The sequence below is a fragment of the Prunus avium genome, chromosome 3 (assembly GCF_965620075.1).
Source record: "Prunus avium chromosome 3, drPruAviu1.hap1.1, whole genome shotgun sequence".
Lineage (NCBI taxonomy): Eukaryota > Viridiplantae > Streptophyta > Magnoliopsida > Rosales > Rosaceae > Prunus > Prunus avium.
The window spans coordinates 5,677,575-5,816,370 of record NC_142286.1 but is presented as its reverse complement, the minus strand read 5'-3'; the positions used below and the strand labels follow the sequence as shown (position 1 = coordinate 5,816,370).

Below are 138,796 nucleotides of genomic sequence, written 5' to 3'. Positions count from 1 at the left end.
TACAGATTGTTAAAATAGGATGAATTGTCAAAGAAAAAAAGTAATTTGTGCTTGTCAATAAATAAGAAAAATATTAAGTGGTAGTATTTTATTTTGGGTGAATTGGTTCTATAACAAGGTTTTATAATCAAATCTTTATAAAAATAAAAGTAAAAGTTCTCAACATACTCCCGACGTGGGTTACACTAGTAGGCCAAGATAGTGAGTCTGCCCTTTTACACTCAAGTTTCGAATTCCCTTTCTTTATTTTAAATGAAATTAGAATTATTAGAATTCATGATTTTATACTTTATGATTATCCACTTCATAAAAATTAAATTGATTTGGCGACGTCTCCTATCCATTTATTCTCTCCTCTATATTTTACTTCTCCTATTCTCTTTGTACCAAATAATAAGTAAAGATGTGGAAGTCTTACTAATTCCAAATCAAGAAAACAAAGTTTCCAGAATTGATTCGAGTGACAAAAATGGGATATTCTCTTTTTTTAGAAAGTCCAGACTTCATGTGTAAAACCAACCAAAAAGTATGGGTACTTTTGGTATAGTAGAAAGTCAGAAACAGTGCAATTTTGTCCAGGTTGTCACTATTCGGTTAGCTCTGCTCCCATCCCAACAACACCAATACCAGCTCAAGAATATCCTCTCTCTCCTCTCTCTCTCTCTCTCTGAAATTTTCAAACACCAAATTCAAAGTTCGAAAAATTTCCCTTTGTTTTTCTGGTCGCGCAAGCAAACCCTGATTTGAATTCTCCACGCCTTTGATCCATGGCTTCTCGTAGGCGCATGCTTCTGAAGGTCATTATCCTCGGCGACAGCGGGTAAGCTTCATCAGTTTCTTAATAATTGTTTGTTTATTTGCAAATCGAAGAATTAAAATTCTGAATCTCGTTGCTTGCTTATACAAATTCAAATTCACATTTTTGGTCACATAATCTTTTGGTTAATAGTTCAATTTTGCTTGTAATTAATGACAGGATTTAGACATTTATTTGTTGATGTTAAAAATGTGTTTCTATGCTAATCTATGTTTTGTTTACTTTTTATTTGGCAGGGTGGGGAAGACATCGCTGATGAATCAGTACCGTCCAAAATCTAGATCATGCATTTATTTTTCTTCAAATTCTGGATTTATTTTTTGTCGGTTTGGTAATTCATTATGTATTTATTTTGTTTTCGAATTTTAGGTATGTGAATCGTAAGTTTAGTAATCAGTACAAGGCCACAATTGGAGCCGATTTTCTGACCAAGGAAGTTCAGTTTGAAGATAGGTTGTTCACGTTGCAGGTGAGGGATGTCTGAGCATTCATGTGGTTTTATTATTTGACGAATGTTATTGAATAAAATCCGAAATCCATGTTATGCAATGAATATTTGAACAATCATAATTGGTACCCAGAACTCTGTGGTCTGATTGGTTCGGTGTTGTTAACTCATTGTCACTTAGATTGTGACTTTTTAAATATTCTGCTTTCTTATTGAAAACCCCATTTATTACTTTTGTAATTCTCGTTCAAAAAGTAGTTGCTTTCATTTGGTGTGATTCATTTACTGTACCGAGGGGAGGAGAAATCCCAAGTTGAAAATTTAACTTAATTTTTGCTCTCTCAAGATCAAGAATGTTTTCTTTAGTGGGCAGCTTATGATATTTGTATAGACAGTTGATCATTGTGGGGTTTCAGGGTCACGAGAAAAGTTTCCACTATTTATTTCTATGTCATTGATGCTGAGAGGGAAAGAGTGACTTAAGTTTAGTGATGGCTGTAAAGGTACTAGATGAAAAGAAATTAATTATAATAGAAAAAGAAAGAATGGGAGATGAGATCTATGCTTTAGCAGTTCAAAAACTATTTGTTTCCATAAACAACATATACTGGAAAGAAACTGATTAGCTTCATGTTTGGGATATTATCTACCTACTTCTGTTGTATTGACACCCCTATCTAGAACATGCAGCATGTAGTGCAAAGTGACATGAAGCAAGTATTGATGTGAATGTCATGAAATCATTTGTAAGAGAACATTTGGGATTCATGAACGTGTAAGTTAGAAGGTTTACATCTTTTATTCATTTGTACAGATTTGGGATACTGCTGGGCAAGAGAGGTTTCAAAGTCTTGGTGTGGCTTTCTATCGTGGTGCAGATTGCTGTGTTCTTGTGTACGATGTGAATGTCATGAAATCATTTGAAAATCTTAACAACTGGAGGGAAGAATTTCTGATTCAGGTAATTACCATTAGATTGGCTTCTTAGATAATCACACATATTGAAACATTGACTGTAAGTTACATTTTCTGGATTTGATGTTTAGGCCAGTCCATCAGACCCTGAAAACTTTCCGTTTGTTGTGTTGGGGAACAAGATTGATGTTGATGGTGGAAATAGTCGAGTGGTATGTCATCTGGAATATGGAGTTTCTATGTTGTTCTAGGATGTATGTGCAGCTGTTCTTTTCTTATAGTGCGTGCAAATGGTTTTACTCTTTTGGCTGTAGGTTTCTGAAAAGAAAGCAAAGGCCTGGTGTGCTTCCAAGGGAAACATACCATACTTTGAGACCTCTGCAAAAGAGGGCTTTAATGTGGATGATGCCTTCCAGTGTATAGCCAAAAATGCACTGAAGAATGAACCTGAAGAAGAAATGTAAGTATTCTCTAGTCTCTCCTTTCGCCATGGATTTCTTCTTTTCAGTATTGAATTTAGTCCCTCGTCCATTATTTAGTAAATATCTTATATAGCGTGGCCATAATTTGAGATAATTATCTGAATAGGTGAAGACAATTCTATAGTTGATCAATTTAAAGTACTTGGATAAAAACTTATGTAACCCGTCAATTTATTTTTTGTCAAATGATGATGGTAGGCTACAGAATAAGGATGGCAATTATCTTGTTTACTCTTATCCCATGAGTTGATTTGTATACCTACTTTATAATGGAGAAATACCTCTTGGTTATAGTTGCTTTTGATAATGAGTAATTATAGTCAAGTGGTATTCCCTCGCGTTTTTATTAAGGGGTTCTTGCATTCAACCCATGGAGGGATGAGATTTGTGTGGAGAGAGGGTACCTTTTTGTTTAACCTACTTTGGCCAATTAATTAATGATAAGAGATAATTTTGTTTCAATGACTTAATAACAAGCATGAATGATGGAGCTCAAACAGTCAACACAAACACAAGCTTGGGAAGCATGTTGGAATGCTATGGTTTTGGATTGAATTATAATCCAATCCAGCTGTACTTGACCAACAAATTCTTTGGTCCATGTTGTCATGGTCAATAGTTCTGATCTTAGCATTGCTATTGGGAAGCTGATTACCATCACATAAGTCAACAGGGATAAACAAATTTTAGGTAGAAGTGCTTATCTTGAAGTAAGGGAGAGAAAGAAGAACAGGAAACTGTTCTTGACAGCTGGGGCCCATGATTTCTATTGTTTTTGGACCACAGTCCTCTCCGATTTAACTTGAAATGGGGTAGAACGGTCTTTAATATTAGCTGCCAGATCAAGATTTATGGTACTGCACATATCATGACAGTGATGCTACTTTCTTGAAAAATTAGTGCAGAATAGTTTGGTTTTGATTGCATAGCTATTATAAATGAACCAGCGACCTGTCCAACCAGAGAGAAGCTTCTGTGGGACCGTTATATGATTTCATCGTACTGACTTAGTGGGTCTAACCACTCAAAGGAAGTCATTTGTTAGAAAGAAGTGAAGTTCTTCATTTGAATGGCTTCCTTTGAATGGTTAGGCTCACCACATCAGCATGATGACGTGGTATGACGGTCCTACACAAGTTTTGCTTGTCCAATAGAACGTGGGCTGTGCAGTCAGAAACAAAAAGTTGCTTATGATTTCATTTCATGTTGGAAAATACGGTAGAACATCAAAGCTGCAAATTAGAAAAATATGGTTGAATATAGTCCTTATGATTTCAGTTCCAGTTCTCTCTCAAACCAGGTTTTAGGTTTAACCTAAAGTTGATACAGTGTAATAAATAGCAATTGCCACAGAGAAACAAATGACTCTTTATATTTAATGAACTTGTTATAAGCTGCCCTTCTCCCATTTTTCTTTTCCTTATCATGTAATTGTTAAATCAGTAGGAATACCCAATTTTTGATGCGGTTACTAATTAAACACTTTTGGCTTTTGTGTGCGGATGATGAAGATACCTTCCTGACACAATTGATGTTGCTGGTGGAGGGAGGCAGCAAAGATCTACTGGCTGTGAATGTTAAAAGAGTTGTTGAATGGGGCTTATTCTGTGGATGGCAGAAAGCAATTATCGTCAACGATATTTGGTGATTAAGACTCAGTAATTTTAAAAGTTGATAATGTAGGCAAGGTTACAAAATTTATATTTGTATTATAAGTGGATGGGAAGAGTCATTTGTTTACTTTGTATTGTTTCTGTTTATATTTGATGGTTGTATTTCCCCTTCCATTTGTTTCTTTTGGAAAGATAATGGTTATTTTCATTTACTATAGCTCCTTCAAACTCAACATAAACTTATTAAGTTACACTTAGAACTGGGTCATTTTTGTGAAGTGCATGCTTAAAATCTCTGAGAGTGTTTATTTTTTGGTCGAAGAATTTCTGAGAGTTGGTTGTGCTGGTACTTGGTGGTAGATATCAGTTTCCAGAAGAACCCACTAAACAGTGATCAGTAATTTCTTTAATCAAGTAGCTTTCAACCTATGAAGGCCCACGAAAAATACTAGGTAGATTTGGATTGAATTTAGACCCATAGGGTGTTTTTAGCGGATATTATTTACATAACTACATACAATAATCTTTGAACCTCGTATGGTGGCTTGGTTTAGACTGATTAGAGCCGAGTTTATCAGTATTCGTACTCTTCTAAATGAGACTTGTAAAACACAATATATTCGATTTTTGTCAAATTTAATAAGTCTAATACCGACCTTTACCTGGTTTTTTGAAAATTATTTTATTTCTACTATTTGTAGCTCAGCATCGGCATTTTCTTTTTCTTCTATGCATTTTTTCCCCCAAAAAAAAAAAAAAAAAAAGTAGCTATTAACACGTAGCTACACTAATATTCAGAGCATGACACGTGTACCGCTAATAGCATATATCCATGCGAAAAAGGGCAAAGCGCATCATTTTTCAAGCAACCAGATAGACCCGGTATTTTTCTACATCGATCGCTGCACTTCCTCTTCTTCTTCTTCGATTACCCCTCAAATCTCAACAATGGAGGCCACCAAGGAACAAGGAGCTGGCTTACTGCACCACATCCTCCCTCCGCGTCTCGAAGACGCAGGCCTCGAAGACTGCGCGCTCCCACCGGACTCCATCAAAGAAGCCTTCCTCAAAGCCGCCACGGCGGTGAAGTCACGATCCACCTCGATCTTCACCACCGACGAAGACGAAGAAGCCTTTGAGGATTGCATCAGCGACCCATGGCCTGACCTAAAGGTTCCCGCCGACGAGGTGATCGGAGCTGGGCCTGAGACTCGGTCTCCGGGACCGTGCGGCGGCGATAAGGGTGGGTCGGTGGAGGGCGGTGGAGATGAAGTGGTGGTGAGCGGTGAGGAGGAGAAAGGGGATAAGGTGATTGTGGGAGGTGAAGATGTGAGAGAGGATGGTGATAGGGCTTGTGTGGATGGGTTGGCTGGGTTGGAAATTGGAGGGAAGAAGAACAGCAAGGTGAGGAATGGTGATGGTGAAGGACCAATTTTGGTTGGAGGTTATGTTTGAAACCCTAATTACTAGTTTTGTTTTTGTATTTTTTTTTGGGGGATTGTGTTAACTTCATGTTGTTTGTGGTTGTATTGTACAGTGTAATGAACTTTGACAGATTGACAATGTGAAGATGAGGTAAAATACATAAGATTTGTTGCAAGTAATTTTAAGAAGGTTTACATTTTATGCATCCACCACCATAACATGTTGCCTGCCTCCGCATGAATTGATGCATTCCCAACTATAATAAGAAAAAATTTAGTGTTAGTGAACAACTATTTTCTAATTTCATAACAAAAAGATGATAATTTGTGCAGAAAAAAAAACTTGCATTACAATTTTTTTGATTAATTGAATTGAATGTGATCTACGGTCTACCATGGTGTCCCATTAGTGGGTAGCGGCGGTGGATGGTGGCCGGTAGTAGATATACGAATGGAGATGGAGTGATTGATTTTGATGAGTTTGTGAAACATATGGAGAACAGCTTTTGCATCCAATTTTTTCATGTTTATATTTGAAACAGGCTGAAGCTACTCATTAAAAATTCACAACCACAGTTCATAACCTTAGCTCTGAATTACAATTGACAACCAGCCCCTCTGTCTATTTTCTTGTTGCTGTGGGGAAGATAGTTTCCCTATTATTGAAGGATTTTTTTTCAGTTCTATATATAATTAAAGAGTTCACTTCTCATCATCAATTACTATGAAAGCATTCTTCTCTGCATAACATAACATCACATTCCATCCATACTTTGTTCGTATTATGTTCTCTGGTTTTGCCTTTTCCTTGTGTTTCAAAATTAAAGTTTGATAAGAACAATTCATCTTTCCGGTGCTCACCTTTTTGATTCTGGATAAGTTATTAGAACCCATTGACCATGTTTGTTTTGCTGCTGTTTGCAAGCATTGTCGTTCTATGTCCAAACTCTATTATCATGTGGCGCAATAAACAACTTCCCCCATGCTCTTGATCCCAAAGCAGGACGACAACTACCGAAGGGTAGGGTAGTGTACAACATTTCTGAAGGAAGAATCTACAACAATATTCGACTGCAAGTGCCTTTTAGCAGGAGGTGTTGCCATGGTTGGTTTGCCACAGTAGATGTTGAGCAAACACTTCCCGTGGTGGTACTCAGGAACACTTTCACAAAAGCAAAGCCCATCTTTCTCCCTCCCTTGAAAACCATTATCTCACACAATGACCCCCCCTACCATGAGCATTACGTTCGTAAGGTTATCTTGTCTACTGATCCCATTCTGAATCCGGAGAATTATGTGGTTGTAGCACTTTACGGTCGCAGTTTCATGTTGGCTTTCATCAAGGCAGGCCAAAACAATTGGACTTACCCCATCCCAACTAGTGAATTTGATGATGTTATATTCTATAAAAGCAAAGTGTATGCAATTGAATATTTTGTAAGTATATGCGAACCCAGAAGAAAAGTTACTCATTTGACTTGTAATGAGATTAAATATTTTGCCTAGTGCTTCAACACGAATTTCATTATCAACTAGTTCACGCTCAATTGAGATTTGTCGAGTCCAATCCAACTCACCAAACATGACCTTGATGTTTTTACATCTGTGAGCGACTCGGGGCTCTATCAACGATGATAGATCTTCCCCTGGTTTTCCCACTTGGCCACTCTCTTACCGTGAGATCTTCAGTCAGGCAAACTCACCACGCCATAAAAGCAGCTCTATTGTGTTAGTTTAACTTCCTGTTTGAAACAAATGCATGTATGAATGATTCTCATGATGGGTCTCTACAGACGATGGTAGTGAACTGATGTCGCCGGAGATGAGTACAGGTATAACATGAGTGATGTAGGATATTGGTGAATTGTAAGATTTAAGTAAATTAGCGAAAACGAAAACAATGAAAAACAAAAAATAGAAGAATAAAAATGCCTTGGCTTCACACCAAGAATTCTCAAAGTCTTTCTTGTTTTAAATTCAATTCAGTGTCATTTATCAATGTATTAAAGCCATCACATTTCCTTTGAGATGAGTCATATGAGTGAATCAAAAGCAAAAGGTAGAGAGGGTCCTGCCTGTTGCATGCGAGTAGCCGGAGTACCTATTTACAAACACGAGCGCTAGATTAATATAAAGCGATTCGAACAAGAACTTTAAATAAAATCCTAGTTTCCCGGGTTTCAAGTATAAGCACGAGGAATGAGACCTCCTAAGGTTTAGTCACGTGCTTCGAATGTTGGAATAGCTTCGGAAGACACTCGGTCAACCGGACGGTTGTTGTTTACCGCAAACTTTAAGTTATTGAATCAGAACATCTAGGGCTCTAATTCACGATTCGCGAATTCCTATACGATCCTAGAGATGCCTAGATCAACATATATTGAAATGAAGTCGATCCAACGGTCCGAACATATTGAACCCAGATAACGCCTAAAATGCGATATCCTATCGACGATCTAATGATAACCAAATTCAAATCCAAGCATACCGTCGTGCTCGGGACGACATGAGGATCATTTTAGAACCAAGAGAGACACCTAAACAGTGCCCATGCGCCGTCACGCGCGTCGGCAACGAGTGGGTGTCCAAAGCGATTCAGGCGATCAGAAAATCTCCAAACCGCCGGTCAAGACTTATACCTACATGATCAGGACATTGAGGGCTCGTTTGGTACAGGGGATTGTCATGGACTGGATTAAATTCTTGGATTGGCTTGGATTAGCTTGGCATGGCCTAAACTAATAACACTTATACTATGTTTGGTATATGTTTGATTGGACTAGGACTAAATTATTTTAAAATATTTTTCTTGAAAAGTAAGTTTTTAAAAATATTTTTTAAAACTTTTCTTATCTCTGTCGAGATCTCCCTCAGTCCCCTTCCTCTTCTTGGACCTCCAACAACCCCACCCTCCGCAACAAATCTCAAAGCGAGTTGGCGATGACGAGTCAAAATCTTTGGTTTGATTGGCGCCATGAGATCTCTGCGTTGCTCAGAGGAGAGAATCGTGTGGAGGTCATCTGCTGGGTTTCTTCAATTTAATCATTTTTGTTTGACTGGGTTTCGATAATTGAAAAGGAGAAATTGAGTTTGTGTTATAAAAAATATACAAAATATAGTTTTCCTTTTCCGTAAAGCCAAACACAAAAAAATATTATATTATAAATAACATATAAAAAGATAGGAAAGCTTTTAAGGTATAATGAAATTGAAGAAAACAAAATAATAGGTAAGTAAAAGGAAAATAAATAATAAGTAAGAAGGTGAGTTTGGTACGGTGAAGCACGTCAAAGACGCTGTCCTAAAGCCTTTGTAGCCTCCCTACGTGCAGGTACTGACGGTCTACAAGACTCCAAGATACGACCCCTTGTACACAAACTCAAGATCCGCTATGAGCACGTTCATAGACGGATATGGGTATCCAAGTCACAGAACCATTGCCAAAATAATAATATAAAGTAGAGAATATATATAAAAGTAGAAAAGGAGAGAATCAGTTTATGGTGGTGATTGTGGTATGTGATATTCTGATGGTGTAATGTGTGTGTTTCAAATGTGAAGGAGGAGTGGCCTTTTATAGGCATCCAAAAACAAGTAACCTTCACCAATCATAAAAGTTCACCAACCAAAAATTAAGGCATTCACCAACCAGAAATAAAACATGAATATTAAATATTTATAACCCCCACAATAAATCAAATAAAATAGCCAAAATAATTAATTAAATAAAACGGTTAAATTTTTAAAACCTTTTAAAATTCCAACAATCCCCCACAAGGTTTTTAAAATTTTACCGTGACAAAAAAACAGTGAAAAATATATAATATATATGGCAATATAATACTATGTAATAGGTGTAGGTGCCTTCCGGGCTTGAACCTTCACTTAGTGATGATAGTCTCCATTTGAGGAACCTGAGTGTACACAGTATTGAACTCGGCACCTTTGACCAAACTTCAACATATCCCACACATAGTATTAGTTGAGACTTGGATGCGGGGTAGCGCTATTTATGGCCATGCGCTCATCTTGATTCTCATGAGAGTTACTAGAGAATAGCCCAATTCTCATAGTCGCGGCCTCACGACGTCTCTCACTTAGGTGAGTTCTCCAAGAGTACATATGACCTGCACCCTGCGGGAGTTTGCCCGCCTCGAAACTCATTCAGGGATAAATCCCTTCCTGACGTCACATAAAATAGCACTTTTGCCTTAGGGATGAGCAGAAGAATATCTCAAGGATATCTCCATAGTTTTATGAGTGCTATATGAGTCACGCAATATGGATTGTTTCTACCACATTGAACTTCCTTCATGGGATCTCCAATCACAGAAGTTGGGTTACCTCCCTAGGTGACTCCCTTATGGGCTTAAGCACATCCCCCTCGACATTTTGCATTAATAGCCTCCTCCACGAGGCATGCATATCAAGACTAGCCTTCACAAGGCATATATAATGTAGGTCATATCTTTATTCTTCGTTTTAGCGCGCTCTAAACCTGCATGTTATTGGAAATATTTCCTACACAATCTTGCACACAAACGATTAGTGGATTTCACCTCAGTATAAGCGGAAATTAGATACGGATTGGTATACATTTAAGTATAACAGAAAACATCATACATTAAATCTTATGATCAAGAGTACCTCTTAAGTCCATGAAACTTTGAGTACACCTGCTACCACTTATGAACAACAATATAACAATTAATTCTTTAAATAAATTTAACTATAAACACTGAGTATTTTAGGATACTCTTACTCCCTTTTGTGCACTCAAAGTGGCTGAAATCATGATCGCATATCCAGGTTGAAATTGTATCTTCTTGATTCTCAATAGGAACCTATAAGACAATAAGAAGTCTCTACCAAAATTTTATACCAAGGTAATCATTAGTTGCACACATTTTCATATCAAAATTGAAGACAAATTAGTCTCATAATAAAATTTTATAATATAAACAAATTTCACACGGACACAACATGTTTGCCAAGGAAATATAAAATTATTATGTCACTAAATGAATGTAATGAATCTTTCCCACGAAAGCATAAAGATTGAAAACACACTCAAAATTTTGGGAAAGAGAAAAGGAAAGCCTACATAAATGAATCTAATATTTTCCAGCATAAAAGCAAAAATTGCTTAATGATAGTAACAAATAAAATTACAGCAATAAAGTTCCCATTTAGAAAAGTTCAACTTCCACAAATTGTCTACACTGTTTTTAAAATAAAATAAATTAAGAATGCAAAACTTTTATAATAAGTATACAACATAACTTTAGTTTTAAAGAGGTAATTAAAACCACTCAAAATCTAAAAATTAAAATAAATAAAAAGTATTGATATTAATTTTGTATTTGAAATACCCACAAAAATTACAACAAATACCTACATAGTTAAGGAAAACTCAACCCCCACAAATTTAAGGGAATTTGCAAAATATATGAAGATTGTACTAAATTTATATTTAATTTTAAATTCATAAGATATGCCAATAATACTTTAGAGGATTTAAGGGTTGAAAACCTTACACAAAAACTCAAAATTAATGCCACTTACAGTCATATAATTTATTATTTCATTTCAGTTTTCTCATGAGGATTTCACAATGTACACTTCATGGCACTTAACTCAATGTGGCAACTGTCAAGACTTCACAATCAAAAGAACATTAGTTCACTCAATATATTTGTATCAAGATTAACTCAAGTAACTAATATGAAGGATTGCACAATTGAAACATATAGGCGTTGGCAACTTTAAAAAGAATCCAAGGCATTAAAACAAAGATGTAATTAAATTGCATAAATGTTTAGTAATGTTAAATGCAATAAACACCCAACAATATCAACAACTGTTGCCAGACATAAATCTCTAAACGTCCTAAAATTGATAATATGCAATTGCGGCACTAAAGTTTTGAAATTAAAGCTGCAGTAAATAAAATTATCTCGTAATTGAATGTGCAATGCAAAACTTCTAAATAAGTTAATATCAATTAACCAATTTTCGAACAAAAAAAAACTAACGTCCAAAACCAATTATAGCATATTGGAATACTTTATATCCGGGAAATTAATCTCAACATAAAATAAGTAATGAAATTTTGAAACATATATGCATATGCATAAAATATAATTTCTCCACAAATATAAAAGTTTTGATTCTCAACATTTATGTATCAGTCAACTAGCTAAGGTTTTAAATAGTAGTGGATTGCCTCCCAAATTAGACCAAGGTATATTAAACTAATGCATTTATACTACCCAAAAAAAACTGTATGTTTTTCTCCTAAATTCAAAGCAATGACAGTCAGCAAATAAAGAATAATTAGGGTCAATAAAACTTGCAATAATGTCACATAAACTCTCTGCCCTTTTTCACAAAAATTAATATCTATAAATGAAAATAAATAATAAATATAACAATTGAATACACAATAGGCCAAAACTAAAATTGACGCAATATTAGATTTTGAATTCAAAATGAAACTACAACTTCAAGAATTTGAAACCAAAGTAAGTAGTATACCGATTTGCGAAAATGCAACAATTGATATTCAAATCAAAGTTATCTTCATAAAAGGAAAACTTAATTGTCTGTTGACCAATAATGCTTTATTCCTTCATAATACATTAAACCACATAAAGATAGTGTATAAAAATCCAACGTTAAAAGTAATTAAATGCTAATATCAAATCAATTTAAATTAATTTGCAGTTTTTTTTTTTCTGAATTAAAACAAAGAAGGTATTAGCACAAAATTTCATTAAGTTCATAACCATGTTAAGGGCAATAATCACCCAACATTATTAGCAACTTTATTGCCAAAATAAATGTAGGAATTGAAAACAAGTGTGACCATTAGGCCAAATCTCGAAAATTAATTTCAACAAGAAAAAGTATTTTTGTCTTTTGAAAAGGTGTAAGTGTATGCAATCAAGAAAAAGCATACTCATGAATTGACATTTCTAGATTAAGTAAAACAATAAACAGACACAATACAAACTCTGATTTGTAAAGAACAAAGGGACCATGTAGATAAGATCATGAAACAGATTTCCACTTTCCATTTCCATTTCAGGTTATTTATTTATTTATTTAAAATTTGACAAAACTAAACAAGTGCCAAATGATAAGTTTCTGTATTGTCTTATTCACAAAATTCAAACTAAGTTAATTTCTTCGAATCACATAAATTTATAGCAATGCTCACACTTGCATAAGATAAAGAATTAATTGGTAGAACTTATCTTGTGGTACACGATATTGGACCCCTGATACCGATTCCATCATAACTCCAAATTGAAAATAACGCAAATCTCTATTCCCATAAATAAGATAAACCTTGAACACAATCGTTAGTGCAATATATATGTACATTTATATAAAATACTCGAAAGACACCACACATAACGTAATTTGATCCATTTTCCAAAAACTAAAGATAATTGATATCCAAAATCAGCAATAATATGATTAATATACCAACGCTATTGAAATAAGGTCATTAATTAGACATATTAATAAAATAAGTTGCAGAACTTTACAAAATATCAATTAGTCAATCCAAATGAATGGTCAGTGTAATGTAAATTATTAATTAAAGAAAATATATTAATAGGCTCTTAAATTTCATCAAGGCAAACTCTCAATTTCAAAATACAAGTGTTCTTTGAATAACTTACAACTGCAAATCACAAATTAAATATATAACTAAAATTTATACAGAGGAATAATGTCTGAATAAAAATTTAGAGGAATAATAGCATAATCATAAGAGTCACAATTTCAATAATTCAAAGTATATAGCATCATATGATATAAATCGGCCAAATGCGTTTTAATTTTTAATTTTGAAAAGGGCCGAAACCCAAACAACAAAATGAACTGTGCAAAGTTTCAAGTATACAAAACGAACTGTGCAATATATATATATATATATATATAGCATGACAAAGATGCAACAAAACAAATAATTTTTCCTCAAAATTATACAAACCAATAATTATGTTTAACCAACAAAGTGATAAAAATACATTTTGATAGAACTTTGAAACTTATGGATAAACAGGTCTTTGAGCAAAAGGTTGAGAACATATTTGGTTGTTCAAACAATAAATTCAAATCATCACACGGTCACACCAATATTTTCAAACCAGCACGCCTTTTACCAAACACACTTAATAAATATTTTGTAAAATTAAACTGTGCATAGCTTACATATATATATATATTATAAATATAGATATTGAATTGCAACAATTGTAAACTACAAAGAACCTATAGCAGTACGGAAAGAAAATGATTTTAACATACAAAGGCTTTAGATTGTTATAAAAAATATACAAAATATAGTTTTCCTTTTCCGTAAAGCCAAACACAAAAAAATATTATATTATAAATAACATATAAAAAGATAGGAAAGCTTTTAAGGTATAATGAAATTGAAGAAAACAAAATAATAGGTAAGTAAAAGGAAAATAAATAATAAGTAAGAAGGTGAGTTTGGTACGGTGAAGCACGTCAAAGACGCTGTCCTAAAGCCTTTGTAGCCTCCCTACGTGCAGGTACTGACGGTCTACAAGACTCCAAGATACGACCCCTTGTACACAAACTCAAGATCCGCTATGAGCACGTTCATAGACGGATATGGGTATCCAAGTCACAGAACCATTGCCAAAATAATAATATAAAGTAGAGAATATATATAAAAGTAGAAAAGGAGAGAATCAGTTTATGGTGGTGATTGTGGTATGTGATATTCTGATGGTGTAATGTGTGTGTTTCAAATGTGAAGGAGGAGTGGCCTTTTATAGGCATCCAAAAACAAGTAACCTTCACCAATCATAAAAGTTCACCAACCAAAAATTAAGGCATTCACCAACCAGAAATAAAACATGAATATTAAATATTTATAACCCCCACAATAAATCAAATAAAATAGCCAAAATAATTAATTAAATAAAACGGTTAAATTTTTAAAACCTTTTAAAATTCCAACAGTTTGATGAGTAGAAGAAATACAATAACTTTTTTTTTTTTTTGGGGTTTGGTTAATTGAAAGAGAAGGAAAGTTGTTTGGCTAAGGATTGATTCAATTAATGGGCTTGGGTTAGTGGCTGTTGGAGATAGGGAAGGGATGAAGTGGGCGGGGTCAGTGGCTGTTGAATGGAGAAGATGAGAGAAAGGCAAAGCCACTCCAGACCCAGCTTTCTCATACTGCTCGAAAGCTACGAGGGAAGGAGGGGTATTTGCGTTTGTTTGGGATGAGGGAGGAACAATTTTTCTTTATTTTATGAGGTTGCTGCGATGGTGGATTGAGGTTGTTGTGATGGTGGGGGGTTTGGATCGGTTGCAGGCGCTTGGGTACTCGGTGGTTGTGGATGGCGCTTGGATGGTCAGTGGTTGCAAGCGCTTGGGTCGGGACTATGTTGTCCTCCCATTCCACACGGGACTCACTAAGAACACCTAAGAAGGTGTTTTTGGTGGGGCCAGTATTAACAGTCCCACTTAAAGCTAGAACTAAGTGTAAACAAACATGGGATAAAAATTTGTCTAGTCCAATCCAAGCCAAGAAGGTGTAACAAACGAGCCCTGAGTGGAGCTACTTTTGTTCTTGGACCAATCCCAAAAAGTGGTCGGAGGTGGCCGGAATCAAGGGTCGAAATCGGCCAAAACTTCTATCGCTTAATTGACACTCAAAACGCAGAAATTGATCCTAAACAACCCAACCAACAGCTAGAACATATCGATAGGATAAAAAGCATACATGGATCGCAAGATTTGCTAGTTGGAAACGTCCGAAATGAACGATGGAAAAATGGGTTGAAAATCAGCCGAATTTTTGCAGATTCCGGCAGCAGTGCTGGTTGTTGGCGGCGGAGACTGGGTGGGATGGAGAGAGGAGGAGGTGGCGGTCCTTTTGGGACATGTGCCGGCGCAAGTGGCGGCAACGAAGGAAAACCGTTGCTGCTGTTATTGTTCACGGGGGGGTCGCACGGGAGAGAGAGAGAGAGAGAGAGAGAGAGAGAGAGAGAGAGAGAGATGAGGGATTTCAGATTTTTTATTAAACCATTTTTGAAATATTTACGATTTTGCCACTATGTTTGTTGTGATCGTAACTTCTTCGTTACAACTCCGATTCGAGTCCACTACATGTCTATGGACTCATCTCGGTACGACCTATGTAATAGTACCATTCATTTCCCCAAGATCCTTCCGGATTAAAAAGTGACCAAATTACCCCTATCCCTCGAGGCAAAATTGTGATTTCAATATTAACTAATTTAATTAAATTAATGAATGATCATATTTTGGGTCGGGATGTTACAGTCTGCCACTTTCCCTTTGTCCCTATGTCAAGCAATCATTCAATCTCTATTTTGGCTTCAAAGTTTCCTGGATGTTAGTCAAATTCCATATATTACACCGATGATTACTTGTCAAATTATCCATCGTTAGACGATGATGAACCATATGATATAGGTATCTTCAACTTGGAGGACGGAACCATCACACAACATTACTTTCTACACTCCAATTCTCAGAGAGTGATTTGGGTTGTGCCATCATTTAATGGACTATGTTAACTAATTCATAAGTAATTACCATGTTTTTGGAGTTTTTCTTTTATTTATGTGTTGTACTCTTATAATGCTTCGCTTTATGTGCAACAAGGGTAAATCACATTGCTAAGTTTGTGTTTGGTTGTATAAATTGTATGGGAAGGATAATGGAATTGTGGAATATACAGACAGATTGTATTATGTGGTTAGGATGAACATTTTGGTGGTGTTGGCAGGTTTTTGTATTAGATAGGATCTTATATTCATGGAGATTCTAATTCATCAACGATTTGATGAAATAATGCAAAAACTTCTTCCAAGGACTAGTAGCTTAAGTGGTTAAAGGTGTATTTACCTTACACTCTAGATCTTAGGTTTGATTCTCTCCTCCTGCAATATCACTTGTATCAAAATAATGCAAAAACATCTCTCCCTAACATTATCATCATGGGCAACATGTTATGGTGGATGCATAAAATGTTTAATTTTTTTTTCGTAAAGAGATATGTCAATCCTTTGTTTCTGTACCTCGTTCTGACAGTTGCTTAATTTTGCCGGAACCCATGATAAATTATCATCATGGGCAACATGTTAAATAATTTGATTCAATCACATGTTGATGATAGTGCTATTTTTTTATTTATAAATTTATGGAGATCGGCCATAGTTTGATCCAAAAGTCAAGTTTCCTTACTCACAACTTGATGGACCAATGCAGTTCATGGATCTATTTGCTTTATTAATTGGTTGGTTATGTTGAGAAATAACCATCATATCCAAATATTATTATTATTATTATTTAAAATTTAATACAAGTAATAATTTATTTTAAATTTATTTAATTTACAAATAGGAGAACTCGAACTTGAGTGCGAAGAGATGTTGTTATTGTCCTTGCAACGTTTGCGCATCATATCCATCTATGTTGGCTTTCCATAAAGAAAAGAAAAAGAAAAAGAAAAAGAAAAAGGCAAGTGTTGGTCAACATCTTGCCAAAATCATACGTATATCTAAAAACCGTTGACGTCAATCTATATCTCTTGAGTCATGTATTAGCGAAACACTTTTGGACTTTTTAAACAAAGACATAATTTACTCCAATGGATGATATATTCAGGAGGAAAGCATGCCCCATAAAGCACAAAATGTCTGCCATATATGAAAAGCTAATTTTAGATTATAGAGGATAAAATCCAAGGAATGATTTGCTAAACATTTCCCAGTGGACCAAAGCTATTTTATTTCTGAGTTTTTTCTATTTAAATTCCGCACTTCTTTTTGTGTATCCTATATTCTAAATTTATCAACTTTTAATTTAAATTTTTACAATTTCTAAGAAAATCTCAATATCTTCCCAAACTACCCCAAAATACACACCCAACAGAAAAAATAATAAATTAAAAACTCATCAATCTCACACCTCTCTATCTTGCCCCTCACCACTGTAAGTTCCTCTCAACCTCACATTACTTAAAGAGATAAAAACAATGTTGTCAAATGTGTAGCAACATTATTATAATTATTATTATTTATTTATTATTATTTAGGTTTTGTGAAGAGAAGATGAGAGTGTAATAGGTTTCTTGAATTAAAAAAGAAGAGTAATCTGGTAATATGGTGTAGGGGAGTTTGTGTTTTCCTAAAACTTAATATGAAGAGTGGTGAGGCGAGGTGTGTGGGGGTGTGTGCATAGATGTGATGGATTAAGTATTAAGTTGGATGACCTTTTTTGTCTTTTTATATAATAATAAAATTTAAGAGCTTAATAATTTAAGTATTGGGTTGAACAAAGAAAAGTGTGGGGTTTAAATAGAAAATTGTTTACTTATTATTGTCTGCAAGAGAAGCGGGTATATGGTTTGAATGGGAATATTTTGAAGAAGCAAACAAAAGATTCATGAGATTTCCATTCCATTCCATTCCACCTTATATAGGAGAGAGAGAAAACGGAAGAGAGAGCCAGTGAGAGATAGGCAGAAAGAGACGGTGAAGACAAATTTTGGACGACAGAGAGAGAGAGAGGGAGGCAGAGTGTGACAAAAACAGAGCTCCTTTCTGAAAGCTTCTTGGTTCTTTTTGGCAAGAAGTTTCTTAGTACTTTCATGTCCAGGTGATACGCAGTTCTGTATAGCTTTAAATTTAAAGTCACCATCTTTATACAAATATAGAAAGCAGAGTTAACTCTACTTCTAGGTTTTGGCTAGCAACTCCATTTCCAGCTTAGAGAGTGAGGCACAGCAACAAATAGGAACTGTGTTTTTACAGAGCTTTTGGTATAAGCAAGTTAGATGGCTCAAGTTGGATTAGAATGGTGGAGTCTTAGGAGGAGGGCTGCAATGGTTGCGATTGGTTTTCTTCTAGCAGCTTCAGTAGTTGCTTCAGCACAAGAAACTTTGGAACAAGATGCTTCAAGTTACAGTGGGACTGATAAGTTTCAACCCGATTATTTCGACAGAGTATTGAACTTTCTTTGGCAGCCGGGTCGATTGGGTTATGAGCATGTTTGGCCTGTAAGTCTAACTTTCATTGCCTTCTTGATGAGTTTTTCCTTCATGATATTTCTGATATGTCATTCCCATATTTTGTCACGCTAACAAGAGCAGATTGCAACCTGAATTGCTTAGAAAATTGAATAGTTTGATCATTTCATTGATTGTGGAACCATGGAATGGAAGTAGAGATGGTGCATGCAAGAACACCCTTTGTTTAGTGTTTTAAAATGGTTCAACAAGACTTAAACTTTTGGCCGGTAACTGCTCAAAACTTGACCAACTTATGATGTGGCAAATCGGATATGCAGGAACTGAAATTCGACTGGAAAATTGTTGTTGGTACAGTAATCGGATTCATCGGTGCTGCTTTTGGGACTGTTGGTGGAGTTGGTGGAGGTGGCATTTTTGTTCCAATGCTCACTTTGATTATAGGATTTGATGGGAAATCTTCAACGGCAATATCGAAGTGTAAGTCCTTTCTCACAGGTTTTACCCTTCCCTTCCAGTTTCCATGACTGCACTAGAACCTCTCATCTTGGCAGATTTATAATTTGATTATGCACCCCTAAGATTATCTCAGTAATTTAGAAACTGTATGCTATTGAATGTTGATGCAATATTGAAATGAAAGCTATTGGCCCCTCAACTGCTGTCTATAGAAATAAACATGATGAATTTATACTTCATTTTATACTTCTGGTTCTGTTTTTCTCCATGGAGGGTGTAACCGATCGCAATTTGAGATGCTTAATTTCAATTAGGTTCTTTGCTTGCCACCAAATGATGTGTGTGCCATTGCCTTTAAAAAAAAAAATTATAAATAAGTTCACCATTCATGGAATTGTTTATTTAATAGAAAAGTTATCTAGCTTTTCACTTTGCAAACACACCTGAATGCAATTTGGCATGGTTCTATCTGGTTGGACAGGTATGATCACTGGTGGAGCAGCAGCAAGTGTTTTCTACAATTTAAGGCTAAGGCATCCGACACTTGATCTGCCGATCATCGACTATGACCTAACACTCCTTTTGCAACCAATGCTTATGCTTGGGATCAGTATTGGAGTTTCTTGCAATGTTATCTTTTCTGACTGGATGATCACAGTGTTGCTAATTATTTTTTTCTTAGGTAAGAATTATATGAAATTTCTCGTTCCATTTTATGCAACTCGTTTAAGTCGTATTACGATGACCTCCTGCAGGCACATCAACGAAGGCATTCTTGAAGGGTGTTGAGGCATGGAAAAGAGAAACTGTAATGAAACAGGTTGTCTCAAAATTTAGTCATTGGATTTATTTGTATATGTGGCTTCACTTAATCAAACCCTACATTTCGGTTGACTAGTTTTTGAATTTTCAGGAGTTTACCAGACTAATGCAGTCAAATGGTGAGTTTATCTATCATTCTGTCTTTGCTAGCAATGTTCCTTTACCTATCCAAATTTGGACACTGAAACGAGGATTCGTTTCCAGTCTAATATTTAAATATCTTTGATTCAGGTAATTCTAGTGACGAAGTTGAATACAGACCTCTAGCTAGTGGCCCAAACAATGTCATTCTATTAGGCACCAAGGAATCTAAAAGAACAGAGGTATAATTTTTGCAGCCTGAATTTCCTTAGACACATGATTTTGGAGACTAACTTCTATAACCATCTCAGGTTTCTATTATTGAGAATGTTTACTGGAAGGAATTACTACTTCTTGTTGCTGTCTGGGTCATAATACTTGCGTTGCAGATTGCTAAGGTCTTTATCCATTTCTGTGTGGTTCATTTTCTTTAGAAACTTAGGATTTGGCACTTCCCTTTGCTTTCATGCATTGAAAACTCAGCTTGAAAACTTGTTTGTTGTGCACAGAATTACACCACAACTTGTTCAGCAGAATATTGGGTATTAAATCTCTCGCAGGTACCTTACATGTATTTTACAAGAAAAAAACACTTACATTTTCCGTTTGTTGCATAAGAAAATACAATCCCCATTATGAGCTTGAATTATCGAGTCGTCGTTCAATAGTTTTTTTAATTTTTATTTTAGATCCCTGTAGCTTTCGGAGTATCTACATATGAGGCAGTTAACCTGTACAAGGGGCGCAGAGTGATTGCATCCAAGGAAGAATCTGGCACAAACTGGAAAGTGCACCAGCTTGTTCTGTATTGTGCCTGTGGCATCATAGCTGGTATAGTTGGTGGATTGCTTGGTCTTGGTGGAGGGTTCATTCTGGGACCTCTATTTCTTGAGCTGGGAATCCCACCTCAGGTATTCCTCACATAATTCTAGCATTCAATCCCAGTAAGAACCAGGTCCCACCTTTCTCTTGCAAATTAAAAAACAGCTCAAAATTAGGTACACGCTTTCTCATTGTTCACAATTTGACTCAAGTGATAAGTGGTTAGTGTTCCTATCTGTTAGACATAAGTGGTCCTAAAATCATTTAAGAGACGCCGGCCCCTTGACGTTTCAAATAACGTTGTTTCCATCCTGGCTCAGTGGTTGAGAATTGTCGTGCAGGTATCTAGTGCAACTGCCACATTTGCCATGACGTTCTCGGCATCCATGTCCGTTGTTGAGTACTACCTCCTCAAACGTTTTCCGGTCCCTTACGGTAACTTCTTATCCATTCAGGTTTCTGTTGATGAAACGTTGACTGGTAGGAATACAAGGTTTGCTTTCGCATTCAATAAATTGATATCGCGGCTCTGGTCATTGTCAATTTATCTTGCAGCTGCCTACTTCGCTGTTGTGGCCAGCCTGTCTGCCCTTGTAGGCCAACATGTGGTGAGAAAGGTGATCAGTGTATTAGGCAGGGCATCTATAATCATCTTCATTCTGGCCTCCACAATCTTTGTGAGTGCAATATCACTAGGTATGTAAACATTTGATTGATTTGCAGAGGAGACCACCTTATATTTGTCATGTTCCTATGATTTTGATTCTGGTTTCTTTTTAATGGATGCTTAATTTTTTTATATTTTTAAACAGGTGGGGTTGGCATAGCAGATATGATTGGAAAGATTGAGCACAAAGAATACATGGGATTTGAAAACATCTGCACTTAGCAGGGCTAGTTTTAGTGACTTCTGCCTTCACTTCCCCAATCTCAAGCTTTTTGGACCTACGAATTGGCTAATCTCAAATTATGAGAGGGAAGAGATCCAAACTATGTCAAGTCCTCCTCCAACTCTTTGTTTTTTCTTGGAATTGTATATCCTTTCTGGGAACAGAAGCATATTTGTTTTTTGTTTTTGTTCTTGTTCAATATTATATATCCAATGGGAAGAAAGGAGGTGTTGATAATTCATTAATTGGTACATTAATTGATATGAATTAAATGTAAAGGTGGTGGGCATGGTGGTGTTAACAACTCTTTGACTCAACAACCTTTCTACCCAGGTTTAGGTTTAGGTTTGGGTTCAGGCTCAGGGTAGGCATGTCCCAAAGCTTTTGATCTAAGATTTTCTGTCTGTCTTGTGGGGTATTATTTTGCTTGTCTAGTCAATTCTAGCTAACATCACCTGTTAAAAATAAAAATAAAAATAAAAATAAAAATAAAAATAAAAAAGTACTTGTAAGGCGGTTGTACCGTACGTCCACATCATTTATTTATACCACGGGATCACGTGTTAAAAATAAAAATAAAAAATTAGTTGTAAAGGGGTTATACGTCCACATCATTTATTTATACCACGAGATCACATGTTTTAAATAAATAAATAAATAAAAAATTACTTGTAAAGGGTTCGTACATTCACATCATTTATTTATACACTTGTAGTATGTTTACTAATTTATGATGAATTGAATTGAGGAGTTAGAATCCGACTTCTCATTATAGTTGTTTACTAAATTATGTGGAATCGGGATAGGAATTGTACTGATTTGTTATAAGTTGTTTACTAAATTCTCATGAATCGGAATTGAAACTAGTTTGATTACTAAAATGCACTTGTTCTAAATAAATTATTGGGTTAAAGTGGACAGCAAATTTGAAAATTTAAAATTTGTGTGAGGATATAATAAGTAAAAAAGATGGATTCGTGATAGGCCTCACTTACTTTTTTAATTCCTCTATACGAAGTAAATACATGAGTAATCCGTAATCGGAATTCAATTCCTTATTTTGATTCATCGATTTTGATGGAATCAGTACTTCCTATAGATAAATAAGTATACTAAACAGTAAACAAGGTTTGTTGGAATATTAGTTTGAGATCCTATTCTCTATTATTATTATTTATTATTACAAATGAGTTTTGTAATTAGTGTTGAATGTTATGGCTTTGAAAGAAAGAAAATCAAAATAAAAAAACACCAACACATGCATGTGAATGACATTTTCACTCAAATTACCTACTTGAGTTGCAGATTACTGTGTGCCATATATGTACAAATTACTCAAAAAAAACCCAAATATATATAAAATACATCAAATCATATGGTTGACGAGAATGTAAGAGTTTCTTTTCTTAAGAAGTATTATAGCTTTGTGATAATAGTATTTATTTGTAGATCAATAGTCTCAAATTTGAACTCATGACACCTCCACTTCTAAGATTCGACCAAAAAAAAAAGAAAAGAGTATCTATTTTATTTTTAACTAGAAAAAAGGCATTTCTACCTAAAAATCACGTGCATAGTTCATCAAATAAACACGTGGATGGCCTTGAAACAGAAGGTCTGTGTGGCTACGGTGAGCCCCACCCCCCATCTAAAAATCTCCCCATCGAAAGCTAATTCAGATCACAAAAAACATATTTCGGCAATTAGCATAAATTTAAATTGAAAAAATTGCTCAGCGATTACCATAAAGTAAAATTCAAAATTTAAGAGTAATATTGACTTAAGTCAATGACTTTTAATTTGCTATCATTATTTACCTTTAATTTGCTATCATTATTTATCTTTAATTTGCAAAGTTTAGTAGATTTATGGTCCTTGGATAACTTTGGAGAAAGAGTTTACTTACAATACTAGGAAGCTAAGAGCATAAATATGATTATATTCATAGAATCCATATTTACCCAAAAAAAAAGAAAAGAAAGATATAACGAAAAACAGTTTTAGTTTGTATAGTAAACATGAGAGATAGAGAGAGATAAAGCATGAGAGATGAAAAAATAAGATATAGTAAATGAGAGAGACATGTGTGGTGTGTTAGAGAGAGAAGACATGAGCAGAGAGAATAAAAGGATGGAGGAAATGAGGTAATAATTAAAATGGTATTTTAGGAATATTGGTGGGTGAAAAAATAGGATTGTGTTTTTAAAAATTTATATGGTAGCTGGGAAGATAAAGTGGGTGGGAAAATAGGACAGGTGGATGGAAATAGCAGCACTCCTTAGCAAAATAGCCATAAAAAATCTATATCTATATATATAAAGCAAAAGGCAGAGAATGGTGAAACATTCAAAATACTAGAAAATGCCCTTGGATAGCAAATATTAAGAATTGAAATTATTAATTAAATGATGATAATATGGTAAATTCACACTTTTTCATATTTAAAAAAATTAAAATTAAAAGAAAAATCAGATAATGGATCATATTTTTATGGAACACAACTACCCATTATCTTTTTTAATTCTAAAATAAATTTAAATTTTTTTTAAAAAAACCTCTCGCTAGCACGGAATTGCGTGCAAAGAGGCTAGTATATATAAAGCAAAAGGTAGAGAATGGTGAAACATTCAAAATACCAGAAAATGCCCTTAGTTAATGCAAACATTAAGATTGAAATTATTAATTAAATGAGGATAATATGGTAAATTCATATTTTTTCATATTTTAAAAAATTAAAATTAAAAGAAAATTCGGATAATAAATCCTATTTTTATGGAAAACAACTACCCATTATCTTTTTTAATTCTAAAATAAAATTAAAATTTAAAAAAAAAAAGCCTCTCGCAGGCGCAGAAGCGCGTGCGAAGAGGCTAGTAAGTAATTCATGCATATTTGGCTTCTATTTAATAAGTGTAATACAAGGGTTTTTTATTTATTTATAAATATTGTTAGTATGGAATGAGTCTATAATAAAAGAAGCTTTATTTATTATTATTCATTTTTTTTTATACAAGAATATTCTACTTTAATTTGATTTAAACTACGAGAAAGGGAGATTTGAAGTCGAGTAAATGATATGATTGACATAACAGAGCCATCCTATATATAATTATCTTCTCTGGTTTGACTCAGTTGAGCTCCAGCTTCTTTTCCTCTTGTTTATTATTTCTCTTTCTTTTTGGTTAGCTTCTTTCTCATATCTATATATGTCGGTGATCATGCAACTATTATTATATAATAGAATTTTATTAATGCATGCATTCGGGCTACCCTGCTTTCTTATATATAACTGAAAATTATTCCTTTTTCGTTTTCAGAGTTTTTATTACAAAGATTCAGACATAAATCTGCATCCATGGCTGCAGAAGTAGTTGGAGCAGAATGGTGCGGTCTAAGGTGGACTGCAATAATGCTTGTGACTGGTTTTCTTGTACTTGCTTCAGCACAAGGAACCAGCTTGGAGCAAGATGATGCTTCTTCAAGATACATTAACGGGACTCAAAAGTTTCAATCTGATAATGATCTATTTACCAGAATGTTCAACTTTCTATGGCAACAAGGTCCAAGATTATGGAGTTATGAGCATGTTTGGCCTGTAAGTTTAATTTTCATTTCCCTTATCATATATTTTGAATTGTAAGTCCTATATTTTTCTTTACAGGAAAAGATGTTTGTGGGTTGTGATAAATGTACGAGTCTATGGAGCTTTTTTTGATTTAAAGGCACTTTTTGCAGTGCTTTATTTATCAAAACATCATTTATCCAGCATATAATAAAGTCTCTGTAAAGGAATTATTACAGATGAGCATGATTGTGTATGCTGTAGCTAGTCTGTGTTTTACACTCACAAAATCTAACACAAACAGATAAAGAGATTCTTCTTCTTCTTCTTTGTTTTGTTTTTTTCTCTTGTTTGGGGTAGTCTTAAGACCTACTCTTATCCTCAAAGGGATAAGTAGGGGAATTCAACTCTTTTTTATAGCAAAGTTCAGCCCAAGACAAATAACCAAACCCCAAAAACATTCTTTCAAGCAGGCACAAACTTACAAGACGATACTTTTTGTGGACTATGGTGGTTTCTGATAGGGGTGTCTGGATTTTAATCCGAATCTGATTTCATATAGCTTACTTTCAATTTAAAACTCAATTACGATCCAAATTCAATTCTAAAGCTTGAAAACCCATGATAATGGTTGTGGAATAGCAGCAGAAGCCTAGATATATAGTGCTTGCTAGAGCACCCTTGTTTAGTGCTTTAAAATAGTTCAGAATTTGCTTCTTTTTATTTATTTATTTATTTTTTTGAGGGTGCAGTAAGTGTTCAAAACTTGACTTATTTATGATGTGGTGAAATTGGATATGCAGGAAATGAAATTGGGCTGGAAAATTGTGGTGGGAACAGTAATTGGATTCCTTGGGGCTGCTTTTGGGACTGTCGGTGGAGTTGGTGGGGGTGGCATTTTTGTTCCAATGCTCACTCTGATTATTGGGTTTGATCAGAAATCATCAACAGCAATATCAAAGTGTAAGTCCTTCCTCACAGGTTTTGTCCTCTTTTACAGTTTTCAGCTGCAACAGAAGCCTCAAATTTTATTGCAGCGTTTATAAAATCCAATCAGGCACCCCAAAATATCATCCCAAGTCATGCTATTTGAAGTCTTGAGTGTTGATGCAATTATTCAATTTATGCGTCAGTGTATACTTCTGGTTATGACCATTAGAAAAAAGCTACTTCTAGTTCTCTTTTCCCCTCTTACATTTTAGTAGTAGTATTTGACTATTTGTCTCAGTGAAAAGCTTAAACTGTTAAGAAATGTGCCAAACAATATATATCAAGCTAATACCATCTCTCGCATGCAACTCCATCCTGCACGTGGAGAGACTGAAAAATGCAGACAGATAGAAGCATATAGGTCCTTTTTTGCTTTCACCGAATGAATCCATAAAAGTGAACGCAATTTTGAATGCTTGTGCTGGTTGGTCAGGTATGATCACTGGTGCTGCACTTTCTTCTGTTATCTACAATTTAAGGCTAAGGCATCCCACGCTTGACCTGCCCCTCATCGACTATGACTTGGCGCTTCTTTTCCAACCAATGCTTGTGCTTGGGATCAGTATTGGAGTTGCTTTCAATGTGATATTTTCCGACTGGATGATTACTGCGTTGCTAATTATTACTTTCTTAGGTAAGAGTTATTTGAAACGAAATCTTTCATGCTTTTCTTGTTTCATCAATTGGACAACTTGTTTGAGTCGTATAGTGATGACATGCAGGCACATCGACTAGGGCATTCTTCAAGGGCATTGAGACATGGAAGAAAGAAACTATAATAAAAAAGGTCACCTTAAGATGTGTTAGTTTGATTTGTAAATATGGCATAACTTAATCCATCCCCTGCATCTTGTCTCACACTCTACTTTTCCAATTTTCAGGAGGCTGCTAGACGACAAATGCAGTCGAATGGTGAGTTGATCTCTCAATCTCTCTTTGCTAGCAATGGTTTTTCATCTTTTGAACCAGGCTAATATATATATATTTTTCATTCAGTGGATCCTAGGGAAGAAGTTGAATACAAACCTCTACCTGGTGGCCCAAGCAATGGCACTCCAACAGAAATCAGGGAATCTAAAAGAACAGAGGTACTAATCTTTGCAGTTTATATTTTCCATGAGGCATTTTAGAGGCTGACTTCTGTAACTTTCTCAGGTTCCTATCATTGAGAATCTTTACTGGAGGGAACTTCAAATTCTTGTTGCTGTCTGGGTCATAATACTTGGATTGCAGATTTCTAAGGTATTTATCAACTATTTGGATGATTTTCTTTATAAGCTTATGATTTGGCACTTCCCTTTTTGCTTTTATGCATTGAGTCAGACTGACGGGAAACTTGTTTGTTGTCACAGAATTATACCACAACTTGTTCAGCTGCATATTGGGCATTAAACCTCTTGCAGGTACCCTTCATGTCCCTTATCAGAAGAAAACATAAGTCTTCACTTTCCACATTTCGCGCTTCAAATACGACCCTCATGTGAGATTGAATTAATGATTTGTGGTTCAAAACCATGATGTTTTTCCTTGTTTTTCCTCAAATGAATTCTTAGATCCCTGTTGCTTTCGGAGTAACTACATATGAGGCAGTTAACCTGTACAAGGGACATAGAGTGATTGCATCCAAGGGCGAATCAAACACAGATTGGAAAGTGCACCAGCTTGTTCTTTATAGTGCCTGTGGCATCATAGCTGGTATAGTTGGTGGATTGCTTGGTCTTGGTGGAGGGTTCATTTTGGGTCCTGTTTTTCTGGAGCTGGGAATCCCACCTCAGGTGAATTTTTTACCTCTCTTTGATGCTTAGTGAGTGGACTAAGAACAGTCATGTTCAATGTAAAACAGCTGAATGACCATCTTTCACTTTGCCTGTTACCGCTGCGAAGACAATATTTCAATGATAAGTGGTAATTATGTGCTATATACTTGTTTGTTTCCATTCCTGGCTCACTCTGATTGAGAACTTTCATGCAGGTGTCAAGTGCCACAGCCACATTTGCCATGACATTTTCTGCCTCCATGTCTGTTATAGAGTACTACCTCCTACGTCGTTTTCCAATTCCTTACGGTAACCATCGTAGCAATTCAAGTTTCCAATAATTTGATGTTGGCTTTAGTCAGTGTTAATTGATTTGTCTTGCAGCTCTCTACTTTGCTGTTGTAGCCACCCTTTCTGCCGTTGTAGGGCAACATGTAGTGAGAAAGGTGGTCATTATTTTAGGGAGAGCATCTATAATTATCTTCATTCTGGCCCTCACAATCTTTGTGAGTGCAATATCATTAGGTATGTTTTCATTCATACATTATGTTAGTGATCATTTCCTGCTCATGAAATGGACTAGGGTATCTTTTTATTTTCCTCCAAATGATTAATGGATGCTTAATGTGTTTTTAAACAGGTGGGGTTGGAATAGCAGATATGGTTGAAAAGATTGAGCACAAAGAGTATATGGGATTTGATAACATCTGCACTTATGATGCCTAGTTTCAGTGACTTGCTGCTTCCACTTCCGCAATCTCAAACTCCTTACCCTACCCTAAGCTTCAAGATTCTTCTGATTTGACAACAAAATTTGGATCCTTTTTCCCCTCAAATGATAACTTTTTTTGGACCAACTAAGCTGGTCCTACAAGTTATCACTAGCATGAGAGGGAAGAGAAATGAACTGTCCTGAAATTCTTGAGCAGCAATTCTGCTTGTACCTTTTGAGATTTGGAAAACAAATTTGATCAGTTGCTTCCCTAATGATTTATGGGATTTTATTATAATTTCATTTCTTATGGTGAAATGATGCAAGAAAGTAAAGAAAGCATCTTGTATCCTTCTAAGTTTATGAAGGATGATTAGGGCTAAAAAACTGAACCGAATATAGAATTTGAACCCTCAAAAGCAAACTATACAAAATCAGCCAACGTTGCTTTTGGCTTTTGGCTTTTGGCTTTTGGCTTCACGTTATGCACACAATTGACAAAACAACTACCCTTAATTATTTGCTGCCTTATATTTCTATCACATCAAGCAAATATGAACGGGTTAGTTTTTTTCTTAGTGCCTTTGAGTAAAATTGGATTTTGTTTAAAGCATTCTGTTGGACCACTGACTAAATTAATAATGTGAACACAAGAAAAATTGCATGCCGTGTTCAAAGTAAATTTCCATTAATTTGGCTACACTCCAATCTTTCAACAAAATGGGTGGGGAGTTTTTATGTACTTCCATTGATTGGTACAATTGAATATCTTTTGAGTGGAGGCAGCGCTTAGACAATTTGAAATAAAGACAACGAAAGGCGGAGCAATATTTGACATGTTAGGTGCCTTAAACATATGATGTTATTAGATAATGTAACATATTATGTTTTCAAACTGTAAGTCGATATCATATATGATAAGCGTTTAAATCAAGTCCTTATCAAGATCTTATTGTAAAAATCTCCGGCAACATTCAGACATGGCTCAAATCAAATTGGGATGGGTCAAGCCCACCTACAATCTTAATACATTTTGTCCAGTCTCGCATTTATCACACAATACTTGATGTAGCATTTATCTTGTGGTTGTGACACTTGAGAACGATATTTGCTTTTTATCATAGGTATCTAAAATCCAATAGATGAAGATTTTTCAAACAAACGAAGATTTGTGTTTCTCGTTCTCATTATGTAGTTTTAACTTTGTATTATAATGACATGAGAATGAAAATATCGAACATTGAATTTGAGAAAAGAGAAATATCATTAGACTAAAAAGTGGTTAGTTCACATTTGGGCCAGTTTGGCATTGCTGTGCTGTGAAAATAATCGCTGTCAGATTTGCTGTGAGAGAAATCAGCTGTAAGAGAAAGCAGTTAGGCGTTTGGTAAATTTTTTGTTAAAAGTGTTGTTGGTATTAATTTCCGCAAAATCAGAAAATGATTGCCGCATAATCATTAAACCCAACGCCTCTTCAAAACTGATTCCTGCATAATCAGAAAATGAAAGCACCTCATTAGCTGCTTTCCCTTATAGCTTTATCTCACAGCAATTTTTAACAATAAGTGATTTTCTCACAATTTACCAAACGGGTTGGGCTTCCCAAATTTTTTTTAAAATCACTTATTACCCCAAATAAGCAATGCCAAACGGGCACTTAGAATTCTTAAAATAAAAAGGCTTGTGGAAGCAAAGTGACCAAAATTTACAGCTTTCGATTTACCTTTTGTTTTAGGCTTATTTATGTACATGCCCCCTGTACTTTCAAACTTGTCTCAGATTACCACCTGTGTTTGAAAACGTCTCAAAATACCCCATACACTTTTAAAAACGATCTCACGTTACCCATTCCGTCAATATTATAGACGTTCCGTTACGTGCTTTGGGCCTCACTTCGTTTCAATCTTTAACTTTTGGGAATAAGGGTTTTTCAATTTTAAGAAAGGGGGAAAGGAGGTATTTGGGCACCCTAATTTCTTCTCCAGATTTCTTCTTTCTCCTACATTTGATCAAGTTCTATCTATACTTGTTAAGGAAATTGGTGATAGAGGTGTTGTTAGGCCCATCCCTGCCATGATTGATGACAGGCAACCTATGGATTTGTTCAAATTGTTCTGTTTGGTGAGAGATAGAGGTGGGTATGATTGGGTTTCGAAGAACAGTTTGTGGTCTTTTGTGGCCAAAGAGTTGGGTTTGGATGGTGGAGCAACGGCTTCTGTGAAATTGATTTACTTCAAATATTTGAATAAGCTGGAGAAATGGTTTAGGATACATCTTAGCCTAACCTCATCATCATCCTCATCACATTCAACATCATTTCTTACATCAATATCACTACTAATGCAACTACCATTTTTCTTATATGCATCATTAGTTTCGACACAATCTAAAACAGACCCAGGTGTTAAAGACGACCATCCTGCCATGAACTTCGATTTGACTCTTGAAAAACCAATAAGACTATCTATTTTCAAAGATCAAATACACAAATAAATAACAGAGGGAGGCCAAACAAAATGGTATCTAATTCATTTCAATTTAGGGCATGGGTATGAGACCCTTTGCCCTGTTTTCTCCGTAGAGTGTTTCAGAAATGTTGTTATTTACCTGAACATTTTTGGTTACTGCTTTCTTTTGGTTTTGCCTCGCAAAGCTACCAACTTGGTACTTTACAGAGCTGCAGAGTCGACAAAGGCTAAGCCCTTTCTTAAAACTGAAAAACCCTTATTCCCAAAAGTTAAAGATTGAAACGAAATGGGGCCCAAAACACGTAACTGAATGTCTATAATATTGATGGAACGGGTAACGTGAGATTGTTTTTAAAAGTGTAGGGGGTATTTTAAGACGTTTTCAAGCACATGCGGTAATCTAAGACAAGTTTGAAAGCACAGTGGGCATGTACATAAATAAGCATTTGGATTATGGAATCTTTTTTTTTTTTTTTAAACTTCCGGTAATGATTTATCAGAATTTTGGTGATGTGAAACAACTTGATGTGATGGGATGCTTGGAGGCAAGGCAAGGAGAAGTGGGTCTAAATTAAACGCATTTAACATCACGTTCTTCCATCTCTTTCACCTTTTACAAATAATAACTTCTAGCTAGATAAAATAAATAAATAAACGCCAAAACACAAGCAATTAAGCAAAGAACAATTAAGTTTCCCGGCCACCAAAACTACAAGAATATATAAATTAAAATAAAAGTTCCAACCAAAGCCATAGCCAGTGAAGACTAGCAGAAACAGTGTATACAAAGAAACAAGAAAAAAATGGTGGATGCATCACAGATAATGGTCAGTTGGTGTCTGCATAATGCTGGGCTAAGTGGGTTTCTACAACAAAGAAATTCAAGGTTCAAATAATTTAATTCTTCATTTCATAATTTTTTTACATAGTCTTTTTTGTCGCAACTTTTTTTTTTTCTTTTTCTGGTTTCATCAGAAAAAAAGTTATCAAGGCGTGAGAAGCAGAAGGGCAACTGGTAAGTTGAAAGTGGAGGGTGTGTGTGTGTGAATTAGCAGAGCTCAGAGACTTCAGCAAATTAATCCCAGCTGACTCAACTCAGTTCAAGCTTGTTTTCATGTATGAAATTCTTGCATGCAATCTGAACTTGAAATATCTCCAAAAGTTTGAGAGAGACTTGTACACGGCTGGGCTACCACTGTCTCAAACTTTTGACAAAGAGAGAAAGTACCACTTTTGTGTACAGTTACAAGGAAAAATTCTGAACACAAGAATAGATTCCAAAATTGACTGCTTATGTCTAGAGATTAGTATTCCTCTAACAGTACTTTTAAATTCTGCAGAACTTTGTACAAGAACATGGTTTTGGTTTCAACCATGAGTATTTGTTAGAATAAATGTTCTGTTTCGATTGTTGGGTTTGAGGTGGAAGTTCTGAGGTATCCGATGGCTACTCGGAGCGGGTCAAATTGGTGGAGTCTGAGGTTGCTTGGAATGGTTTACCTTGTTTTAGCTTTAGTATTTGTTTCAGCACAAGAAATTTTGGAGCAGCAAGCTTCAAGTCAGACTCTAGGGGAAGAGGTTGAATCTAATTACTTAATCCGAGTGTCCAGATTTCTTTCGCATCGGGGTGGAGTGGTTTATAAGCATGTCTGGCCTGTAAGTCCAATTTCCATGAACTTTGTCAGATATATATATATTTTGTGATTCTAGACTGATTGTGTGAAGCTGAACTGTTTGGCTGGTGAGAAAATGTTGCTTAAGAATGATTAAGCATGTAAAAAGTTTGGCCTATATATTTTTTACTGCTCAATTTCCATTCCCGATTGTTCCCTCCTACCTTCCTCTGTTTTATCATCAAAGAAACAACTTACTTCTCTGTTACCAATAGGCTAAAAAGCATGGACTCATTTGTTTTTCTCTTCTTAATAATAGATTTGAGTAGGTCTGGCACTCTAGATAGCCCTTACTAAGAAATTTTGTGGTGCATTATTCATTGAAATTTGGGTCACAGGAAATGAGTTTTGGCTGGAAAATTGTCGTTGGAACGATAATTGGATTCCTGGGGGCAGCATTTGGGAGTGTAGGAGGTGTTGGTGGGGGTGGCTTTTTTGTTCCAATGCTCACCTTGATTATTGGCTTTGATCAGAAATCATCAACAGCATTATCAAAATGTAAGTACTTTCATCACAGCTTTTTCCCTTTTCACCTTCTGAGGAAGCCACCTCTTCTGAACTCAAATACATTAGTTTTATAAAATTCCAAAGAATTATAATTAATGAGCAGGAAAATTGATTTTGCATGTTTCTGTGTGGTTGGTCAGGTATGATCACAGGTGGAGCAGCTGCAACTGTCTTCTACAATTTAAGGCTCCGGCATCCGACACTCGAGTTGCCCCTCATTGACTATGATCTTGCACTTCTGTTCCAACCAATGTTGGTGCTGGGGATCAGTATAGGAGTTTCTTTGAATGTTGTTCTTTCTGAATGGATGATCACAATCTTACTCATTATTGTTCTCTTAGGTAACACTTTTCTAAACTGCATCCTTCCTTGTTCACACTTGGACAACTTAATTATGCATATCTGCAGGCACATCAACTAAGTCGTTCTTCAGAGGCATTGAGACGTGGAAGAAAGAAACCATCACGAAAAAGGTAGTTTTAAAATTTGCTTGTTTTCTAGGCTGATTGTATGTTCTGCATCATGTTGTCCATCTAATACTGCACCTTGTTTCATTTCTTCAGAATTTGCTGGATGCTTCCAAAAGTTTGCAATCAAAAGGTGAGTTGGTCACTCATTTCTTCACTTTCTGGTACACGTCTGTCATCTATAGGTTTTTCCAGGCTAACATGCTTCTTAACTAGGTGATGGCAGTGAAGACATAACTATCCCGGGAGGGGTAGGCAACGACACAACTGAAACCAAGGAAACTAAAAGAAAGAAGGTTAGAATTTTCAAACTAAACTTTATGCATGGTTTTAGGGACTGACTTCTTCTGTGACCTTCCCAGGTTTCTATTCTTCACAATGTTCGCTGGAGGCAACTTGGGGTCATAGTTATTGTCTGGATCATAATACTTGCACTGCAGATTGCTAAGGTTTCAATCAAGTACATATGATGTTGATTTTCCTTGATAGCTTATTTATTTGGAATTTCCCTAAGAAGTCAGATTAATAAGAAACTCATTTTTGCTGGCACAGAATTACGCGACGAAATGTTCAGTGGTATATTGGATATTAAATCTCTTACAGGTACCTTCCATGCTGCTTGTATCAGGAAAGCTATCTTCCTTGTGGCTGGAAATGATGATTGTGAAATAAGAACCTAACCATATTGGAACTTTTTCTTCCTTCTTTTTGTTCAGATTCCGGTGACCGTTGGGATAACTTCATATGAGGCAGTTAAGCTATACAAAGGGAGCAGAATAATTGAATCCAAGGGAGAAGGAGGTGCAAACTGGAGAGTGCACAAGCTTGTTTCTTATTGTGCCTTTGGCATAGTAGCTGGAATAATTGGTGGGTTGCTTGGTCTTGGTGGAGGGTTTATTATGGCTCCACTCTTTTTGGAGATGGGAATTCCTCCTCAGGTACATTTCATGCTTCAACATTTTATAAGTTCTGCAGTTGAGTTTGTTTCCTTTGAAAGTTACAATTTTTTTATTAATTACAGTACAATTCACATTGTTTTCATTTCCTTTTTTGCACCCCTCAAAGGGGAAAAGCTATCCTTCAGAAACTTCCTAGGAAATTACCGGACACCTTTAAATCCTCCTTACATTTGCAGGTTTCAAGTGCCACAGCCACATTTATCATGACATTCTCTTCCTCCATGTCTGTGGTAGAATACTACCTCCTAAAACGGTTTCCAATTCCATATGGTAAATTTCTTAACCATTCAAGTTTCTATGTCAATAAGTCTAGAAGATGATTTCTATCTTCAACCAAGTCATAAATGTTGGCTTTTATTTCATTGTGATTCTTCTGCAGCTCTCTACTTTGCTGCTGTTGCTACCGTTTCCGCGATCGTCGGGCAACATTTAGTAGGAAAGGTGATCAAAGCATTAGGAAGAGCATCCTTGATCATCTTCATTCTTGCTTTCACAATATTTGTGAGTGCATTGACATTAGGTATGTGTCATTTTTACATATGTGTCCAGATCAAGATATGAATTTTCTGTTTCACATAGCTTTTGTTTGTGAACAGGTGGGGTTGGCATAGCAAACATGGTGAAAAAGATTGAGCGCAAGGAATCTCTGTGGTTTGAGAGAATGTGCACTCACAAATCTTAGTCTTGTGAACTCTTCTCTTGACTTCCTTAACTCCCAGACCATCAAAATTCTTCAGACACTTCAAATCATGTTGCAATGATTATATGATTTTAAGTGTGAGGAGAATATAGTGTTCCAACAGTAGCACTAAAGTCAAACTTCAATTTTCTGCTTTGCATTTGTTTATTATTTTCAAAATTGTTGGATAGACTTGCTATTCAGATGCATAAACTTGTATTGACACAATTCTAGATATGGATGCATTTGACAAGGATAAAGAAATTGACAAGTATTTGAACCACCACATCACTACCTACAAGATACTACTAATAAAAATCAGCCTATTCGTTCATGCCAAACCTAAGTGAGGGTTTGTAGCTCAAGTTGTTAAGAGAAGCTACTCTTTCACCAAGTTTTTGGGTTTGAATACCCTTCCCAATATCGCTTGTATATGAAAAATAATAATAATAGTAAAAGTAGGTTGTGAAATTTTTTGTTAAACAAATGGCGACTGAAAAACCCTTTTGCTGGTCTAAGTATCAAATTACGCAGGCATCGGGTCTAGTCCAGTGAAAAAATACCTTGATTTGCATACTAGTTATCTCAAATTTGAAACCCTATGGCACCGTGGTAGAGTGTGTGTATGTGTGAGAAACCCTCCTCCCTTTACAATTTAGACTGTCACTTATACTTAAAAAAAATATCAAATCACGCAATGTAAACTTTATGCATGAATTTTATGCAAGGGGCTTATACCTCAAGTTGTTAAGAGTATTTACTCCTGCACTATGGCACCGTGGTAGAGTGTGTGTATGTGTGAGAAACCCTCCTCCCTTTACAATTTAGACTGTCACTTATACTTAAAAAAAAAATCAAATCACGCAATGTAAACTTTATGCATGAATTTTATGCAAGGGGCTTATACCTCAAGTTGTTAAGAGTATTTACTCCTGCACTTGAGGTACTAGGTTCGATTCTCACCTCATCTAATATCGCTGATTTTAAAAATAAAATAAAAAACTTATAAAAATTAATAAAATTAGCCAAAAGAATCAGTCGGTGGGCATCCTTTCCTCCCCTTTCAAACTAAAATTAGTATACCATGCTCAACATTCACCATTATAGAACTACAAGCAATGTGTGGTAGATAACAAAGGTTGTCATAAGCATTGCTTAATTCCCAGGCAGATTTTATATTTTTAGTGGAAGATAATACTACTCTCTCTTTTTTTTTTCTTTTTTTCTTTTTGTGTGGCCTTAGAAACAGGTTTATGGACGTCATATACTATTTGCTTGGTGATTGAGAAGATAAATAGGAAAAAAAATATGTGAATCTCAAAAGGTTAGCGGTGGATAAAGGGATAGGATTAAGGAGGAGGTCGATTGAGACATCTTTGGTGATGCCAACTTTTGCTGACTCACTCTTCAGTCAATCTAGGACATTCCATTCATATGCCACGTAGGTCTCACATTTATTTTCAGACAATATCTAGGATAAAACCAAAACCAAAACTACATTGAAAAATTCGTACTTAATTGTTAAAATTGAGAATGCTAACTTGAAATTAATCCATTTTCACCAAATAATTTTCCTGTTATTTTGGGTCTTCTTTCCTTTGAGCCAGAAAATGTCACATAGGAAATTAATTCCAGAAAACAAACAGTAACAAAAGATTCCAAGAAAAAAGAAAAAGAAAAAAGAAGCTATCACATTGCATTGCATAGAAAAACATTACAAAGCACTTGATCACAAAATAAAAGTCCCTACCTAGCACCAACCAGTTCAGGAAAACAAGAAAAACCCAAAAAAAAAAAAAAAAACAAAGAAACAAAAACGCAAAATATACAGCCTTTCTGAATCTCCAACTTTTTTTCTTTTCTGCCAAACACTGCGTTAGCCTTCGGGTGAGGAGGAAGGAGAAGAAGCCCCTTTGAAGATGAGAAAGCTGAGACTCTCAAGTGTAAAGTAGATGAAGCTTCCTTTAGAATGAGTGAAGAAACACCCAAAATTTGAGCCCACCACACATTGCCAACCGCCCCCATTTCTCATGTCAAACTCCTGAAAAAAAATAAAAAAAATCAATCCATCAATTAGCCACAGAAAGAAAACAGAGGAAATTCTTCAAATATGTTAATTTAGACAAAGTGGCAGACAAAGTTTGTACCTTTTTTATGTGGGCAGCTATGGATCTGCAATCAAAGACATCATAAAGATCCAGAGCTTGAGAAGCAGCAGCCATGGCCTGCATCTGCATCTTCACTGGCATGTCTGTGTCCTCCACTAAAGCTTTGCCTTCCAACATACTTTTCTCCTCTGTCTCTGTCTCTGTCTCTCTCTTTCTCTCTCTGTGTTTTTGTGCCTGAAGAAAAAAACCCAGTTGGGATTTTGTAGGATTAGGGTAGTTCTTATCTTCAAGGAGGAAATGAAGAATATTCTCTCTTGATTTTAATATGAATTTTCAAAGTGTGGTTATCAGAAATAGAAGAGGGAAAAAATGGCACATGTCGCTGCAGGAGGAGGTAGACAGAGATAAACACACCGCAGATTTTGCGGAAGCCCATAAAGGCAATTCCAACCTAGCACGTACTCCAATAAATATTGTTTTTCTCAGTCTTTTCTCCTCACATTATGGACTTTCTTTGACTCTATTCTATTTTTTCAATTATAGAACCAGTAGAGCTCTTGCCACGTTATGGACCATTTTATTTATTTATTTATTTTTGCTTTTTTGGTATGGCTAAGATTGGAGGTTTTTGTATTGCTGTCATCTCAGCCTGATAATTTAAGATTTTGAGGTTTACGGATGATCCTAAATCAAGGTGAGACTTACTCATGTTTGTGAATTTCATCTCACATTTCCAAGAAATTTTCTCAATAAATTGAAGTGATGTCTACTCATGTTTGTGAATCCCATCTCATCTCATTTTTTTCAAAAACTTCTGTTTTTTACTTTGGAGTATTGAATTTGAAATATCTTCCAATATTATGTGGTAAATTATCAGTAAAATTATTAACGGGTTAATTCTAAAAACATTTCAATTTACTTATAAGGTCCCAAAACCCTATTAAACATTTCTCCTCTTTATTTTTTTTGTTTTTAACATAAGCGATCTAAATTAAGGAAGGGGGATTCGAACTTAGGTGCAGAGTGGGGAGCATAACCGCTCTAGTAAACTTGGTTAAGCTCATATTTGCAAACATTTCCCCTTTTAATACTATCAATAATAAGATAAGATCAATTTAACAAGATTCATGCCTGAACATTTTTCTTTTCTCAAAATAAATAAGCTACATTATTTATACAATTCCTTATTGATCTTTTTCAAATCCAATTCCATGGTATATTCCTTGATACCCTGATTTTGTTGCATAATCTATTTACTTGGCTCTGACTTCTCTTTTATTTCAATTTTTATATGTAGAGAATCACCCATAGTTGATTATGTGAATGAGTCACTAACTTGCAATTTGCTCTCTATTTCATGTATAGGGGTTGTTGATGTTGACATTTTTGTCATGGGGATTTTTAGGAGGTGATTTGATTTGATACGAATATCATGTCATTCGGCCTAGAAATATTTACAAGTCATGAAGGCGTATATTATTATGATTTTCGATTGGAAGTTTTTGCTAAAATATGAGAAACTATGAGAAAATATTTGTTTGTGAGAATTTTTTGTGTATTCCTCTCCTTATAGGCGGTCATATTTATAATACAATGGATCCTTAGTGGCCAAGTAAAATAATAAATTCTTATTTATATTTACAGTAGGAAATCAGGAATTAAAGTAAATAAGTTACAATTAATATGGGAATCCTTGGTATGCAAGGAAAGTCAATGGTCCACGAGTCACCCCAACACTCCCTCTCACGTTGGTGCATAGATGTTGCCAATGTCCAACTGGTCCAATGAATTGTGGAACGCTCTACTGGAAATTGCCTTTGTCAAAATATCCACCAATTGATCCTCGGACTGCACAAAGGGAAACTGAATCACTTTAGCCTCAAGCTTCTATTTGATGAAGTGTTGATCCACCTCAACATGTTTGATGCGATTATGTTGAACCGGATTTTGTGCAATAGCGATTGCAGCCTTGTTGTCACAAAAAAGATTCATTGGGGATGTAGGTTCATACCCAAGTTCAGTAAGCAACTTTCTTAACCAAAGGAGCTCACAAATTCCTTTAGTCATACCTCTGAACTCGGCTTCTGCACTAGATAGAGCTACTACCTTATGTTTCTTGCTCCTCCATGTCACCAAATTACCTCCCACGAATATGAAGTAACTAGATGTGGATCTTCTATTTATTACACTGCCTGCCTAATCTCCATCTAAATACCCATCAATATTCAGATAACCATATTTTGAGAACATAAGTCCTTTTCCGGGTGCATATTTCAAATATCTAAGTATCTGAAGAACTACATTCATATGGTCTTCACTTAGAGAATGCAAATATTGACTGACAACGCACACCGCATAAGCAATATATGGTCGAGTATGTGACAAGTATATCAATCTTCCCACTAACCTTTGGTATCTTTTTTTGTTAGTTGGAACTTGGTCCGGCTATTCTCCAAGATGATGATTATGAACAATAGGAGTGTCTACAGGTTTGCAATCTAGCATTCTTGTGTCTATCAACAAGTGTTGCGTAGATTCAGCTGCACCAAAATGGATTCAGCTGCATCCTCAACTTGTGATACTCGCAAGTGCACGAGCCGTTGGTAGTTTAGCATATGTAAGTGCGAGGTCGATTCCACAGGGATTGGTGATTGAATGATCCAATTCAATTTTCCTACACAAAACAAAAATGAAAACAAAAGGAACAAAACAAGAAGAAAGAATGTACATTACAAGAAAAATAAATTACAACTAAGAAAACATTAAGGAAACTAAGAGAACTTTGAGGAAGAAAGGAAGTGTTTGAGAACTTTGAGGAGGGAGAAGAAAGTGTTTGGGAACTTTAGAGAATTTTGGAAGAACATGTGTTTGAGAGCTTTGAGGATTTTGGAAGGGAATGTGTTTAAGACATGGGGAATTTGGAAGAGATTGTTTGAGAACTTGGAGGATTTGGAGAAGAAAGTAGAGAGGTGTTTTGAGAGCTTTGTGGATTTTGGAAGAGAGTGTTTAGGAACTTTGAGAATTTGGAAGAGAGTGGTTGAGAACTTGGAGGATGTTTGTGAACTTGAGAATTTGAGAACTTAGGGAAGGAAGAGAAATGTGTTTGTGAAGTGTTTGAGACATGGAGACTTTTGGAAGAGAAGGGAAGCAGAGAGATGTTTGAGAACTTTGAGGATTTTGGAAGAACATGTGTTTGAAAGCTTTAGAGAATTTGATGAAGGAAATGGGAGAAGTGTTTGGGAAGTGTTTGGAGAAGAGAGTATTTGAAGAATTTAGAAGAAGAGAAAGGAAAAGTGTTTGATATTTAGTACAAAGAAAATTTAATAGAATGATCTTATTACAACAATTGAGAACTACAAAGGGAAACTAAGAGAATTTGAGGGAGAGAAGGGAAGGGAGCTCTAGAGAAGTGCTTGAGAGCTCCCCCCCTTGGGGTGTGTTTACAAGCTTAGAGAACTTCCCTATTTATAGGCCTAGGGGAAGTGAAAATCTGAATTCAATATGGCTAATGCATACAACACTTGTTTTATAAAATCTGAAATGGTTGATGCACTTGTATTAGAAAATCTAAATTGGGTGATGCACTTCACCAATAGATCCCACCAGCAGCCCTAGCTCATCTTCATGTCACCATGACCAAGCTTCCAACCAGAAATGATAGCTCATACCTAGCTCACCATGACCAAGCATCCAACCAGCACATGCTGAGGTCAGCATGACCAGCAACTTCAAGGGCTTACAACTTGGGCTTCTCTTAATCAAATTAGGACTTTAAGCACTCGAAATTGAAGTTCAGAATGTCTTCTTTCCAGCCATATGTTATTTGGGCCAATCCAAGGTCGGAGGAAGAAGTTAAGGCCGAAATAAATTGCTAACTCATTTTCCGCGCTGATAAGATCCATCCTGAGCATGGTTCTGTGTTTGCTAGGTAACGGACTCCAGATTTATCCAATGGGACTGAATTTTGGATATGTTATAGTACACACCAATTGGAACAACTTTCATGAAGAATGTGGCCTCATTCGAGCTATGTAGGTTGTTGAAACAATGCTTGCAATATGACCTACGGAACTGGACTGGCAGGGGGCTGTAGCCAAAATGAGTTTGTCTTTAAGCTCTTCATCCATTCATCCAAATTAGGCCTTAACATGCTTGAATTGCATGAATTATGCTCTCTAAAGCCATCATTATTACCTAAAGCTCAATGAACTGAAAGATAAACACAAAAAGGATTAAAAGCACAAGTTTAACTAAAAAACATAACCAAATCATAAGCTAAAAGGGTACAAAATGATATACAATTATGAACCGATCAACAAGCCCAAGACATATTTCCTTTGAGAGAGAAATATGCCTTGCTTTGATCGGCCCACCTCTCCCAAGAAATACTTGAGTCCACCTAGATTTTTCATCTTAAATTTAGTAGCCAAATAGTCTTGTAGCTAAGATATTTCATGTTTATCATTCCCAGTAATAATCATATCATCAACATAGATTATTAAAGTAGTTACCTTCCCTTTTTGATGTTTCAAGAACATAGTATGATCTGAGTTACTCTGTTTGAAACCATTGTTCTTCATCGCCATGGTGAACCGGCCAAACCATGCACGCGGTGATTGTTTCAATCCATACAATTCCTTTCTTAATTTGCATACTGTTCCAATCTTAGTAGTATTATATTAAGGAGGAATGTCAATACATACCTCCTTTGTGAGTTCTCCATGCAGGAAAGCATTCTTTACATCAAGCTGGTGTAGTGGCCAATTCAAATTAGCTGCAAGGGACAGTAAGACTCTGACGGTGTTTAACTTTGCTACTGGAACAAAGGTTTCTTCATAGTCTATATCGTAGGTTTGTATGTATCATTTGGCCATAAGCCTTACCTTGTATCGCTTGATAGATCCATCAACATTGTGTTTAATAGTAAACACCCATCTACATCCGACGGTCATTTCCCTTGTGGTAAAGTTTCCAGTCTCCAAGGCTGATTTTTCATAAGAGCTTTCATCTCTTCTTTTATAGCTTGAGCCCAATTAGGGTTTTTCAATGCTTCAGCAACCTTGGTTGGGATACGGATAGCAGACAACTGATGCACAAAAGCCTTGAGTGGTTTAGATAGTTTCTCAGTGGATACATGATTCGCAATTGGATACTTTGATGTCTTGCTAATATTTGGTGAATAATGATTTGGTGGCTTCCCACGATTCTACCGGAAAGGTAATTGATATCCAATATATTTAACCTTTAAATTCTCAAGTGTAGTAGAAGTGGTTACTTCAAAGATATTTTCAGGAGATTGGTATGTTGGTACTGTTGAGTGAGATGGAGGATTTTCAGCTTGTTGCTATAGGTTGTTTGTAGGAGTGAGACTTAAATCAAAAGCAGATTCGCAGGGGTTAGGTGATAGATCGTCAGGAATGGACGATTGATCGGTTTTCAACAAAGAAGAACATTGTGTTCCACGCGCAGGGCAATCAATCGTCGATGTTGGACAAGAGATCGTTTCATGGCCGAGAGAAGACCCATGCTCTAGACCTTGTGGCGATCGATCGTTAAAGGTAAGACGATTAATCGCTTTTGTGCAGGCGAAAATTTCTTTTTTTTTTCCAAGTTGCTCCAATTCTGCTCTTCACTCCGTATCTCCCCTGAAGTGTAGAATTAGATGTGGGATCATGGAAGAAAATCTCTTATTCCAGAAAGGTTATACCTAAAGTGACATAGGTATGGCGGGTAGAAGTGTGATAACACCGATAACCTTTCTGCTGGGTGACATATCCCAAAAAAACACAACGAATGACGCATGGATCAAGCTTGCTATGTTGATTTTCGTAGAGATGAACAAAGGCCACACATCCTAAGATTCAGGGTGTGAGCACCAAAATAGAGGGCAGAGCCCGTGTTGCGCAAGCACTTGTAGGGGAGTACGAAAGTTCAGGACCACATATGGCATGCGGTTGATTAGGTGAACGACGGTGACGATAGCATCATCCAGTGATGATGAGGAACATGAGCACCAATCAGAAGTGCTCAGGCTGTTTCCATAAGATGTCGATTCTTTTGTTTAGTAACATCATTTTGTTTATGTGTGTGAGGACAAGTCATCTTATGGATAATTTCATGTCATTGGAAGTAAGTCTGAAAGTCATGATTGACAAATTCTCCACCATTGTTTGAGCAAAGAATCTGTATTTTAGCATTGAACTGAGTTTGCATCTGTTTGTGGAAGAATTGAAAAAGTGAAAACACTTCATTTTTATTCTTCATCAAATAAAGTTATGTCATCTGTGTACAATCATCTACGAATGTGACAAACCATTGAACGCCAGAAGAAGTAGTGACAGGTGAGGGTCCCCAGACATCAGAATGAATTAACATAAACGGAGTGGTATACTTGCTCGTACTCAACGGATAGGGCACACAATGACTCTCGACCAAAATATATGTGTCACATTTAAAGTCGTAGTCCTTAAAATCCGAGAATAAATCTGGCAGAAGATGCTTCATATAATTAAAAGACGGATGTCCCAATCGACGGTGCCACAACCAGATTTGCTTTTGTTTGCTATCAGAGGGATGCATCGCACTGTTAGCCATGTCGGGATTGAAGTCATCCACATAATAGAGACCTCATCGCTTAGTACCACAACCAAGAATCTCCTTGGTGTGAATATCATGAAGCAAACAAAAACTTGAGTAAATTAGTACACAACAATTCAATTGTTCATTAATTTGACCAACTGACATCAATTTATTGGATAGAGATGAAACAAGTAAAATATTAGATAATGAGAGATACGATGAGAGAGCAACAGTGCCAGCCCCTGTCGCAGGATAAGTAACTCTATTAGCATTAGCAATGCAAGTTCGTCTAGGTTGGGTAGTATTCAGAAAATCATTAGGATCAAATGTTATATGATCAGTTGCACTGGAATCAATTATCCAGCCTATGGAATCACTCTTATTTGAAGTATGAAATCCATAACTAGTACCATTACTGGTAGTATCGCATTGTGTTTGATCTTTTGGGTAGTATTCAGAAAATCATCAGAATCAAACGTCATATGATTAGTTGCACCAGAATCAATTATCCAGCCTGGTAATCACTCTTATCTGAAGTATGGAATCCATAACTAGTACCATTACTAACAGTATCGCGTTGTGTTCGATTTTTAAGAGTAGCCCATCATTCGGGGTAGCCATGCAATTTGAAACAAGTCTCACGAGTATGTCTCGGATCATCACAGGATGCATACTCTCGTCCATGTGTCGGGGTCGTTAGTCAGAAAGTAATCTATGTAGTGGAAGATGCATAGGATACAGGTTGAGTTGGAATCTGGATTGGAATCTGAGCCGAAGTTGGGGTCTTAGTTTGAGTCAGAGTTGATATATGAGTCGGAATCATAGACATATTCGGGGTTTGGGTCTTTTTGGAAATGAATTCTTCAAAGATTTGGGTCGAAATCAGGGTCTTGGTCTGATCCTGAGTTAGGAGCTGGTTTGGGGTCTAGTTATGCATCGTTAGGAACTATGAGCACTCAATTCGGCTAGGGTCGGGGTCTGGTTCTGCATCTTTACGAACTGAGCCATCTAAGCAATCAATTCGGCTAAAGTCGAGTGAGAAGGAGAGGCGGGGTAAATGGTGCTACCTCTATGAGAAGTGAAAAAATCATCCTCCCCCATGGTGGTAAGGGTTTGAAACTAGAGTCAACAATCTCAAGATCAATGCTCTGATACCATGCTAAAATATGAGAGAAGAATTGTTTGTGGGAATCTTTTGTGTATTCCTCTCCTTGTAGGAGGAGGTCATATTTATAATACAACAGAGTCTTAGTGCCAAGTAAAATAATGAATTTATATTTCTACTTACAGTAGGAAATTAGGAATTAAAGTAAATCAATTACAATTAAAATGGAAATCCTTTGTGTGCAAGGAAAGTCAATGGTCCACAAGTCAAGCCAATATGTTTTTTGTTTTTTTTGGTTGGAATTTTCAAACAAAGTATATATGGATTATGGAGGAATTACAATGACAATTTGTAAAGTGTGTAACTTTATATAGTTCAAAGGTTACAAAAAGATAACCAATATGTAGCCCAAAAAAAAAAAAAGAGATAACCCATGGGAAGTGTTGGATGCAAAATATAAAAATTAGTGAGACATGGAAAAAAAAAAATCTGAGGGCAGACTAGCCATATATGCATATTTAAGGGGGTGGCTTTTAGAAAGACGTGGTTAAATACGTGTAAGTGTAGACAATGTTCAACAGATCAGAGTGGCGCAGCGGAAGCGTGGTGGGCCCATAACCCACAGGTCCCAGGATCGAAACCTGGCTCTGATAAAAGAGAAGGCTTCCAAACGCTTTTTTTTGTCTTTTTCTTTTTGGATTTTTGGGCTTGCTATTGGACTTTTTTGCTTATAATTTACTCACTATTGGGCTTCTAGTCCTTTCACTATTAATAAACCCAATACTTCACTAGCATCGATGATATTGTTTTCTTTTGTTGTTTTTTTTTTCTTTTCAATTTTTAGTTTTTCTCCTCTAATATTCCTTATAAGGAAAACATAAAATAGGAAAAGTAAATTTATAAAAAAAAAAAATTAGTTTAGGAAATGAAGAATCTATTTAGTTCTTTTCGTACTATTCGTTGTATGTATGCTCACTTTATATGTAATCAGACGATGCATCTTTTTGCTAAGAACGTGCTTGTGTGTCTCAATTTTCATGTTAGGATATAAGAAGACCTTTCTAATGCGCTTAACTTATGATACCTAATTGAATGAAGTGTCTTTTGAACAAAGAAAAAAAATACCCAACATCTTGCCCTTAAATTGCCCAAAGAAGAAAATTCAAGTTCTAAATCACCTCCTTTCCTTTTCTCTTGTGGCATGAATAGAGAAAACAATGATTTTTTCCCCATGCTTATTCCCACCCACCCTTAGCACGCAAAGCACGTGGCAAAAATGTAGGGCTTGACTTTGTTATGTAGCTATTTTGGTTGTGGTTTTTTTTATTTAAAATTTTAAATAAATAAATAAATAATTTATTTTTGTGGTCTGTGTGGTTCATAAGTCTCATACCCCTTATGTCATGATAGGAATAGGATGAGAAAATTTATAACACACATACATAAACAAAACAATTTCCAAAGCACCACCAAAGAAAAGCATAAACGTAAATATTAAACATTTTATTTAAGGACAATAATGGAGGTAAAATAAAATAAAATAAAAAGACACAAGCACTAGGCTCCGAATCTTATTAGGTAGTTTGTCAAAACACCCATCAAAACAAATAATACTATTAGGAGCATCGTTGTCACATATCTACAGATAACATATATAATCACAGTTACATAATTAGACAATTATTTATGGGGTAATATAATAACAAGAATATATGTTCTGCCGACACTTTACTTGGCCAATTCACAACTGGTGTTGGCTAAAAAACAAAGTGTCAAGTGGGGGCATGCATAGCTTCTCATTGGTCATTGAGTGCAAAAAGAAAAAGAAAAAGAAAGCTTCACTACGCTTACTAATCTTTGTTTTGCTTACATATGGAGAGAGAGACACAGCAGAGAGAAACAGACTGATTTGTGGTGGCATTTGATACTATCTTGACTATTCTTAATCACCATCTCATCTGTTGAAAGTAGTTCAATTGTGAAAATTCCATAAAGGGTTTTCAATTTTGTTCAGTTTTCTTTCTAGTACACAGTTCAATTGGTCAACTTCTTCACTTTAGCATGGAAACCAGTTCATATCTTTCCAACCCTTTTCTGGGTTTCAGAGAATTTGCTCAAAGTCTGAAGCTTTGGTGAAATTCCATTCAATTTTTATGTTTTCTTGCTCCATCAACTAGTTTGTGAACTTGGTAATTTTCAAATTTGTGTTTTAAGTTCTTGGCACAGAGCCTTGTCTTGTAATTCCAATCCAGCATAGTTACTACTAGGAAATGATGCATTCAACAAAATCTGAGTCTGATGTCACAAGCTTAGCTCCATCATCACCATCAAGGTCCCCAAAGGTACCTGTATACTATGTGCAGAGCCCTTCTAGGGACTCTCATGATGGAGACAAGTCCTCATCAATGCAGGCCACTCCAATTTACAACAACAGTCCCATGGAGTCACCCTCACACCCCTCCTTTGGCCGCCACTCAAGGAACTCCTCCGCGAGTCGATTCTCGGGGATTTTCAGGTCCTCTTCGGGTAGAAAAGGGGGTAGGAAGCAGAGGAATGACAAGGGGTGGCCAGAGTGTAAGGTGATTATGGAAGAAGGGGCTTATGATGATTTTGATAAGGGGCTCTCGCGGCGCGTGCAGGTCTGCATTGCTCTCCTTAGCTTTGTGATGTTGTTCACTATCTTCTGCTTGATAATATGGGGTGCAAGCAGGCCTTACAATGCAACGGTTGTAGTCAAGGTATGCTAATTTTACAACTTGTCATTGTCTAATATTTGTTCCAAATTTTTTATAGTATATATGTCTTTATCATCATTTGATACTGAATTTTGTCAAAGTTCTTATTCTGATGTTGAACAATGTGATCCTTAGCCTTTTATAGTGTGAGACATAATGAAAAATGATTATTTGTGGGAATTGGACTTGTTGGTTTTCTATTTTCAAAATGGCCTTTATGATAAGTTGGTGTATTAGGCAAAAAAAGAAAAGTGCGTGGGGGGTTTTAATTCTAGGATAATGTAGCATGAAGTGGGAATTTTGCTGTTGCAAACAGGATGAGATTGTTTTGGTCTAACGGAGGACTTGTGATTCTTGCAGAGCTTGGAAATTAGTAACTTCTATATTGGTGAGGGTTCAGATTTCAGTGGGGTTCCAACAAAGATGTTGACAGTGAATGGCTCATTAAGATTGAGTGTGCACAACTCTGCTTCAATGTTTGGAATTCATGTTAGCTCCACACCTATCATTCTCGCCTACTCAGAGATTTCTGTGGCAACTGGCCAGGTTGGATTCTGTGCTCCATGAATACCATTTTAATCTCTAAGAAAATTGGTGATCAATCTGCTTAATCTTAAGGGTAAACTACCATTTTGGTTTCTCTTTTTTGACATTTGGGTGCCTGAAGTTTCAATTTGCCAATTTGCAAGGGACCTAAATGGTTTTCAGGTCAGAACACAGGAACCGAAATCGTAATTTACACCACTAAGATGCTATGTTAACAAACAATGAAAGTTGAGTATTTAGGTTAAGTTGTAGCCTGTTGCACAAAATAGGCAAAAGAGCAAAGCTTATTGAACCAACCCAATAAAGATCAATGGCTGTTCCATTGCCATTGGAACCTCATGGTAAGTTTTAACTTTGCTAACTTTGTTGTTGCAGTTGAAGAAATATTATCAGCCAAGAAAGAGTCTCCGAACGGTATCAGTGAACTTGCAAGGAACTAAGGTTCCTCTGTACGGGGCTGGATCAAGTTTGACATACACGAAGACTGGTGCGTTGGTTCCAATTCCATTGAACTTAAAGTTGGAAATCCGGTCTCGAGCGTTTGTGGTAGGGAAGCTAGTGAAAACGAAGCATCGAAGGCGAATCTCGTGCCCTTTGGTTCTGGATCCCACTGTTACCAAACCCATCAAGTTCAAGAAGAGTTCATGCACTTATGAGTGATGTCCTTCAGCATTGAGGTACATACTTGCAGTATCTGTTACTCATTGCTTGTGAAATTTCATGGAGCACGGAGTACTGCAATTTGAGTTGCTCATTTTCGACAAGTTAAAATCTTCGCTTTCTTTTCTGGCCTGATTAAAATCCCTACTTTGACAATTCCTGGCACTGGTTTAGTTGTGATCCTCTGTGAGGATTGTGCAAATGAATGTAAATAAGTTTGAATTTGTGTTATGCATGTTGTATTGCATGAACGATTTCAACGACAATGAAGTTTTGGATGTGCAGCACAATGTTCTGAGTCGTATAATTGGAGGGTCAAATCCTCTGCTCACCTCTTCTAGCTGATATCTTACTTTACAAGTCTTTAACACCAAATCATAATCTCTAGGCGCTAAACCTTAAAGCAACCTCCTTTTAGACACAAGTAGAATATTAATATGAGAAAAGAAAAAGAAAACTGTTATCAGTACTTCAAAATAAATAGAATGCTTTGGGTTGCAAATAACAGCTCCCAACATAAATGGAATATTGTAATTTCTACGTTGATCGAATCTAATCTAGTATGTATTTTCACATTGAGTTAAAGCGGTAAGTAAAAATATTTTATTTTAAAAAAGTGATCGATGTACTGGAAATTCATGATGGCAACAGTTTCATAATGACTTTTCCATGGTCAACCTTATTTTGTACCTGAAAACATGGTTCGTAGTGGCTACGCAATAAGGATGTACAAGCAATAAGAAATAGTTCATGCATGTTATATTCAAAATAAAATTTCAACAACAAGAGGAATATTTGAGATTTTCAAAAATAACTAAAAATTGACAATTTCATTTATTTATTCTAATAATATTACAAAAGAGAAAAAAAGAAAAATACGAAGGCAACAATTGCATCAATCAAGGCAGTGAAAGGCAATAGCATCAATCAAGGAAATTTGGACATATATTTGACTGACACTAGATATTAAAGACCTTCCTTCATTTTCATCTTCATGTTACACAGACCCCCGCTTCTCAGTTCTCTCACTGATATAAAAGCTTCTCACAAAGACCCTGTCTTTTACACCATAGATCTCATTCAAGATCCACAAGAACCGCACTTCCCTCTGCAAAATTCTGATAAACCCATTTCTCAACACCATGTTTAGACCAAAACCCACTTCAAGATTGATCCTTTTAACACTCACCCTTCTCCTATTAGTCAATTTCCTAACTTCCATCAAAGCCTCTGAACCCACCACAGATGAAAATGAAGATGGTGAATTGGAGGAGCTATTGGCATTGGATGAACAAGTGGAACAAGAAGAAGAGCAAGAAGGTTCCAGTGCCAGTGTGAGGTCCTCAGAGGCAGAGGTGTTAACCAAAGCCCAGAGGATTGTTCTTGAGCTTAACCATGACAACACAAAGAGGGTCATTGAAGGGCATGAGTTTGTTCTGGTTCTTGGGTATGCCCCTTGGTGCTCTAGGAGCGCTGAGCTTATGCCTCAGTTTGCTGAGGCTGCAACTTCATTGAAAGAATTGGGAAGCCCCCTTTTGTTGGCTAAGCTTGATGCCGAGCGGCATCCGAAAACGGCATCGTCTCTTGAGATCAAAGGGTTCCCTACTCTGCTTCTGTTTGTCAATGGCACCTCTCAAGTGTACACCGGTGGCTTTTCTGCGTAAGTGGCTCTCAAATTTTGTCAAACTGTTTAATTGATATAATTTATGTGAATCTTTGTTGTTTTGTCGTCAGTGAGATGATAAAATATAACTCAGCAGATAATTTCCGTGCTTTATGTGCTTGTTATTGTCCTTGTATTTGACTTGAACAATTTTTAATCATTTCTGTGCAGCATGAATATAGTGTACGTATGTGTTTGAATATATACATCAACTGAGTTGTGCATTTCCATTAATGTTCTTGTTGGGAAAATTTTGATTCAGGGAAGAAATAGTGATTTGGGCAAGGAAGAAAACTGGTGAACCTGTTATTAGGATAAGCTCAGTGACAGAGGCAGAAGAGTTTCTCAAAAAGCAGCATATATTTGTTGTTGGTCTGTTTGAAAAATTTGAGGTTGGTGCACGTTTATTGTTTTTCAAGATTTTCTTAGAATGCTACACAAGAAATACTGTCAACCTGATTTTGAATCTGGGGTTAGAATGAGGCCTCTGCCTTGATTTTATATTTGTTTGGACAGTATTTATATTCTTGGGCTTATATGTTTGTTCTGAAATTATTCAGGGGCCTGACTACGAAGAATTTGTAAAAGCAGCAGCAGCGGACAATGCAATCCAGTTTGTAGGAGTAAGCAACATTGAGGTTGCTAAAGTTCTCTTTCCAAATGTAAAACCAACTAATCTTTTCCTTGGAATTGTGAAAAGTGAGCCAGAAAGATATACTTCATATGGTGAGTTGGTGAATGAGTAAAACTTTTCTGTTACCGAAGCAATTTTTCTCTCAGAAAAGCTTGTTATTTGTAGTTCAATTTTATTCTTGTATTTGTGCTTTGTCTAATTTATATCTCCTTTATTTTTCCAAGGTGATGAAATTTATTGTTTTCCTGCTTCCTTGTTCAACTTGGTCAATATGTGATTTTTGCTCATTTTTTAATTAAATGAAGTTTATATTCTGTGAACAATAAGTAGACATATTTTTGAGTTATGGACTTATTCTAACATATTTTTGAGTTACGGACTTATTCGAACATATTCATGAATTTGTTTGGTTTTGCAGAAGGGACCTTTGAAACAGACAAAATTTTGCAATTTCTAGACTATAACAAGCTTCCATTGGTTAACAAACTGACTGAAACAAATTCCGCAAGAGTTTACTCCAGCCCTATTAAACTTCAGGTTGCTGTTTCTTTCAATACATCATATCTTTTTTAAGCTTCAATCATAAATTGTATTATTATTATATATATGTTTACATCTTTTTGTTGAATTTTTATATTGTTTTACCATGTACCTTGTTGCAGATGAAAATTTGAAGTCTGGACAATATTAAACGAAAAAGGTCATTGAAAATAAATAAATAAGAAGCAACAATCATGTGTACAATACTCAAAATTTTACATTGAACTAGTACACTCGGTACACAATTAAGAGCCAAGTTTGGCCTTCTGAATTAGATTATTTGAGAAACAGTAATCAAAAGCTACGTTAAGATCTTCCAAACTTGTGGAAACTGTTCATCTGTCTTCTGGATTCTGGAATTCAGGATACTCAAAATGACAATTTGCAGGTTTCTGTCATTCAATGTAAATCATATGTCAAAATAATATTTGTGGACGTACATTAACTTTTAAGGGTTACACTTTTTGAAACTTAGTATCAATCACAATTTGGAAATGCGAAAGCATACTTGCAAGGTTATTTTATTTAATAACTCTCCTTCATTATTGCCTAGGTTCTTGTCTTTGCAAAGGCAGATGACTTTAAGAAACTTCTTGAGCCCTTTCAAGATGTTGCTAGACAGTTCAAGTCAAAGGTACTCAAATGCACTAAATGTTGAAGCTATTGGGTGAACTGGTTAAACCTGCTAATGATTTTTCCTTTGTCATTCTCTTGGTCCAGATACTGTTTATATATATAGACAATACAGATGAAAACCTTGCTAAGCCGTACTTAGCGTTATTTGGGCTTGAAGAATCAAATAGTACTGTGGTCAGTTTCCCACATCTGAACTAGATGTTGACTATGAGTTGTTTTTTGCCAAATAAGCTTTTAATAAGGCTATAACTAATCAGGTTTTGTATGTGCTCTGAACAGGTGACTGCTTTTGATATCAGTGTCAACTCTAAATATTTATTAGAGTCAGATCCAACACCAAGCAATATCAAAGTAACAATTTCTCATGTTGTGAATTTTCCTTGTGAAGAATATCCACCTAGGCCACTAAAATTCTGAATTGGCTTTTGTAGGAATTCTGCTCAGGTCTTCTGCATGGTACTCTATCTTCGCACTTCAAATCACAACCAATACCTGATAACGTGAGTTCCCTCCCTTCCTCTTCAAAGGTTTTTGGATCAGTGATGATAACTTAATCTTGGAATCCTATCTTAGTTTCTTTTCTATTAGGATACTTTTGGACAATAGTTGCATGATTGGTTCTCTGTGTGTTACATTATCCTTTAGCCAAAAAGTTTATGTTATTCGCTGAGCTGGTGAACTGTGAACCAACCAAAACTGTAGTGTGGTGTTTAACATAGCCATTAAGAACAAATATGAAGGCACTTCTTGTAAACTTATTGTTCTATAACATTAAAGTATTGTCTAAATCAGCCAATAAATTTGGGAGATGCATCACATTTTTATGAATTTTTTAAATATATGCTTTATCACATATTTTGATCTCACTTCAATACAATTGCGAAAATTGCAGACAAATGAAACTGTCCAGAGCATTGTAGGAAAGACATTTGATGACAAGGTTTTAAACAATCACAAGAATGTTCTACTAGAGGTATGTGTGTTTCTCCGTTCTACTTTTGCTCACTTGATCACATTTAAGCGGAAGTTCCTCATGTTTGAAAAAGAAAAGTATGTAATAATGTTTCTGTTATATATAATTATGTACTGTTATGTTAGGATTTGTCTTGCTTATCAAACAAAATATGCAATATGGAATATCAATGCTGTTAGTTTGGCTGAGCTATGTTATGATTGTATTCTTTGATATTCTTTACCATATGAGCATGTACATTGTACATTGATACAGGTACTGCACCTATTTTTCCCCAAAAAGAAACCATTGCATAAAGCAGACAAAAAACCACTGAAAATACGAAGAATTGTAGAATTCATCATATTTTTGTACTAGTAATCTCGAGTTCCATTGGTCAAGATACATAGAAGAAACCACTTCTTTAAAACAAAGAATTATGGAATTCAATAATAACCTTGATCTCCATATGATAGCGGTGACGGTGAGTGAATTTTTTGAATATACTTAACTATATACACCACAACACTACCCCACCCAACTTCCAGAATTTTTTAAATCTTAATTGGTGTTGAGGTTTCAGAATTTTTTATAGAGAGACTATTTGGACTATGCCCATAGAAAATTTATCATCATTGTGAAACAGGTGTTCACACCATGGTGCATCAACTGCGAGACCACTAGCAAACACGTTGAGAAGTTGGCTAAGCACTTTAAAGGTTTGGATAATCTAGTCTTTGCAAGAATAGATGCTTCTGCCAATGAACATCCAAAACTGAAAGTAAGTGTTATTTTTGGGATCATGTATTGGTTTTCAATATTGGATAAAACCCTAGCTTTTCATGTAATCCATGACCTTGGACATTGGATAAGCACTAAGGAGATACAGACATGAACTTACTCTCATCCTGTGTTGATAGCATCTTAGAGCATAGGGAGGGCTAGTTATGAATATGCCTTTGTTTCAAGCACTTCCTATAGCATTTACTTATGTCCTGTTAGAGCATTTAGAGTTCCAGTCGTCTTCTTTGTTTCAATAGCTTGATAAGTCCTGGCTGTGAATCCTTGTTTGGTCCTCTGAAAATAGTGAGGCATTGTACATATAGGCAGAGGGTGTCAATTTCCAACCAATTTAATATGGCAGAAATATCATCAATGAGAACCAACTCCGAGTCTCTAACCATGAAGTTTTCAGTTGATGAGACGCTAGAGTGATGATTTTGAAATCTATCTCAGTTATTATTGTTTGTTATTGCAGGTAAACGACTATCCAACACTCTTATTTTACACAGCCAATGATAAAGCCAATCCGGTAATTAGACATTACACATCCCAGTTTTTCTGTTATATTCCAATCCATAGAGCCATCTTATGCAAGAAATGTTTTCCACTCTGCAGATCAAACTTTCCACAAAATCCAGCTTGAAGGACCTGGGCACAACTATCAACAAACAATTGAAAGCGAAAGCGAAAGATAATGTTGCTAAAGAAAAAGAGAATGTCCCTAAAGATGAATTATAGATACATATACTGGTTGGTATACCGAGAGTTCAAGATAGGATATGATACTGATTACTGCGTGATTTATTACTAGAATACTGAGGAAGACGGTTTTTTTTGTTTTTTTGTTTTTTCCTTCTGGTCTGTAGGAGGACGTTAGGCATGAGGAATTGGTATATACACTCCTTTGTTAAGGCTTCTAGCTTTTCTGTGAAGCATTATATCTGTAGACTTGTCAATTTTGTCCTCACAAAAGTAGCTGCCTAGCTAAAGGTGCATATTTATTCACTTACAGTCAACAGAGATTTTACTGGAGCAATTCCTTTTTTGTGGCTGGTACATCGCACGGTGCAAATGATAATTTTCAAGAAAAAAAAAAAAGGTCCTACTTAGTATCTCAATCCATATTTGATTTGTTAAGCCATTAAAGAGAAAAATCTGCTCAAGGTAGCATTTAGCAATTCTCGATTAGAAGGTTTCCAAGTAAGGGTAAAATGTACTGATTCATACTTCAATTATTAACGAGAAATTTCAATCAGGATAAAATGTACTGAATCCTAGAAACAACCATCTCTTTTTGTCTTATAGAAACAATTATTGAAGAAGACATTTGTGGGCAATGGACAACATGTTCAGATACTACAAGTACTAAATCACTGGTGTCAACAATGGTTTCTTCAAGAAGTGAGCCTCAAGATTCTCAACCACAAGGTCAGCCATGACATTGCGAGTTTCTACCGTGCCGCTTCCCACATGAGGCAACAGCACCACATTCTCAAGTCCAAACAGCTGCTCAGGAACTTCTGGTTCCTTCTCATAAACATCGAGCCCCGCCCCACCTAACCGGCCTTCTACCAGAGCGGATACCAACTCAGCTTCATCAACATGAGGGCCTCTCCCAATGTTGATGAGAACACCCTTTGGACCCAAAGCATCAATGACTTCCCGGTTGACAATGTGGCGGGTCTCTTCAGTTAATGGGCATGCAACAACTAGAACATCACAGTTGGAGGCCAACTCCACAACACTTGGGTAGTATTTGTACTTCAACTCTGGTTTTGCAGTTCTGGAGTAGTAAGCAATTGGGCAGCTAAAAGCCTCAGCTCTCTTTGCAACTGCTTTGCCGATTCTTCCCAGACCGATGATGCCAACTGTTTTTCCAGTGAACTGAAAAGAAAGGACAACTATTAAAACAAAGATACTATATGAATGAAAGTTAAAATCAAGAAAGAAATGTTTTAGGCAGACATTTCCCTAGCTCGTAGTTACTAATTCACTACTAACTCTATTTCAGCACCCAAGAAAGGGAACAAAAAGCTATTTGTTCTATATTCCTATAAATAAATATATAATTTGTTCTATCAATTGATAAACTCGACATTTCAAATTAGAGCTACATCTGTCTCCAACTTTAAAATGGTAGACATAATTAAAAGCGGTAAAGAACCCAAAAACATCAGCATGTCACAAAATTATTACATTCGAACTCCCATAATAACAACACATCTTGAGAATCTTGATTTCATGAAAGGACTTCATATCTTATGCTATCATGTGCATAGCACATAAGCAGCTTATATAAAAGTGGCAAAACTCCTTGAAACCTACAGGGAAGCAGTTTATACATGAAAGACAGAGGAGCAAAAGCAATTACACAGAATATTGAGAAATAGCAAAGTCCACGATATTGCCAATGAGATGACACAAGAACCACACAGAGGAAAATAATAAATCGAAAAATGCGTAATTCAACAGGCATTGACATTTGCACACAAAACAGATCAAAAATAACCATGTTAGTTTGGTTACCATTGAAAGTATTATACAGAATGGACGTGAATTTTGTTACTAAATTTTCAAATGCATTACTGTAAAATTGGAAACAATACGAAAAGTTTCAATAGATACACCAAGCCTGAAGAGCAAAGCAGCTAGTAAGCAAGCATTTTTCAACCAAAGAAATAGAATGCGATGAACACTCCATAAACACAAAGGGTTCACAGATACGGATATACATACAATAATGAGAAACAAACAATAAACAACAGCAGCAAGCTTTCCTCATTACATCTACAGAAGAACCTATTCCAATAAGAATCAGAAACAAACAATCAATATCGAATACCATCTCACCCTCTTTCCCTTTAATGGGTATGGGTTGATGTCATCCTAAATACATCAGTACAAGAGTTGCTTTCAGTACAGACAACAGCACTTGAAGACATCTTTCAGCCTGTACTTAAACTGACTGCTAATCTGCAGAAGCACTAGTATTTCATGCCTTTAAATTCTAAACTCAGTAAAGAACATCAAATCCAGGACTTCACATCTTGTGCTTAACAACAAAGCTTTATCATCAATTCAACTGGTCAATACCAGTATCACGTTTCTTATTCTTTTCAAACAATTGTTTATTTTTTGGGGTAAATTTTTACCATAAACTCAAACTGGGTATTCCACCAAACCCAACAAATAACAAACACAATTGCAAAATTTTACTTTAAACCCACATCAAAAATTTTACTTTAAACCCAGACACAAATCACAAAAACCATAATCAATATTACTTGAGACCAAAAGAAAAAAAGAAAAACAAACCAACTCAATGGTAAGTAAATGAAAAAAAAAAGCATAACCAAGGCAAATTAAGTCCAAAAACAGAGAAAAGACACAACCTTGGTGGTCAACTTGTAGTCACCCTTCTTCCACTGCCCGCTCCTCACATACCGATCACTCTCACAGAGCCTTCTCAGCACAGCCAACGTCAACCCAATAGCAAGGTCCGCCACGTCATCGGTCAAAACATCGGGCGTGTTGGTGACCCGAATACCCTTTTCCCTGCACTTGTTCAAATCGACCTTATCGATCCCGACACTGAAACAGGCCACGATCTCCAGTTTCGGCAATTTCTCGATGAGCTCGGCGTCGGCTCCGTTCCCTGAATTACCGATGACGGCTCGGATGGAGCCGGAGTTGTCCTTGAGGAACTGAGATTTTTGAGGGACGGTCCAGAGCTTTAAGAGGTTGAAGCGCTTCTCGAGCTCTTGCTCTAAGTATGAGGACATTGGGACTGGCATGAGAACCCCTATGGACTCCATTGTTGGATTTTCGGTACCGGGTTTCGATTGGTGGCTCCCAAAACGGTGGGAAAGGTTGGGATATGTGCACTGGTAGTGGTGGCCGGTTGTTTGTGGTTGTGTGGTGTTCAGAGAGGAGGACCAGTGGAAGGGAAGAAATGGAGTGAAATGTGGACGTCTCGTTGGATGAAGGCAGATTGAGATTAGCTTACAACCAAAACCAAGTTTGTTGTAGTGACCAGCCATGCTTGATTTTAAAAAATAAGATAAAATATGACAATAAAAAATATTAATAGAATAATGCAATTTTGTTCTGCTAAATAATTAAAAGTTTATTTTGTTAATCTCATATTTAAGATTACTGTATATATCTATGTGTATATAAAACAAAATCCAGAGAATTGTGAAATATTCAAAATACCAGAAAATGCCCTTGGTTAATTCAAACATTAAGGATTGAAATATATCAGTCCTGATCTCTTGGACCACAGGAGTCCAAGAAATTGTGGTCACATACCGTTGGATATTAATTCAATGGTTCAAAAAAGTTTCTTAAAAGGAGTGCAAGATTGAGTAAACCGTTGAATTTACATCCAACGGTGAGTGACCACAAATCTCTTGGACCCCTGTAGTCCAAGAGATCGGGATTGTGAAATATATATATATAACAAAAGACAGAAAATGGTGAAACATTCAAAATACCAGAAAATGCTCTTAGTTAATTCAAACATTAAGAATTGAAATTATTAATTAAATGAGGAAAATATGGTAAATTCACTTCTTCTTTTTTTCATATTTTAAAAAATAATAATAAAAATAAAATCAAATAATATGTCCTACTTTTATGGAACATAACTAACCATGTTATCTTTTCTTAATTCTAAAAAAAAATATAAATTAAAAAAAAAAAAAACCAATTGACACATGTGTAAGCATGTGCCAAGGGGCTAGTATATATATATAGCAAAAGACAGAAAATGGTTAAACATTAAATAAAAACTCGAAACACTCGAAGGAAAATATCATTATAAAGAAAAAATTCAAAACACAATTTCATTTTAAAGGAAGAAAAACGTAAAACAATAGCTTATATTAAAATAAAAGGATTATTCGCATAAATGGTCCCTCAACTATACCCCAAGTTACACTTTGGTCACTCAGCTAAAATATTAGTTGCATAGGTCACTCAATTAGGTGTTTTATTGCACTGTTAGTCATACCGTCAAGTCCGTTACTTTTTCTGTTTAAAATGATGACGTGGCAAGCATCTCTTAGATTATTGATGGACAAATGTGACTTTTCAGTTAAGATTATTTATAGCAATGATCCCTCAACTATACTCGGAGTTACATTTTGGTCACTCAATTAGGTGTTGTGTTGCACCATTAGTCCCTACCATTAGAGAGACTTGACGGTAGGACTAACGGTGCAACAAAACACCTAATTGAGTGACCTCTGCAAAACTGCAACTAATATTTGAGTTAAGTGACCAAAGTGTAACTTGGGGTATAGTTGAGGGACCATTGTTGCGAATAATCCAAAATAAAAATAATTAGAAAGCAAAAAGTAAATAAAACTCCATGTTTAACAAGATTCCCCATAATTTGACCAAAAAAACAAGATTCTCTGAAAAAGAAGTGACACGAGGATGAGTCTGAATTGAGAGACTAGTTTAGTGCAAAAATGAGCTGGCAGAGTTGAGGGAGTTGGTGGAAATGGAAACTTCAGCAAAAGACAAGAGAACATGAACTAGAGTGTAGGTATTTTCAAAGCAAGTAGAAGATGATATCCTTTGAAACTATGCTAATATGGTAATTATGTTTGATTTGAGATGCATTTTGTGTAGGCCTTGTACGTTTTGCATTTGCGTTGGTTCCTAGATTGGGATTTTGTCTCGGAAAATGCTAGGCTTACCACATTTTAATACCATATTGTGTACCATCTCTCTAATAGAGATGGGCCCCATTGTATTGGTGGGCTCCATCTCTATTAGAGGTGTGGTACACAATGTGGTATAAAAATGTGGTAAGCCTAGCATTATCCGTTTGTCTCTCTTGTTGTAACTCTTTTAGAATTTTTTTTATACTTCTTATAACTTATAAGGGGAGAAGATACTTCTATCAATGAACACTTCCAACCCTTTTTTTTTTTTGGTCAAATATTGTTCCATCAAATTTAAGGGTAATTCCGTTTCCTTTTATCAAACCTACGACCTCAAGTGCAAGGAAATTTCATCACTTTAATTCTCTCCTCTCATCTCTAATTTCTCTCTTCTTTTTCTCTCTTTTTAGGTCATTTTGAAATTACAGACTCTTCATAGGGTAAAGGAGATCTCGCCGATTGAGGGTATCCACCACTTAATGGATACTTCAGATTGTTGTACTCGTTGGAGGTTCCAAGCACTTGCAAGTGAAGGACTTGTTAATGAGCCATCCCAACTACTTCCATTGCAGAAAACTGCAATAATTGAATAAATGGATGCAATGAATCTCTAGTCAAGCAGAAGCGAATATGCACTATAATTACCAAGATTCATTGCCAACTCTTGAAACAATGGTCATGGATTGAAGAAGTTTTGGTACCAGATGAAGACAATGAAGCCTTCAACAAATAATCTGTTAAACGACAGGTGTCAACAATGGTTTGTTCGAAAAGTGAGCCTCAAGATTCCCAATCACAAGGTCAGCCATGGCAGTGTCAGTTTGTACAGTGTCACTTCCTACATGAGGCAACAGTACCACATTCTCAAGCTCAAACAACTGCTCAGGTACTTCTGGTTCATTTTCATAAACATCAAGTCCAGCACCACCTAACCGGCCTTCTAGCAGAGCAGAGACCAGCTCGGGTTCATCAACATGAGGACCCCTCCCAATGTTAATGAGAACACCCCTTGGGCCCAAAGCATCAATTACTTCACGATTAATAATGTGACGGGTCTCTTCACTTAATGCGCATACAACAACCAGAATATCACAGTTTGAGGCCAACTCCACAACACTTGGATAGTATTTGTACTTCAACTCTGGTTTTTCTGTTCTGGAGTGGTAAGAGATTGGGCAGCTAAAAGCCTCAGCTCTCTTGGCAACTGCTTTGCCAATTCTTCCCAGACCGAGGATGCCAACTGTTTTTCCAGTGAACTGTAAATGACAGGAGAGCTATTAGAAAGCGGAAACAAAGATACTATATGGATGAAAAGTCAGGAAGAGAAATAAAAAAAGCTATTTGTTTTAGCAACTGATGAACTTGACGTATCACAATAAAGGCACATCTATCTCCAACTTTTAAAAGTTCAAATGTCAATTACGTACATCATCAAAGATTCAAAGGAGGTATAGAACCCAAAAATTTTCTATATCATATACTTATATGCGACATAACCATTATATTCAAACTACCCTAAGAAAACACATCGTTAGCATCTTGTCATGGTTTTAACAAAGGAATTCATACCTTTATGCTGTCATTTACTTGATTACTATATCGTGCGGCATTTTTATGCATGAAAGACAGAACACCAAAAGCAATTATACAATATTGAGCAATACCCAGTCTACGATAATGGCAATGAAACAAACACCACACAGCGGAACACAGTAGATAGAAAATGACCAACTCAGCCAAAATCAATTCACATCTGTACAGAAAACAGAGAAACAAACACCAAGGTTTCCTTGTTTTGGTCACTGTTGAAAAAAGTTTTGCATTCTCTTTTATAATATCATATACACAAACAATGTAGAGTGCACTGAACGAAACACTACAAGAAAGACATCAATCACTGCATCATAGCAGAACAAACAATTACTACCATCTCACCTCCTTCTTTGCTTGTCATCCGAAATACATCACCCCAACAAAGTTGTTTTCAATAAAGGTTCAGGAAAATAAGACACCCAACGGCAACAGCAATTGGAAACATCATTCAGTGAGCAATAGTGTTTGCCTGACTGCTAATTTGGACAAGAACTACGCGTTCCTGCCCTCGAACACTAAATTGAGCATAGAACATCAAATGCACTACTTCATATCTTGTTCTTAACAGCAAAGCCTTATCAAGAATCACCCGTTTAACTTTTCAATATCAGTATCAGGTTTCTTATTCTTTCCCTTTTGGGTTCAACAATTGGTAAACTTTCTTTACCATAATCTCCAATTCCAGTAAACCAACATTAGAAATTGGTTGCCAATGGACAAGCAAAGCAAAGCAAAACAAAATCAACCCAATAATAAGCAATAAAAATTATGTCCAAAATACTAAGAAAAAACAAACCTTGGTGGTTAACTTGTAGTCACCCTTCTTCCACAGCCCACTCCTCACATACTGATCACTCTCACAGAGCCTTCTCAACACAGCCAACGCCAACCCAATAGCAAGGTCCGCCACGTCATCTGTCAAAACATCCGGCGTGTTGGTGACCCGAACACCCTTTTCCCTGCACTTGTTCAAATCGACCTTATCGATCCCAACGCTGAAGCTGGCCACGATCTCCAGCTTCGGCAAAGTCTCGATGAGCTCGGCGTCGGCTCCGTTCCCTGCATTGCCGATGACGGCTCGGATGGAGCCGGAGTTGTCCTTGATGAACTGAGATTTTTGAGGGACGGTCCAGAGCTTCAAGAGGTTGAAGCGCTTCTCGAGCTCTTGCTCTAAATATGGGGACATTGGAACTGGCATGAGCACGCCTATGGAGTCCATTGTTGGATTTTGAGTAATGTGTTTTGATTGGTTTTGAGTTTTGTGGCCCCAAAAACGCTTGGAAAAGGTTGTGATTTGTGAACCGAGAGTGAGCCGGTGATTGTCTGACTGGTAGTTATGGGGGTGGCTCGTAATTCTGTAGTGGTCCCGCGAGGACGACAATGTAAACGTCGACGTATTGTGCAAAGGGAGATAGCATACAAATAAATAGAGTTATTTACATAACACCCTCAGGTTTTCAGATTGTTCACAAAACCCCCTAAGGTTTTGAAAATTACACGAACACTTCCTAAGTTTTCAAGTTGTTGTCATAAAAACTATTTTCGCTGATTGTTCATCCAAAATTTGATGATTTCATTTTAAAAACGTATGCAAATGACAAATCAACCTCAACGAATGTACGAGCAATCTAATATCAAAGACTAACTTTGTCATTTGTAGAAATTCTGTTACATAAAATCTTCAATCTTTGGATGAAAAATCAACGAAACTGGTTTTGTGAAATTAATTTAAAAAATTAGGAGATATTTATGTAATTTCCCAAACCTCAGGTTGTTTTGTGAAGAAATTGAAAACCTGAAAAAGCTGAAATACAACCAAGTGAGTAAGCAAATTACAATAAAGCCAATTAATAAATAAATAAAATAAAGGCCAAATCACTTTTCTTTACCCTTATACAAGAAAATATTATGAGAGACGTATGAAGTCAAGCATATACATAAATACTTTTTTTTTCTTTCGTTTTTATATTTTTTTTTTCATTGTAGCACTAATAATGATCAAACAATTGATCCTTGGTTTAAGTTGTCAAATCCAATGGTTTTCCATCAATTTTTGTGCTTGTATTTATTTCATGTATGGATATTTTAGTCCGTTTCAATATTATCAATTGATTTGAAATCTTCCTAAAGTTTAGACCAATTATGAGAGCATGGAAATATACCAAAGTATCCTTACATGTGACAAGCAAGTTCATTAAAATAGACAAAATTTGATGACTTAGACCAACATATGGCAACAAACCCTAAAAGGATGAAAAGTTTGTGATTTGACTTAACTAAAAACCTAACCTCTTGTTGACCGAGAAAAAAAAAACTTAGAAAATAATTTTGACATAGATCTTTATTTTTTTTTTAAATAGACTATTTTTGTGTAATTTTCCATTTAAAAATGTAATTCTATTTTGGATTTTTTTTTTCTTAAATAAGGATATTTTTTGAGTTATTTGGCAGGGTATAGACTATAGGGATTACACAGCTTATTTTTGGTCAATGTCAATATACAAAAAATGGTCTAGTGAAGTTATTTTAATTAAATAGGTTCTTTTTTCCAACCGCAGGATCAAATGAACGGCTCTGATCTGAGAGACGACCCATCTGAAGAAGAGACTAGAGAAAGGGTGAGATAGCACACGACTCACTCATTTTTCTCTTCGCACAATCGATGAGAACACAATCTGAGAAAATTGAGCAAAGCTTCGCGTTCTCAAGGTTAGGGGATTTTATTTTTGTTGCTTAAAGTTCTTCTGCATTAACTAGATTTTTTTTAAGGCTTCGTATTTTGGATGTTAAGGCTTTTGTTTGTTGATTCCAATGAATCTAAGGTCAGCGTTTCTTGTAATTTTTTTAAATTTTTTTTTTAGTTCTAAGTTTCTGAATTTCTTGGGTTTTTCAGATTTTGTATATCAGAGCCTCTGGTAATTTCTAGCTGAAAATGAGACTAGTTTTTTTTTTTTTTTTTTTCTTTCTTACTGATGATTGTGCTGGTCAAAGTTCTGATCTTGGTTATATTGTTGTTTATTTGTTTGGTATTTTGTATATGGAATCACTAATTGCGAAGATGCAACCAATTCTCACCCTGAAATAGATGGCTTTGGTTATACTAGAATTCTATTGTTTGGTATTTGAATTGGGTAATTCTAAGCTTTGAGAAAATAATTTGGACTGAAGAAATCAATTATAGAAGTATATATATATTGAATAGTCTATCTGAATAATTTATCTTTCCAATAATGGATTCAGATTTTGATATTCTTTGATAGTATCAAATGTAGTTTCAATTTCTTTATATGAAACCATCAAATTTGAATTTGTTTGGGTCCAGATTGTATGATTTTTAATGATTTTGAAACAAGTGCCTGACCTTGTGTCTGAATCCTTTTTTGATCTCCCTATGTTACCATGCTCAGATAACCTTCGAAGATTGAGGAGTTCAGAGACGAGACTTGTTGCTTGTACCATAAGATTTGAAAGAGCAGAGGGAAAGGAGATAATGTCAAGTGGCCGAAACACCCATTGGTGTTACAATTGCAGGCGTCCGGTTCGTCTGCAAGGGCGAGATGCTGTTTGCCCAAGCTGTGATGGAGGGTTTATTCAAGAACTCGATGATATGGTTCATGTCAGTCCACTAGATTTCTTTGGACTGGACAATGATGATGATCATGACAGGAGGTTTGGGTTCATGGAAGCTTTCTCAGCCTGGCAGCAATCGACAGACAGAAGACGTAGCGATATCAGGGGAAGATCAGATACAGTTCCTGAACGTAACCCGGCATTTACTCCTCTGTTGATCTTTGGTGGCCAAATTCCTTTTCGACTGTCTGGGAATGGTGCATTCGAAGCTTTTTTCAATGGCTCTCCTGGAATAGGTGTGACGCGGGGTAATGTGGGGGATTATTTTGTAGGTCCTGGCTTGGAAGAACTGTTTGAGCAGCTTTCAGCTAATGACCGGCGAGGCCCTCCTCCAGCATCCAGAGTTTCAATTGATGCAATGCCTACTATTAAGATTGCAAATAAGCATCTTCGTTCTGATTCACACTGCCCTGTTTGCAAAGACAAGTTCGAGCTTGGATCTGAAGCAAGGCAAATGCCCTGTAACCATCTATATCACACAGATTGTATTGTACCATGGCTAGTCCAACACAACTCATGCCCTGTTTGCCGCCAAGAACTGCCTCTGCAAGGAGCCTCAAGTGGTGGTAGCTCGAATGGTCGAAGTAGAAGCAGTAGTTTTGGTAGCAATACCAATGGAAGGGAGGGTGGTAGAGAAAACCAAGGAAGGAGAAATCCTTTCTCTTATTTGTGGCCATTTCGCTCTTCTAGTGCCAGCTCTAGCTCTAGCCATACCCATACCCATACCCATACCCATACCCATAACCCAACAGCCGAAAGTAGCTCATCGACTATGCGTGAAAACAATAATCAGATGGGGTATTCAGGATGGCCATTTGATTACTGAGGTTATAAAGTTCACACTACTGTTTGCTTTCCTCTTGGATCAGAATGTAGAGCTGCCAATTGAACTAAGCAAATTTCTTGTGGTGAGTGTGGGTTTGAGACCCTGTTTTAGTGTTCCAGTATGTTGTTATAAGGTGTATGATGGTCTTTTCGTGTTTAATATGCCTCTCTTTCTATGTAAATGACTATTTCCTTCTTTTGTGAACTGCTGTATTTCTAAGTTGTTCTTGGCTTCCATTGTATGCTTCATACTCGCTGTCTTGATCAGTTTTTATTGGAATAACAAGAAAACTAACCATGAATTGGAATAATTTAAACCTTAGACTTAGCTATATGATAAATCAAGAAAATCTTAATCAGTTTTGATTGGAATAAGAAGAAACTTGTGATCCAACTTGCATTCGATGTAATGCTGAATTTTAGTCCTCCCAAATCAACCCGGCCAAATATTGAATTGCACGAATAATATTTTCCTACAAATTAGAGAGAAATGCCACTAGATTAACAATGTCGGTCAATATATTATTCATAGATATTTTCTTTAAAGAAAATATTATTCGTAGATATTATATGCTGTTTTAATGTCTTTACTATATAAACAAAAAGGCAGTGTATTCATAAATATTGGAGAGTTGATAATGAAGTTGTTATAAAGAAGTCGTTGGAATAGAGAAGATGAACAAAATTTTCTCCGTCTCTCTCTCTCTCTCTCTCTCTCTCTCTCATATAAAATGAAATAAATATTCTGTGGAGGGAGGAGCAGATATTGACCTACCAGAACCATCCACTTCATGAGGACAGAGAGAGAGAGCTGGTAAATTAGAAATGCACCTCTGTCTTACCGGGATTTTAGATCTCCTTGACCTCCACATTTAAACCTCAACCATCCAATTCATGCAAACCTCAAAAAGCCAAAGCCAAAACCTCCCAACACAACAAAAAAAAAGAAGAATAGTTTTGTTTCCTCATTTCTCACAACATGCACCCCACGTTCCACCAACCAAACTGATATCAAAAAAAGAAAAGAAATTAACTAACCCCAAAAACCCATCAATCTCAAAACCAATCACCTCCTCATTTTTGTCAAAACTTGCCAATTTCTCAAGAAACAAGAGCACAAACAAAAACAACATCATCAACCACAAGAACAACAACATCAGCAACAAAAAACAACAACGACAAAAGCTCTGTTTCTCAATCATTTGGAAGTTCTCACCTGCAAGAACTTGAGTAACAGACAAAATAGATCCTTCTCCTCCCCTCCCTCCTGCCAATAGGTTGAGCAGCACTCATGCCTTGTTCACGCTTGTTCATTCTATAAAGGTCTTTCTCAAAAAGTTGAGAATGGTCCGAGCACTTGAAGAAGAAGAAGAAGATAATTTCAAGTCGAGACTGTATCATTTCAAAGGGATGTATGAAAATACAGGAAGGCATACCAAGAGTTTGAGCGTTGAGAGCGCTACCGCTTTAGAGTTTCAGGACGATGATAAGAAGGGTTCAAGAAGTAATGGAGCTCAAGGCTCCAAGTCACGGTTGAGCAGAGAAGAAGCCGAAGCCAGAGAAAAGCAACAACGGACAGGTGAGCTTGTCACCACCATAATTGTTGTTGTTAGTTTGAATAAATAGCTTAGCTGGTCCTGCAGAATTTGCCAGCATACATATCTTTATTTGAATTATAATTATTTGGCTTGTTGGGTTTGATTCAGATATGGAGCAGATGAAGGAGAGGTTTGCCAAATTGCTTTTGGGAGAAGATATGTCTGGTGGAGGAAAGGGTGTTTCGTCAGCTTTGGCATTGTCGAATGCTATTACAAACCTTGCCGGTATGCATACTTTTCGTCTATTTCGTGTAAATGTGGTACAAATAGTTTTATTATAAATGTTATGACAGCAAGATATATCTGGAAAGATTATTCATTAGTTTAAGGTAAATGCAGGAAACTTATCAATTGTGAAATGCCGCTATTTCAGATTTCATATTAGTTTTAGACTCAGATGGTGGCATTGACATATGAATGTTGGTTTTTGATTTTGAATGTCCAACTATATTGACTTTTTTCTTACAAATTATATAGTTTGTACTATTGAAAAGGTGGGTTTGTTAGATTTCCTGTTCGTATAACCCTCATGTTACTCTTCGAAATGCATTGCAGCTTCTGTTTTTGGAGAACAAACTCGCCTAGAACCCATGTCCGCAGACAGGAAAAAGAGGTGGAGAAAAGAAATAGATTGGTTATTATGTGTGAGTGATTACATAGTTGAATTTGTTCCTTCACAACAGAAGTCCAAGGATGGAAGCAATATGGAGGTACAATCTCTTCTCTTCTCCTCTCTCTATCTTTCACACACACACACACACACACACACACACACACACGGGCGCATTGCGCAACATTTCACATCTTGATGAGAGTTTGCATGTTTTGGTTTAATAGATAATGGTGACCCGACAACGAACAGATCTTCACATGAACATCCCTGCCCTGCGAAAGCTTGATGCAATGCTTATTGTAAGTAATTACGTGCTTGCTAAAATTCTTTTCCATTTTCCATAACATATGGTTTCATGTCCTGTGTGTACAATGGATTATATTGCTCTGACAAAATTTATAATAATCAGGACTGTCTAGATAATTTCATAGACAAGCAAGAGTTCTATTATGTATCCAAAGATGCTGATGAGAATGAGAAAGGAAATGCAAGAAAAGATGACAAATGGTGGCTACCTACTCCTAAAGTTCCGCCAAATGGTTTATCAGAAGCGGCAAGAAAATTTTTGCAGTATCAAAAAGATTGTGTCAACCAAGTGCTCAAAGCAGCAATGGCCATAAATGCTCAAGTTTTAACAGAAATGGAAATTCCCGAGAACTACATTGAATCCCTCCCCAAGGTAAAGGAAGATAGAACTAATCTCATTGCAATGTTACGGCCACTTTTGAGCCTTGATAAGTTCTCTTACCACTTTATCTTACCACTTTATGAAATTGAGATGGTTTATTGATTTTATGCAGAATGGAAGGGCAAGTCTTGGTGATTCAATCTATCGGAGCATTACAGTTGAATTCTTTGATCCTGACCAATTTCTTTGCAGCATGGACTTATCATCGGAGCACAAAATACTGGACCTCAAGAACAAAATGGAGGCTTCCATGGTGATATGGAAGAGAAAGATGAACCAAAAAGATGGGAAATCAGGTTGGGGCTCAGCCGTGAGCTTGGAAAAGAGAGAGCTCTTTGAAGAGAGAGCAGAGACCATCTTACTCCTCCTCAAGCAGAGGTTCCCTGGAATCCCTCAATCTTCACTAGACATCAGTAAAATCCAATACAACGCGGTAAGAACATAATTCATATACCTTAAATCTTGAAGAATTACTCCACCCACTAATTGTAGAATCAAAAAGTTAATGCAAGCTTATTGGCAATGTAACAGAACATACCACATAATATATTCTATTCTGTTTGTAGAAGTGTTGTTTGGGAAAAATTATCTCTTGTAATATTTGATCATGCTCTATGAACTTACATAAAGGCTTTTTCTTGGCTTTATAGAATGTTGGACAGGCTATTCTTGAGAGCTATTCAAGAATACTAGAAAGCTTGGCCTTCACAGTCTTGTCCCGGATTGAAGATGTACTATACGCTGATTATGCTTCTCAGAATCCATCACAAGTAGAATGTAAAAGGAACAATTTAGGAGAATCTACACCAGTTGCAACTTCTCCGGATAGGTCCACAAAAGAAGAGAATTCCGGGACAGAGACACCCAGTTCAATGACACTGTCGGATTTCATGGGTTGGGGATTGGATCAAGCTGACACTGAGGCAAAAAAGGACCCAGATGCTACAGATGAAGGCAAAGACTTCTGTGAGGTTAAGCATCCACATATGCAGAAGATTGCCAACATAGTGACCAACAAGAAGATTTCCTATCTAGAGAACTTGGGTGGATTGAGAAGTCCAACGGCACGCCACTAACAGCATTGACAGGGGAAAAATCAAAGGAGTTCGAGCAAAAAAGGGAGAAAAAAAGAGGAACAAAATGAGAGAGACGCAGCGATGTAAAGAGCAAGAAAGCCTGGCCTTCAAATGTAAATTTCAGCACTCATTGGCATCCTTGGAGTTGTCATCACTTATTTTCATTCAATTCCTTCCTTTTGTACATAGGGAAGAATGAGAAAACCCAATGGGTGTACATATGAAGCATTTTGCACCATGGTTTCTTCTTCTGTAGAAGAAAAGGCTTTGTAGACTGACTGAAAATATAAATTTGATGACTTCTATTAGACATATGTTCATTTTTTTCCTTGCCCATTTGTACTCCAAATCCTCCAGACTGTTTGCAATATTTTCTACCAATTTTCATCATGTTTTGAAGATTTCAGACTTCACTGATCATAGAACACAAAATATGATGATGATATCATGATCTTAAAACATAAAAGCAGTAGTGCCCCAAATTGCACTTGAAAGAAATATCTTTGAATAATTGTCAAGTGAGGGGGTCTTAATTCTGCATTAGACATACTTACAAGTACAAAACAAAGAAGCAATTACATACACATGATGAAAAGCTTTGAAGAGATGGAAAATCCCAAATGCAATTAGATCTTGCCACGTGGGCCTAGCTTGGGTGGAAGTTGTGGGCCCTTCTTGATGGGTAGAATGTCATCTGAAGCAGTGGCACTAAGGTAAGCAATGGTGGAAGCACCTCCCAAGATCAGGAACTTGAGCAACAAGCCTCTCTTGGTGAATGGAGCAGCAAATGTCTCAAAGAACTTGCTCTGCATAAATATTAGCATTTCGTAGCCATTGTCAAGCTTAAATTAGATGATGACTTGGTCAAATAACTGAACCAAACTTGGGTTACATATTCAATTGTTAATTATTAGCTTGGGTTAGAAAATAATTGGGAAATATTGGACCAACATAACCAAGGTTAATATATACATGATATTTGATTATATAGCACATGTTATAACATTAGAGACAAATATTTAATGTGTCAGGATTTCCACTGTTATTGACACATAAAAATAATAATAGAAAAGAAAACTGCTTTTAAGATAAGTCGTTTAAGTTGTATAAAATTTTGCTTCTGTCAACAACAGCTTTCATAGCTCAGTTGGTTAGAGCACCCGTTTAGTAAGCGGGAGGTCTTGAGTTCAACTCTCAATGAAAGCATTATTGTAATTTTTTTTTTCCCTCTTTTTCTTTTTTTTTTTTTCTCCTAATTTTAAGTACATTATTTACATACATTCAAAGAATTTAGGGTATTTAGCAACAGAACCTGAAGAGGGTTGTAGGGTGAGGGTGCATCTGAGCCGTACAAGTCCCACTTCCCGGTAGTGTTGCCCAGATCCTCAAGGTCAAAGTAGACACTTTTGTCTCCATACTTGGCCACCACAGCACCACTCCTATTTACCCAACACACCCAGTAAACTTATAATTAAACACACCCATTACAAATTTACAAGCTCAAAGCAGAGGTTCATGAAAATATATAGAACCTTTTCTTCTAGCACTTACCTGATGTTTTTGGGTCTGAGGGTCTGGCGGGTGGGCTTGACAGAGAGCTTGGTTCCGGTGAAGGAACTTCCAGCAAGGCCATTGATGGTGGCTGGTTGAACAGCTGCTAAGGTTGCCAGAGATGCCATGGCCAAATAATTTGGTCTGCTCTGAGTCTCTGGCTAGCTAATTTTCTTTTTCTTTTGTTCTTGTTTCAGTTGGGTTATGGAGGATGAGGAGCTGAGTGTGTTTGGGTTTTTGATCTTTTGCATGGATCTGAGCATGACACGTGGTGAGATGGGTTTTGTTTAGAGGATATTGAACTTCACTTGCATGCTGCCACGTGGAGTGGAAGCTGGATAAGCCTATCCTTGTTGATCATATTCAGAAATCTAGCTAGAGCCATACTATTATTATTAGTGGTCATTTTGTTTTGTTATTTTCTTTGTCTATAGAGTATATAATAACAATGATAATCATAAGACGGGATATGTGAGTTAGACTAATTGTTTAGAGTATTGTGTCTGTATTCGAGTTCGAATTTCCCTTACTTTAATGACTTTACTATACTTTTACCTTTTGTTCATAAGTTAACTCACACTTTAAGAATAATTAAAAGAGATAATATAATTGGAGGAAAAGATAATTAAAAGTGGTTAGCCAAAATAACTTTCAAATTTATGTAGAAAAAGGTCACACTTGGAAAAATTAATCTCAATTAAAACTTTTAATGGAATATCAAAATTAAAAAACAAGAAGTCAAATTCGAAATATTGTGATTATTTTATTTTATAGAAAATATTGTATTCGTTTATTTATTCGAACATAGTTGAATGATTAAAAGTTTTTCAATTTGAGTGTGTCATTTTTTAATGATTAGTAAGTTTTTTTCAATTTAACTAGCTATTAATACATTGATTTTTCTTTTCCAATGTAAAAGATGAATTAAATTCGAATCCCCTCTTATAGAAATATTAAAACACAAAGGTTATCTTTCTCTCTATTTATTTGATGATGGGGTCTTCATATGCATCGAGTTGAGTCCAGAGATGATTGAGTTTTGTAAAGTACGCTGAGACTGTCATGGAGCCTTGGGATAGAGAAGCAATCTGTTTCTGGATTTGGTAAATTGTATGTGTGTTTTGCTGTGAGAATTGATGCTTGAAATCCTCCCAAATCTTTTATGCATCTCTGGACTCAACTCGATGCATATGAAGACCCCATCAACAAATAAGAAAGAGCTAGGTAGTTCCTGCCTGAGATTGATATATGGAAGAATATATGAAATAATAATATGGCTGAATACTTTCTAGTACATTGAACAGAGGCTATGTAGCCCATATATATACAAATACAAGTGGTAAAGTCAAATCCTAATTCTAATCCTATAAAGCCGTGATCCACAATACATGGAATAGCCTTTCCTAGTTTAGACAAATACAATATTATACATTAATTACAATATATTCTTGATACTCCCCCTCAAGTTGGAGAGTGAAGATTACGAACGCCCAACTTGTCTCGCAGCTTCACAAACTGATCCTTCCTTAAAGCCTTCGTGAATATATCAGCTAATTGAAAAAGCGTAGACACATACGTAGGACGAACTATACCAGCTTGTAATTTCTCTCGAACTATGTGACAATCTATCTCAATATGCTTGGTACGTTCGTGAAAAACAAGATTTGCTGTGATGTACAAGGCTGCCTGATTATCACAAAACAATGAAGCGGGAAATTTCTAGGGAACTCGTAAATCTTGTAATATGTAACGTAGCCAAGTTATTTCCAGGCAAGTATTTGCCATAGCATGGTATTCTGCCTCAGCTGATGATCTGGACACATTATCTTGCTTCTTAAACTTCCACGAAATGAGTGAATTGCCAAGAAAAACACAATATCCCATAACTAATCTTCTCGTGGTATGACATCGTCCCCAGTCAGAATCACAATAAGCTTTCAAGTCTAGATTATTGTTGGCAGAAAATAGTAGACCTTGACTAGGAGTCCCTTTGATATATCGCATAGTTGCATCCCAATGCAGTTTCCTTGGCTCGTGCATAAATTGGCTCAAAGTACGAACAGGATAAACGATGTCTAGTCTAGTAACAGTGAGATATATTAATCTCCCAACTAACCTTCTGTATTTAGTTGGGTCATTCAACAATGCTCCATCTATGGATGTAAGTGCCAAGTTTTGTTCCATCGGAAAAGAATCTGGTCGTGCATCGAGTAACCATGAGTCTTGTAGACTATCAAGTGCATATTTTCTTTGTGACATAAAAATTCCCATTTCTGAGTGTGCAAACTCAATACCCAGAAAATACTTTAGATCACCGAGGTCTTTGATGCGGAAGCGTTTGAGAAGAAATGCTTTGAGTTGTTCCATCTCTTGGATATTATTTCCTATGATAAGTATATCATTCATATAAATAAGAATGACAGTGATTGAAGTACCTCGGACCTTGGTGAACAAAGAATAATCCGCTTTCGATTGACCATATCCAGCATTCTGAATAGCGTCTGAGAAGGTGGTGAACCAAGTTCTGGATGCCTATTTGAGTCCGTAAAGAGACTTGTTGAGCCGACATACAAGATTCTAACCTTGTCGGCCAAGACCCGGAGGGGGATCCATGTAGACCTCTTCATGAAGAGTGCCATGAAGACAAGCATTTTGAACATCTAACTAGTGAATGAACTAAGTGCGGGCAGTAGCAATGATAAGGAGACAACGCAAAGTGGTGAGTTTGGCAGTGGGTGAAAAGGTTTCCTGGTAATCAACTCCCTCAACCTGTGTGTATCCTTTGGCAACAACACGAGCCTTGTAACGATCAAGAGAACCGTCAGACTTGTATTTCTTTTTTAAAACCCATTTTGAGCCGATAGGCTTATGACCAGCGGGAAGAGGAACCAAGTCCCAAGTGTGATTATGGTGTAACGCATCTAATTCTATTTGCATAGCTTGTTGCCAGTTCGAATCAAGGATAGCTTCAGCTTAGGTGGTAGGCTCAGATGGACCTGTAAAGTTAGCTAAAAAAGAGCAATGGGCAGAAGAGAAACGAGAGTTGGAAAGAAAATCAGAGATGGGATAATGAGTACCTTTCGTAGAACGTGATGGCAAAGAAGAGTGATTGACTTGGTTGGACATGTGGTAGTCTTTAGTCCATGCCGGTGGTTGTTTGGGACGAGTGGATTGCCTGAGAGAAGCAAGAGTGGGTGGGGAAGAGATGGGAATTTCAGGGTCGGTATGAGAGCCAGTGAGATGGTTAGGAGAAGGTGTGGGGGTTTCATGAGGGGTGGGGATGTCTACTAATGGAGGAGATGTAGGCACGATTTAGGGAGGGAGGTCTGGGAGAGTAGAAATATCTAGGATATGTGGAGTGGGAGTGTCGGCTGGTGAGGGGACATAAATGGGGTCAGCACCATGTGGGGTTAAGGAGGAAGATGAGAATCATGAGATGAAAGATTAGAAAATGGAAAGGAAGTTTCATGAAATTTGACATCGCGACTGATCAAAAATTGTTTAGTTTCCAAGTTATAAAGTTTATATCCTTTGTGGCCTGTGGGATAGCCAACAAAAACACATTGGTGAGCTCTATGTTCAAATTTGTAGGTAGGATGGACAACGGTAGCACATCGGTGAGCTCTAGGTTCAAATTTGTAGGTAGGATGGACAACGGTAGCATAACTAAGACATCCAAAAACTTTGAGATGTTCAAGGGATGGTGGACGGTTGTATAGGAGTTCAAAGGGTGATTTGTTGGAGAGGAAGGGTGAAGGTAAACGGTTGATGAGATAAACGGCAGTGAGTACGCAATTGCCCCAAAAAATGAGGCGTGTGTTGGACTGAAAGAGTAAAGCACGGGCCACTGTAAGAATATGGCGATGTTTGCGTTCAACAATCCCATTCTATTGGGGGGGTGTAAACATAAGTGCGTTGAAGTTCAATGTTGTTAGATTGAAAATAATCCCGCATGGAGAGGAATTCAGACCCATTGTCTACTCTAATGGTTTTAACTGTAGCATGGAACTGAGTGTGAGCAAAAGTGATAAAAGACTTTAGGAGATTTTGTGTCTAAGATTTTTTTAGACATTGAAAACACCCAAGTACATCGACTAAAATCATCCACAATTGTAAAGAAGAAACGAGCCCCGGAGTGAGTGGGAATTTTGTAAGGACCTCATATGTCACAATGTAATAAAACAAACGATGCATGAGTTGATATTGAACTTAAAGAAAATGGAAGTCTGGTCTGTTTGGCTAAAGGACAGACACTACAATGATTGTCAAGGGAAATAGCATTAGAAAGTAACAAAGAAGAAGCTAATTTAAGATGAGAAGGGGGCGGATGTCCGAGTCGTTGGTGCCATAAATTGGAAGGATGAGAGACTTGATAAGAGGCAGGTGTCTGGTGAATAGGCGACATGTAGTAAAGACCACCACGCATCTTACCTGAACCAATCATCTTCCCTGAAGCCAAGTCCTGCAAAACACAAAAAGTGGGAAACAAAATGACACAACAATTGAGAAAGTCAGTGACTTTGCTAGCGGACATGAGATTGAGATTAAAAGACGGAACACACAAGACATCGGCTAAAGTTATGTCAAAATTAAATGGTATTGTACCAGTGCAAGTGATTGGGATTGAAGAACCAGTGGGCAAATTAACAATGGGTATAGACAGAGGTTTGGTGTGAGTAAATAAAGTGGAATAAAAAACAATATGATTTGTAGCACTGTTATCCAAGATCCATGGCTTAGTAAACACAGAATTAATGGAAGGAATAGAAAAATAATTTGAACCTGCGGCATTTGCATAAGTGTTCCCATTACCAGAAGAAAGCAAAGAGAGAGCATGAGTTAACTGTTGAATTTGATCTACAGAGAGTGCACTCAATGGATTAGAAGATGTAGGAGGATGTGTTGGCTGCGGCATGGATGGCCCTTGAGGGACTGGAGTTGTTTCCGCTGCATGGACAGCAGGACGGGAAAAAGAGGCCCCTTGAGGTTGTTGCTTTCGACCAGTTTTGTTGCCATGGCCTCCATTGGGATTGGGCACCCATGTTCCATTCTTAATTTTGCACATGTCCTCTGTATGTCCTCTTTTGTCACAAAAGTTACAATGGTATTTGAGAGTGTGGCAATTGTCGATGGTGTGTCCCTGGCGGTTGCAGTGATCGCAGCGCTGGTCAGAGCGGGTTTGTGTTGCGGCAGCAAGAGAAAAATAGTCGGATGGCAATTGTTGGCGTTATTTCGACTACAACTGGCGTTGTTGCTCATGATTGCTAATGAATGAACAAGCTTGATGAATATTGGGCAATGGTGTCATCATGAGAATGCTGGTGCAAACGGTGTCATGAACATTGTTGAGGCCCATAAGAAATTGCATAAGTTGGTATTTTTCTCGCTGCTCATGATGCTTATCCATTAGGTTACAGATGATGGGGTCTTCGCCCAATGTTAAGAAAAGAAAACATGCAACACAAAAGTTAAGGAAGGAAGTAGAAAAAAATTAAACTAAAAGAAAAGAAAAGAAACAAGAAAAAGAAGAGGACTTCCCCGGTTTATTGGCTCTTGCTCCACGAAGAGAAATTGATGAGTCATGATGCTCTTGTGTACAAGGCAAACCACCCCCAAAGTTGGTGTGAGATAGGGGTAGGCATTGAGACCAGAAAATCAGAACACAGAGCCGCATTGGACAGAAAAAACTGGAAAAAAACCGTGTTAAGTAAAAAGTCAACAAACCAACACCAAACTGGACCAGACCAAATCAAACCGATTTCAGTACTGGTTTCACACCTTACAACACTGGACCGGATCAGACCGACTGTGTATTTTTTAAATATTTAAGTCCAATGCTAAAGTTCTAATCCCATAACTAATATTCCCCAAGTCCAACTTCAAAGCACCTATGTTCTCTAGGCACAATCATCTCTCTTTGCATGAAATTAGGTCATTTGTGAATTTTGAAGCCCAAAATATAAATTTTAGTTGGAATTTGTGATAAATTTTTTTTTGTTGAAAAATATACAAAAAAACATTCGGTCCACATTGTAATTGGTTTAAATCGAACCTACTGATTTCATAAATTTTTTTATCCAAAATTAGACCGAACCACACCAATTGAATAGTACCAATTTCGGTGTGAGGTAGAAACTGAATCGAACCGGATCACGCCCACCTAGGCCTCGTCTAGCCCGGCTCAAATTTAATGGGCTTGGGCCAGGCTGGGCTGGGCTTTAAAGAGGAGAGAGAAAATAAAGGGCCGGGTAGGGTCGGGTTTTAAAAAAAAATTCAAAGTCCAAGTTCGGCCCATGGGTTAGGCTTGAAAAAGCCCATCGAGCAGGGCCGAATTGGGCCTACTTTATTTTGTATTTTTTTTTAATATTGATTTATTTTTGGTCAATTCTTTGTTTTTTATGTTTTGGTGTGTTTCTACATTTCCTTTTTGTTTTTTTGTTTTTTTGTTTTTTTTTTCATAGTGCTCTATTTACATTGATCTATATGTTTATGTCTTCATTTTTTTTTCTTCATAAATTCACAATACATAAATTAAAATTTAGAAAACTACAACAAAAATTCATATGAACTCTTGTGACATTCTCTTCACTGTAAATCTCTAAACAAGGACATGGAAGAAGTGCCTTCTAAGTTGACATAGTTTGATGTAGCTCCAACATTATTGATATTACTTAAATTCAGTTGTGGCAAGCTGTTTGATAAAAGCATATATAAATATCAAATGGTGTAGCATATAATCATTAAGTTGTCTATGGCATGGTGGATAAGTTGTTGATTGGGATGAAAGTGGTAGGGGTTCGAAACCCTTTGTGTATATGGGCCTACGGGTCGGGCCTTAATGGGCTTTGCAGGCTGGGCCTTCATGGGCTCAAACGGTCCAGGCCTATGAGCCAGGCTGGGCTTTAGACACCTAAGCCCAAGTCTAGCCCACTAAATATCGGGCTAGGCCGATCCATGGCCCACAACGGATTGGGCTAGGCTTTTTCTGGATGGGCCAGGCGGGTCCCCACGGGCCTGTGTCTAAAGCTCAAGCCTAGCCCACTAAATATCAAGCCGGGCCGACCCATGGCCCACAACGAACTGGGCTATAGGCTTTTTCTGGATGAGCCAGGTGGGTCCCCATCAGCCCACGGGCCCGTGGGCCAAATGATGACCCCTACGCCCACCCCTAGTGTGAGATAGCAGCCTTTGAAGACAACAACATCAGTAAAAGGTGCTAAAAGGATGGCAGCAGCAGAGCATAAATTGCCAAAGTGCAGCAACAAGACCAATGTCCCAAATAAATTGTTTTGTCAAAAATTGGCCCCAAAACCAGTTCCCACAAGTGTAGTATGCTATGTGGAAAATATCTATGCAGGATGTTGGCCTCTAAAATCTTCAAAGCAAAATTGGACCCCTCAAACCTCATCAAAAAGGAACAACAAGGGTCTAATTGAGGTTTGAAGACTACGCTTTTCCACTATCTTCACATTCATGGCCATAAACCACACACGGAATAGCTTTGAATAGGTAAAAGAACATTATTGGCAGCTGAAATTTGATGAATTGAGCCATTCATTATAATTTAGGTAGCTCAAACCCCCAAACTAGCCGTGTAAGAGATCCATTGTTCCTTTGAGGCCCTGTGCACCACTTCACATTGAAAACTATCCTCCCACATCACATTAAAGGTAGGCAAACTGTAGAAAGGTTAATTGTGTCAGGTATGCAGTCGTTACATGTTGAACGTTTGTTACATGATTTGTTTCTTGATTGCACTGATCTTTTTAGTGGAGAAGGATTTAACAAAGATGAAAAGTGTTGGAATGCAGGGGTTGTGGAACCATTATCGAATATATATAAACTTTCTTCCTCTCATGTAGAAAGAAGAATATGCCCTGTAGCTCTCATAATGTGATCAAAACTAATCAAACGTGGCTAATTAATCGGAGACCAAAAAGCATCACACTCAACTATGACCATTTTAGTTTTATGAAATAATAGTTTATAGTATGCTTTCAACTAAACTTTGATAATGATATGAGAAAATTTAGTGTAAAAAGTGTTAATTTATCAATAAAACATTATTTTTTTTTAGTAAAGAAAAGAATAGTAGTTAGGAAATGCCAACCACATGGTGAAGAGACTATTCATCATGATGATATGATCATTTTCTTCAAAGTCTGTTTTCCGCAAGAATTGAATTAAATATCACTTATGTGGGATTGTGATAGTTATTGTATGTTGAATATAGTATGCACTGCAACTCTTGTAGGTTTATATTGAACAATATTAATACAAATGTAAAGTTCTTACGTATCAAGGATTTCCTTTATTAAATGGGCTATTGGAGGAAATTAAACTTGATGTTTAGCAATTCCTCCAGCGATTCATGATAACCTTCACATATTAATATTTTGCCTGCAGTGGGTGGCATTTTAGTCTAGAGTTTAGTAATTTCACAAGGAAATGTTATAAGTTCAATTGTCTTTGAAAGATCTTTTCATTCTACTTTCAACCACTAATGTTGAAGGTTGGAGGTGAGTGAAACCTCCTTCAAAGGAGGGAAATCACATCTTGGAGGAGGTTCTATCTCTGGGAATCATATCAACTAGTATTAGACTATGGTTTGGGTTTTTGTAAGATCTTTAGGGTTGAATTATAATGAAAATTGGTGTTACATATGAGCATAATATTGAATCATTGAGTATGTGTAGGTGAGTGAAAGTCGTCTCAAAGGCCAGTCCAAGACTCGCCCTCACCTGCAGAATCGCTCTCCGTTGTAGACTCGCCCTCTCCTAAGTAATTAATCTGTTTTAGCTGCAAGTTATCATTTTCTTTATCATTATTAGCAAATTGTCAAAATAACTAAGCATTATACTTATATATTATATATGTGCTTGATTTCAGATATCAATCATTACAGGAGTGCTTTTGGCAGGTTTTTCACCCATAGGAGGAGCACGCCAAATTATTGTATCAGCCGAAACTTACAAAATATTTTCTTAGGCCTCAAACATTTGTTTTCTTAGATAGATTGAATAGATAGTCTGTAAGATGTGGTTTGCAGATGCATAACTCCACAACATGTAATTCTTTTTCTCTTTATGTTCTGTATTCCTGTTTTTGGAGTTTTGGAAGACAAAAACAAGAATGCAATGTTGGATTGGAACTCAGTCTTATTTTCAATTAGAATTCATTATTTTATTTCAGCAAAATTTTAAATTGTGATAACAACCCGTTATTTTTTGCTTTTGAAGGGTTTGAAGTTTATTCAAGTCTTCATGAGTGTATATTTTAGGGTTTGAAGTTTATTTTTGTTACTCTTTATGTTGTCGAATGGTAACTTTAAAATTTAGACTTTTGGCATGAGAATTTCTTTGGCCCTATATGGGAGTTGAGGCATAGTGTATGAGCTTGATGTTATCAATTAAAGGGGAATGATTCGTGAGTTTTTTTTTGCATATACAAGTATACCAATTATGTCTTCCTATTAATATAAAGTAACACAATATTTTAGGTCAAATATAAGAAGTTATAGATCTGGAGTCCTATATTGGTTTTTACTGTGGACTATGCCGATGATGAAAAACCAATCGGTGGAGGGCAGTGTGAAGGCATGAAAATATTAATGAATAGTTGCTTTAACTAAAAGAGAATAAAAATTAAAACATAAATGTAAAGAGTAAAACCGCTTATTTGTTCAAGAAGGATCATAGTTAATGTTTTAAATATTTTAATAAATGTAAAGAGTAAAACCGGCCGGCTATATTTTTTAAATATTCAAATTTATTTAAAGAGTATAGGCGCTATACTCTTAAAAATATACATTATATATCCTTCTTTATGTATTTTAAGTTCTAATAAAAGAAAATATGAAAAGCGTGTAGAATGAAATTCTTTATAAGAGTTGACGCATAACCTATTGATCATAAAATCTTGCTAAAATAATTTAAACACTCATAAGTTGCCCATATGAATCGAAAATACCAGAAATTTAGAAATTCATATTTAAATCAAGTTGGTTGATTGCCTAATTGATTCATTATGGACTTATGAGATGTTTTACTCATCATACAGAACAACTACATTAAGAGTGGAATTCAAGATCCCATATACTTAATAAATATACGAATTTATTTAATATATGTAAAGAGTATAGCCGCGTGGCTACACCGAATTTATTGAAAGCGTATAGCCGCGCGGCTATACCGTTTAAATAATATTTTATTATATGTAAAGTGTATAGCCGCGCCACGTTTGAACGAAGCATACTGCCTTGGATTATCACTTTGTTCGGGAACTTGTTGCTTCTGGGAGTCATTGGGTTCAGTTTTTGTCGCCTTCTGCCCAAATTGCTGATTTTTTTTTTACAAAGGGGCTGTGTCTAAAGCTCGTTTCTCCTTACTGGTGTCCAAACTTGTCACCTCCCGGCTGCTTAGTTTGTGAGGGGCTGTTGATAAGGTCTCATAATCTTGTAAACGTCTGTAGAGATATGTGATATTTATCCCATGTGTTATGATAAGAGGTTCTTAGCTTTAGACTGGCTGGGACTTTGTTTACTATTGGACGCTTGTTTGGTGCTTCAAGAGTGAAGTAAGTAAAGGCTCTTTATTGATCACCATTGATTCTTGAAGAAACTGTAGCTTTTCACATTACATTTAACGTGTGTACATAGTGGAATATATACATAACAAGTCCAATAACAGCAGGACTTCTAAAGGAAACACAGCATTATTATCAATACAGACTATTAACACAAGCATTATCTGATAGACCCCTAGGGAACTTTATCAACAATTCCCAATATAGAAAGTTGAGTTCCCAAATATATTTTCTGAACCTTAAGGGGTTCAAGACAGGAAACTTCTGACAGTCCATTAAATCAAATGCACGTAAAGAATCCTGACCTACTTATAATCTGGATGCAATCCGAGGATGATCCCATTCAGTCACAATGTGGTCGCGGCTGATCTCCTTCAGCGAACGGCATCCACTTAATGACATCGTTAGCTCAAACTCGTCACGAAGCATTTGAAGTACTTTCCTTACACCAGCTTCACCATCAGCAGCTAATGCGAACAACACTGGTCTACCAATCTGAAATTGGAACATTAGGCATTGTTTCAAATTCATTGCTTTAATATATAATTCAGAATTGTCGGTAATAAAATGGATCAGAGTTGCAGTATCTTATTTCTCATGTAAGTGTTATGTGACATATGTTTTACTCACAAATACACCAGATGCTCCAAGAGCTAGAGCCTTGAAAACATCCGTTCCTCTCCTCACTCCACCATCCATAAACACAGGAATTCGGCCTTGTACAACTTTGACGACCTATAAGTCATTTTAACAAAATCATAATCTCATGATACACCAAAGAAAAGGGACAAAATAAAGAACCGAAGATAAGGGAACTACTTGGCATTCAGAATGGCTAAAGTATCAAGAATATAAGCGTTAAACGAATCGATAAAATCATATTTATGAAAGAATCAAAGGTACCTCCTCCAAAACCATGATAGTTGCAGGGACATAATCAAGCTGGCGAGCTCCATGATTGGAGACAATAATTCCTGCAGCTCCATGTTGTACCGCTAGTCCTGCTGCATTGTTAGCAGATATATCGTGAGTTGGCCATAAATATCCGATAACAGATAAAGCAGGGAAGTTCGTTTTGTATTGGAATGTTGAGTCAGGGATTTGGTCACTTACCATCCTCAGCAGTAAGTACACCCTTTAAAAGAATTGGTAATTTGGTGATTGTCTGAAGCCATTTTACATCCTGTGCATGTGGCCAAGAGAATCATTTCAATTGTTAAATCAGATTTTTTGTTTGAATGATCTTATATTGAAGCAACCATCTTTACCTTCCAGCTGAGAGACGGGTCGATTTGTGCAGCAACATATGAGGCAAGTCCAGAATCATTGGTCTAGAATTTCATCACCAAATCGTTAAATGAATATGTCAAATGAAGTTACCTATACTAAGTTATTTGTCTGATTTTATTAAAGTCATATGAGACCCACCTTATCCATCTTTCCAAGATCCAAATCCTCTAAGTTTTTCAATTTCAAATTTGGCGGCAAAACAAATCTGTTGAGTAGCCATCAAACATCTTTAGGACCTCATTTCACAAAATGAACTTATAAAAGATATATAAAACCTTAACCGAGATTTGGCTGCGTATTGAAACAACCTAACATCTCTGTAGTAAGTGTGTTTGTTTATCTCCAAATAAATCCTTGAATGAATGCTCACCCGTTCTTGGTATCAGCCTCCCTGCGCCCAAGCCTTGGAGTGTCCACAGTAAGAACTATGGCCTTGAAACCCGCCTTCTCAGCTCTGCTGACAAGCTTTGTAACCACCCTCCTGTCTTTGTACACCTGAACAAGAAGAACATCAATCATGGATACAGTTAACAACACAAAACAAATGAGAACCTTCAAGGAAATATATAATCATGGATACAGTAGCAGAAAATAGTGATGATGAATTTGAAACTCACATAGAGTTGGAAAAAGCGAATGCCAGGAACCGTTGATGCAACCTCTTCGACACTGGAAGTAGCCAAAGTGGACAGTGTCTATAACAACCAACATACATATACAAGTCACTGATGATAAAGCCACAGAGCAAGGCAGGCTTGCACCTCAAAGGCAACACTTTAAAAACAAAGTGTGATAGGAAAACAGAATTCAAACCATAATTGTGTCAGCTGCGGCTGCTGCTCTTGCCGTTGCACACTCTCCTGATTGAGAATTATAAAATTAACTTTAGCCATCTCTGCTTTATAGGAAAAACTTGACATATAAAAACTTTTAAGGACAGAGCTTTGAATGTATTCCTATTGTTCTATTTTCATTCAACTTACATAAAGAAGTATGTCACAGAAAAGCATGAATAAGAGGGGCTTATACCTTGAGGATGAGCCATCTTTTGCATTGCTGTAGGAGCAATCATGATGGGCATTGAAATATTGAAACCCAATACAGTTGTTCCCAAGTCTATATTACGTACATCCATAATATAATATAACACAACAATTAAAAAGTTTCCCTAAACTTTGTAAGATGGTGAAGCTTTTAACTTTAAAAAAAAATATTATATGATTCTATTAGTTTTGTCAGATTAAATTTAGATGAATAAGTGTTATAATATGGATATATGAAAAAGGCTGTGTACGTACAAGTTTGCTTCACAAGAAAAGGGCCCAGACAGAATGAAGAAGAAAAAAAGAAAAACCATACCAGGAGTAGGAGTAGGAGTAGGAGTAGGAGACTTGATCATCGAGACTGGAGATACAAAAGCAGAAACTCTGGGCACCCGAGAAGGCCTCCCCCTCGGTGGCTGGCCCCAACTCTGATTCGGTTGTTGCAGATACTGCTCGTCCTCCTGCTCTTGTTCATGGATGTACTGGCCACCATGACCGCCATAGCTGCCATAGCCACCATGACCGCCATAGCCGCCATAGCCACCATGACCGCCATAGCCGCCATAGCCACCATGACCGCCATAGCCGCCATGGCCACTATAGCCACCATCATCACCACTGTACTCATCACTATCTCCTTCCATTTCCTCAAATTTCCTCATATCCATAGTTTCAATTCACAAAAAACCAAAAATATGTAGGGCCTGTGAGCGAGAGGAGAAGTTGGTTCCTTGTAAGGGTGTGGGAGTAAATGACGATCTTGGTTCCTTATATAATAAACCCTGAAATAGAATCTAGTTTCTTTCGTAGAATTCCTGTCATCAAATATTCCGTCCCCCAAGTCCTCACGCAAGCATTCCTTTCCTTCGCCCGATTTCGCAGCAAGTGCCAAAGCTTGAGTACTAGAACTTAATTCCTTTATCAATATTCCATTAACCATTTTAAGCAATTCTCCCTGTAACTTTTCACTAATTGTAGTTCCGAAGAAATAGCACATATACATAATATATATGTATATTATATTCTCAAAGGCCAAGACTTTACGAAAGTGTTGAGATATCCCACATTGTTATTACATTTTCTTTAAACAAAACACGTAGTCTTTGTAGAGAGTATTATTACATGTTCGAAATGGAAGTTGTGCCCTAATAGCTTAAATGATTGATTGGATGCTCACATTCTAATGTTATTATAGAAGATTATCTGCATTTTGAGTCCAACAATTACGTGCGTCACCTAATAATGTGTTGTTCACTGTTTAGTTCGAGTGGCGCCATATGCGAAGTGGCATGTTGAGAGTATTATCCTATATTGGAAATGGAAGAGCTTTGCCTTAATATTTTTAAGAATCATCATAAGATTAAACCTTTTTACCCACTACCAATTGATTTTGAACTGAAAACACACATTATATTAATCTTAACTACTATAATATTTTTAGGAATAATCTTAATTATTTTTTACTTTATTGGCAATTATAGCACCACTTTGACCCAACCCTCTTCAATTTAATGAAATCACTAAAAACATCATGAAGATACTCAAAAACAAAACACATGTGGTGGGCAGTAATTACAATGGATCCAGATTTCACGCCAAAAGAAATATGGGAATTTTATAATCGCACCCGTACAAATTAATCCTCCTCAAGGATTAAAAGTTAACAGGCATGAGAGTTGGCAATTTCAGTCAAGCTAGACACAATGAGGCATGGGATAGCATTGTCATTGATGTTCACTAAATTGTAACGAGCAAAGCATAAGCACATGATCAGCATATATGTGGGACTAAATCAACAGAAACTTTACTAGACCCATTTTCATGTAGGGCTTTGGGTGTGAATTGACGGCCAAATTCTGGATAATAATCAACCATATAAAAGTATCCAAGCCCATTACGGTTGAGAGTTTTAATTAGGGGTTTAAAAACCATTTTCTTATTTTTTATGGGTGTACATAGAAAAATTCAATAGAGAAACCCAAAATTCCTAATATCCCAAATCCAGAAGATAGAGTGGAGAGAGACACCACCTCATCCCATCCCTCTTATCCTTTCCTGCCTTTTTTTACCCAAAAACTCCAAACTCAAACATCAAACCAAAGAAAATGTCACTCACAGCTTCACTTCTCCACCTCTCTCCCAAGCTCTCCACCCCATTCCTCCATGGCTCCTCCACCCCTTTCTCTCCTCTCTCCAAACCCACTTCCTCTCTCTCCTTCCCAACCCTACAACGCCACTCTTTCCTCCCTCCCGTCAGAGCCCTGAAGTACCTTCAAGGCCGAGTCGTCTGCTCCACAAGCGACAAGACCGTCGCCGTTGAGGTCACTCGCTTGGCCCCACACCCGAAGTACAAGAGGAGGGTGAGGACGAAGAAGAAGTACCAGGCTCACGACCCAGAAAATCAGTTCCAGGTTGGGGACGTTGTGCAGCTTGAAAAAAGCAGACCCATTAGCAAGACCAAGACTTTCATTGCTGTTCCGCTTCCTGCCAAGAATGTGAAGAGCAAGTCTGGTGAAGTAGAGGCGTCCAACGAGCTTGGGATTCCTTTGGAGTCTCAGCAGGTTTAGAGTGAGGTCCATGTTGCTGTTTGATTGTTCATTTTGTGATTTGGAATGAGAATTTGTGTAATTTGGTCGAAAATGATTCAATGCTTAAGATTTTGTTGCTTGGAATTAGTGTAATTTTAATGGGTTTTTGGTAATGGATTTCATATTAACTTATTTAACTTATTTAACTGATTTTGTTCTAATTCTGGTGTTATGGGTTTCGTTATACTTCTAGATTAAATTGTGTGGATTTAGCTTTCCATGAATTTGGTTTGGATTGAGAATGGATGAATCCTCAAATCTAATGTAGGCAGTATTCAGTAAATTTGGATTAATGCATACATGAGAGTAGGAACAAGTGTGAGGAATGTGAGTAAAAGAAGGCATGAATGTGATCATTTGTGGGTTTAAATGCATTGTAAAACTATGACAGAATATTGCTTGCTTGCTGAATTTAATGTGGAAATTGGTACTCCTATTGGGTTGGAGTAATTGTGTTTTACAGGGTAAATTTAAGGTGATATATGCTCTTGACACAAAAAGAAGTTTGTATTAGTCTATTATTTGGGGAAAATTATAACTTTTGCTACTATCTGATTTCTCTAGCTGTATTCTCTTGAGTTACTACCATCAGAGTGGTCTTTTGATTACCTTGAATCACATTGGTTAATACTACTAGTGAGCAACTGACACTAATCCTTGGAGTTGATCATCACCCTATGCTGTCAGGAGGAACTTGGAACAGTTGGTTGACAGTATGCCCGTAAGTGGTGGTTGTTAGTATTTGCAATGTATTTAGTTTTCAGGTTTGGTTTCTCAACTGGAAGAAATTTAGCATTGGAGTGATTATTATAGTCATAGGGGGTGATTTTCCTCTTAATTGTTGTTGTTACTTGTGTTTCCATGAGCAAGTCCAAGCTATATTCTTGTCAAGTTAGAAACCTTGTGAGGCTGGGACCTTTTGCTAGAACATGTTCTGTTTTTACTACATTTGATTTTTGGATTATTTACTTGCCATGACTGGTAAATATGAGATAAACATAGAGACTAAGTATTGAGGAGATGCCATCAAACCACTAGCTGGTTTCATTAAGCTGAATAGATGTAACTTGTAAGTTTGTTTGTCCAGGAAATGCTATTTTATGGAATTTGAAACAAAGATTGGATGTTTGAAGTGCTGATACTTAATTACTGAAGTATGAAGTCTGGAGTATAAAAGGGGACTGAAATAGTTGGAAGTAAAACTTTTAATTCCTTTTTCTTTTTTACTCTGACAAATTGCATGAAATTGACTGACAATGAAGTGCATAATTGCTGATGTAGCTGCAAATGAGTCTTTTGTGATTCCTGTTGTGGAAAGTTCAAGTGTTGCCATTCAGTGAAGAATGATCATAATGCTGAAAGTCTATATGTAGAAAAAATTTATTGAGCCAGTTGATATAAGTAAAGAAGGGTATCTCCAATCTCTCATCTTTGTGGGGACTGCTGCATCTTCCATGACAGCATGATGTAGGCGGTCAATTTTTCAGTAGTAATTCAGTGCGAGTTAGAGCTGGAGTAAATTACATCTGACTTGTAACATGTGCTACTTTCTTTAACCTTAAGGTAAATGATGGTTTACCATGGTGACTGATAGTGTTAATCTATGGAGTTTCTTTTAGGCAAGCCAACTTTGCTTTGCTTTAGTGTGGCATTCTGCAGGATATTATCTGCTGTAATGCATGGTATGGCCTTATCTGAACCATTTCAGATGGTAAGAATGCAATACCAATTAACTTTAAGCAAATTTCACATTGATAAATAGTTCTGTACATGGAAACTTGTAAAACTATAAAGATTATAAATCAAATCTTGCCAGAATACTGCCGTAGACTTGCCTTCCAGTACAAGTCTCCCATTCCAACCAAAACGAATGAAACAAACTCACAAAACATATGCTAAAACCACTGGTAATTCGAAAAAGAAGAAGAAGAAAGAAAACCCTATGTTTAACTGTTAACTATGTCTAGCTAATTAATAAAGTTGTGGTGATCATCCATCCTCACACTGCAAGCTTGTTTTAATATTTCTCAAGGTACATGATATAAGGGTGTTGACAGACTCCACAGATTCCATAGTTAGTTTGGCTGTAGGAGAGGAATTAGTTAAGACTTGAAATGCGGCTGTCAGCAAAGTTCCTCCTTCACTGCTTCTGTCTTCTTGCCTGGAAGTGATGACCATAGGCCTTGACTCCAGCCCATCTGGAAGAATTGAGAACCCGGAAGGCAATATGGCAATGTTGCTTGCGTCACATCCGGTCATCACGGACTGCATGCCGGTGATATCCACCGGAGCATAGACCACCATGGACTCATAAGAATTTATGCAGGTATCTTGCAGTATCCACATGCTGTTCTCTTTTGATTTCATGGTCTGAAAGATTGGAATTCCAAAATAGATTAGCAAAAATTATGAATATTTTGCATTAGAAATATGAGGCTTATTAACTTGTGCGTGAAGAAGGAGAACCCACTTGGATAGTAACAGCATTGCCACGATCTTGTCCTTTGGATAGGTTGGCAATTGTTTGAGCTGGGCCTCCATTTAACATAATGTCCCACTAGCAATTAGAGAGCGAAAAACTGTCAAACAATTATCCTAACAATTAACATGATTATTGTTAAGTAGAGTTGTATTGTAAACAAAGCCATCTTTGCTAACCTCATTCCTGCGAGTCTCATCTCTTAAGAAATCGAAGAGGACGTAAGGACAGACAGGCAACCATACTGAAGAAACTGCACACAAGATCACGCCGAGAGGTTCTCCTGGGTCATTCAAGTTCTTCCTGGAGGCAATCCTTATGTCATCCCCTGTCTTGCTTGAGATCTTAGTCCAGGTATGATAACTTGATGCTCCGATTGCACGACAAAAACTCCATGTCATTCTTTGTGCCAATTTTAATATGCTTTTTCTTCCAGCCAGGGTGGCTACACCTAATATTCAGTAATCAGTATCAAGCATTTGATTAGAGACTATTTACCCTGATGCAGCCACTTTGTATGTATTTGAAGTCTGCTTAACTTGGACATACCAGTTGAATCCTTCATAGGAACATTGGTTGCCATGAAGAAAACGAGCCGTTCGCATTGCAGTTGCAGTGTCGCTACCCAGTGTCTCGCGCCGAATGCTAGACCGCTGTTGACAATGGTGCGGTACATGGTCTGAATTGTGCTTTTCTGGCATTCTAAATGTTCTACCCAGATTACCTGTAGACCATTATTAGATCATTATAAACCTTGTTTTGCACCATTGAATATTTATGCATGGCTCTATCATTTTCACCTCTGTGTTTCTGTTTTCATTTTCGTGTAGTTTTCCATTCCCTGGCCAAAGTCAATTGTCAAAACAAAACCAATACTCATGTTGGTACTTCATCTAAAATTCTGATGTCCCGAAAATTCACACTCGGGGGGTCTATGTTCTTGAAATGCAGTCAATGAATGAATTGAAAATCTCATCAAAGGATGCCGATCTAATATTATGTTCTATGCACACGAGATTATAAGATTGACATTTGCTAATATATCCACATACCTTGCAATGGCCATTTGATTTGTCCTCAATGATGCAACCAGAGGGACGCTTTCTGCATTTCACCAACGATGCATCGATGTTATCTTCAACTTTGTCAATCGAAACATCGACGATAGCCCATTGCTCAGCACTCAGTTGCTTGCAGCATCGAACGAAGTACACTTCTCTTGTGGGAACTAAGGGTGTAAGCATTTGAAGCTCTGCAAACATCTGCAACCACACTCAACCATCAAACATCTGCAAAAGGCTTAGATCTATGCTGCAGGCAGGCTGATCTTACATATTCATGTCAAAAACGAACTTTGCAGCTCATCCGAATGAAACAAAATGAGTTTCTATGTTTATTGAGAAAAGGAAACAAAAAAGGGCATTTTATATCACAATTCTGCAGCTTACCAACTGTACAGCACCATTTCTATTGTCTCCTTCGCCATTGCTGATAACATCAACAGTGGCTGCCTTCGAGATCATGCACGGAAACATTTCCTTCCATTGATTCTGCAGATCAAAATAATAATATTAAAGTTATTAGCTCGCAATTCTTGTACCTACAAGCCAATAAGACTTGGCATGATATAAGATTTCAGCTTCATGCATACAAGAGGTGCTAGTGTGTACCACATCCATGAAACTCTGAACCAGCCGCGGCATATCCACAAACACCACCCCTGTCTCTCTGGAGGCCTCGATGGATCTCTTCGGCCTTCCATTGCTAGGAATTTCAATGTTGAACTCTTTGATGTACTCATCATAGTTAAGTATTTCACGGCCAGTCTCCACACTCCGAACCCAGAGTGGTTCCCCTGCAGTGGCCATCTTCTTAAGCTCCTCCATAGCTTGATTCACTATCTCCATAATCCTCGACTTCTCTAGACCAAAAATTCCAGTATAGAAGTCCAAAGAGCTTCTGTTCTCCTGGTCATGCCCAGAAGAACATGAAGGAGAGGATGTCCCAGGAGGATTTTTCACAAGAGCGGCTCTGAGTTTTTCAACCTACATTATATATATTGGAGCCACTTAGTCACTTCCAAACATGTGACATGTACGATATTAACTTGAGCATTTTACAAAATTCGAACCTCGGATTTAAGTCTGGCATTTTCGATTCGCAGTTGTTGCTCTTCGGTCGTGAGGCTGGCATCTCTGCTAGTGGTTGCAGTGCCACAGTTGGGGCAACAAGATTTGTTTATTTGCTCCCTCATTGCCTTGTTTTCATCTCTGAGTTTCTCCATTTCTCCTTTCAACAAAGAGTTCTCATGGCGCTCTTGTATGGCCTGTGAAAAAGAACCAACCATCCCATTCTTCATTACAAATTATTTAAAAGAACAAGAAGCAACACTGTCAATAGAAATGATCAGAAAACGAAATTAAGTACCTTGATTTGGGTTCGACGATTTTGGAACCAAAACTTGACCTGCCTTGGAGCAAGGCCTAATTGCTTGCTCAGCTGCTGCCTCTGCTTCTCATCTGGATGGGGTGACTCTTTAAATAGCCTGCAAAAGTTTCATCATGTAAGAGGCAGGATGTTCATGGACAATATAGGAACACATTGCATGTTGATCATACTGATTATTTGTAATTGAAATCAACTAATTTGGATTAAGGAAATTAATCAGTGATTTTAGTTTTCTTCTTTGCTGTAGAGAGAGATAACTACTTGCATATAAAACAAAGAGCAAAAAGGGGAGTTATTTAAAAGATTGAGTCATCTTTGAATCTTTGTAGTACATCGTACATGATAAAGTTATCTTTTTTGTTCATAAAGCTGCATGCCTTGTGTGGCATGAAAACTAAAAAGAATTAACGCCGACCAATTCCAAAACCATGTGCATTATTCAAATTCCAATAAGTCATATCCAATTTCCAACAAAACATGGAATTTTGAAAAGAAAAAAAAATAAAAACTCTACTATGAATTAAGTGTAAAATTTGAAATAAAAGAGCTAAATTGAAGAAAAGAAAGAAGGACTTGAAGTTCATATGATTAACTTTGCACTTGGGTGTTGTGCTCGATTCTCCCTCTTAATATCGCTTGTATTGTAAAAGTAACAAATAGAAAAAAACGAAAAAGAGAGGGAATAGGGAATTTACGCTTCCATTTCTCGGATTTGCTCAGTGGTGTGCCTGTGGTACTTCTTTCTCTTCTTCTTCTTATTCTTGTTGTCTCCATCACCATCATCTTCATCATGCTCTCCTTCTCCATCGAATTCATCTTCCGATCTTGACCTCGCGGGCCCCGAGTTCTCACTACTAATCTCTGCCGTGTCTTCTCTCCGACGGACACTGCCTGCGCCTCCGCTGCCCTCGTCTCCTTCCTCCACTTCCCTGCTAGCCGCCGCCGCCTCTCCAGCATCACGAAAAATCCCAGCCTTCAAAACCCAAATACAAAAAACAAAAAAGAATGTTATTTAACACAAACATGTAAAGGAAATGGATGAGAAGAAATGAAAAGGGTTATGAAGAAGAATGAATGGTACGTACGAGGCTGAGGGAGAGGGCTGGGGAGGCAAAGAAGTCCTTGGTGCGAGAAGTTGGTGGATTGTTAGACATGTCCACGCCCATGGCAAGCTTGGTGCATGCTATAATATAGATGTTAAGAGTTTTCTACCAGAACTTGTGACCAACGGGTTTGTTTTATGGGATGCCAATGGTGGCTACCTAGCTAACTGCAGCTCAAGGAGAGAGAGAGAGAGAGAGAGAGAGAGAGAGAGAGGGGTGGGCGGGTGTAGCTGATTTAAGGATATAAAACAAAACGAAGTGAAAGAGTTGCTTTTTTTCTCTCTTTTTTTTTGCTGTTGGGATGTGAGGGATTTTGATTTGAGAGAGAGAGAGAAGGCTGGTAGGGGTTGACTGTTAGATATTCTTTTGTAGAGGAGGAAGTTTGTAGTGTGAGAGAACTCAACTACCTTGACTTGAAGCGGTTGAGTCCAACGCCTCAACGGTATTTTCTGTTTCCTGTCTTTCATCATATATTAGCTAGCTAGCGGCTTATAAGAGCCGTTTAGGGTGGGCTGGCTCACATATATATTTGAATTTATTTATAGATTGTGTTAATCGTTTTATTAGTTCCTGAACTTAGACCCGATTTGCATTTGAGTACCTCAATTTCCAAAATGGTTCCCGTGGTCTGTTAACTTCAATTTCGTTAGGAAAAATGGTCCTGCCATCAATTTTGTTAACTTTTCTATTAAATGCAAGGGCAAAATGGTATTTTTGCATCAAAATTGATTAAAATATGAATAAAAAATTAAAATTAAACTCTCTCTCTCCCCTTCTATCTTGATTTCTACTCCCCCAAACTTGATTTTTCTTTTTTTTTTTGGTTGGTTTTTTATTTGATTTTCTTTTATTGTTATTTTAAAGATATGATTTTTTATTCTATTTTTTGTTTTAACATAAAAATACCATTTTGCCCTTGTATTTAACAAAAAAAGTTAACATAATTGACGGCAGGACCATTGGTCCTAACGAAAGTGAAGTTAAAGGACCACGAGAACCATTTTGGAAATTGAGGTACTTAAATGCAAATAAAGTCTAAATTCAGGAACTAATAAAACGATTCACCCTTTATAAATTTCTTTAGACTAGTTAACCAAAATAGTGTGTCCATTATCTTGCATTCGAATTCCATCTCCTCCTCCATTGCTTTGTAAAAGAGAAAAAAGGATGTATTTATTTTTCCATCTATGACGCCAAAATGACAAATCAACCACCATCTCCTGTATATTCAACTTTCAATGGCACAACAAGGCAAGCAAGGAAGGATGAAATCATGAAAGGGTTTTAAATTGGATCCCACTAGCTCTCTCAAAACAAATATGAGCTAGGAGAAAGTAATATACGTGTTAAATTATTGTGGCTTTGAGACTCATATTTTTCCCCTTTTAGGTCTCAAGCTCAAATCAATTTCCTTGGAAAAAAAAATAGTCATCACTTGTCATTTGAGCATAAATATGCCCAAAAGAGAAATATAAGTGGTAGATGCTAGGTGGAGTTTGGTGCTCACACTTCTCCTCTTTTAGGTCTTCAAACCTCAAATCTTTCCATGTGCCATCATAGCTCATAACCATCCAACATTATGAGATTAAAAAAAGATTATTCTAGATTCAATTCTCTTACTTAACAAGAAAAGGTTTAACTTCAATATTTTATAAGACTTTAAAGACTCCAAAGAGCTCTTGCTTATTATGATATCTTATGACATTAATTGCTCTACCTAATTACCTTGTTAACCACAATTTTCAAGAGGGCATTGCATAAAATAGATCAAATAACTCCTTTTGAGTTGTGAAGAATGAATCTCTAGCAATCCGAGGCGTTGCTCAAATTGAATGAACTTTATCGACAATTCTTGTGTCGTATGATTGGTTTACTTTTGTATTTCCCGATCGCATTTATATTGTGTCGCGCTTGTTCTTTCTAGGAGATTAAAGACCCGATTTCCTGATAGAATGGATGACATGTCCATTAATAATTCCATAACGTCAAGCTTAACTCAGCTTCTACACTCCTGTTTGAACTACAAGAATCTCAATATTATAAAGATGGTTGCTCTTCTTTATTCCAGTAAGAAGCACCTAATGGTCATCATCTAAGTCCTTTCTTTAATACATTCATATACCTACAATAACGTTTCTTGTCACCAAATATATACTATAATGTCAACTTGTCTTACAAGGTAATTAGGTAATATTAGATATTCATCACTTGAAGAAACCTTTAACAAAATAATATAGAGGGTGCTATATATACATCTCAAGTCTTTTTCTTCTAATTTTGTTCCCTAAAAACCAAAATTACATGCGTTCTCCCTTCGTAGCAGTTGTATAAAATGAGAGTGTGAAAATCGCCGACCTTAACTAATTGTTTTCTTTTAAGAAGTCACAATTTTTTGGTTGAGAGTAGGAGGGAGGAACAAAGAAAGTAGAAGAGCCATGAGCTCGGTTTAGCCAAGCCACATAGAAGGAGACAAGAAAAGAAGCTGCAGCTAACGAACAGTAAAGGTCAAAACTTACAGTCATAAGTCATGAACAACCAGCACATGGTGATGCTAGTAGACTGAGCTTTTTTGTGCTATCCAATCCAAAATCCAATCCTCTTTTTTTTCGTTGCCCTTTTTAAATTGTTTTTATTTATTTATTATATGAATATTTTATTTATTTTGTTTGTGTCTTTATGTCATTTAAAAGGTTGAAAGGAGTGAATGCAATTAATGAATTTGGGTCCAAGCTTTTCGAATTACTTAAGAAACAAAAAAACACTTCCCAACTTCAAAATCCCAGACGGATCGACGGATGAACGGATGGATGAAAGAACACAACGGTCCTTCGGTCAAATGCCCTAATCTTGTAAATTGAAATGCCCTTGGACCTCATGGGAAATAGACAACACTCTCTCACATGAGGCATGCAATTTTTTTGTCCTTAGAAATCAATTTTTTCCAATCAAAATCTAATTATTACAATTAGATAATGATATTATTAAAGTTTTGAAAAGTGACATTTGCCCACCGAGTAAGAAATAGGAAAATTATGATAAATGCATTTTTTAAATATATTTATAATGATTTTTTTAAATTTTAATTTATCGTTATTTTGGGTTTGTGGAGGATTTCTTCTTTGGTTATACGTACTGCTTTTATTTTTATTAAAAGTGAAAAAAGAAAAGAAAAAAAAAAAAAAAAAAAAGAAAAAAAAAAAGAGGTTACTCCCTCTATCCCTACAACTTTTGGAAGAAACAAAGGAAAAGTAGACTTTGCAAGGGATTAAGGGAAAACCGAAAGTCCTAAGCAACAAGGTAAGCTCTGGTCCCTGAGGACCAACACACTTTAGTTTAATATTAGTTCTTACAATTGGTAACTCCAATTTAAAAGGTAAAGTACTACTTTTTTTCTTTATCCATAAGCAATATTGGCTAAGGGAAGATCCGAACACAGAATCTCAAATGTAGGAGTAACTGGTATTAATCACTTGAACTACGAGCCCCTTGCAAGATATAGTAATACTTTAATTAGTTTTACATTAGATTCCACTATAAAAAAAAAAATTTACTAGTTCATAAATAAATAAAGGAATAAAACCACTAAGTTTGGGTTGAGCTAGCAGTGTACTTGAGTGATATATCCCAAATTTCAGACTGAATTCATTATTTATAAAATATTAGGTGGCATGCAGCTTGAAGTAGATGATCTTTTGGTCCTTGATATTTGCTGTCATACAGCACAACACAACATTGGTTTGCTGCAGTCAATCAAAATTCACAAATCACAATGCGAGCTTGTAGCTTTCTTTTTTCTTCCATCAACACCCCATTGACCTTTTAGGTTGTGCATAAGAGAAACCTTGATTAAATTTCAAGCTCCAGGCTTTTTTTTTCTTTTCTTTTTTCCAGCAAATAAAATAAAATAAAGTCACCAGCACCATTATGAGCCATCACAATCCATAATTATAGTTTTGGTGCCATATGGGTTATGATTAAGCTCATCTGCAATTCAAATCATCAAATTATATAATGCCCTTCATGTCCTTACAATTCTCCTCTGCAATATTGGTAGTTTGGAATGGTAGATAGTTTGTAGCAATCACATGATTCTTATACAAACAAATAAAAAACAGTATTTATTGGCCTGAGGTTCCTTTTGGGATTTCTCTCTCTCCACTTTATCTCTCTCTCTTTCGTCCTCCACTGCCTTGTCCTTTTTAAGATCCATTAAGGAAAGCAAATAAAAGGAAGAAACCAAAAAAACCCACAAGAAAGTGGCATCTTTGGCTTTGCTTTGCTTTGCTTTACCTTTGATTTGAAGTAATTTTGGCTTTCTTGTGAAACAAGTTTTGGTGTCACTCACGACATATAATCACAATTTTCTTTTCTTTTTTTTTTCTTTGTTTTTTCAATTTGGAAAAGCAAGCCAAAGATGAAGAAGCTTTGATAAAATTGAGGTGGGGGAAGACCTGAAATGATGCAGTCTACAAAAAGATTCAAAAGAAAAGAGGGAAAGCCATACAAACAAAAGGGAGATTAAAGAAAAGATTGTCAAAGAAGAATATTAAACTTGCTTAGAGAAAGTATAAACAATCCCATGTACTATTCCAAATCACTGTTTCCTTCAACTTTGGTTTACTTCTTCCTTGTATAAACATCTCATCATTTATTATACAAATTACCATAGAGATTAATTATTCCATTTCCTGCTTAAATATCATTATCTCATTCACTTTATGAAAACTCAAAGACTAAAAGATGCTTCTTTTCATCATGCAATGGCATATGTCACTGGAAGAAGAAGAGAATAATCATAGAAATTAGTCTCCATAAAAAAGATAATATATCAAAGATGGCAGCCAGTAGATGTTTTACACTGTAAACATGTTCCAAATCAGGTTGAATTTCATTAAACAATCACCACATGTTGTTAAACCGGATATGAGCCACCTTGGAAAAATGGTAATAGATTTTAGTAAAATCAAAGAAATACAGCTAAATCGCCTAACTGTCGCCATCATATGGAATTCTACGGTCCAACAATTCCTAGGCTCAAGACTATCATTCATAAAAAAGAACTTGCTCAGAACATCCATGAACATCTTCCAATATAGTAATTTAAGTCACCTAAGACTAATAAAATGGCATTTAGTCATAAATTTCAGATCACCAAAGCAAATATAGCACGACATGCACCAAGTAGCTCTTGGTTTGTTCGTATTTCTCTTCCCAATGTTGGAAGAGGTTCCAAGTTCGAACCTCCCCTACCCTCGTACTACAAAATAAAAAATAAAAAATAAAAACTAACACGACACGCAATTCGCATGGCGGCATACACTCCATGACACGTAAAAAGACCATCCACCTTGGGATGTGATCTCATTGAAAATTGGGTCAAATAAGGATGCCACGCCACTCAATCTTAGCACAACTAGCATGAAGCTCATAAGATCCTGCAGAGAAAGCAGACTTCCTATCCAACCCTTGAGTGGCAGTTAGCTATTGAAGAGTAGATGAGATGGTGGTCTTGGAAGTCAGGTGAAAAGCTACCACCAAGTGGAGCCAAGCAAAACTGAATAGATTAAACAGAAATGAAATAAATGCTATGGACATTTTGTGGAGTATGTACTTAAGAATAGATTTGATGAGTCTCTGAACAATTCTATGTAATTCATTAATGAACGCCCAAGGATAACACTGAGGCAATATATGATTCCAAAAACAAAAATAGATCCTCCACCACAATTTGTCCCTTCTTAGTAATTAAACTCCTAAATAAATTTAGATTCATGAGTGCTGAAACTTGAGATTAGGTGAGCAAAAACTTTTGCCCGTGGATCATTGTTACTCTCTGCAATATTAAACCATTATCCAGTACACTTACAGATCAAACCAAAGTGATTGTTTACTCAACAATTTAGAAATTGTTATCATTTATCTCCAGTTAAAATGACACGTTAGAATTTTATGCAAAGCCTATATCAACCAGCCACCATGGTATTCAGTTCTATCGGAGAAGCAAGTCTTTTCAGAAAATCCCTTTCATCAAGGTAAAGTCATTGGGATATGGACTAACAATTCTGGAATTGTTGTCAACTTTTCAACTAGAATACGTTTAAACTAAGAAACATCAAAATGGAGAGATTAGTCATGCCAGATATTCCTAAACTCAGCATGATCAGGTATGGTCAGATTAATCATTTCAAGCAGGCTAAATGTTAGGCAAAACCCTCACACTATCCAGACAACTATGTCATTAAATATACAGAATTGGATCTCAAATGAATGCCAATCATCATAGTCGAATGGTTGGTTATTGGTTTGGAAAATTAGCCTTTTCCCTAACAATTTGATGGTTCACATCAGTCAAAAAGAAAGGATAAAATCAACTACCAGTCTACAACTAACTCAAATGCTGATCCAATGCATGCATGCCATATTTTTCACAATATCCAACTTGAAGTTAATGGAGCCACAGACATATATAGACATCAATTAAACGTGCAATGCACATTTTCTTCAATTGACTGATCACCTACAGTTTCATTCAGGGCAATTGTTCTAAAAGGAACTATAAGCAAAAAAACAAACAATCTGCAGAAAGAAGAACTCAGAGTACACTAGAAGAATAATGCAAATAGAGAACTATTGCAACTTTATTCAATGAAAATTTGTAAATTCTTAACCAAGGCAGACTGGATGTGCTCACAAAATGCAATAAGATTACCTAGTGCAAAATTTATAAGGAAAAGCTTAGAACTTGTAAGTTGTAATGTCTCAAAATCAACACTGAATTCACTTGAAAAACCCTATGAACTACCCTAATTTCTTTTTCTTTTTTTCGTCTTTTTTTGGTGAGAAATAAAGGGGCTTTATTGATATGATATAAATACAGAACACACAAAAGTGCCATTTCATCTACAGGAAAAGACTAACCTGCAATTGTTGACTGAAAATTCGACATTGGTGTCAATTGCCTTCCACCAGAAAAGCTAGGGCTTCAACTGGGTCTCTTTATCAGAACTTCTGGGTTGAACAATTACCTAGCAATAGGCAATTTACACAAATCAGGATTCATAAATATTTAAAATTCGAAAGTACCATAACAAGAAAATGCAGGCAACGAAAACTGAGCGAAGAAAAATCAAAGCTTCTAACTCCCACTAACCTTCACCAATTTAACTGAGCGATTAGGTGATGGAAGGATTTTTTAATTTTTGAGCGGTGTTAAGGTTTTCTACATAACCGTTAGTTAGATTGGGGAAAAGATGTTCGCGGCAGAAATTGACCGTCGTCTAAAGGCGTCGCGGACTTTGGCCAACGACTTTATTGGGCTTTGGTCCAGTCTAATGGGCCGTACACCGACCTTCCCTCCTAAAATGTTATAATGTTGTTTTGAGTGGTTTTTTAAACACCCGATTTTCGTCTATGGACACCCATGTTTTTCCAGATGCCTATACTAGTTTTTCAATTTTCTTTGGACACCCAAACTTGATTTAGAAACTTCCAAATATACCCCTCGTTTAATTTATTCAGCACATTACTTGGAAACTAAAACCTAGTGTGATATGGCGAGAGGATTCGAACACATAACCTAAGTTGTATTTAGTTTAGTTTAATTTTGGTTTTAAACTAGAGTGCTGCTAAACGAACCCTAAAATTAACTAAGTACACCCTACTATCAAACTATTTATTGAATTACTAATTTACCCTAATATAAAATGACCAAAAAGGATATATTGAATTGTGTACCCCAATATGTACACCATCCTTAAGACTTGACGCATGTCCATTGTTATAACTATGGTCAACTCTTTAATTTTAATCTTTTAAAGTATTTAAAACCAAAAAATAAAATAAAATTTTAAAAAGAGAAAAAAAGCTCTCTCTCCTTCCCGACTCACCCCACTCTGAGACGAGTTGAGATATGCTGTCCCCAAATTCCCAAACTACCAAATCTCCCTAAATTAGATTGAAAACCCACACCTCTCTCGAAAGATTGAAGACAATATATTTAATTAAGAATTAAAATCTTTGTTTTACTGCTTGAGCTTTTGAACCCATGCCTTCAAACAAATTGACTTAATTTTTAACATACAACTCGGAATCCAGGAGAGGTGTATTGATCCCAATTGATTTTTGTATGCATAAAACTTAAACAATCAATAACACAAACCAGGTGGTGGTGGTCGCACAGGAGAGAGATAAAAGAAGAAAAAGAAGAAGAAGAAGAAGAAGAAGAAGAAGCAGGAGAGAGAGAGAGAGAGAGAGAGAGAGAGAGAGAGAGAGAGAGAGAGAGAGAGAGAGAGAGAGAGAGAGAGAGAGAGAGAGAGAGAGAGAGAGAGAGAGAGAGTTTTGTTAAAATATTATTTTATTATTATTTTACTTTATTTGTTTATTTTAAATACTTTAAAAGATTAAAAATTAAAGAGGGTGTACCATGGGTATTTTTGGTAGTTAAACAGGGTGTACTTAGTTAATTTTACATTTTAATTTAAACATTAGGGTGTACTTAGATCGTAGGGTGTACTCAGTTAATTTTAGGGTTCGTTTGGTAGCACTCTTAAACTATTCATTAGCACTTTTTGGTTTAAAACTATTTCACATGACCTAAGTTTAATTGTACATGAATCAGAGGAAACAGAAAAAAAATGGGAAATGCAGATTGCAATCTCATATTAACTCTTGCAGACACCTCTGACATTTTGAGCACTTGAAATAATGGTAGATGCGCAACGGTGCACTTCTTGGACTTGTGTATCAGATTCCAACTCATCTGTGGTCACCTTTACTGAGCATTCAGCAAAATCCACATCAATAAATCTGTTTAAAATATGGATGGTACGTAACCAATCATAATGCCTATAAACAACTTTTTTTTCTTCTTTTCCAAACCAATCAATCATAAGTTCAAAAATGTGTAGATCATTATACAAAGTTGTAGTACTGACTAGTCTCCATACAGCATTACTTGTTCTGAGCTTTTTGCTACGATACCAGCCACTTTGCTTATCTCTTTTCCACCACGATCCCAACACAAACCTTTGTGAAAGATGAGCAAATGATCCTCAATAAGTTTGAATGAATGCAACAAATACATAAATTAAACAAGTAATATCTTATGGGGTAAACAGTTAACAGTGACCCAATCAACAACTTCATAGAAACCAAATAATATCAAAATCATTTTATTCAAAACCGTTAACTCCTTATGCCGGCTCACGCATCATGATTCTTTTCCATCTATAATAATATTTCCATCTACAAAAATATGGGAGTTGCAGATTTCAGTCTGAAACCTAGTAAAACAAGAGTGAATTTATTAACCAAAGCTTACTTCCTATCTTAATTACATACATATCGTCTCCTACCCGAGATAAGAAAACGTACATCTTGAGTGTCCGTGAATCAGTCTATTCACATGTTTCAGAGAAAGGTACAGAAGCACAACAATGGTAATATCTGTTGTCATCAAACACAAACCTTTGTGAAATGAAATAGAATGAATGCTTATAAAACTAGGATACGACAAGCACGCAGAAGTCTACCCTCGCTGCCAATTTCTTCAACAGGGGCATAGACAACACCGGCTTTGGCCAAGGAACCTCTCATACAATTCTGCAAGGACATGAAACATCTCAAGTGTTAAATAGCACATAACCAAAATCATAGGAAAAGAAAATAGCATCAACTCCACTCTGGCCATCACCAATAAAAGACATATGAAAGCCATATATGATGCGAACAAGACAGTGAAGTCAATACATATATAAGACAATGAAAGCTAAGCAATCCCTCACAGAAAAACCAAGGCTTTTATTCACAACATGCTTGTATTTATTTATTCAAAACAAAGGTAAATATTATTTATTCTCAGAAGTCAAAACTTACTGCTTTTGGGCCAGTGGCAAGTACTGGTGGTGTGTAAATGTTTATAAATGCGATGGGCTCGTAGTTTCTTAAGATGTGACAACACATACGTATATGATATATATTCCATATCTCTAACGTCTTTTACAATTTTATAGTTTATATATTTCACTTTGTTACCCGAAAGTTTGCCGAAATTTAGACTTTATTACATCAAGGTTTTTTCATATATCAACTTTGTACACAAAATTTGAGTTTTCTACTATTTTCATACATCCGTTAGTCATTCCGTCAAATATTTCATAGTTTTAACCACATATGGCTTACCTAACACTAGGCCTGGGCACGGATCGGTTTGGAACGGTAAAGAGCTCTTCCGTTAACAAGCCTTCGGTAGACCAATTTCTCTTCCATTAACCAACCATTAGAACATTTAACCATTGGAATCGCTTAACCGCTTATTTGGTTCAAATTAATTTAGTAGACCGATAGTACCATTTAACAAAAAATTTTGAATAAAAATATTTTTTACTAATGCTAGTTGAAAAACTCCAACTCAACATTTAAGAAAATGCCCAATAGACAAAGATATGTCAAATTAGGGATCCCTTCTTTACCAGGGATCATTTCCAAAGGTTTTAGTGAGAAGTTGGCAAATTCATACTTGCATATATTTATATTTAAATGTGGGTACTTAAATAATGAAACGTCTATAGAATATAGCACCATGACTAATGCAAGACATTAGTATTAAAGGCTTATATTCTAACACATATTTGTGTGTGTATATATATATATATATAGGAGAGAGAGGGATTCCTCAAATAACTTATTTGAGGGACACCATATAGGGCCCACTTCACATTGTATTTCACTAATCCAAACTGTCTATTTTGTAGATATTCATTCAAAGATCATCTTTACAAAAAATCGCTTGAATCCGATATCATTTGACCACTCAATTAAATTATTGAAATTTAAGTACTTTCTTGAATTATCATGTTCATTGATTTTTTTGGTCTCAATTAGATGCCTTAATCATTTTCAATTTGCATAATTTTTTGTAAGGATGATCTCTTAATGAAGATGTGAAAAATAGATGATTTGGATCATTGAAAAAAAATTCGTAGGGGGCCCTAAATGATATCCCTCAAATAAAATTATTTGAGAGATCCCTCAATAAAAGGGGACTCTCTCTCTCTCTCTCTCTCTCTCTCTCTCTCTCTCTCTCTCTATATATATATATATATATATATATATATCTTTACTATAGGCATGTGTATACTTCTTACGTATACATGTAGTGTTTTATATATACACATACATTATAACCAAAAATAGATCATATACATTAGTTTGGTTCGGTACGGATTTCTATCGGATTAGAGTTATTGTTACCCAATTTTTTAACCAAACACTTTGATACAAACTGATGTAAAAAATAAAAAATAAAAAATAAAACAAACCAAACCAAACTATCAACACAATACGGTCGGTGTACGAATTTTTCGGATGAGATGACCACCCAACCAAACACTAACGGGTACTAGGGGTGGGCATCTAAAGCCGAAATACTGAAAATGTACACTAACCATACCGTACCATAACGATTTCATACCGTTTCATTTGGAATGAGGAGATATTCGGTACCGTACCGTACCATACCAACGAAGTATGGTATGGTAGCAGTACCAGGTATTTGGTATTGGTCAATACTGTACCATACCGAATACCTTAAGAATGAGCTTTACATGTTTCAATAGCTTGATATCCTTGTTTTGCTTTCAATTTCATTTGCTTGGGTTGGGGTCTAAGTGTTTTGGTGTCATTTATAACAATCTCCTCTGGTAAGATGTTTAAACTTATAACTAGATCTAGGTCAGATAAAGAATTAGCTAACTCTCACCAAAAGGAAACAGCACTTGCTAATCAAAAGCTCAAGCTATCCTCTTTGCTATACATGGCTCAAGTGGCGGCAGAAGAGGTGGCAGAAGAGGAAGAGGTATCTAAATTGGGAGAGGTGGCGGAGGCGGCTGGCAAGCACCCCCGCCTCCTCCTTCTCCTCCTCCTGTGGTGGTGGTCGTGGTTCTCCTCTCTTGAGCAACTATCTAATCTACCAAGACCTAAATCTAGAATAACAGTTAGTCAGCTTAATATATATATATCTTTACATTTTCCGACTTTGTTTTTTGCATCTTCTTTACAACGACTTTGATTTCTTAGAATTATTGAATGTTGGTTTGGTTGGTCTAGTGTAGGCAAGGGAGGAGGAAATGTCCAAAGAAAAGATTGTGTTAATTGGATTGGAAGCGATGCTAGTTGTGCTTAATTTTTCGGGTTTGCGTTGATTGAAGTATTTGTTTTTGTAATTGGTAAGGGTGTGTTATATATATTTAGATTTTAAATTCACCCAATTGGGAAACGACCATCACTGTTGCTCTGTTATTTCGGCTGCACCAGCTGAAGGAAGAAGCTTTACTCCCTACCTCCTATAGAGGTTTTATTGCTTGAAATTGTATATATCAACCAGCTTAAAAGATGAATGGAAAGAAGAGAAAGAAGAGAGAGGAGAGAGAGAGAGAGAGAGAGAGAGAGAGAGAGAGAGAGAGAGAAGAGAGAAAAGGGAAAAATGAACGGGGTGAAACTGGTTTGGAAGACAGTGAGTGGTGATTTTCCTGAGTTGGTGGGGAAAATCCATGAAATTGTGCAATTTGTGGATAATTGGAAGATGAAGGCACTGTGTACCGTTGGGGTGAGTGTGGCATCCTCGATTGCTACGGCCGTGTCTTGTGGTTTCATTGCCAGAGCACAGAGGCAACGGGTTGCGGCTGCAGCTGCAGTTCAAGCGGCGGCAGCGGCTTAAGTGGCGGCAGAATAGGTATCTGAATTGGGAGAGGTGGCGGAGGCGGCAGGCCAAGCACCCGCTCCTCCTCCTTCTCCTTCTTCTCCTCCTCCTCCTGTGGTAGTGGTCGTAGTTCTCCTCTCTTGAGCACCTATCTAATCTACCAAGGCCTAGATCTAGAATAACAGTTTCCGACTTTGTTTTTTGCATCTTCTTTACAATGCCTTTGATTTCTTAGAATTATTTGTTGGAATTGGTATGAAATCGAGTTTGTATTCCTAACTAAGATAGGAATCCGGGTTGTATTTTGTATAGGAAACTTGGATGCAAGTTTCCAGTTGGTTTCGGGATTCCTAACTTAGTTTAGGATTAGTTCTATGGTTAGGTTATCTAGTATATATATAGGTAAGCCTTATTGTGTATTGTGTGCGAATTTGAAGAGACTTGTAAGGCTGGAGAACTCTTGAGAAGATTAAGTGAGTTCTTTTGTAAAGACTTTGTTCCTTAATAAAGTTAGCTTTCGATTGTTCAAACTTGTGTGGTTGTTCTTGGTTTAATCATCTTGTTGTGATCTAACATTATTGAATGTTGGTTGGTCTAGTGTAGGCAAGGGAAGAGGAAATGTCCAAAGAAAAGATTGCGTTAATTGGATTGGAAGTCATGCTAGTTGTGCTTAATTTTTCGCGTTTGCGTTGATTGAAGTATTTGTTTTTGTAATTGGTAAGGGTGTGTTATATATATTTAAATTTGTTAAAGAAAGGGTGTGTTATATATATTTAAATTTTAAATTCACCCAATTGGGAAACGACCATCACTATTGCTCTGTTATTTCGGCTGCACCAGTTGAAGGAATAAGCTTTGCTCCCTACCTCCTATAGAGGTTTTATTGCTTGAAATTGTATATATCAACCAACTTAAAAGATGAATGGAAAGAAGAGAAAGAGGAGAGAAAGAGGAGAGAGAGAGAGAGAGAGAGAAGGGAAAAATGAACGCGGTGAAACTGGTTTGGAAGACAGTGAGTGGTGATTTCCCTAAGTTGGTGGGGAAAATCCATGAAATTGTGCAATTCGTGAATAACTGGAAGATGAAGGAACTATGTACCGTTGGGGTGAGTGTGGCATCCTCGGTTGCTACGGCCGTGTCTTGTGGTTTCATTGCCAAAGCACAGAGGCAACGGGCAGCGGCTACAGCTGCAGTTCAAGAGGCGGCGGCGGCTCAAGTGGCGGCAGAAGAGGAAGAGGTATCTGAATTGGGAGAGGTGGCGCAGGTGGCAGGCCAAGCACCTCGTCCTCCTCCTTCTCCTCCTTCTCCTCCTCCTCCTCCTGTGGTGGTGGTCGTGGTTCTCCTCTCTTGAACACCTATCTAATCTACCAAGGCCTAGATCTAGAATTATAGTTAGTCAGCCTGATATATATATATATATATATATATATATATATATATCTCTACATTTTCCGACTTTATTTTTTGCATCTTCTTTACAATGCCTTTGATTTCTTAGAATTATTTGTTGGAATTGGTATGCAATAAGGTTTGTATTCCTAACTAAGATAGGAATCCGAGTTGTATTTTGTATAGGAAACTTGGATGCAAGTTTCCAGTTGGTTTCGGGATTCCTAACTTAGTTTAGGATTAGTTCTATGGTTAGGTTATCTAGGATATATATAGGTAAGCCTTATTGTGTATTATGTGCGAATTTGAAGAGACTTGTAAGGCAGGAGAACTCTTGAGAATATTAAGTGAGTTCTTTTGTAAAGACTTTGTTCATTAATAAAGTTAGCTTCCGATTGTTCAAACTTGTGTGGTTGTTCTTGGTTTAATCATCTTATTGTGATCTAACATTATTGAATGTTGGTTGGTCTCGTGTAGGCAAGGGAAGAAGAAATGTCCAAAGAAAAGATTGCGTTAATTGGATTGGAAGCCATGCTAGTTGTGCTTAATTTTTCGGGTTTGCGTTGATTGAAGTATTTGTTTTTGTAATTGGTAAGGGTGTGTTATATATATTTAAATTTTAAATTCACCCAATTGGGAAACGACCATCACTGTTGCTCTGTTATTTCGGCTGCACCAGCTGAAGGAATAAGCTTTGCTCCCTACCTCCTATAGAGGTTTTATTGCTTGAAATTGTATATATCAACCAACTTAAAAGATGAATGGAAGGAAGAGAAAGAAGAGAGAAAGAAGAGAGAAAGAGGAGAGAAGGAGAGAGAGAGATAGAGAGAGAGAGAGAGAGAGAAGGGAAAAATGAAAGTGGTGAAACTGGTTTGGAAGACAGTGAGTGGTGATTTCCCTGAGTTGGTGGGGAAAATCCATGAAATTGTGCAATTTGTGGATAACTGGAAGATGAAGGCACTATGTACTGTTGGGGTGAGTGTGGCATCCTCGGTTGCTACGGCTGTGTCTTGTGGTTTTATTGCCAGAGCACAGAGGCAACGGGCGGCCGCTGCAGCTGCAGTTCAAGAGGCGGCGGCGGCTCAAGTGGCGGCAGAAGAGGAAGAGGTATCTGAATTGGGAGAGGTGGCGGAGGCGGCAGGCCAAGCACCCCCTCCTCCTCCTTCTCCTCCTGCTCCTCCTCCTCTTGTGGTGGTGGTCGTGGTTCTCCTCTCTTGAGCACCTATCTAATCTACCAAGGCCTAGATCTAGAATAACAGTTAGTCAGCCTGATATATATATATATATATATACAGAAATTCTCTTATGCGGACATCCGGACGTTATTATTGTGCGGACGCAGTGTATTTTGTACTATCCCTCTCTGTTTTCTTGCCTGTTTACAATAGAATCCGCACGATAATAACGTGCGGACATCCGGATAAGAGAATAACTGATATACAGAAATTCTCTTATGCGGACATCCGGACGTTATTATTGTGCGGACGCAGTGTATTTTGTACTACCCCTCTCTGTTTTCTTGCCTGTTTACAATAGAATCCGCACGATAATAACGTGCGGACATCCGGATAAGAGAATAACTGTATATATATATATATATCTACATTTTCCGACTTTGTTTTTTACATCTTCTTTACAATGCCTTTGATTTCTTAGAATTATTTGTTGGAATTGGTATGAAATAAGGTTTGTATTCCTAACTAAGATAGGAATCCGAGTTGTATTTTGTATAGGAAACTTGGACGCAAGTTTCCAGTTGGTTTCGGGATTCCTAACTTAGTTTAGGATTAGTTCTATGGTTAGGTTATCTAGTATGTATATAGGTAAGCCTTATTGTGTATTGTGTGCGAATTTGAAGAGACTTGTAAGGCAGGAGAACTCTTGAGAAGATTAAGTGAGTTCTTTTGTAAAGACTTTGTTCATTAATAAAGTTTACTTCCGATTGTCCAAACTTGTGTGGTTGTTCTTGGTTTAATCATCTTCTTGTGATCTAACATTATTGAATGTTGGTTGGTCTAGTGTAGGCAAGGGAAGAGGAAATGTCCAAAGAAAAGATTGCGTTAATTAGATTGGAAGTCATGCTAGTTGTGCTTAATTTTTCGGGTTTGCGTTGATTGAAGTATTTGTTTTTGTAATTGTTAAGGGTGTGTTATATATATTTAAATTTGTTAAAGAAATGGTGTGTTATATATATTTAAATTTTAAATTCACCCAATTGGGAAACGACCATCACTGTTGCTCTGTTATTTCGGCTGCACCAGCTGAAGGAAAGTGCAGAAAATAGGCTTTACTTTAAGAGTAAGCTTTATCGTTTCCAGTATAAGGAAGGAACAAAGATGATGGATCATCTCGAAGAGTTTAACAAGATGATTGCTGAATTGTTGAACTTAGAGTAGACGATCAAGGATGAAGACAAAGCTTTGATCTTGATGAATTCTTTGCCTGAATCCTATGAATCATTCGTTACGACATGGATTTATGGTAGAGAAACTCTTAAATTTGATGAGATCTCAAGTGCTGTAATGAATCATGAAGTTCGAAATCTTGATAGATAAGAGAGAAACAATTCTGAAGCATTAATGGTGAGAGGAAGATCACAGGAAAGAAAGTCTACAGATAGAAAGAAGAGCGAGTCTAGCACAAGAGGAAACTCAAGCAACAGGAAATTCTTGGACAAGGACGAGTACGCCTTTTGCCATAAGAAAGGGCACTGGAAGAAGAATTGTCCCAAAATCAAGGCTAAAAAACAAGGAAAAGAAACATGAAGATTCAGAGGCAAACGTTGTTGAAGTCGATGATGAGGATTTTGTTTGTGCTTTAACAGCAGCGGAAAGCATAGACTACGTGAATCAATGGGTGCTTGACACTGGATGCACTCATCATATGACTTCCCAACGTCATTGGTTTTCATCTTTCAAAAGTCTCACTGGAACTGTGTATATGGGTGACGATAATCCATGTGTAACACAAGGGATTGGCAGCGTTATGATGGTGTAATTCGGGAGTTACAAGGAGTAAGATATGTTCCAAACCTCAAGAAGAATTTAATTTCTTTAGGCACCCTTGAATCTCAAGGTTGCAAGTTTTATTCTGAGAAGAATATGCTTAAGGTAGCTAGAGGGGCATTAGTGATGATGAAGGCGTGACGACTTTCGTTTCTTGAAAGCGCTGAAAGGCGGAAATGCAATTAAAGGGGTTGGGGGACAGGTGAGGCGATAGAGGGGGATAGGCCGCAAGGGCCGCGCCAAACCAGAAGCGCAGTGGCTAGGGTTACGTAGAAACTAACTCTATAAAAGAAGAAGAGAAAGAGTTGGGGCAAAACACACAAAACTCAGAAACACACAAAAGAGAAAAGCAAGAACAAAAGAAAAGAAAGTTCAAATGGCCTCTTCCTACCCATTCTCGCTGGATCTCAACCTAGCTCAACCAACTCAGACTCAGGGCCAAGCAGTGGCACCAGTGTGGATGCCCTACTTTGCCTCAGCACGGGGGCACGTGACAGTGAATGACTCGATACTGCTGGACAACGATGTTGCCCTTGGAGTTGCTAGAAATCTAGTGACTCCCAAGGATATACGGGTGCTGGGATCAAGGGATGACAACCGGGTCGTGAGCGATGCTCTGGCACTAAGCGTGCAAAGCACAGCAACAGTCGCAAGTGTGGGTCATCGCCTAATTGCGAAGTCCCATGAGGTGGAGGTGCTAAGAGGTCAGTTGGCAGCAGAGCGAAGTATGGTTGAAGAGTGCCAGAGTATTATTAAAAGTTTAAAAACAGAAAGGGCAAGGATACTAGAGGTGAATCGACACCAGCTGGAGGCGTTGCGGGAAGAGAACAAAAATCTCGCAAAGATGGTAAGTGTTTACGCCCATGACATGAGAAAGCAGCTAGAGGACATAGACCGACCGGGAAAACGCAAGAAAACAGACCGCGAGAGTGGTTACGCTCAAGCTAAGAATGCAATCTTTGGGAGCTCGAGTGATGAGCCCCAAGAGGCTGTGCGTGAAGCCCCGGAAGTGGATAGCCAAAGGGCTAAACTCAAGGGTCCTATGGTCGAGACACCGAGCACTGGAAAAAAATGATTCTAGTGTATTATTGGTGTGCCTGTTTGTCTTTGCCTTTCGGTGAAATTTTTTTTTTTTTTTTTTTTTTTTTTTTTTTTCAATTTCTCGTTTTCGGAAATAAAAGAAAAGAAAGTTGCAAAAGACAAAGAAGAAAAACAAAACGCACTTCCCAAACTTGAATAAAGGGAATGCGACAAACTAAAAAGAAACAAAGCACACTTCCCCAACGGAAATAAAACAAAGACGACAAACTAAAAAGAAATCAAAACACAATGCACCAGAAAACAGGGAGGGAAAGAAAGTAAAGTGAAAGCAGAAATGCTTCCCTGTTTAACTTGACTCATCCGCAAATTGCTCCGGAAATACAAAGTGGTGTCGGCTCCCCTATGAGAATAAGTCTATTTAAACCACTTCTCGGTTGAAAGAAGGAGCATCCTGCATTTCAACCTGCAAACTCAAGAAAAACCATCAAAAAGCCCAGACAGAAAAATCAATGGCATCCCCAGATATGCTTGTTGATGACCTTAACCTTGAGTTGTCGCTTGCACCACCAAATGCCCAGATACGGGCTCCTCCAAACCCTATCTTCCCAAACTCCTCATACCATCATGGCTCGGCCTCAAACTTCTCTGAGGTGGTGCCGCGAAGGGCAGTAATGCCGGAGGGCATGACTATCAGCAGACTTACAGTTGCAGATCATCTGCATGTGGCGCAGAGGTCTGACCAGATGGCAGTGGACGAGTCCCACAATCTAACCGTGCTCAACGCGGTCTCGGCCACAATGCAACAATGAACATGTGATTGAGAAATTTATGTTTTTTTTTTTTTTTTTTTTTTTTTTTTTTTTTTTTTCAAGTTTGTGTTTGGAATCACATGTATGGAATGAAATAAACATTTGAGCCAAAGTTCAGTGTGTGCAATCATGAAGCAATTTACTTCCCAAACTTAACAACAAAATAGAAACACAAACAAGTAAAGGAAAGTAAAAGTAAGAAAAACAAAGAGAAACAACAAGAAAATCGAAATTACCTTGGTTGGAGATTGAAATCCTAACTCAAAAGGAAAATACATAAATAAAGTAAAATAAAAGTAAGTTTGAGTCTAGAGAAACTCCACTTTGAAGCGATTAGGACGACAACAAACTTCTTCTATTCACCTTGGGTTGCCTCCCAAGAAGCGCTAAGTTTAAAGTCTTTTGCCGGACTTCCAACATACTTGGGTCACTTGGGGGGTTTTGGCTCAATCGCCTCCTTGTGCCGAACATGAAGTTTCTTCAAATCCCTTTGCCATCTAATCAACCCATTTCGTATTCTTTTCTTTTTATGCACATGAGTAGGTTTCAAAAGCAATTTTAAGCGCTCTTCAATACGTGGATTAGATGGAGGAGGCACATATTTAGGGTCGGGTGGCCTTCTCATTTGAGTAGAAGGAGTGACATTGAACATATGATTGGTGCTTGGAACATGGATGTTCAGCTTGTCTTCCTTTAGTACTTCAAAAACAGAATATGGCATTAGATTAATTGAAGCACCGAAATCAATTAAAGGTTCCTCAAACAATTTATCACCAACTATACAAGGAATTGTGAAACTTCCTGGATCTTGCAAATTGGGAGGAAGCTTCCTTTGCAAAACAGCAGAAACCTCTTCCGTTAATGCAACAGTTTCGCATTCCTTGAGCTTGTTTGCATCCAAGGAAGGAATATTGACTTGCACTTGCTTGAAAGTTTCCAATATGTCCTTGGCATGTTGATTTTTCCTAGAACTCATCAACCTGTGAGGAAAAGGAGCATGTAAGATATCTTCATCAGTAGGTTCACGACTTATCTTCTCCTTTCTTGCCCTTCTTGCAAGTTCATGCTTTGGGATCCACTCAGGTGAAGATGCTGCTTGTTTATCTTCCCCCTTGTTGATTTCATCCTTTTCCTTAGGCCCAATCACTTGCTCAACCTGCATTTCATCAACATTGTGAATCAAATTTTTAGAACCATCAATTTCACCAATTACCTTACCAGTTCTCAAGGTAACTGCTTGAACATGCTCACGCCCATTTTGTATCACTGTTTGGCTAGACATTATCCTAGCTTCCCTTTGACTCAAAGATGTGACAATTTGCCCCACTTGATTTTCTAAATTGGCAATGGCCTTAACCATTTTCTGCATGTGGGTATCATTCCTCTGCATATGGGTGTCATTCCTCTGCATGATGAAACTATTTGTGTGTCTAACCATTGAAGCAACAATTTCTTCCAAAGTTGGTCCTTGAGGTGGTTGGTGAGATTGACTAAGTGGTGGTGGATTATAATATTGGGGTTGACCATAAGGTGGACAAGTATTATGTTGGCCTTGATATGGTTTATATGACCCTTGTTGAAAATTTGGATTGTCGGTCCACCAGAAGTTTGAATTATTTCTCCACTCCGAATTGTATGTTTGTCGGAAATATTCATTCATAGGCAATTCATTATGAAATGAGCCAAAAACATTTGCTTCTTCCATCACAAATTTATTGGAGTATTCTTACATAGTAAGTTCCACAATTTCAGTTGCGGCTGCCATTGGAGATGGTGGAGGTGACTCCTCGGATGTTCCTGTAAGAAAAAGAAACAAAAACAAATCAAGATAAAATGAAACAACAATCAATAAACAAAAATAAAACTAAGTACTCTAAACATACTCAAACAAAACAAATAAGCAACCGTGCCAGTTCCCCGGCAACGGCGCCAAAAATTGTTGCATTCCTAAAAGGACACAAATTAATGTGCAAACAACCAATTAAAAATACCCGCAAGTGCACGAATCTAATGAAGTATAGATTATGTAAGTACGGGGTCGATCCCACGAAGAACTTGTCGGTTTCCTATAAGTTCTAATTTGAGTACGTAAAGAACACTAATTTTACACAACACACAAACACAATACAAATTGGAAACTAAAAATGAAGTAAGGAAGATAAAAGAAATGAAACAACACAAGAAAACAAAGAAAAACACAAACAGCACTTTCTATCACCCGTTTATCACCATTTGGACAGATTCGTTTCTCTGTTTTTCAGTTTCGACCTCTGTCCAGTTTTTGACCTATAACTTTCCAACCGTTTATCCAAAATTCACGTTCTTTATACGGTTGGAATCAGCACAGAAAATGCAAGAACACAACGCGGACCAAAAGTCCAAAACAATTACGGAAACAAACAAAATTCAGTGACAAAGACACAAAACGTGTCAAACACGCAACTCACACACACATTGGGGGGGTTTTTTGATTTGGTTCAAGTGACCTATTTCTATTGCATGAAAGTAAATGGACTTTGAATTTAAATGTGAATGGCAGAGATGAATTATCAAAATGTGAAATTAAAATGTAACAAACACTAGGGTTTCGGAATCCACCCTAAACAATTCTACCCATGTTCATGGATACTCAAGTGATGAACTCTAAATGTATTGATGAAGATGTTCGCAATCAAGACCATGGGTCGTGGCTCAAGACGCATTGATTCTCTCTAATATACGTAAAGTGCATGGTTCGTGCTACAATACTTGTGCCCTCCTCATAACCGAACCTAGGTATGGTTCGTACTTCGATTCGATTGCAAGGAAAACCCATTAAGTTCAAAGAGAATATGAACATCACAAGAACCCTAATAGCATGGTGTTTACATTAGGTATTCAAGAAACCAATTCACATGGATGGTTCTTACTCCATCCATCTATTGCTTAGGAAAACATGAAGATACACATAATCCCAACAACCTCAAGAAGCATGCTTTCAAAGGTAATCAATCAAGGAAAACACACATCAAGGATAGATTAATTTGGTGAATTGGAATTCATCAATTGTTGTCAAGAAACCAATTCACATGATGCTCACTTAAACAAGTTCAATCATTTGTTGCTAATTAGAAATTGTGTTCTTGGTTATCTTACACAACTTCTCAACTTTAGCTACATGCATACAACCTAAGGTGATTAAGCAAAGGAAGCAAACACATATCATAAAATTCAATTAGTGAATGGGGTTCATCAACAACATCTAGAAATTCATACACTCAAGCATCAAAACAATAAGGTAATCATGTTTAGGGCTTCAACTAAGCCCTAGCTATGGAGTTTAGTTGCTCATACTTATTCCAAATACAAACTCGAAATATAACTAGAAGGAGTTTACAGATTTGGAAATGATGAAAGCTTGAAGTCTTCAATGGTGGAAGTCTTCTCCTTTCTTCCTTGGCTGCACCTCCTTCTCCTTCCTTGCTCTTAGCTCCCCAAAAGCTGCTCTCAAGTTGTGTAGAATGTGGAATAGCCTGATTTCCCACGATCAAAAGGCTCCCAATATCCGATTGCAATTTTGACTTCTCCTCCCTCTCTCCTCCTTTCCAGCTTTTACCTTTTAATATAAAACTACCACCTTTGATAAAGCCTTAGCCCATTGTCCCCTTGCCATGATGGAGCTTTGACTTCACAAAGATGCCAAAAGCTCAGAAAATATCTATTTTACAAATGTAATTCCTTGTTACCAAGAGTTATGGTAACAAGAAGTTAAGATGACACAAGGGAGGTAAAAGCTGGCCAAATCCGGATTTCCAGAACTGTGGTAACATGATGGATTGGTTGGATAGGCAATACTTGTCCAATGGAGCTCAGATTTGGATATGTTGTAGTTAACATCCATTGGAACAAGTCTCATGAAGATCATGACCTCATCCGAGCACCAGAGCATGTTGATCCCAGGCCAAGAAGTTGACCTACGAAAATGAACAAAAACAGAATTTATAACTAATAATGCACTTTTAGCTCATTTTCATCCCAACCAAGGCAAAATCTAAGAAAACACAAAAAGGAAGTAAAAAGCTATAAAATGTCAAGAACTAACTCAAAATAGTGGGTGAATAACATGAAAAATCATGTGTAAAAATGAACCGAACATGCTGCTAAACGAACCCCTAATATTTAAATCAAAATATAAAATTAACTAAATACACCCTATCTAACTATCAAAAATACCCTTATACACCCTACACCAAACACCCAAAGAAATTCAAATGTAGATAAAATTTCATTCACTTGGTGATGATTCTTAGCATCCTGGGTAATGCTCAACTTCGCATAAAGATCCAAAATTGCACTTCCCACAAAGACATTCGAATGCAAACCTATCTTTGTTGCAGATGTATGAAGTTGTTGCTTGCCTATGTTTAGGTCTCCAAGTGCAGTTCACGAGTGAATGACAGTGCCAAATGTGAATTCGTTGGGTATGATATTCAAAACAAGCATTCTTGAAAAGAGATAAATAGCTCTTCATGATGGTGTTGCTAAGCAAAGCTGCCTATTATTGTTGTGGCGGATACCATGCTCACGTCAGGCGTTTCGTCAAACAACTAGCGTGGATGGAAGAATGCATCTGAAGTACCAAATTGAAGGGTATGCACATGCGCTTTCTAGGTTTCAAGATCTGACAAATTTTAATTTTAATTTTTTTTCAACCTAAACCAAAAAAACCAAAATTAATTCCCCTTTTGATGACTCCCTCGACATGTCTGAAGCATCTATGATACTTGTTTGCATCAATGAATTAATAAATAACAATGAAACAAATTGTTGGAGTTAATATTAATGTTTTTGGAAGTATGATTTTTTGCTTACGTTTGATTAGGGTTGAATATGGTGAGTAGGGTGTACTTATTAAAATTACATTTGTTTCATAATTCAATATATCCTTTTTGGTCATTTTATATTAGGGTAAATTAGTAATTTAATAAATAGTTTGGTAGTAGGGTGTACTCAGTTAATTTTAGGGTTCATTTAGCATCACTCATAATTAATTATGATTGTAATTCAATCATCAAAAAGGCATCGAATTAGTATCAAATTGCAAATATACATAATAAATAAAAGGGTATACTAGTGATTTGCCCCTTAAACTTGTACCTAATTTTCTATTAACCCCCTATTCTTTTTTTTTTAGAAAATTAAGGATATTAACTTCTTTTTTTCACCAATTTCCCCCGTGCCGTCTACATCTCAACATTTCATCCAATTTTCTATTAAATCATTATAAAAAAAAAATTTGGAAAAAAAGAAGAAAAAGATAACTCAAAATAAAAACCTTATCTCCTCTCTTTTTTTTTTCTTCCCCCTCCCTCTGGTTTTTTTTCTCCCCCTCCTCCTCTGCCCGATGCTTCTCCCAAGGCCAACCAGCCCTACCCCCGACAAGCCTCCTTCTCTCTCTCTTGTCGCCCCATTCCCTTAGGCTTTAGGGTTTTGATCTTTTTTGTTTTTCTTTTCTCTACAAAGTGTGTCTCCCTCTCTCTCTTCTCTCTTCCCCTTCTCTCTCTTCACAAACATTAGCACCGCCTACCCTTCACCCGCCCCCTCCTCCTTCTGTCTCCCTCTTTCTTCGACATCCACAACCTCACCTCCCAGAAAACTCAAACAGCCACCCAAAAAAAAATTATTCGAGATCAAAACCCTAAATAGCCATAAATAAAAAAAATTCAAGATCTTTATTATTAACCTCACCTTACTCCCTAGGAAACCCAAATAGCCAAACAGCCACCAAAGAAAAAAAAATTCAAGATCAAAATCCTAAACAACCACCCAAAAAATATCAAGATGTTTATTATTAAATTTTGGGTTTTTTCCTCTCTGTAACCTTGGCAATGGGAGAGAGAGAGACACGAAAAGAAAGAGTGGGAGGGAGAAGGAGGAGGGGGTGGGCACATGGGGGGAGAAGAGATAGAGGGAGGAGGATGGTGATGTTGGTGGATGTTGAAGAGAAGGAAGGGGAAAGAGATTGAAGAGGGTGGTGATGTTGGTGGCTGTCAAACAGAGGGTGAGAGAGTGGGCTAGAGAGGGGTGGACTGTGGGTGTTAAGTCGAGAGAGAGAGAAAGGTGGCAGGTGGCCTTTAAAAAAAAAAAATTATTTCTATCATTATTATTTCAAATTTTAAATTGTTTAATTTTATTTTAATATGAAAATGACCAATTTGCCCTCATATTTAATGGCAAATTGGATGAAATGTTGGGATTTAGACGGCAGAGGGGAAATTGGCAGAAAAAAAAAAAATCATATTCTTAATTTTCTAAAAAAAAAGGATAGGGGGCTAATTGAAAGCGAGGTACAAGTTCAGGGGGTAAACCAGTAGTATACCCCGAATAAAAACATGTTTGAGATTACCAAAACTGCCACTTCATTTTTCCTCTAAGGATCCGTACACCATACAACTCTAATTTGAAACCACTACTAATTTTCTTGGTAAAAATCTCAAATTAAATACAATAAACACGACACTTTGGTATCATTATGTATCATTTTTTGTTGTATACCCTTATTTTACCAAAATTGAACGAAAGAGCTTTTCAAAGAGAATTTTATAAACATGGTAATTTCATACCACAAATATAATAATTAACACAACCATTGCTGCTCACAAAAACACTTAACCCAACCATTCCAAAACAACATTCGACCAACTCACCCATTTTCAAAATACTTTGTATAGAAAGGATGTGTTATATATATTATGTATTGTATGCCAACGGTGTTGTGAATTTTAATTTGGGTGGGCCTCAAGACAAACCTTGCCTTCCTACGACATATTTTTATCGTATTCTTTCTGAACTGTGTAACTTCGCAATATTGTTTACTGAAGCCCTAAATTTGAAGTCTTGTTTGAACTAAACCCGTTGACTGGACTAAACCCATTGACTTCTTCATATTTATGTTTGTGGATTAGCCCATTCCATTTTTAAAATTCTAGGTCCGTCCATATATATATATATATATAAATGCTAAAACAATAGGTGACTTGCATCTAGGCCACATGTGATATTGCCTAATAATAAGTGAAGGCCAAATCACTTTTGGTCTCTCTAGTTTGTCAGATTTTTCACTTTTGTCCTTGTGGTTTCAATTGTGTGGAGGGGTATTTTTGACAAAATTAGAAGAAATTAGACATAATTTGCATGAGATTTAAAACTTAATAAATGCAAAGCGTGTTGGAAGAGTTCCTGGGACTACAACATCTTTCATGTTTACAGGGAGGTTAACTTTGCAGCTAACTCTCTTGTAGTATTATTGGTGTCCTTCAAGATGACAGGGATACCCCTTTAAGGCATAGACTGATTTATGTTTAGTTGTTATATGGGCTTAGCCCTCATTGTAACCAAAAATAAACACTTTCAAAATTTATTTCTGCAAAAGTTATTGTGCTGAACCCAACCCAACCCGCCAAATTAGTACCCTAAATTCTCACCCTTAGGGGCCGTTTGGTTCGTGGGAAAGGAGGCATAGGAATGGGAATTCAATTGCTTTCCCATGTTTGGTAAGTCCGGGAATGGGAAACGGATTCCTGGCACATGGGAAAGTAGGGGGGAAAGTGATGCCCCCCTCTTAACTTGGGTTTTGCTTTCCCTCCTCATGGGAAAGTTTGGGAAAATGTGCCAACATTCAATGCACAATTTTCATGACTATTTTGTCCCTATGAACAATTTATAATTACAACGTATCATTAAATGCATTCTTTTTTTATTTGATTTAATATGGGTATAATTGGAAAATTATACAAATTTTGTTTTCCATTCCTACTCAAAACAAACATGGGAAAGGAAACAAAGTGAAATCTCCCGATTACTTTCCCAACATTACCAAACGTGGGAAAGGAATCTTTCATTCCCATTCCTTGGGAAATGACATGGGAATTGATTTCCCCTCAAATCCATTCCGTGAACCAAACGGGGCCTTAGGGTATATTTGCCCCGGTACTCTCAATTTTACATATTATGTATTGTATGCCAACGGTGCTGTGAATTTTAATTTGGGTGCGGCCCAAGACAAACCCACTGTACACCCTCCCTTCCTATGTAAAAGTTAGCCAGCCTAATTTCCCCTTCTTCTTTTTTGGGTCAACTGCTAGCTAATTACCTCAGTCTGTACAACATTAATTTTTTCTCTTTTTGAAAAAACAAGGTGAAATCTAAATTCCTTTATTTTAAAGATATTATATGGAGATTTGAAACCCAAGATTTGGCTGTCCAACCAAAACTATTACAATGGGCATTTCCAATTAAAAAAAAACTATTATTTTTCTTTCCTTCAAGTAAAAACAAATGGGCACATCTCAGGCATATATTCACTTTACCATATAATTTAAGAAAGTAATAAACAAAGAGTAGGGCAACTTGTAACTATACAATTTAAAACACCAACCATGCAATACGTTTTTGAGAGTCCATCACCTCATTAAAATTGCATCCAAAGACTATAACTGCCAATTTTGTCAAAATTAAAAACCAAAAAAAAAAAAAAAAAAACTGAGAATGATAAATTTCAACCAAAATCTAAAATACTTTGTAATCGTAACTTCTATGTCGACATACATGATTCTCACAATTTGTTTCGCTATGTATTAAGTGATGGGGTGACTATGCATACTCCAACACTCAAAAGAAGTGAAAAGGTTATTTTAAAATATGGAAAGGAAGAGAGAGAATCTCTTTTTTCTCTCTCTTTTTTTTTTTCCTTAAAAATGGAAAGACTAAAATACCCTTAAAAATAGATGAAAAATTAGATGGTATTAAAGTCATATGACAAATCATGGATTTTGAAAAATTAAGATGACATTTCTCTTAAATTTTTCTTTAAGGTGACAAATTGAAACTGATGTATAAGTTCATGAGACATTTCTACAAAAATCCCAAAAAATTATAGTAAATTTAGCTTAACACCTTCAAAGTCATTTTTCCTCAACGACAACACATCTCTTTATTTGTTTTTATTTTTTATAAATAAAATCCGATGACTAGAATCCAATTCAGCAAGTTACCGAATTTATTGTACTTTTTCAATTCCTAAAATACCTCCAACTAATCGATTATTGTATTTTGTATATTAATGTAGGAACCAATATAGATTTTTTTTTTTTAAATTGGATGGTAACTAATGACACACGTTGAATTTGGAAAGATCTCCAAATGGATGTAGGAATTAATTTGGAAACATTTTTAAAATTTAAACAATAAATTCATATTTAACATACCTAATACCATTTAAAACAATACCCTTGTCGACAACACATCACAAACCGACTAATTCTATATGAGTGCTACTATTTCCACCAATCTGTCTTATTTTCCCACCCACCTTATTTTCAAAATTTTAAAGACAAATTTACTCCTTTGTAAAATGACTTATGAGGACAACTCTTTCAATCTCTCTCACACGCACCCACACCCATATTTTCATTTTGTTTGAAATCCACACCCATCTTCATACCCAACCCACCAAACAAAACGAAGTCAACATCTTTATCTCCCTGTGTTATTTAGAAATTAGGAACCAAAAGAAAACCTAAACTTACAAACTCATAACCCCAATTTTATTTTCAGTCACACATAATCCAATCGTTTTTCTTTCTTCTCTAACTCTAAAGCTCAAGTAGTCCCATAATTACATCGACTTTGAGCTTTTGGGCAACTCTAAAACTGACAGAAACCCATGGTCATTTCCTTTTCTTCCTTTGTCTCTTTCTTTCCTTTGTCTCATTCTTTCCTTTTAATTTCAAACTCAAACAACACCTCTCTTGCAGTCTTTGAAATTAAAAATAAAATAAAGTAAATGTGTTTTCATTTTTTGGAACAGATAGAGTAATCAATGTGAGTTTTTTTGTGCGGGTGATAGGAAGGGGAGTGTTTTTTTGATTGACAGTAGAAGGAGAGTTTTTTCTTTGGTTGAAGGAGAGTTCAATGTTTGTAAGGTCATGGTGTTGGTTGTTGGGTTTTCGCCAGAGGAGCAGGTTGGGGTGTGGGAGGGGGAGGAGAGGGCGATTGGGATGGGTATAGACTAATTGAAGAATTTATTTATTTATTTTTATTTTATTGTAATAGCAAATATGGAAATACAATTAAAGGGTATTTTAGGAATAATAGTGGGTGGAAAGATAAGTTTGTGTTTATTTAAATTTATACGGTGGGTGGGAAGATAAGGTGGGTGGGGAAATAGGACATGAGGATGGAAATAGCATCACTCTTCTATATTTATATTCCCTTCTTTTTCTTTTTTGGTACTTGTAATTAGTTGACATGTTGGTTGAGTACACTTGAGTACCTTATGGTTACACCCTTAAGACAAGTTAGTCCCCACATACCCAGCTCCACCACCATCACCACCCAATCTAACCGCCACAACCATTAATTAGTGGAACTAGAGAGAGGTGGGTTGATGGGATTTATGCCATGGAAGGAAGGAGGAGTGAGAGTGAAAAAGAGGGAAGGAAGAAGGAAAGAAAAAGGAACGGGTGTAGGAAGGAAAGAGGAAGAAAAGACAAAGAAAGAAAGAAAAAGAGAAAAAAGAAAAAGAAAGGAGATAAAGATAGTTTTAGCTTTTAAAAAACAATATAATTTTTTATTTGTTAAATTATATATTTTTTTAAAACATAAATTAGAAAAAATACACTTGAAAAATAACTCACATAATATTATTCTCAATTTCTACTACCAGACACGTTTTCATTGTTTTTATTTTCTAATTAATCTACCACACGCATTTTCAAATCTTGAAAATGCAAATTCGTTTTCTTATTTTCATTCTTTGAAAATATTCTCAAAAAACACGTCTCTCCGAAAAAGTTACCGAACGGGCCTTATGTTTTTTAATTGAGCAAACGAATTAAATATAAGATGATTATATGCCTACAAAATTGAGTGGATAAAATCCAGTACACTTACAGATCAAACCAAAAGTGATTGTTTGCCCAACAATTTAGAAATTGTTACAATTAATCTCCAGTTAAAATTACACGTTAGAATTTTACGCAAAGCCTATATCAACCAGCCACCATAGTATTCAGTTCTATCGGAGAAGCAAGTCTTTTCACTTGGCCAAGCTATCTTCCTCGAGGATGCGCTCTTTTGTCTAGGTTGACCGACCCCCATCCTCTCGGACAAGCATTCTAAACAAGGATGGCCTATCATGCCCACCGCCACAAAATGGTTAGACTGATGCTGGTTGGTTTGTGACGTCTTTAGGCTTTTTGAAACAACGTCTCTTTCTTTGCAATCTGTATCCACAAGCTATGTTCACTTTGATGTTTCATTTGCTTGTAGTCCCCTGTCATTGGACTCCTTCCTGTTTGTATTTGGTGCTTTTCTTGCACCCTGGTTTTATTCAAGTACCAGTTTGTCCAAAAAACAAAAAACAAAAAAACAAAAAAAGGTAAAGTCATTGGGATATGGACTAACTAATTCTGGATTTGTTGTACTTTTCAACTAGAATACGTTTAAACTAAAAAACATCAAAATGGAGAGATTAGTCATGCCAGATATTCCTAAACTCAGCATGATCAGGTATGGTCAGATTAATCATTTCAAGCAGGCTAAATGTTAGGCAACACCCTCACGCTATCCAGACACCTATGTCATTAAATATACAGAATTGGATCTCAAATGAATGCCAATCATCATAGTCGAATGGTTGGTTATTGGTTTGGAAAATTAGCCTTTTCCCTAACAATTTGATGGTTCACATCGATCAAAAAGAAAGGATAAAATCAACTACCAGTCTACAACTAACTCAAATGCTGATCCAATGCATGCATGCCATATTTTTCACAATATCCAACATGAAGTTAATGGAGCCACAGAGACATATAGACATCAATTAAACGTGCAATGCACATTTTCTTCAATTGACTGATCACCTACAGTTTTATTCAGGGCAATTGTTCATAAAGGAACTATAAGCAAAAAAAGAAACAATCTGCAGAAAGAAGAAGAATAATGCAAATAGAGAACTATTGCAACTTTATTCAATGAAAATTTGTAAATTCTTGACCAAGGCAGACTGGATGTGCTCACAAAATGCAATAATATTACCTAGTGCAAAATTTATAAGGAAAAACTTAGAACTTGTAAGTTGTAATGACTCAAAATCAACACTGAATTCACTTGAAAACCCCTATGAACTACCCTAATTTCTTTTTCTCTTCTTTTTTTGGTGAGAAATAGAGGGGCTTTATTGATATGATTATGATATAAATACAGAACACACAAAAGTGCCATTTCACCTGTAGGAAAAGACTAACCTGCAATTGTTGATTGCAAATTCGACCTTGGTGTCAATTGCCATCCACCAGAAAGCTAGGGCTTCAACTGGGTTCTCTTTATCAGAACTTCTGGGTTGAACAATTACCTAGCAGTAGGCAATTTACACAATCAGGATTTATAAATATTTAAAATTTGAAAATGCCAGAACAAGAAAATGCAGGCAACGAAAAATGGAGCGAAGAAAAATCAAAGCTTCTAACTCCCACTAACCTTCACCAATTTAACTGAGCGATTAGGTGATGGAAGGATTTTTGAAATTTTTGAGTGATTAGGGTTTTCTACATAGCCGTTAGTTAGATTGGGGAAAAGATGTTCGCGGCATAAATTGACCATCGTCTAAAGGTGTCGCGGATTTTGGCCAACGAATTTATTTGGGCTTTGGTCCAATCTTAAAGGACCGCACACCCACTTTCGCTCCTAAAATGTTATAATGTTGTTTTTAGTGGTTTTGTTAACACCCGATTTTCGTCTATGGACACCCATGTTTTTCGGGACACCCTTTGTTTTTTTTTTTGGGTGAAATCAATGCTAGTTTTTCAATATTCTTTGGACACCCAAACTTGATTGTATATATGTGTTTTTTTCATATTGTCCTATAGCCTATTGCATAGATATATATGTGTTTTTTCATACTTTCGACAATGTAAAATAGTATTTTATGTATCTTTTTTTTATAGGCAACATAGAATTTTATTTATCTATTTTTGTATCTGACTTATAGGTAGTCTTCTAATTTATGTTCCTAACTTATAGGTAACACGATTTATTACTAAGTTTTTTTCGCTGCTAATAAATTAATAATAGGGAGTTTCACTAAAATACCAAAAATGGGGGCTGAAATTATAAAAATACCCAACACCCAAAACACTTTATAAACATACCCAAAACTCATCATTACACACACTCAAAACCCATTTATAAACATACCCAAAACCCATCATTACACATATACCCAAAACCCATTTTGGGTATGTTTCTATGTTTAAATAGTGCTTGGGTATTTTTATAAATACATGTCTATGATTGGGTATTTTTATAAATATCTATTAATAATAACACTATTTACTTGTACGTCAGATACATAATTTTATGTAGGTGCTTGCCTGATCGATTAGTATAATATGTGGGTAGACTTTCATTGATTAAATGTGTTATTATTAATAAAAGGAAATAATGCATTAAATTTATATTTTAAATGTGTTTTGCTTATTTACCTCAAAGGATAAAATTGACCCAACAAAAAAAATTAATAAAAGTCAAAGGACCTACATCTAAAACCAAAAATGCGTGGACTAAACCCAATTGCAGCTAATCGTTTTGGACCTAGATCTAAGAACCCATATATTTTATACAAGTGATACTAAAAAAGAAGGAAATAATCAGATACACGACCTCTGGTGGTTCATATTAGTAAATCATATATTAATTATGATGTAATTTTATTGTAACCTGGGTTGAAGAGGCTACCCTTGGTTGGAGCAGTTTATTTAATTGTTGCTAACGAAATTCTCTTTTGCTGAAATGGATGAACGAGTTATTGGAAAACAACTTGCGGACGAATTAGTCTAATTTATAATTAGTATTTGAGAATTTGGAAAATTTCGAAGAAAACCACCACCAAGTATAAGTTCTTTAGCTAGACTATAATATCACAACCTTTTTTCCTTTTTTTCTCTGAGAAAATAATACCAAAACTTAAATATGCAATTTAATCTAAATATTCCAGATGTTCTAGCAGCGACGGAGTTTCACATCAAACAACCATTTAATTTGTTGCCTCCAAAACATTCGTAACCTACCACACCTGCCACGCGATTAAACAAAACAAAACAATTAATAGAGAAACTGAAAAAAGGAAGCAATTAATACCACAAACATAAGACTGTTAAAACTCCAAAACAGAGGATGGTGTAAAGAGTTACCACAGAATACTATAGCTAAAGCATAGTGAGTGACCACAAATCTCTTGGACCCCTGTGGTCCAAGAGATCGGGACTGTATATATATATATCAATGTGATTAGATTAACTGGAAATGAACACAACTACCACTGCACGAAATGCTAATTAGTGAGAAATAGGATATTAAGACCGTTAATTACAGCTTTACTTTTTCTTTTCTTTTTTCTTTTTAAAAGAAAATCAATATGTGTTGTACAGTAATTATAACTTGTTGTACCAGTTCTAACATGGAAGAACAAAACTAGAGTTTGTTTAATATCGATATTGAATATGATTGAGGATTTCTTCTTCTTCCAATTTAATAAGCAAGCACTTCAAGATGTTATTCATTACATATATAGGTGATCCCAAAAAAAATTATATTAACTGATATGTAGCAAACGAAAATAATGAAAACAAAAATAACAAAGGAAAGTAGGATTAAGCAATACATACCAGGAAAGTTTGGGCATGTGGATCGGTTTATCTGTTACGATTATTTTCCAAATTCTGCCGCCTAATCTCCCTATTGAAATTTGATTTTGCATACAAAGAAAATCAACTTGTAATTACAAAAGTTTAAATTAGACAACTTTATAGCAAAAAAAAAGCATCATAATATTAAGAATTAATGCTTGGGACTGAAACTAAAATATAATCATATACGATGAAGAGGAAACTACCTGCACTTCCTCAATTCTTCCAGATTTTGATTAAACGCTCTTCATCTTTTTAAGTCCCCTTTACGCAGAAGGTGATCACCAATGGCAGTCCCAAGAAGAAATTTGAAAACCCATGAGATGACTCCTTTCATCCTCATGGCTGCAAAAGCTATAGAGCTCTCGATATATGGATGTGCCAAATTATATAATACAACCCAATTACGAAAAGAGTATATTATATATATGTTTGCGAAAGCTAGGGTTTTCGTCACGAGCTAGAGTACATGGTTTTTTTTAGGGCTTGTCCAATATAGATCCCTACATTTTCTATTTCCTAGACATATACCCATCACTCTATAAATCTATGTGTAAAACCCAATTTCAAATTTAAATGACCAGTAGGATATAAGAGGTCATAGTATTCCTATGTTTTTACATCATTGCCACCAAACTTCATATTTTATTTATAATTTATTTCAAGCATTTTATTAACTGTCATAATTGTAATTAACACTCCCTATTAATAGCATATCAATACCCCCATTTCTTTTGGTTGACATTCCCTCTCACATACCGCCCCCTAAAATTGCAAACCAAAAAAAAATCAGTAAATTACATATCCAATAATGTACCTATGAAAAATATAAATATAAATATATTATTTAAATAAAATATAGGTATATTATTTACCAAAAAAATTTAAAAAAAAAACTAAGTGAGTTACTTTGTAATTGAAATTTCCGTACATTTTTCATAAATTAAAAATAGGTACACAATAATTTATAGAAAATATAGGTACATTATTTACCCATGGGTAAATTATTTTACAATATACCTATAAATGTGTATGGGTACATTATTTGGAGAGGAAAAATTGGTTCATTTAAAAAAATACGTACATTGTTTTACTAGGTACATTATTAGAGGAAAAAAATAGGTACATTATTTGGAGAGAGAAAATAGGTTCATTTAAAAAAATTGTTTTTCATAAAACAAATAATAGGTACTTTATTCAGAGAAAAAAATGTACATTATTTTGAGAAAAAATAAGTTCATTTAAAAAAAATTCATAAAACAAACAATAAATAGATTATCAAAATATTTTTTAACATAATTAGAATGTACACTATTATTCATAAAACTATAATAAAATAGATTACTAGTAGTATAATTCATAAAAGGAAAACAACAACAAAAAATTATTAAATAAACCAAAACGTTTTTTTTGGGGTCATAAAACAAACAAAAACGTTACTAATACTTTCATGTTGAATTTAATATTTAATTTCAAATAAGTTTCTAAATTAATTCCTACATCCATTACAACCATTTGAAAATCTTTCCAAATTCAACGTGTGCCATTAGTTACACCCCACACAACACGTTAACTTGTAAATAGGGGTAGTTTTGGAATCCGAAAAATAGAATAAATCAGATTTGAAGCTAGATTAGTGTTGCGTAGATACAGCTGCACCAAAATGGATTCAGTTGCATCCTCAACTTGTGATACTCGCAAGTGCACGAGCCGTTTGGTAGTATAGCATATGTAAGTGCGAGGTCGATCCCACGAGGATTGGTGATTGAAAGATCCAATTCATTTTTCCTACACAAAACAGAAATGAAAAAGAAAGGAAATAAATAAAACAAGGAAGAAAGAAATAACTAACTCAAGCAGATAAGTTCCCAAGTTCAATTAGATTAATGGATTGATTCTAGCTAAAGTATGATTAAGCCATGGTGTGTGGTCATAACCTTGTGTTCCTAATTCCCTAATTTGATCATTTGTTGTCTAACCTAAAATTAAGCATTAGGAACCCATTAAGCATAGAAGAACATTTTAAACAACCAAGTATGTATCTAATCCCTGTTGTCGAATGTCCATACATACTCTTCCTATTCATAGTTCAATTCGAATTAAAGCATGGTGTCTACTCTTAATTCAAACCAAGATAGCTAACATGCAAGCCTAAATGGTGATCAATCATTTAAACTAGCATATTAACTTATAAGCATAATGAATAAGAACAAAAACCATAATTGAAACTTGGAAACTAATCAAACTTGAAACTAAAGAAAAGAATTTACATAACAATGAAAATTAAGTAGAACTTGGAAAAACTTAAGGAGAATTTCAGCACAAAGATCTCATTATAACAATTGAAAACTAGAAAGAAAAACTAAGAGAATTTGAGGGAGAGAAGGGAAGGGAGCTCTAGAGAAGTGTTTGAGAGCTCCCCCCCTTGGGGTGTGTTTACAAGCTTGGGAAACCTCACTATATATAGGCCTAAGGAAGCTGAAAATCTGAATTAAGTATGGCTAATGCATACAACACTTGTTTTATAAAATCTGAAATGGTTGATGCACTTCACTAATGCATACAACACTTCCATTATAAAATCTGAAATGGTTGATGCACTTCACTAATAAATCCCACCAGCAGCCCTAGCTCATCTTCATGTCACCATGACCAAGCTTCCAACCAGAAATAATAGCTCATCCTGAGGTCAGCATGACCAGCAACTTCAAGGGCTTACGAATTGGGCTTCCCTTAAGCAAATTAAGACTTTAAGCACTCAAACTTGAAGTTCAGAATGTCTTCTTTCCAGCCATATATCATTTGGGCCAATCCAAGGTCGGAGGAGGAAGTTAAGGCCAAAACAAATTGCTAACTCATTTTGCGCGCTGATAAAATCCATCCTGAGCATGGTTCTGTGTTTGCTAGGTAACAGACTCCATATTTATCCAATGGGGCTGAATTTTGGATATGTTATAGTATACACCCATTGGAACAACTTTCATGAAGAATGTGGCCTCATCCGAGCTATGTAGGTTGCTGAAACAAAGCTTGCAATATGACCTACGAAACTGGGCTGGCAGGGGACTGTAGCCAAAATTGAGTTTGTCTTTAAGCTCTTCATCCATTCATCCAAATTAGGCCCTAACATGCATGGATTGCATCATTTACTATCCAAAGCCCTCATTATTACCTAAAGCTCAATGAACTGAAAGATAAACACAAAAAGGATTAAAAGCACAAGTTTAACTAAAAAACATAACCAAATCATAAGCTAGAAGGGTACAAAATGATATACAATTATGAACCGATCAAATACCCCCAAACCTAGATTTTGCTAGTCCTCGAGCAAAACAACACAAAACAAAACAAGAAGTTAACTAGACCACTTTCGTAGGTAACTCGATTGCATTGAGCGAATGCAACAAGCCTTTAAACCTCTAGGCATCCCTAGTAGGAGGAGTTGTGTCTCCTGAGGGTTTAACAGATACGATACCCACAAACGTTTTACTGACTCTGTAAAACAAGGTAATTAGAAAACTTAAAAGATTGTTAGTCCTTAAGCAAAATAAAAAACAAAAACAAAAAAAAAAATTACATTAACAAAAACAAAACAAAACAAAACAAAACAAAATTACAAAAATAAAAAGAACTCAAAACAATCTTTCCGAACATTTTCTGAAGAGAAATGACTCATGCACATGACTCAAAAGTTTTAACAATAAAAGCTCAATTTTAAACATTATTCACAAAGCGGCAAAGTTCAAAACATAATATGCTCAAAGTGTGGTAGTGTGATAGCCAAATGCAACAAATTCCCCAATCTTAGTTTTCACACAATTTCAAAAATCATACAAAGCACAAGTTCAACTTCAAATCTCACCAAAGTTGTCCTCTCACAAATGAATCACTCGGAAGAGGGCTATAATGCAACACTCAGTTATAAACATGAGATTAGAGTTAAACCATAAAGACTTAACTCGAAATAGAAAGATGAAGAACTTGCATTAATATGATCTCAAGAAGGATGCCAAACACTTAAAAGTAGAAAAATGAATGCAATTCAACCACATGACATTTAAGATCAATTTAGGTCTTTAACATAGGTTGTAATGGGGCCAAGGGTGTAAGGTGAGTAAGAAATGAAAGGTATGGATAAAACAAAGTCCAAGGAACTCAAAATATAAGAGCATAAAACAATTGTTTGCAAGACTTCGAATCATCACGATTAGATTTTTTCTTTTACACGATCAAAACTCCTTATACCTTCATTTACAATGATTTAAACTCATTTCCAAACACCAATGAAACCCAAAAACAAAATTTCATTCAACTACCATTTAATCATAACTTTTTTCTTTTCTTTTCTTTCACCAATTGTGTGATTTTCTTTTTTTTCTTTTTTTTTCTTCTATGTAATATCCCTTCCCAAACTTAGCATGAAAAACACATCCGAATTAGAGCTCATGAGTTCCTTAGAAAGGTAAATATTTGTTTTTCGGGCTAAGGCGAGCAAATATAATTGGTAAAATGAAAGAAAAGGTTTACATGTAGGCTCAAAATGGTTAACAATGGAAAATCATGCTTAAGCATGCATAAGGTTAGCTTGAAAGGCACAAACGATCCAAAGAAGGCCTTAATATCATTTCTTTAAATGTCATGAAATCAAATTGCATAAGAATGAATGACTTTTAAGTGTTCAACCAAATCAATGAATAATGAGATCAAACAACAACTTTGATGACAAGAAAATAAGAGTATGTGTATAACACTCATGAAATGAAGCACAAGGCTCAAAAGCTCACATTATATGGTTATATAAGTCTAATTTATGCTTGATACAATTCTTTGGGTCATGCAAATCCTTTAATTGGAAAATTATGAAACAAATGGCAAGTGCAAAGAAGGTTTCGAACATATCATGCTAGAACGATGCCAAATTAATTAATTAATGAATTATTTTATTTTATTTATTTTACAAGAAGAATTTACAAGGAACAAAAAAATAATAATAATAATAAATAAATAAATAAATAAAATTCAATTTTCATTTAAGTCATGCAACATTTATCACAATCTCATCAAATGTGTTCGGAAAGTGACTAAACAAGATTCAAAACAAGAAAGAAATTTAAATTTTTTATTTTTTATTTAAAATTTTTTTAAGAAAAACCAAGTTTACTTGCTAAACTCCAATACCCCCAAACCTAGAAATGAGCATTGTCCTCAATGTTTAAAAATTAGCCACAAACAATGTCATAACAACAAATGAAAGGTATTAAAGCAAATAAAAAAAATCACAAAATCACAAAAGAAAACAAAAACAAAACAATTATAAAATAAAAATTACAACACAAACAAACAAACAAACAAAAAATAAAACAGTAAACCCTAATCACACAATTCTGAAACCCAAAAAAATTTTGAAGCCCAAAGCCCACAATTTCGAAACACAAACCACGGTGAATTTAACCTACTTTGAAACCCAAACTAAAGTGAAACCCGACCCACAATTTGTTTTCATTTCCAGCTTTTTATTATTATTTAGTTTTGTAAAAACAAACTATCGAACCATGAATAGCAACACAAAGAGCGGGATTTTAACATGGGTCATGATGTCTCGGTTCAGTGTAAGGGACCAACAGACAGGGTGAGACACGTGTCGACACATAGAGGCGCCGCAGACTCCACAAGCAAAAATTACGGGCTCATGGAAAGGCGCGAAGACTTTACTGAACGCGTTCGTTCAGAAAAGACACGTCGTGATAAATGAGTTGGGTATGGTTGGAAGGCGAGAAGGTTGTGGGACTCAAGGAATGCTGGAGATTCAGAAAATGCTCAGATGCTGTAATGGCTAGGGTTTGTCAAAGACTAAGTCTATAAGAAAGGGTGAAAAAAAAACGCAAACTCAGAAACACACAAAAGAGAAAAGAAAGAAAGAAGAAAAGAGAGTGAGAAATCAAATGGCCTCCAACTACCCATTTTCGTTGGATCTCAACCTAGCTCCACCGACTCAGACACGAGGCCAAGCAGCGGCACCAGTATGGATGCCCTACTTTGCTTCCGCACGGGGGCCTGTGACAGTAACTGACTCAATACTCCTGGACAACGATGTTGCCATTGGAGTGGCTAGAAATTTAGTGACTCCTAAAGATATACGTGTTCTGGGGACAAGGGATGACAACCGGGTCGTGAGCGATGCCCTGGCACTGAGCGTGCAGAGTACAGCAACAGTCGCAAGTTTGGGTCATCGCCTACTTGCGAAGTCCCATGAGGTAGAGGTGCTCAAAGCTCAGTTGGCGGCGGAGCGAAGTATGGTTGAAGATTGTCAGAGTGCTATAAAAAGCTTGAAAAGGGAAAGGTCAAGGATAGTGGAGGTGAATCGACACCAGCTAGAAGTATTGCGGGACGAGAATAAAAACCTATCAAAGATGGTAGAGTTGTATTCTCGCGACATGCGAAAGCAGCTGGAGGACCTAGACCGACCGGGTAAACGCAAGCAAGCAGATCGTGAGAGTAGTTACGCTCAAGCTAAGATTGCGATCTTTGGGAGCTCAAGTGGTGAGCCCCAAGAGGCTGTGCATGAAGCCCAGGAAGAGGACAGCCAGAGGGCCAAACTCAAAGCTCCAATGGTCGAGACACCGAGCACTGTGAAGAAATGACTTCTACTGCATTATTGATGTTTTTATTTTAATTTATTTTATTTTTTTGGTTGTTTTTGTCTTTATTTTGTTTTGGAAATAAAAGAGTAAATTTGCAGAAGGAAAAAGAAAACGGAAAAGAAAGCACACTTTCCAAACTTAAATCAAACGAAGACGACAAACGGAAATGGAAGCACAGTTCCCTAACTAAAATAAACTAAAGATGATAGCCGAAAGGGAAAAGCAAAAACACAAAGCTCTAGAAAATGAAAGTAACGGGCAAAAATATTAAACACCAGAAAACACGGAGGAAAAAAAGTAAAGTAAAGTAAAGGTGCTCCCCCTTGAAGCGATTAGGTCGAGCATGCCCGGGAAATCCGAAATGGTGTTGGCTCTCTCTCATCAGCATATGTCTATTTAAACCACACTTCTGCAAGCGGATGATACCCAGCATTTCTTCCTGCAAACTCAAGGAAAAACATCAAAAAATTCAGAAGCAAAACAAATGGCATCCTCATGCACTCACCTTGATGATCTCAACCTTGAGCTCTCACTTGCACCACCGAATGCCCAGACAAGGGCTCCTCCAACTCCTGTCTTCCCAAACTCCACATATCATCACGGCACGGCCTCAAACTTTGCTGAGGCAATACCGAACTTTTCTGAGGCACTGTCGAACAGAGCAGTGCTGCTAGGAGGCATGATTAGCAGCAAGCTCACTCCAACAGATCATCTGCATGTGGCACAGAGGTCTGATAAGGCAGCGGTAGAGGAGTCCCACAATTTAACTGTGCTCCACGCGGTCTCCGCTACCAATTTGGGCATGCGCCTACTAGCGAGGACAAGGGAGTGTGCCGCGATGAGCGAGGAAATAGCTTCCTTGAAGGCTATGGTGGCGGACTTGCAGAAGCGGCTCTACTGTGCCAATCAGCACGTGGAAGCACTGCAGAGAAAAAATGAGGACCATGTGGAGCTGCTGCAGATTCTACAAGTGCGAGAAAATAGAGGCAAGCCATGATGATGATGGAGATGAAGAAGATGAAGAAGATGATGATGAAGATGATGATGATGATGTTTTTTTTTTTTTTTTTTTAATGTTTTTTTTTAAAAAATATATATATATTTTTTTTTGTTTTTGTTTTTATGCAATGTTTGAAATAAAAATGTGTTTTAACACTCAGAAATAAACTAACTAACCATACCACGTAAATAAATAAATAAACTAACATAACAACACAAAAACAGAAACAAAACAAAAACAAAGACTCAACAGAAAAGAAAACAAAGAAAATAAAATAAAATAAAATAAAAACTTAATTTAAAAACACACAATATACAAGCAACTCACGGATGACCAGTTAAGGGCCTCAGAAAACACAGCCAGGGGATCCGGGAAGGTTGGAGGGGTCACAATGGTCCCGCTTAAAACCCAAACTTCTTAGACACCGAAGGTGTCGCCTAAAGAACTCCTAGACACTGTATTAACGGAAGTGCTCACTGGGGTTACCATAAGTCGGCTCATATGAAAATTTTATTTTATTTTATTTTTAAAATTTTAAGATAAGAAACAAAAATAAATTAAGATAAAATGAAACAACAAACCATAAACGTAAATGAACTAAGTACTGTAAACAAATTCAAACAAACAACATAAATTGTTGTACTAAAAGAAACAAACCAAGAAACCAAAGAAAAAAAAAAAAAACAAACAAACAAACAGCACTTTCTATCACCCGTTTATCACCATTTGGACAGATTCGTTTCTATGTTTTTCAGCTTCGACCTCTGTTCCGTTTTTAGGCTATAACTTTCCAACCGTAAGTCCAAATTTTACGTTCTTTATATGGTTGGATTCAGCATAGAAAAACAAAGAACTCAACGCGGACCAAAAGGCAAAAACAACTACGGAAATAAACAGAATTCAAAGAAGAGAAAGGATTGAAATGCTCCCCCTTGAAGCGATTAGGTCGAGCGTGATGCATTTGGAGGTCGCGACTTCTCCCACTACTCCACACTTCCTATCTTTGAAGTTGCCATCTCTCTCCATTTTTATTGAGCTATTTACATTGCTAAAACAAACACATACAAAAACTTGAAACGGAATTAAAGGATTACGAAATATATATAAAAAAACTAAAAATGAAAGGGAAAATCAACACAAGTCCAATTCCATGCTTCAAAGCAACAAGCACCAATGGGTTGTGTAAGCTGGGACTTAAACCCAGTTCTCTTGCTTGTTGGGCAATTTTCCTTTTCTGTTGGACTACAAACACAACTTGTCCATTAACGTCATTAACTTTAAAACTTGAAATTGTCCAGTTAAGAAAAAAAATAAAGTAGGAAAGCCAAATAGAATCAAACAATGTTACCGATCCCCGGCAACGGCGCCAAAAACTTGTTGCGTAGATACAGCTGCACCAAAATGGATTCAGTTGCATCCTCAACTTGTGATACTCGCAAGTGCACGAGCCGTTTGGTAGTATAGCATATGTAAGTGCGAGGTCGATCCCACGAGGATTGGTGATTGAAAGATCCAATTCATTTTTCCTACACAAAACAGAAATGAAAAAGAAAGGAAATAAATAAAACAAGGAAGAAAGAAATAACTAACTCAAGCAGATAAGTTCCCAAGTTCAATTAGATTAATGGATTGATTCTAGCTAAAGTATGATTAAGCCATGGTGTGTGGTCATAACCTTGTGTTCCTAATTCCCTAATTTGATCATTTGTTGTCTAACCTAAAATTAAGCATTAGGAACCCATTAAGCATAGAAGAACATTTTAAACAACCAAGTATGTATCTAATCCCTGTTGTCGAATGTCCATACATACTCTTCCTATTCATAGTTCAATTCGAATTAAAGCATGGTGTCTACTCTTAATTCAAACCAAGATAGCTAACATGCAAGCCTAAATGGTGATCAATCATTTAAACTAGCATATTAACTTATAAGCATAATGAATAAGAACAAAAACCATAATTGAAACTTGGAAACTAATCAAACTTGAAACTAAAGAAAAGAATTTACATAACAATGAAAATTAAGTAGAACTTGGAAAAACTTAAGGAGAATTTCAGCACAAAGATCTCATTATAACAATTGAAAACTAGAAAGAAAAACTAAGAGAATTTGAGGGAGAGAAGGGAAGGGAGCTCTAGAGAAGTGTTTGAGAGCTCCCCCCCTTGGGGTGTGTTTACAAGCTTGGGAAACCTCACTATATATAGGCCTAAGGAAGCTGAAAATCTGAATTAAGTATGGCTAATGCATACAACACTTGTTTTATAAAATCTGAAATGGTTGATGCACTTCACTAATGCATACAACACTTCCATTATAAAATCTGAAATGGTTGATGCACTTCACTAATAAATCCCACCAGCAGCCCTAGCTCATCTTCATGTCACCATGACCAAGCTTCCAACCAGAAATAATAGCTCATCCTGAGGTCAGCATGACCAGCAACTTCAAGGGCTTACGAATTGGGCTTCCCTTAAGCAAATTAAGACTTTAAGCACTCAAACTTGAAGTTCAGAATGTCTTCTTTCCAGCCATATATCATTTGGGCCAATCCAAGGTCGGAGGAGGAAGTTAAGGCCAAAACAAATTGCTAACTCATTTTGCGCGCTGATAAAATCCATCCTGAGCATGGTTCTGTGTTTGCTAGGTAACAGACTCCATATTTATCCAATGGGGCTGAATTTTGGATATGTTATAGTATACACCCATTGGAACAACTTTCATGAAGAATGTGGCCTCATCCGAGCTATGTAGGTTGCTGAAACAAAGCTTGCAATATGACCTACGAAACTGGGCTGGCAGGGGACTGTAGCCAAAATTGAGTTTGTCTTTAAGCTCTTCATCCATTCATCCAAATTAGGCCCTAACATGCATGGATTGCATCATTTACTATCCAAAGCCCTCATTATTACCTAAAGCTCAATGAACTGAAAGATAAACACAAAAAGGATTAAAAGCACAAGTTTAACTAAAAAACATAACCAAATCATAAGCTAGAAGGGTACAAAATGATATACAATTATGAACCGATCAATTAGGTAACTTGCTTACTTGGATCATAGTCATCGGGTTTTATTTGAAAAAATTGGATATTTTAAATAGAAAAATAAAGGAAAGGGTTGTAGGTGATTACAAATGAATTTTATGGGTCTAAACTCAATTTACTTTTTATTTTATTTTTATTTTATGGGAAGTTATAAATTACTTTTCTTTGGTATCAAGAAATCTTTCTTCTTTTCTGGTAAGTATCTTTGTTCTTTTCGGATAAGTAAGAAAACCTTTCATTCATAGAATTCCCAGTGAGAGATCAAATATTTGTATTTGTAATTAGGACATTCTAAAACCCTAGTGTTTACATGTCCCTTAAGCAACCAAGAAACAAACATCTCATGCTATTGCATGAAACCAAATACCACCTCAAGCTTTTAAATCTTCAGCTCATGCAAGGCTTGCATGCAATTCATATGCAAACATGTATATAATTAAAACAATCCAAGATAACCAGGTTGATTTTGCTACAGCTCTCACGATCATAATTTTGCTTTGTGCGCACAAAGTTGTATTTACTAATGAGGTTGATTTTGCTTTGTGCACGCACGCACTCTGTTTTTCTTTTAATTACATGTTCTGCAAATTCTTAATTTTATTTTTTATCATTTGAGTTTGACAAAAGTGCAACAAAGCACAATATAGCAAACTTCGCAGGTTTTTACGCAAAGTAAAGTTAGCCCATTCCATTTTTAAAATTCTGGGTCCGTCCATGTATATATATATAAATGCCAAAACAATAATAAGCGTCCATATATATATCCTAACTACAATACCACTGTTAACACTTAATGGAAAATAAAATAATAAGATGAGTTCGCAGCTCTAGTGGGAGTGATGCGCGATATTTGAGACACTAGAAGAAGTCGAAAAAGTTCTTCCACTCGCTTGGATTCCACCTATTTGAGACACCAGCGTTAACTTCACCATCAAACTTTTCATTAATTGCCTATATGACAGGCTTGGATTCCACCTATTTGTTTCTTTCGATGTTAATTAAAGGGTATTTTTTAAAAAATTGGTGTATTTTAGGAATTTTATAAACATAGTAATTTCAGACCACAAATATAATAATTAACACAACCATTGCTGCTCACGAAAACACTTAACGCACCC

The 138,796-nt window shown here is 36.4% G+C and overlaps 17 protein-coding genes, 2 long non-coding RNA genes and 2 other non-coding genes across 33 annotated transcripts; 12 read left to right on the top strand and 9 right to left on the bottom strand.

Annotated features, from left to right (window-relative positions):
* Positions 1 to 586: 586 nt before the first annotated feature.
* Positions 587 to 4,492, top strand: LOC110769510 (ras-related protein Rab7). The gene is made up of 7 exons (XM_021973495.2): positions 587 to 820; positions 1,054 to 1,080; positions 1,187 to 1,286; positions 2,080 to 2,226; positions 2,312 to 2,392; positions 2,495 to 2,640; positions 4,174 to 4,492. The coding sequence occupies exons 1-7, from the start codon at positions 768 to 770 to the stop codon at positions 4,241 to 4,243; spliced, it is 624 nt and encodes a 207-aa protein (XP_021829187.1). The 5' UTR covers positions 587 to 767; the 3' UTR covers positions 4,244 to 4,492.
* Positions 4,493 to 5,122: 630 nt separating this feature from the next.
* On the top strand, positions 5,123 to 7,234 carry LOC110769524 (uncharacterized). Of its 8 annotated transcripts, none has more exons than XM_021973529.2 (3): positions 5,123 to 5,679; positions 5,813 to 5,850; positions 6,703 to 7,234. In XM_021973529.2, exons 1-2 carry the CDS (start codon positions 5,224 to 5,226, stop codon positions 5,825 to 5,827), a joined length of 471 nt encoding a protein of 156 aa, XP_021829221.1. In that variant the 5' UTR covers positions 5,123 to 5,223; the 3' UTR covers positions 5,828 to 5,850; positions 6,703 to 7,234. The 8 variants fall into 8 exon arrangements, with proteins under 8 accessions (XP_021829221.1, XP_021829222.1, XP_021829217.1 ...); XM_021973530.2 differs by having other exon boundaries at positions 6,700 to 7,234; XM_021973525.2 differs by having other exon boundaries at positions 5,123 to 5,719.
* A 10,901-nt stretch (positions 7,235 to 18,135) lies between these two features.
* LOC110769462 (sulfite exporter TauE/SafE family protein 3-like) lies at positions 18,136 to 22,068 on the top strand. Of its 2 annotated transcripts, XM_088249854.1 has the most exons (13): positions 18,136 to 18,383; positions 18,467 to 18,783; positions 19,074 to 19,233; positions 19,694 to 19,894; positions 19,968 to 20,032; positions 20,126 to 20,153; positions 20,266 to 20,357; positions 20,427 to 20,513; positions 20,625 to 20,675; positions 20,805 to 21,026; positions 21,279 to 21,372; positions 21,493 to 21,633; positions 21,750 to 22,068. In XM_088249854.1, exons 2-13 carry the CDS (start codon positions 18,562 to 18,564, stop codon positions 21,824 to 21,826), a joined length of 1,440 nt encoding a protein of 479 aa, XP_088105980.1. In that variant the 5' UTR covers positions 18,136 to 18,383; positions 18,467 to 18,561; the 3' UTR covers positions 21,827 to 22,068. The 2 variants fall into 2 exon arrangements, with proteins under 2 accessions (XP_088105980.1, XP_021829134.1); XM_021973442.2 differs by having other exon boundaries at positions 18,136 to 18,783.
* A 2,845-nt stretch (positions 22,069 to 24,913) lies between these two features.
* On the top strand, positions 24,914 to 29,151 carry LOC110769441 (sulfite exporter TauE/SafE family protein 3). 2 transcript variants are annotated; one of them, XM_021973416.2, is made up of 13 exons: positions 24,914 to 25,008; positions 25,145 to 25,422; positions 26,193 to 26,352; positions 26,813 to 27,013; positions 27,102 to 27,166; positions 27,261 to 27,291; positions 27,376 to 27,467; positions 27,535 to 27,621; positions 27,732 to 27,782; positions 27,933 to 28,154; positions 28,352 to 28,445; positions 28,521 to 28,661; positions 28,777 to 29,151. In XM_021973416.2, exons 2-13 carry the CDS (start codon positions 25,183 to 25,185, stop codon positions 28,860 to 28,862), a joined length of 1,470 nt encoding a protein of 489 aa, XP_021829108.2. In that variant the 5' UTR covers positions 24,914 to 25,008; positions 25,145 to 25,182; the 3' UTR covers positions 28,863 to 29,151. The 2 variants fall into 2 exon arrangements, with proteins under 2 accessions (XP_021829108.2, XP_088105870.1); XM_088249744.1 differs by having other exon boundaries at positions 24,934 to 24,958.
* A 2,856-nt stretch (positions 29,152 to 32,007) lies between these two features.
* LOC110769440 (sulfite exporter TauE/SafE family protein 3-like) lies at positions 32,008 to 35,865 on the top strand. Of its 3 annotated transcripts, none has more exons than XM_021973412.2 (14): positions 32,008 to 32,202; positions 32,292 to 32,331; positions 32,657 to 32,972; positions 33,328 to 33,487; positions 33,637 to 33,837; positions 33,905 to 33,969; positions 34,060 to 34,096; positions 34,180 to 34,259; positions 34,326 to 34,412; positions 34,516 to 34,566; positions 34,680 to 34,901; positions 35,099 to 35,192; positions 35,302 to 35,442; positions 35,519 to 35,865. In XM_021973412.2, exons 3-14 carry the CDS (start codon positions 32,760 to 32,762, stop codon positions 35,602 to 35,604), a joined length of 1,437 nt encoding a protein of 478 aa, XP_021829104.1. In that variant the 5' UTR covers positions 32,008 to 32,202; positions 32,292 to 32,331; positions 32,657 to 32,759; the 3' UTR covers positions 35,605 to 35,865. The 3 variants fall into 3 exon arrangements, with proteins under 3 accessions (XP_021829104.1, XP_088107359.1, XP_021829105.1); XM_088251233.1 differs by having other exon boundaries at positions 32,292 to 32,432; XM_021973413.2 differs by lacking the exon at positions 32,292 to 32,331.
* Positions 35,866 to 37,271: 1,406 nt separating this feature from the next.
* Positions 37,272 to 38,219, bottom strand: LOC110769456 (dynein light chain LC6, flagellar outer arm-like protein). The gene is made up of 2 exons (XM_021973438.2): positions 37,749 to 38,219; positions 37,272 to 37,642 (listed from the first exon to the last, which is right to left on the bottom strand). Exons 1-2 carry the CDS (start codon positions 37,884 to 37,886, stop codon positions 37,478 to 37,480), a joined length of 303 nt encoding a protein of 100 aa, XP_021829130.1. The 5' UTR covers positions 37,887 to 38,219; the 3' UTR covers positions 37,272 to 37,477.
* A 7,755-nt stretch (positions 38,220 to 45,974) lies between these two features.
* On the top strand, positions 45,975 to 46,046 carry TRNAM-CAU (transfer RNA methionine (anticodon CAU)). The gene has a single exon. It is a non-coding gene; the product is annotated as a tRNA-Met (tRNA).
* A 1,158-nt stretch (positions 46,047 to 47,204) lies between these two features.
* On the top strand, positions 47,205 to 49,624 carry LOC110769538 (uncharacterized). The gene is made up of 3 exons (XM_021973541.2): positions 47,205 to 48,131; positions 48,489 to 48,674; positions 49,050 to 49,624. Exons 1-3 carry the CDS (start codon positions 47,664 to 47,666, stop codon positions 49,332 to 49,334), a joined length of 939 nt encoding a protein of 312 aa, XP_021829233.2. The 5' UTR covers positions 47,205 to 47,663; the 3' UTR covers positions 49,335 to 49,624.
* A 681-nt stretch (positions 49,625 to 50,305) lies between these two features.
* Positions 50,306 to 55,578, top strand: LOC110769522 (protein disulfide isomerase-like 1-6). The gene is made up of 12 exons (XM_021973520.2): positions 50,306 to 50,994; positions 51,260 to 51,389; positions 51,558 to 51,723; positions 52,050 to 52,168; positions 52,725 to 52,805; positions 52,892 to 52,981; positions 53,087 to 53,158; positions 53,239 to 53,307; positions 53,700 to 53,780; positions 54,406 to 54,540; positions 55,018 to 55,071; positions 55,158 to 55,578. Exons 1-12 carry the CDS (start codon positions 50,477 to 50,479, stop codon positions 55,278 to 55,280), a joined length of 1,638 nt encoding a protein of 545 aa, XP_021829212.2. The 5' UTR covers positions 50,306 to 50,476; the 3' UTR covers positions 55,281 to 55,578.
* Positions 55,579 to 55,743: 165 nt separating this feature from the next.
* On the bottom strand, positions 55,744 to 58,597 carry LOC110769476 (glyoxylate/hydroxypyruvate reductase A HPR2). Its single transcript, XM_021973455.2, has 2 exons — positions 57,935 to 58,597; positions 55,744 to 56,426 (listed from the first exon to the last, which is right to left on the bottom strand). The coding sequence occupies exons 1-2, from the start codon at positions 58,580 to 58,582 to the stop codon at positions 55,908 to 55,910; spliced, it is 1,167 nt and encodes a 388-aa protein (XP_021829147.2). The 5' UTR covers positions 58,583 to 58,597; the 3' UTR covers positions 55,744 to 55,907.
* A 1,882-nt stretch (positions 58,598 to 60,479) lies between these two features.
* On the bottom strand, positions 60,480 to 63,167 carry LOC148295504 (glyoxylate/hydroxypyruvate/pyruvate reductase 2KGR-like). 2 transcript variants are annotated; one of them, XM_088249952.1, is made up of 3 exons: positions 62,607 to 63,135; positions 60,919 to 61,473; positions 60,480 to 60,793 (listed from the first exon to the last, which is right to left on the bottom strand). In XM_088249952.1, exons 1-2 carry the CDS (start codon positions 63,027 to 63,029, stop codon positions 60,955 to 60,957), a joined length of 942 nt encoding a protein of 313 aa, XP_088106078.1. In that variant the 5' UTR covers positions 63,030 to 63,135; the 3' UTR covers positions 60,480 to 60,793; positions 60,919 to 60,954. The 2 variants fall into 2 exon arrangements, with proteins under 2 accessions (XP_088106078.1, XP_088106079.1); XM_088249953.1 differs by lacking the exon at positions 60,480 to 60,793 and having other exon boundaries at positions 60,849 to 61,473; positions 62,607 to 63,167.
* A 1,193-nt stretch (positions 63,168 to 64,360) lies between these two features.
* On the top strand, positions 64,361 to 66,514 carry RHC1A (RING-H2 finger C1A). Its single transcript, XM_021973484.2, has 2 exons — positions 64,361 to 64,519; positions 65,218 to 66,514. Exon 2 carries the CDS (start codon positions 65,301 to 65,303, stop codon positions 66,264 to 66,266), a length of 966 nt encoding a protein of 321 aa, XP_021829176.2. The 5' UTR covers positions 64,361 to 64,519; positions 65,218 to 65,300; the 3' UTR covers positions 66,267 to 66,514.
* Positions 66,515 to 66,624: 110 nt separating this feature from the next.
* Positions 66,625 to 70,567, top strand: ROPGEF12 (RHO guanyl-nucleotide exchange factor 12). The gene is made up of 7 exons (XM_021973493.2): positions 66,625 to 67,844; positions 67,972 to 68,088; positions 68,419 to 68,573; positions 68,701 to 68,775; positions 68,886 to 69,155; positions 69,277 to 69,597; positions 69,815 to 70,567. Exons 1-7 carry the CDS (start codon positions 67,610 to 67,612, stop codon positions 70,238 to 70,240), a joined length of 1,599 nt encoding a protein of 532 aa, XP_021829185.2. The 5' UTR covers positions 66,625 to 67,609; the 3' UTR covers positions 70,241 to 70,567.
* A 95-nt stretch (positions 70,568 to 70,662) lies between these two features.
* LOC110769508 (photosystem I reaction center subunit VI, chloroplastic) lies at positions 70,663 to 72,028 on the bottom strand. The gene is made up of 3 exons (XM_021973494.2): positions 71,792 to 72,028; positions 71,553 to 71,679; positions 70,663 to 71,046 (listed from the first exon to the last, which is right to left on the bottom strand). Exons 1-3 carry the CDS (start codon positions 71,917 to 71,919, stop codon positions 70,867 to 70,869), a joined length of 435 nt encoding a protein of 144 aa, XP_021829186.1. The 5' UTR covers positions 71,920 to 72,028; the 3' UTR covers positions 70,663 to 70,866.
* On the top strand, positions 71,373 to 71,446 carry TRNAT-AGU (transfer RNA threonine (anticodon AGU)). The gene has a single exon. It is a non-coding gene; the product is annotated as a tRNA-Thr (tRNA).
* A 1,024-nt stretch (positions 72,029 to 73,052) lies between the features above and the next one.
* On the bottom strand, positions 73,053 to 75,086 carry LOC148295503 (uncharacterized). The gene is made up of 2 exons (XR_015834411.1): positions 74,869 to 75,086; positions 73,053 to 74,787 (listed from the first exon to the last, which is right to left on the bottom strand). It is a non-coding gene; the product is annotated as an uncharacterized LOC148295503 (long non-coding RNA).
* A 1,132-nt stretch (positions 75,087 to 76,218) lies between these two features.
* LOC148295502 (uncharacterized) lies at positions 76,219 to 80,724 on the bottom strand. Its single transcript, XM_088250498.1, is given in 4 exon segments — positions 76,219 to 76,253; positions 76,574 to 77,218; positions 80,533 to 80,590; positions 80,695 to 80,724. Coding segments are annotated over 4 exon segments (768 nt in total).
* A 1,674-nt stretch (positions 80,725 to 82,398) lies between these two features.
* On the bottom strand, positions 82,399 to 84,797 carry LOC110769455 (glycolate oxidase 1-like). The gene is made up of 10 exons (XM_088250016.1): positions 84,695 to 84,797; positions 84,479 to 84,525; positions 84,283 to 84,360; positions 84,036 to 84,160; positions 83,804 to 83,870; positions 83,644 to 83,706; positions 83,489 to 83,558; positions 83,279 to 83,379; positions 83,006 to 83,110; positions 82,399 to 82,870 (listed from the first exon to the last, which is right to left on the bottom strand). Exons 1-10 carry the CDS (start codon positions 84,744 to 84,746, stop codon positions 82,685 to 82,687), a joined length of 894 nt encoding a protein of 297 aa, XP_088106142.1. The 5' UTR covers positions 84,747 to 84,797; the 3' UTR covers positions 82,399 to 82,684.
* A 1,897-nt stretch (positions 84,798 to 86,694) lies between these two features.
* Positions 86,695 to 87,433, top strand: RPS17 (ribosomal protein S17). Its single transcript, XM_021973411.2, has one exon. It carries the CDS (start codon positions 86,814 to 86,816, stop codon positions 87,273 to 87,275), a length of 462 nt encoding a protein of 153 aa, XP_021829103.1. The 5' UTR covers positions 86,695 to 86,813; the 3' UTR covers positions 87,276 to 87,433.
* A 1,592-nt stretch (positions 87,434 to 89,025) lies between these two features.
* On the bottom strand, positions 89,026 to 93,572 carry GL2 (HD-ZIP IV family of homeobox-leucine zipper protein with lipid-binding START domain-containing protein). The gene is made up of 11 exons (XM_021973444.2): positions 93,309 to 93,572; positions 92,919 to 93,196; positions 92,203 to 92,320; positions 91,907 to 92,101; positions 91,446 to 91,820; positions 91,224 to 91,325; positions 90,828 to 91,037; positions 90,325 to 90,499; positions 89,955 to 90,226; positions 89,767 to 89,853; positions 89,026 to 89,666 (listed from the first exon to the last, which is right to left on the bottom strand). Exons 1-11 carry the CDS (start codon positions 93,387 to 93,389, stop codon positions 89,286 to 89,288), a joined length of 2,274 nt encoding a protein of 757 aa, XP_021829136.2. The 5' UTR covers positions 93,390 to 93,572; the 3' UTR covers positions 89,026 to 89,285.
* A 4,846-nt stretch (positions 93,573 to 98,418) lies between these two features.
* Positions 98,419 to 100,586, bottom strand: LOC110769460 (uncharacterized). The gene is made up of 3 exons (XR_002528579.2): positions 100,477 to 100,586; positions 100,245 to 100,351; positions 98,419 to 98,880 (listed from the first exon to the last, which is right to left on the bottom strand). It is a non-coding gene; the product is annotated as an uncharacterized LOC110769460 (long non-coding RNA).
* Positions 100,587 to 138,796: the final 38,210 nt, after the last annotated feature.

Bases quoted from the DNA above. Each gene is read 5' to 3' on its own strand.
- RHC1A (XM_021973484.2), top strand. From the start codon at position 65,301: ATGTCAAGTGGCCGAAACACCCATTGGTGTTACAATTGCAGGCGTCCG.
- LOC110769524 (XM_088250431.1), top strand. From the start codon at position 5,224: ATGGAGGCCACCAAGGAACAAGGAGCTGGCTTACTGCACCACATCCTC.
- LOC110769462 (XM_088249854.1), top strand. From the start codon at position 18,562: ATGGCTCAAGTTGGATTAGAATGGTGGAGTCTTAGGAGGAGGGCTGCA. The intron at 20,676-20,804 runs GTACCTTACATG...TTTTTATTTTAG, and splicing joins GGGTATTAAATCTCTCGCAG to ATCCCTGTAGCTTTCGGAGT. The intron at 21,373-21,492 runs GTAACTTCTTAT...TTTATCTTGCAG, and splicing joins ACGTTTTCCGGTCCCTTACG to CTGCCTACTTCGCTGTTGTG.
- LOC110769522 (XM_021973520.2), top strand. From the start codon at position 50,477: ATGTTTAGACCAAAACCCACTTCAAGATTGATCCTTTTAACACTCACC. The intron at 51,390-51,557 runs GTTGGTGCACGT...GAAATTATTCAG, and splicing joins GTCTGTTTGAAAAATTTGAG to GGGCCTGACTACGAAGAATT. The intron at 51,724-52,049 runs GTGAGTTGGTGA...TTGGTTTTGCAG, and splicing joins AGAAAGATATACTTCATATG to AAGGGACCTTTGAAACAGAC.
- LOC110769510 (XM_021973495.2), top strand. From the start codon at position 768: ATGGCTTCTCGTAGGCGCATGCTTCTGAAGGTCATTATCCTCGGCGAC. The intron at 821-1,053 runs GTAAGCTTCATC...TTTATTTGGCAG, and splicing joins ATTATCCTCGGCGACAGCGG to GGTGGGGAAGACATCGCTGA. The intron at 2,641-4,173 runs GTAAGTATTCTC...CGGATGATGAAG, and splicing joins AATGAACCTGAAGAAGAAAT to ATACCTTCCTGACACAATTG.
- ROPGEF12 (XM_021973493.2), top strand. From the start codon at position 67,610: ATGGTCCGAGCACTTGAAGAAGAAGAAGAAGATAATTTCAAGTCGAGA. The intron at 68,089-68,418 runs GTATGCATACTT...AATGCATTGCAG, and splicing joins TGCTATTACAAACCTTGCCG to CTTCTGTTTTTGGAGAACAA. The intron at 69,156-69,276 runs GTAAAGGAAGAT...GATTTTATGCAG, and splicing joins ACATTGAATCCCTCCCCAAG to AATGGAAGGGCAAGTCTTGG.
- LOC110769476 (XM_021973455.2), bottom strand. From the start codon at position 58,582: ATGGCTGGTCACTACAACAAACTTGGTTTTGGTTGTAAGCTAATCTCA. The intron at 56,427-57,934 runs GTTGTGTCTTTT...CTTTCTTTTCAG, and splicing joins ACTACAAGTTGACCACCAAG to TTCACTGGAAAAACAGTTGG.
- LOC110769456 (XM_021973438.2), bottom strand. From the start codon at position 37,886: ATGTTGGAAGGCAAAGCTTTAGTGGAGGACACAGACATGCCAGTGAAG. The intron at 37,643-37,748 runs GTACAAACTTTG...ATTTTTTTTCAG, and splicing joins TAGCTGCCCACATAAAAAAG to GAGTTTGACATGAGAAATGG.
- LOC110769538 (XM_021973541.2), top strand. From the start codon at position 47,664: ATGATGCATTCAACAAAATCTGAGTCTGATGTCACAAGCTTAGCTCCA. The intron at 48,132-48,488 runs GTATGCTAATTT...TGATTCTTGCAG, and splicing joins ATGCAACGGTTGTAGTCAAG to AGCTTGGAAATTAGTAACTT. The intron at 48,675-49,049 runs GTTGGATTCTGT...TTGTTGTTGCAG, and splicing joins TTTCTGTGGCAACTGGCCAG to TTGAAGAAATATTATCAGCC.
- LOC148295504 (XM_088249953.1), bottom strand. From the start codon at position 63,029: ATGGACTCCATAGGCGTGCTCATGCCAGTTCCAATGTCCCCATATTTA. The intron at 61,474-62,606 runs GTTTGTTTTTTC...TGTCATTTACAG, and splicing joins ACTACAAGTTAACCACCAAG to TTCACTGGAAAAACAGTTGG.
- GL2 (XM_021973444.2), bottom strand. From the start codon at position 93,389: ATGGGCGTGGACATGTCTAACAATCCACCAACTTCTCGCACCAAGGAC. The intron at 90,227-90,324 runs GTATGTCCAAGT...ACTGAATATTAG, and splicing joins TCCTATGAAGGATTCAACTG to GTGTAGCCACCCTGGCTGGA. The intron at 89,667-89,766 runs GTGGGTTCTCCT...CCAATCTTTCAG, and splicing joins GCAATGCTGTTACTATCCAA to ACCATGAAATCAAAAGAGAA.
- LOC110769440 (XM_021973413.2), top strand. From the start codon at position 32,760: ATGGCTACTCGGAGCGGGTCAAATTGGTGGAGTCTGAGGTTGCTTGGA. The intron at 34,413-34,515 runs GTTTCAATCAAG...TTGCTGGCACAG, and splicing joins TTGCACTGCAGATTGCTAAG to AATTACGCGACGAAATGTTC. The intron at 34,902-35,098 runs GTACATTTCATG...TTACATTTGCAG, and splicing joins AGATGGGAATTCCTCCTCAG to GTTTCAAGTGCCACAGCCAC.
- RPS17 (XM_021973411.2), top strand. From the start codon at position 86,814: ATGTCACTCACAGCTTCACTTCTCCACCTCTCTCCCAAGCTCTCCACC.
- LOC110769441 (XM_021973416.2), top strand. From the start codon at position 25,183: ATGGCTGCAGAAGTAGTTGGAGCAGAATGGTGCGGTCTAAGGTGGACT. The intron at 27,167-27,260 runs GTCACCTTAAGA...TCCAATTTTCAG, and splicing joins AAGAAACTATAATAAAAAAG to GAGGCTGCTAGACGACAAAT. The intron at 27,468-27,534 runs GTACTAATCTTT...TAACTTTCTCAG, and splicing joins GGGAATCTAAAAGAACAGAG to GTTCCTATCATTGAGAATCT.
- LOC110769508 (XM_021973494.2), bottom strand. From the start codon at position 71,919: ATGGCATCTCTGGCAACCTTAGCAGCTGTTCAACCAGCCACCATCAAT. The intron at 71,680-71,791 runs GTAAGTGCTAGA...TTGGGTAAATAG, and splicing joins CTCAGACCCAAAAACATCAG to GAGTGGTGCTGTGGTGGCCA. The intron at 71,047-71,552 runs GTTCTGTTGCTA...ATATTTATGCAG, and splicing joins CACCCTACAACCCTCTTCAG to AGCAAGTTCTTTGAGACATT.
- LOC110769455 (XM_088250016.1), bottom strand. From the start codon at position 84,746: ATGCCCATCATGATTGCTCCTACAGCAATGCAAAAGATGGCTCATCCT. The intron at 84,361-84,478 runs GTTTGAATTCTG...TGGTTGTTATAG, and splicing joins CCGCAGCTGACACAATTATG to ACACTGTCCACTTTGGCTAC. The intron at 82,871-83,005 runs GTGAGTAAAACA...TTCCAATTTCAG, and splicing joins TTGGAGCATCTGGTGTATTT to ATTGGTAGACCAGTGTTGTT.